At 44.1% G+C, this 144,179-nt stretch overlaps 7 protein-coding genes across 9 annotated transcripts in view; 2 read left to right on the top strand and 5 right to left on the bottom strand.

Annotated features, from left to right (window-relative positions):
- Positions 1-12,478: 12,478 nt before the first annotated feature.
- itga3b (integrin, alpha 3b) lies at positions 12,479-45,901 on the top strand (the record flags this gene model as incomplete). Its single annotated transcript, XM_080020741.1, has 25 exons — positions 12,479-12,660; positions 27,466-27,593; positions 29,710-29,792; positions 29,980-30,220; positions 31,158-31,256; positions 32,030-32,237; positions 33,435-33,628; positions 34,578-34,666; positions 34,776-34,912; positions 35,046-35,135; positions 35,233-35,300; positions 35,442-35,587; positions 36,303-36,449; positions 36,531-36,628; positions 36,779-36,980; positions 37,730-37,807; positions 37,917-37,996; positions 38,356-38,433; positions 39,129-39,231; positions 39,807-39,980; positions 40,484-40,618; positions 41,384-41,497; positions 41,581-41,679; positions 41,781-41,906; positions 43,132-45,901. 25 exons carry the CDS (start codon positions 12,479-12,481, stop codon positions 43,297-43,299), a joined length of 3,267 nt encoding a protein of 1,088 aa, XP_079876867.1. The 3' UTR covers positions 43,300-45,901.
- A 126-nt stretch (positions 45,902-46,027) lies between these two features.
- ace (angiotensin I converting enzyme (peptidyl-dipeptidase A) 1) lies at positions 46,028-59,361 on the bottom strand. Of its 2 annotated transcripts, XM_080021700.1 has the most exons (25): positions 58,997-59,361; positions 56,590-56,760; positions 56,416-56,503; positions 55,137-55,280; positions 54,864-55,055; positions 54,498-54,595; positions 54,055-54,224; positions 53,402-53,625; positions 52,910-53,054; positions 52,368-52,466; positions 51,996-52,118; positions 51,666-51,871; positions 51,439-51,575; positions 51,090-51,248; positions 50,433-50,520; positions 50,082-50,225; positions 49,767-49,958; positions 49,188-49,285; positions 48,848-49,020; positions 48,484-48,707; positions 48,179-48,323; positions 47,839-47,937; positions 47,544-47,666; positions 46,788-47,077; positions 46,028-46,306 (listed from the first exon to the last, which is right to left on the bottom strand). In XM_080021700.1, exons 1-25 carry the CDS (start codon positions 59,216-59,218, stop codon positions 46,119-46,121), a joined length of 3,942 nt encoding a protein of 1,313 aa, XP_079877826.1. In that variant the 5' UTR covers positions 59,219-59,361; the 3' UTR covers positions 46,028-46,118. The 2 variants fall into 2 exon arrangements, with proteins under 2 accessions (XP_079877826.1, XP_079877825.1); XM_080021699.1 differs by lacking the exons at positions 55,137-55,280; positions 56,416-56,503; positions 56,590-56,760; positions 58,997-59,361 and having other exon boundaries at positions 46,824-47,077; positions 54,864-54,986.
- Positions 59,362-66,800: 7,439 nt separating this feature from the next.
- abi3b (ABI family, member 3b) lies at positions 66,801-69,495 on the top strand (the record flags this gene model as incomplete). Its single annotated transcript, XM_080020742.1, has 6 exons — positions 66,801-66,932; positions 67,796-67,963; positions 68,235-68,414; positions 68,639-68,703; positions 68,795-68,881; positions 69,063-69,495. 6 exons carry the CDS (start codon positions 66,801-66,803, stop codon positions 69,493-69,495), a joined length of 1,065 nt encoding a protein of 354 aa, XP_079876868.1.
- A 7,926-nt stretch (positions 69,496-77,421) lies between these two features.
- Positions 77,422-108,727, bottom strand: mpp2b (MAGUK p55 scaffold protein 2b). Of its 2 annotated transcripts, none has more exons than XM_080021961.1 (12): positions 108,593-108,727; positions 92,153-92,253; positions 86,417-86,569; positions 85,909-86,064; positions 85,391-85,618; positions 82,510-82,641; positions 82,290-82,392; positions 80,841-80,909; positions 80,559-80,720; positions 79,567-79,769; positions 79,059-79,187; positions 77,422-77,691 (listed from the first exon to the last, which is right to left on the bottom strand). In XM_080021961.1, the coding sequence occupies exons 1-12, from the start codon at positions 108,678-108,680 to the stop codon at positions 77,515-77,517; spliced, it is 1,701 nt and encodes a 566-aa protein (XP_079878087.1). In that variant the 5' UTR covers positions 108,681-108,727; the 3' UTR covers positions 77,422-77,514. The 2 variants fall into 2 exon arrangements, with proteins under 2 accessions (XP_079878087.1, XP_079878088.1); XM_080021962.1 differs by having other exon boundaries at positions 82,281-82,392; positions 92,135-92,253.
- A 9,709-nt stretch (positions 108,728-118,436) lies between these two features.
- On the bottom strand, positions 118,437-121,770 carry pyyb (peptide YYb; the record flags this gene model as incomplete). Its single annotated transcript, XM_080020992.1, has 3 exons — positions 118,437-118,591; positions 119,938-120,012; positions 121,583-121,770. 3 exons carry the CDS (start codon positions 121,768-121,770, stop codon positions 118,567-118,569), a joined length of 288 nt encoding a protein of 95 aa, XP_079877118.1. The 3' UTR covers positions 118,437-118,566.
- Positions 121,771-128,380: 6,610 nt separating this feature from the next.
- tut1 (terminal uridylyl transferase 1, U6 snRNA-specific) lies at positions 128,381-135,876 on the bottom strand. The gene is made up of 10 exons (XM_080021414.1): positions 135,728-135,876; positions 134,639-134,829; positions 133,861-134,067; positions 132,897-133,011; positions 132,359-132,486; positions 131,642-131,868; positions 131,294-131,403; positions 130,550-130,672; positions 130,250-130,342; positions 128,381-129,961 (listed from the first exon to the last, which is right to left on the bottom strand). The coding sequence occupies exons 1-10, from the start codon at positions 135,801-135,803 to the stop codon at positions 128,811-128,813; spliced, it is 2,421 nt and encodes an 806-aa protein (XP_079877540.1). The 5' UTR covers positions 135,804-135,876; the 3' UTR covers positions 128,381-128,810.
- Positions 135,877-136,866: 990 nt separating this feature from the next.
- mki67 (marker of proliferation Ki-67) overlaps positions 136,867-144,179 on the bottom strand; it is a 14,812-nt gene continuing 7,499 nt past the window's right edge. The window contains exons 9-17 of the mRNA XM_080020743.1: positions 143,499-144,075; positions 143,117-143,235; positions 142,271-142,445; positions 142,019-142,162; positions 140,403-141,874; positions 140,134-140,194; positions 139,692-139,790; positions 139,281-139,382; positions 136,867-139,032 (exon numbers count right to left, since the gene is read on the bottom strand). Of these exons, the coding sequence (XP_079876869.1) occupies positions 137,030-139,032; positions 139,281-139,382; positions 139,692-139,790; positions 140,134-140,194; positions 140,403-141,874; positions 142,019-142,162; positions 142,271-142,445; positions 143,117-143,235; positions 143,499-144,075 (4,752 nt within the window). The 3' untranslated portion in view covers positions 136,867-137,029. The remainder of the gene's footprint in view (positions 139,033-139,280; positions 139,383-139,691; positions 139,791-140,133; positions 140,195-140,402; positions 141,875-142,018; positions 142,163-142,270; positions 142,446-143,116; positions 143,236-143,498; positions 144,076-144,179) is intronic.

Consider the following 144,179-nt stretch of genomic DNA (forward strand, 5'->3'; position numbering starts at 1 on the left):
GTTGCTGCTAGTGTCCATGTTGCTGCTGCCGTTGTTGTTGTTTCTGTGGCTGTTGGTGCTGCCGTGGTTGGAGTCGCTTTTATTGTTGTTTTTGTTGTCTTTGTTGTTGCTTTTGTTGTTGCTGTTGTTTCAGGGGCATTCTTTTGTAATGACTGGCTGACAACTACGTTCTCTCTTTCTTTTTTGTATTTCTTTGTAAAGCGCATTGTGTTGCCCTGGTATGAAATGCGCTCTATAAATAAGTAAATAAAGTGTGACTTGACTTGACTTGACTGTACGACTATTATTTCCCAACGGCAAAACTTTATGGGCGTGCTTGTGCCGGCATATCATCAGCACAACATCTTTTGTGTATTGGACGCTAAAACGGCGCAAACACAGTGCAATTGATGCGCAATTCATGCGCAATTCATGGCGATATTAGCAGCCGCAATCCATTTTTTTGTGAATTTGCCCCTCTGTGTTTCTCTCTTACCTCTGGCCCTCTCACTTGTCCTCACGCCATCTCCTCCACCTGTTGCTGGCAGGTCTTCTCAGGTCTTCAGTCATTTTCCGCCTCCAACTCCAGGAACTCATCCTGTGCCAGCAGCAAACACACCAAACACACACACACACACACACACACACACAAACACACAGACACACACACACAGACACATACACACACACACACACACACACACACACACACACACACACACACACACACACACAGGCCACAGAGTGGGCAGGACCTTTCCTGGCAACCACAGCCCTGTCAACAAGAATGCCCCTTTTCTCCAGGCCCACTTCACCCTGAGTGGATGGGTATGGCCGGCCCGCCGAAAAACAGCTGTTCGGGGACTGAAAAAAAAAAGAAGGCTGTATCCCTTTGTTCCCTCATCCACTCCCCATTTCTCTCATTCATCGAGGCCTCTCCTTTTTTAAGAGGGCTTCCACCAAGCATGTTTTACACCAGGCAGTAGTAAACCGCTCTGGTGAACTGGGTAACACTTAGTGGCCTGTGTCCAAATGCACACAGCATTTACAAGTCTTGCTACACAGAAGTGGGGAGTAACTAGTTACAACTACAACTACTTCAGTCAGTACATGGGGACACCTTTAGCCTTTGTTAAAGTACTTATACACTCTTATTCAAGTTAATTTCCTCATCACAGCCTCTACTTGTACCTCGAGTAGAGGTTATCACTGTGGTAGCAGTACTCTGACTCAAGTAAGGATTTTCAATACTCCTCCTCCTCCTCTGCTTGCTGCTTAAACCGTTATTACACCTGTCTCAATATTCCACAGCACCAATGTGCTGTCCACATGTAGTCTTGGTCACGGTTTGTGCTTGTGTGTGTTCTGGGTTGCGATGCCCTCTCTCAGGACTCTTAACAGGAAGCCACACCCTGCTCAACCTTATTTGTTTTGGCTGGGCTTGAAACACACCCAGGACTTTTATCTGCCGCTACTATCTCTGCTATACTATACTGTAACACCGCCACAGGGGGAGAGGAGTACCCACAGTCATCGGAAACACTGGAAGTCTGCCTTGACAATGCGTTTGTAAGGTTCCGCAAATAGCAGCTTGACCTTTATAAGTGCGTGTAATTTGTAAAGGTACTTTGTGTTGTCAAAGGCTTCACAAAGGTTTAAAAGAAAATGCCCTTTTGCGACAAAGTGCCAAGGCCTTACTACAATCACAGTCTCAATAGTTGCTGATATGTTCAATTCAAAATGGTACTTCTTGTGGGTGTTAGTCAAGGCTCACCCAACCGAGAGATCAGTCACAGGAAAAGCAACGTGTGTTCTTGTGCAAGGCATCCACCTAGTCATTTCACTCCCTTGTTAACACAATCTAGAGAGCTGTCATTTTGAGCAGGTCTGAGCATGGAGGATTATGGGAGTTCCCTTTTTGCCCCACTTTTCGCCGACTCAGCTTACAACAAACTCGAGTGCGATCGTCCATCTTCAAGGAATAAACTCAAGTGACAAACCACCTGGAGTAAGAAGGGTTGGACTGGACCTTTCAGGTCAATAGGTTCGGTTGAGACAAAGTGCGTCCGTCAACGGCCGTCCCACCATCCATCTATTCGCTGCTTAGTTGCCACATCAATATTTGGCTCTTGAAGGTTAGAGTACACAAACCTTGTATCGAGCGGACTTCACTTGTGGAGTCTTGTAGTAGATGTTGTTTCATAGGTAGTGATTGACACTGTGAGGGTCTAACCTCATGTAAAGGAGTGTACCCTCCTTCACCAATTATCTGTCTGTCTAAATTTGTCCCAAAGGTTGTATTTCTTTTTTTTGAGCTGCACAAATTGTTCTGACTGAAAAGACATAGACTGGCCTAAAATGGAAATGAATTGATCAAAATCAATCAGCATCACATTCATACAGGAAGCGATGACCTCTGGTGGGCTGCACTGCATAAAAGTGGAAATCCATTTCATTTCAGTTTACTGACCACAATTAGCTTCACTGCCACTGCCATTTCGCAATTTCCAGTGAAATAAACGTGGCATAAATATCACATATGGGATTTTTTTTAAACAACGGAACCATACCGTTTTCCACTTTATGCGATCATTTTGGATTGAGGACAATCCTGATCAGAGGTATCAGATGCTTTTAAAATAAAGCTACATTTTTATGCATGGGTACTGAAAATGATAAATGGATACTGGACACCGTAATCCAATTGGCTAATCATGATAGCTACACTCCAACTATAAAAAAAACAATATTTTTGAAAGGAATAGATTCATCTTAAAAGCCAAAGATTTTAATGAAAACTCTGAGGTTGGGGAATCTAATGCCCAAAGCCAGCAAGCCAGTTACTATCTTCCAGCAGTGGTTTATCTTGACAGGAGGGTTATCTGAGGTACTCCCTCTACCACCCACTGAGGTTCAGAGCACAGAACGGGGAAGTAGGGGTAAGTGTGAGGGACGTTGCCCCCCAGGCCTCTCTATGTTTGTCTTGCTGCTTAGTCCCTGCCTGTGTCCCCCCCGCTAATGAATGAACATTTAATGATCTGAGAGGACCATTCAATTGAGTGGAAAATGTGCGGTTCTCTAAGGCGCAGCTCCACTGGCCATAGGAAACAAAGCGTGAGCCTCTAAATCCACACACACACACACACACACACACACACACACACACACACACACACACACACACACACACACAGACCATGGTACAAGGAGAGGGGATTTTGCGAACTGTGTCAACAGAGCATGCTCACGCATACATACCCACGGGAATATACACATTTAGGGGATTCATAACCTAGGACGATGGTAGAAGATGCTTTGGCACAAATCCCAGACTATGATGAACTCACAGCTTTTCTCAATTGTCTACACACGTTTTCTGAAAACATACCTCATATTCTCAGAACTCTACACACAAATCCAAAAACACACACGCAAAGCAAAACTCCACAAATCTGCTGCACAATGAAACTTGGAATTCAAAACAATTTTATGTCTTCTCAAAATGTTTTTTTGTGTTGAAATGACACATCACACCATCATATGAATAGACATTTCTAAGAACCAATTGAAGACTTGAAGACTCTTTTGCATGTTCAGTGTTCTACTTACTACGTATGCACAGTAGTCTGTCATAAAATATTTTCGTATAATGTTTTTATACTCAAATATAAAACACACAAATGTGCTGTAGTATAAACAAAGATATGTTATATTTATATTATATATTTAATTTTTTCCCCAAAATGCTATATACATCCCCACAAACACAACATTAGATCTGTACAGTGTTCTTCATACAGAACAAATAATAGAAAAATGTACTTTATACAGTTATCATTGGGTATTGATAGGCAGTACTACAATACTGTAATGAGAGTACATTTCTTACCTATTCTCATTTGGGAAAGTCCGGACAATGGACGCTGCTGTGAACCTGCTCAAGTTTGGTTGTACACTGCCCAGCCTCCCTCATTACTAGACCATGGTTGACCACATGGTCAAGAGAAGTGGCCCGGATTTCATCAGAGATGATGGCTCTCCTTGGTCTTGCTCTTCCTCATCTTCCTTCTCCTTGTCCTCTTCCTCTTATAGGACTCTCACTCCTCTTGCTATGACTCGCTCTCCTATACTGGCATCCATTGCTCCAAAACAGAAGAGCTTGCATGTGGCCCTTTTGTTACAGTAAAGCTCTGATTGCTAATTGAACAATTGTGAAACTGCCCATGTGCGGCGTCTGTGTGGATAGTAGGAAATTTAAGTTCAGCATTTTGAATGGCAGTGTGTTACATGTGAATGCAAGAGACTTTATTCATGAAGATTGTGCCAAATGTAGAGAATTGTGTGTTGCGTTTTGAAAAAAGTGTGGTTTAACTACAATCTGAGTTAAAGGTAGGAAATGTGCTTGCATTTCAGCATGATTAGTTCAGGGAATTAGTCCATGATTTACAGGTTGTGGTCATTGTGCCTCAAGTACCAGTGTTAGTGTTTTAAACAGTTGAGAAAAACTGTAATTAAAAAAAAACCTTCCGAGAACTATTGAACATACAAAACGTACAAAGCCTCAATTTGTATCGCTTGCTCCAGCTTTCAATTACGCCGTCCTGGGATACGATAAGGAGGATTCGCTTCTTGAAAAAGCTAACACACAGATGCACGCACACACACACACACACCTGTTCCATACATACTGTATAAGCAAAACAGCACCATCACGACAGATCCCCCGAAAGCAGCTTATCAAAGGCCTCCAGGAAGTAGGAAGTCCTCTTGTGTTTATGGGGATGGAGGGATGACCAGGCAGCCACGCCAGGTCTGCCAGACGATAAGACTGCACAGACAGGAAGGAAGCTTGTAAATTATTAGCGCTGGCTTTGCCACGGGAGGGAGCTGAACCAGAGCTCCGCATTTCCACCACTTGGATTCCTCTCCCCCGCCGCCTTTTAAGATTGTGTCATTATTTACTCGCCTATCCACGAGATTGCGTTAGGCCCGGCCGTTGCACCTATACATCACCTTTACTGCCGGCTGTGTCCACCTACTATCCCTGGGTGAGGAATAGCGGTGTTTTTTAAAACACGATTAAAAGGTTGGTCTATGGTAAAACATCTCCGTCTTTTTCGTCCACCCCCCCAATGTGATGTATAGCGACAATTACAAATCCAAGTGTTCCCTGTCCCCTGGCCATGTATAATTTCAACCAAGAGAAAAAAGATCATGGATGATTAGGTTAGCCGGAGTCAGCTACAGATAAATATCTGTATATCCGCTATTGTCGGTGAACTTCCTGCGCGGTACTCATAAAGGTAATGGAGAGCTTCCTCCGCTCTGTGATGTCCTGAATGAATGAGGGGTCTGTTTGGGACCGGGGCCCTCCAGAGACTGACAGCTGCCTCTTCTGTAAACATCACAGCCGGGCAGCGGTATGGCGGGATTCTCAAGACTGTGGAGCTGGCGCGTCACGAGAACACGCATCCAGAGAAGGGTTAAAATGAAAGGTTTGTCTGTGGTTGTGATTTTCTCCCCGCAGACGGCTGACACCGATGACTTCTGCTGTTTTGACAGCAGAGCAGCGAGATTGGGAGAGGGCCTCTCACGCTTAACCGGACTGGCCCCCGTCTGGAGGTCAAGCAGATGTCATCCCCCGAAGAGAAGCCCCCAGAAGCCCGGTTTACACGTTGTTGACCCCCCTCGCCCCCGGACTTGACGGATGAGACGCGTTGTATATTTTCTGCGCATTGTTTGTTGGAGGTTTTCATCACTTCTCAGCTTGCGCTCTCCATTATTCAAATTTCAAATAACTTGCACCCCAGGTTATCAGTATTCCAGGCTCGGGGCCAGATTGAGCCGGGCCCCCCCCCCAGTAAAGTGTACCTGGTTTTATCAGATACATTCACGGGATCCATTTCATTTTAACAACTGTATCTGCTGGCTGAGAAAGGAATGCTGTTTTGACTGACTCCCCATTTAATGATTAAACATCACGAGGTGCTCTCCGTCATGTGGGAAGTTTTCTTTTTCTTGGTAGAAAGTTTTCCAATTTCAGGTCATCGGTCATCAGGTCTATAGGTTAATCAGTAACCCTATTAAACATGTAGATGTGACGTTTGCGAAGTACATGTCTTGACTTGTTGTTCCTGGATGCAGCTGACCAGAAATATTGCTGAGAGATACGCTTTCACAGAATATTAGTCTAATAAATGAATGAATGACTCAGCTGGGAATGCTTTTCTTTTTTTTACAAAATGCCCCCAAAAGCCCTCTGCATTCCAGCATTTTAGAACAGAATTAGAATGTGAATGGTGGTGTTTGTGAATTAAATTTATCTCGGCAGAAATGCCAAGAAATGAAAGTGCCGCTGTGGAAGAAAGTAACTCAGAATGTAATAAGTGCTTTTACTGTGTGAGACCAAAAAAATAAAAAGAAAGAGAAACAGCTGCCGTGTTTCCAAAACAGAGTGAGTGTGTCCTGGTGCTGCCCGTCTCTCTCTCAATCTCTCTCTCTCTCTCTCTCTGCCTCTCTCTCTCTCTCTCTCTCTCTCTCTCTCTCGCTCTCTCTCTGTCTCTCTCTCTCTGTCGGCTTCCCTGGTAGCTAAGTTGAAAAACAGGTGCCCCGAGACAGTCGCAGAGCACACAGGGCCACGCCTTACACCTCCAGGCCATACATTCCACCACTCAGCACGCAAAGAGAGAGACCTGGGGAGCAACCGAACGTTGCATGGGTCCCGAAACCCCTGCTGCATTTCCTTCCTGCTACACACACACACACACCCACACACACACACACACACACACACACACACACACACCCGCACACACTCACACAGTGAACAGTCAAAGAAAATACACATGTGGATACTTGAAATACATTCTCAAGCCCACACTCATAAACAAGGAGTGAGGACTTAACAAATGATCGCAGTGAGAGGGAGGGGGAAAGCTAGGGACGCCATAAAACATGTTTTCCACATACGGTACAGGGAACCGAAGAGACTGGTGTTGTGTTACAACCGGTGCAGTCGTGGGATGTGCAGCGCACACTTGTGATACATCCAACATCTGTACACGACATGCTAAGGAGGCCGCGCTAAGGAGGCCGCACTAACTAGACATTTGGGATACCGTGGTGGCTCTGAATGGACATTGACATATGATTTCGACACAAGGATGAATGATCGGATGATGGATGGTTGGAATAACAAAGTGATATTTTTGGGCAGTCGCTCAGCGCTCCCTCCATTCCAAAAGCGATTGGTAGATAATCTAATCAAGGTATTTTTGCATGCCTTTTGCTGTGGGAGAGGGGGGGAATATGGATGCAATGTTAATATGCTTGCTCGACCCAGGAGATAGTCTTTCATTCGCATGGTCAACGGTTACATCTGTCAACGATGAACTGCAGAGTTTGTTACATAGAATCTGCTTCTCAAGAAACATTTTCTCATGTCTTTTACTATAACATGTACTGTATTTCACTCTAAAAGTAAAGCTGAGGTCCATGCCCTCAGAGTGAGAAAAGCTTCACCTGGTTTTAAAAGATCTAGCCAGGCATAGAGGGCTAGTCTGTACAAACAGACAGACCTTTTCCATTATATGCGTTACATCTTGGATATACTCTCAGTAAACTTGATTGCCCTCGATGGCACAGAGAAACAAGTGCTGGGGTATTATTCCTGCGAAAGGTCATCTTGGCCCAGGGAGAGACTTGGCTGTGGATTCAACAGTCCACACTGTCTTCTCCCTCAGACACTGTCGGTGCACAGCGCATACTGGGCACTTAGCAACCTTCGGCGCCATGGCAACGACCCGCTCTGTTGTCAACGTGCAGTGAGCGGCACATGGGCCTGAGAGAGCGTGCTGTGTTTCATATTCAGCCAATGTCCTCCTCAACACGTTGTGCTCAGCTGTGCCTTTTGTGTTCAGCGAGGTTTAAAAAGCGCAAGGTGTTGTGACTCCATCTCATCATTCTGTTATGGACCTGTTGTGATGCTGCGGGGTGCACATTCTACTCTGTCCACGTCAAACAGTGGAGTGGCAGAACATAGAAAATGACCTCTGTTTTGATTTCAAATGGGAATTATTATTATCTATACTAGATAGTCGAGAGATATGTTCTTTCAGGGCGAGTTTGGGATGGGTATTTATCTGCTGTTAATATACTGTAAAAACTTTTGTCAGCAACACACTCCTACACAAGACTTCCTTTATATGAAGATAATTAAAGATATTTAGTTAAATACATAAATACATCTTAATCATTTTGAACATTATATATACATTTCAGAATGGCCGGCTAAGTCATCCATGATGAATCAGATTTAAAGTTGTGTTCTTTTTTTTCCCTAACATGCATATTGCAGGATACTCGATGCAATCATCGGCCGGATCGATAATCAGTTCTCTCCTGGTCTATAACGTGTCTTGTCTTGTGTCTTGTTCTTGGTTAGCCATTCATTTCTTCACATCATGCATAACCCACCACCAAACAATGTGATAAAAGATTAGTTATGGATTTAGAAGATTTGACTATAGACTTTGTCAATATCAACACAACAAATCTGGATACATTTCATCCCCAATTTCATAACTACTGTAAAACTCAAGATCCTGTCCTTCTCATTGGGACTTGGTTTGAATGCAAGGTGTGGACGTTTCCGCTGATATCTTAGCCCTTTCAGATGTGTATCATCACTATTTTCATATCGCAATGGCCACAAACAAGTCACAAATTGTGAACTGCCATTTTCCGAAAAACACCCCCAACTCCACTCGCTCTCTGGATTACTTCCTACCCCAGCTGCCCTCAGTGTGGCCTGGGGAGGAAGCTCTGGAGCAAAAACAGTGCAGATACCAAATCTAAGCACGAGAGTCAACATATGCAGACCTACTCAATTAAACGGATACTATGAAGGGGAGCAAAAAGGAAATAATTAGACAGAGGAAGGTTGCGTGGGCGGGTCGGTGGACGGTTGAAGGCTCGTGTATCCGGGACACTTGGGAATGGGGTTCGGGGGGGGTAAGGGGAGGAGGAAAACAGGAAGTTGAGAGATATACTGCAAATTGGATTCCATGTGTTGTGTAGGCGAAGGCTGGTGGGGGTGCTGGGGCAGGGGTTCCTGTGGTTGGGGGCAGTTGCTTTAGGGCCTTTGTCCCTCTTGGTACTGTGGGGCTGGTGTTGGCTTACAGTGGGGTCGGTGAAGAGCCAGAAGTCATTGTTACAGCGCGGCTACTGTAACAGGAGGACAGGGATTTAAAGTCTATTACAGACATGTCTTGGCCTTCCATGCGTGTAGGAGTGTAGGAAAATCAGTGCAATTCTCTCAAAACTCTGCTGCTTAAAAAGTAATCTTTTCTTGAAATGCTACATGTGAGTTTAGAAAAGTGCTCATCAAATGCTAGCTACCGCCCAAATGCCTGCTTGGACCTGCTACTACCTTACTTAGTGTGGGGTGGTGGGGGGTGAGGAACTCTTGGATCCGTGGGCTAATGACCTTCATGTTCACATGAAGATCAGACCTAATTCATAAAGCAAAGAAATGAAATATAATATTGATCCATCTATCACTTTGTTTCTTACAGAGGGGTGGTGTTTAAAATACACCATCCATACACATGGAAGAAGTCAGGCAATTTATCAGTATCAGCTGTCAATTGGGTTAGCAGCTCCACAGTTAGAAGTTCAAGCAAATCCCGGAGGGCGTGAGGATCAGGTACCCTCCGCTATGTTGGAATAGATGGGTGGAATTCAATCACATGGAACAGAATAACAGACAAAGCTCAAATAGCTCATCCATAAAGACTCTTCTTCTGCTCCACATCCCTCCGCCCTAATGAGTCTCGTAGGACGGCGGCCGAGTGTGGAGTCAGGAAGGGTCTGGGCGTGCCACCGTTTTCACCATCTCTCTGATCCGTTCGACATCGCTGCGGTGCGAGATGCACGTCCCGATAAGGCCACGCCGGAATGTTGACACTCTACACACCGGCGTGTTGTGCGCTCACCTCCAGGGCGCACGTCAGAGATGATTTGACAATGCAAGGACAAATTTCAAAGCGATGCAATTTCTGTCTTCTTGGCAAATCGTAAACGGTGAACGGAGAGAAATAGTCGAAAATAGATGAGTTGGCTTTGTGTAAGGACCGTGGGGCTGATTTTGACCTAAAATGTAAACGGCAAACTGCTCAGCCACAAGGACGCCTTTGCAGCGCAATGTTTTATTTGTTCCCGGCTAGGTAAGTAATGCTAAGTTACGAAAGTTCCAAAACAATTTATTTTCAAGAATCATGTGGTACTGACACATCATGTAACTGTATACCATGGAGTGTCAATGTAGCAGAGCTTTAAGAGAATCGCCAAATCCTTACAGAGCAAAACCACAGTCAATAATTCAGCCCATTTAAAAGTTGAAAGGTCATGAACTTAAGGCCGTAATGTGATTAAATGATACACTTGTTTCACCAAATTCCACCGACAATCCCTTTTGGTTAGACAAGGACCCTTTGATGGTCTTTTCCGTGGGTTCTCTCACTTTTCCCATGGCCATGGCCCTCTCAGAAGAACAGAATTGGTACATGTGATATCGATAGGCGCAAAATAAGCGCCTCGCGTCAGTGCTCGGCGTGAGCTTAGAAACGCAATGAACTGCTAATTGCAAAGGGTGTTGTTTGGTTAGCATTACGGGAGGAAGTGTGGGATTAACGCACGTAAGAGAAAAGCCACGAGAAACCCCCTGACGGAAGGCAGAGCCGGAGATCACAGCCCGGCTCTATTAGGAAAGTTGAATGAGAAAAACCAGGATCCAGGCCAAAACAAGGGAGACATGTTGAGAGATCACACAGTAGGATAGCTACGTGTGGAGGAAGGGTGACAGAGATAGGAATGGTCGCTCAACACCAAGGGAAAGGGAGAGAAGAGGATCAGGATAAAGGGGGCTGGGGTGCAAGAAAGGGAAGGCGATACCTTTAAATCCCCCCTTGAGGAATTCCTTGGACTCTAATGGGATTAAAGGGGTTTAATGAACTGTCAATTGAAGCCAAGATATTTAAGATAGGTAGTGGAGTAAGCAAAAACCGAGTAACATTGGACACAATTTTTAATGTGTGTGACAAAGTTGCTTCTTTTTTTTAACTTATGTATACAGTTCCAATACATCTCAAGAAAAACCAACCAAAATGATTAGGATCACACCAATTGACAACAAAACGTTTAAAGCATGATTATTTTCCACGGTCTGTGTCGAAGGGTTAGGGTGGCTTTCCCAAGAAGGCTTGTGTGGGCGGGCCCAGAGCCAATCACTTGACCTGGAGGAGTTGGCCTGCGGGCCCGGTCCTCACAAGGTTACCACAAACACTAATTAAGACCCTCCGCCCGCACAATAACCTCCACAAGGCATCACTCCGACGTAACCTTGTTCACTGGAGGGATGCAGACCCAGTGAGTTAGGAGGTTAAGTAGTTAGCTCGACCGCACCAGTGGTCATAATTTGCAGACTTAATCTTTAATACAGTATTTTATTTGCTGTTGTGATGATGTGATATCTTCATGGGAATTTAACATTGTTTCATGTCATAATCGAATGCTGTCTGTTGGGGCTGGGCGGTATCAGCAAAGTCAAATATTGCAATATTTTTTGACGATTACCTTGATATTGATAATTTGACGATATTCTGGGGCTGACAATTTGTGCTTTCGCAAGATATTTTGGCTCACAAAATATTTGAGAAACAACCAGTTATGTGCATATTATGACCAGGCAGGTAGAGGCTTTGGTTGGAACAGCTCGAACAGCATGCAAAGTTCAGAAAAGTGTATTCTTTTACTGCATCGCAGCAGCCCTGAAGTTAACATTTAAACAATTGACGATATTACGATCCCAATCAAAACTGCAGATGATACCTAGTCTCACATCATGATATCGATATTATAATTATATATCGCCGAGTCCTATTGTCTCTGCCAGTGTACAACGCAGTGTGGAAAAACTTTTACATTTTGGAATAGGACTTTGAACCAGAGAGAGAGAGAGAGAGAGAGAGAGAGGGAGAGGGAGAGAGAGCGGGGGGGGGGGGGTGTTTCTTTTCCATTAAAGAATTGAACAGGACAATAACTTTTATCATATAGTGATAATAATGCATCCGCCACACACGCTATAGGTAAAGTGATCAATGCAGCGTGTGACTGCAGTAGGACACTTGTTCAGAGTGGGTGTGGAGGGGAGAGGGGAGGAGGGAGAGAGAGAGAGGGAGAGAGGGAGAGAGGGAGAGAGAGAGAGGGAGAGAGGGAGAGAGAGAGGGGCAGGCGAGCGGACACCTTGTCATGAAGTAGAGCTGGTGGAAACGCGGCAGGGGGACAAGTCCGTGTGTGTGATAAATGGGGAGTCCATTGTGATCCGTACCTGTGGGACCTGCGAGCGGGTGAGACCCCCTTCCCGGTCGGCGGCTTCGCGCGGGGGAATTTTAAAGGCACGCCGGCTGCACCGCCGGGAGGAATCAGATCCGTCCCCACCATGGCCCCGAGTGGAAGCCTGTTCCTCGGCGCCCTGGCCGCCTGCTGCTGCCTGGCTCCCGTCTGCCGCGGATTTAACATCGACGAGCGCTTCCCCGTCGTCAAGGAGGGGAAAACCACCGGCAGCTTCTTCGGATTCTCCGTTGCGCTGCACAAACAGACGGCCGGGTCCCACAAATACCTGTAAGTTCACAGTGATGCATCCCAACTTGCCTCCTCCACCCCGACGTTTCAACCTCCACCTGTTGCTAGCAGCACGTACTGACTGTACACAAACAGTTGTATTTCTACATTAGAAATCCTAGCCTCGTAACTAATGTTCACGTTTGAACTGCTATTACAACGTAACGCGACGCCTATTATAACACACACCATATTATATTCGTATGAATTAACGTCTTAATAATATTGTAATATAGATTATTTGTAAGGTGTATGTATGTTAATAATATGAATGGTTCGCCACGCCACGAGCGTTATCTTTTTAGGTGTGCGGAAGTGGTTCTGTGCGCCTGTACCTGCCTGACCTACATGTACTGTATGTATGAATGGCTCCTTTTAATATTCCAAATGCTTCTTTGTTCTTCAGGCTTTTAAAGTCGGTTGTTTAAGCAAAAAAAAACCCACAAAAAAAACCCAAAACAAAACTGTAATCCTGGATGTGTGGGTCGTTTCACCGTGTTTCTTTTTTTTTCTTCTGACCTTACGTCAAATGTATTTATATTTATTCGGCCCACTAAATACGAAGCCGGGGTCTCCCACAGTCAATACTGGTGTCAGGGACAATTTATTAAGGCTCATAAGTTCATGCAATTAAAGCTTAGTTATACATTTATAGTTAACTGCTATATTTACGTATAAAAAAAGGATCTATAATCATGGCAGTTTCAAACCGTCAGAGTGATTTAAAGAACGTCCCTCCTTGGTTTATCCTGGTTGAGTCCAATATTATTTTCCTTTCTGTTTTGTGATTGGTTGATTAGATCACATGTCAGGCAAAGACAATTATGAGTCAAAGAGTTGTGTTGTGGTTGATTTTAATTGTGATCGAATTAATTGAAACACTGCCTAAAGGTCATCCATCTCCATCCGGCACCTCATTTATAAGAGTAATCCATCGATTATATATTGAACCCCTCCATTAGATTGGCTTCATATCGCGGCTGTACCCGCCCGATCCCCATACCAGACAAATGGAGGACTACTGGTGTGCACGGCTGGAAAAGACAGGCAGTAAGTTGTAGGTACATGCCTCATCGTGGCTTCTACCCTGCTTTAGCTGTAGGTGAAACAGGTGGGCCAGGTGAGCTGTATAACAGCTCTTAAAGGTCTAACAAAGTATCGCACGCCCAAGAAATTGTATCCTCTGGCACAATGACCGAAAGAAGAAACACGGGCCATTCCCCCCCCCCCGAACAAAAGGACTGTGCATTGTGACCCAGTTAGTCCTGACAGCGCTTATTTCACTGCTATACCTCCACAGCGGAATGCACAGAAAGCAGTGACGTATTGTACTTTCTTTCCAAGTGTCCCGGGGCTATTGCGTTTGACTGAGAGAGAAGTGGCTTTGAGTTTCGCAATAAAGTTGTTCATTGGCCCATAACACTCGCAGGTTGTTATTACTGAGATATAGGAGCTCACTTGGAGCGTAACGGTCATGTTTGATTTGAATTGCAGGGATGTTTGTCATGATGAAAAATAAATTGTATTTTTCCTCCAACGTTTCCTTGGGTAAAGACCCTTAAAGTCCCTTGTAAAGCAATAATAAATAAAGTGTTATGAGTTTGTCACACTAGAGAAAAATGTGTTATTAACCGCCCAGCCAAATTTGCATGATTAACAAAATAGACAAATATATAAAATTATCCGCAAATATTTCGAATCCTAAAAAAAAAAAAGGCAGTTTCCTCTGAGACACTGGGGGCGTGTCCGCTCAAGAAGCTGAAACCACGGCTAATCGTGGGAGAAGTGTAGCCTCTCTCAAGTGTCAAATACCGCTAATCTAATACATACGTATCCAAATCCAAAATCAAAAAAACAATAATGGGCTGTTTTTTGTTGTTTTGATTTTGTTCTGAAATTAAAAAATGAACACGAGAAAATGGGATATTTATTGCGGGCAGCGTGGGGTCTCCTGGAGCTCCGTGCTGGGGCAGGACTCTGTTCTGGCTCCTTGTGCGCCGGGGGAAAGCCCCACTAACTGCCCCACACCCTGTCCGGGAGCGCATGGAGCTGGGGGTGCCACTACGTGGAAACGTCAATAAGCAGACCGATCTCTTATGCACATTCTGGCATCCAGGGAAGATGCATTTGCGGGACAAAGGCACCATAGCTAGATAGCAAACAAGTGTAGGCTGTAGTAACTCGTGTTTGAGCGGGACAACCACTGACGGTAATGCACCCCACTCTTATATAGTGTTAGGGGAGAGGCCATGCCAAGTATAACCCCCTACGTCATTGAGTCATGATTCAGGCCCACAAAAAAAAAAATGATAACAAACAGTTGTATGTATACCTATTATACAAACATCTATAATGGGTTTAGAAACCAATCTTGGAATTGGCTTTACAGGGACTTCAACAATTCCCTTGTTTGGGGCTGAATTTCCGTTTGGCCAATCAAAGGGCCTCCTTGAACTTCCGCATCTGTGATCATACAACATCCTCATCTAGCTCGGCGCCGGTGTGTTTCAGTTAGAGCTGGAATTAGAATCTTGAAAGAATGGGGTGGCACGCCTCACTGGTATGACGCCCTCATCAGAAAGAGGTCTCCTTGTCTCAGAACATGCCGCCCGCATCAGGCTTATCTGCAGAGTGTTGGATTGATGCCTCCTCTTGAGCCTTCCACGGCCGTGAATGAAACTCAGCGGTGTCACACAGCTGACACATCGATCGATGTGCCATCTTGGCCTCTTCCCCGCAGGGATGGTGTCACCGTCCACGGGCTGCAATCCAAGACGGGGACCACATGGCCCTGGTAAAAGCACTGGGGGCCTTGGGACCTGGAGACCGGGGAAGGGCCCCTTGCTCCCCCCTTGGGCTCCCCAGCTTGTGTCGGTCAATAAAGGGGAAAAGGCCAATTCTAACCGCTCTTTAATCATATGACCTTTATAATTGATAATGCCAGTGCAATTTGACTGTGCAAGTGACAGCCTCACATTTTGCAGTCTTTCAGGAGAGAAGGTTTATAAGCATTATCCTTCCCTTCTATATTAGAGACATGTCACCGTGAGAAACAACTGTCTTCTCTTCTCCTTTTAAACCCATGAAGCGTGTCGTATTGGACTGTGTTTATTTTCAGTTCTGTTGGCCAACACAGGGTCTGTCTCGTCTCAGCACTGCAAGAGCTGACCACACAGCTGCGCATTACACGCATTTCCCCGTTATTCGTGTGATTCAGGCAGTGTGTGAATATTTGGGCGAGAAAGAAGACAAGAAGTGGGTTCATAAACCAGTCATGACATGTGCAGTGTTTAAAGTGGGCATTCTTTGCGCATGCTTGAGTCAGACAGGGGGCATAAAAGAAGAGAACGAGAGGCACGGCAATAAAACGGGATTGGGATTTTATTTTTTTTTTGTAACTTCTGAAGACACAGCTTATTATCCAATTTGACTAAGCCCAGAATAAATATGATCTTGACTGAGCAATGTGAGAAACATATTAAACTAAACATTGTTTTCGTAATGGGGGCTCCTACTGATTAGGGAACGATCTTGGGGGTGGTTGTCAGGAGGGGAAAACTGCGCCTTGCTCATCCAGTATCTACCTGAGGCCAATTTGTACTGTTTATTCATCTCTTCTCTCCTCCCCTTCCTGGTTTGCTGTCCATCGCCCATTTAAAGCCAGAGAGGGAGTTATTTTCCTCAGAAGGCTTCTTTTTGTTCTCTATTGGAACAGGGAGGAGGGACCAGACCCATCAGCTGGCCACCTATTGGCTCTTCCAGGCCTCTGACCCTGTGGTATGTCTGGAATGTTTCACCCTCCCTCTGCACACTTGCGACCTGCCAGGTTGCAGGTTGGGACAGGACAGGACTGAAACTGTGGAGTTCGGGACAAAAGCGCCGAACGTACATACGACCATTCAAACGTTTAACCCAAGCTTAGAACGCTCTCGCTACTCGCCACTCGGGTTAGCGCCGCGTGTCCAATCCGAAGACAGCCAAGCTCACCCTGTCGCTTTTGAACGGTCATAGAAAGTTAGTGGCCCTCTGAGAGCCCGAGAAGGCTAAGCCATTCCCAACCAAGAGGTCGTTTAGTCAGAGTTTGAGGTGCCGTGGCTTTGCCAGCTCATCTGTGTCTGACTGCTGTGGCCCTGGGCTACGAAAGTCAGCCATTTAATTTGACGGGACCTTGCAAGGTGCAGATTAGAGCGGTTGACAGAACAATTTTATAGGGACACACACACACACACACACACACACACACACACAAACTGCCAGATATTCTGTCGAGAACCGCACAGAACTGTATTTTGTTGCTAACCTTAAGCCTCTTAGTTTCACATAACGCACACATCTCATTTCCCAGCAGCCTAACTTCCTTGGGAGGTTCATATTATGCCACTGACCAGGTTTCGTTATGGCTTTGCTGCTGGTAATAAACATTAACGTGTTGAACACAAACGTGGAATATTACACTTTAACATCAATATTGATCATAGACTGAGATGAAGCATTGGACACATTGGATTGCATAGATTGTTGGATTTGTGTGAAAATGTAGCAGCCCAACTGTGTCAATGGGGAGGATGGGTATGTTAAACCTGGCTCAGGCCCCACATTCCTTGTCATTGAAACGGCAATGGGCTTTGCTAGGCCCATCGGAGCAAGCATGTCACGCAACAATGGCGAGACTTTGCGATAAGGATCCCGCGTTGTCCATGTACGTATGATGAGTAAGAGAGGCAGGCCCGTGCAGAGACGTTAAGAGAGCTGCTCAAAAAAAAAAGAAAAGAAGAAAAGACACATAGAAGCAGCGAGGCAATCTGCCATCGCAAGGCGAAGTACACACCTCATGAGTGAAATGCTAAAATGGGTCGCCAAATACATTTTGGAAGCCATTGATATACCCGAGCGGCCCGCCCAAGTAAAGTCTATGTGTGGGAAGCACTGGATAAACATCAGGCCACTACCATTGGTTAATGTCATCTTGTTTGCTGATAGACCAATGGCAGTCAACAAGGCAAATATCGTCCGATACTGATGTATGGCCGATAAATCAGTGCATCCCTAGTTTCTTTGTGTTGGTGCACTTTTCCACCCCTTACAATAGATGTAACATTTTGGGTGTTCATTCTGAAGTACTGAACAAGGGTTGTTTCATTTGCATCGTGCCTTAGTGGTCGAGGCTTGGATGTTCTGAAAAAGAAGTTTTGCAGGCTGCAGTCTAAAGAAGAAGCCTTCCGTGCAGCTGTGAAAAATAACCAAAGTTTCATCTGTGAGCCTTGGCCTTGGTGCTTCTAAGGTCTTTGTACAAATTTGTCACTCGCAATACACATTACAGTGTTACCTCGACTTACGACTGTAATTCGTTCTATAATAACGGTCGTATGTTAAAATAGTCGTATGTCGAAGCAATTTTTCCCATATACACCACACTCATTTTTTTCTATGATTTCCTTCTTAGTTTCAATGGGAATCATTGCCCTTTTCTTTTTCCCATCATCCTTCTTCTTAGGACTCATCATGAAGGGTGAAAACACAGTACAAACACAGTAAATATGAAAAAACTGGATAAGCCACGAACTACGTGCACACACGATGTAGGTCGCCCGCTGACTGACTGCTGACTGACTACTGACTGACTCCTGACTGCTGACTGACTGCTGACTGACTGCTAACTGACTGCTGACTGACTACTGACTGACTGCTGACTGACAGCTGACTGACTGCTGACTGACTGGCTGACTGACTGCTGACTGGCTGCCGACGCGCCAACTGCAAATTTCCACGCTCGTATCTTGGAGCAGTCGGTCTCAAGTTGATCCAAATTTTTGCGACTATCGCTACTCATATCTTGGATTAGTGGTAAGTAGATGCAGTAGTGAGTTGAGGTACCACTGTATTGCCAAGATGCTTAGCACAGTGTCAGAAGTCATGTGCAACATGGCCCTCTGAGGTGAGGACCGGCAAACCCTTGAGTTCCCCCTATGTTGTTAAATAGAAGACAAGATAACTGATTGGGGTGTGAGATAACTTTAGGGGCGGTCTACAACTACCGCATTTTGTGTATTGTGTTTGTGTGTGCTTTTCCAATGTGTGACATTATAGCCTCACGTTTGCTTGTTTAAAAGGTTTTGTTTGTGAGTGTGATATATTATGTGCTCTGTCATTTAATTTATATTTATAAGTGTTAATGCATCTTATGTGGCGTGTGTGATGTACGCACATTGAGCTGGTGGACCAGCCCAGAGACGTTTGCTTTATTATCACAGGATGACGGCTCCCATTTCATTTGTCACACAGCGCCAAAATGAGTTTGCTTTCTAGTCGCTATTTCACTGTTGGCAGATGGTTGCCCTCAAACCGGATGTTTGTCCAGCTGATATATAGACATATATATTGATAGATGTGTGTGTGTGTGTGTGTGTGTGTGTGTGTGTGTGTGTGTGTGTGTGTGTGTGTGTGTGAATACGTGTCTTTACTTCCATAAAAGGTTTTAACGGACAACACCGCTGAATACTCACCAGCGATCAATAGGGCACTAAATGTGTCCTAAATGAAAATAAAAATAAAAATAAAAATCTTCAAATCACCATAATCCGAAATAATCTTGTTTTTATAGGTTTTTCTGGGTGACTCTGTATAAATAAATAAATAAATAAATAAATAAATAAATAAATAGATAGATAAATAAATAAATAAATAAAGGTGCTTTATTAATCCCCAAAGGGAAATTCCAGCTGTATGTGTGTGTATGTGTGTGTGTGTGTGTGTGTGTGTGTGTGTGTGTGTGTGTGTGTGCGTGTGTGCGTGTGTGCGTGTGTGTGTGTGTGTGTGTGTGTGTGCATGATTTTAGGTGTCTTTGGACAAAATAACATTGTTGGGAAGCAATAACCTTTGGTGAAATTGCAACAGAAAGATTCATAACATTTAATTTCCTCCATCGCCAAGTTCCTTGCGGCCTTCCACAGCTCACTGCGCCATGATCTCCACGGGCTTTTCCGACACACTGAATGCTGAATTCCCAAAACGTACACGCTTACACACTGATCTGAATCGACACAGACTGCGATGTATTTGCACAAAGTTTTCACCTTCTGTCCCACTCATTTCTAAACAAATTTCTCTGCTGGTAGCAATGAGGATCTCAGGGCGAAAAGGGAATTAGCTTCTCATCCTCAAATGGAAAGTTTTAATTGCCTGTTTGCCTGTTCGGACTGGTGCGCCAATGGTTTACCACAACGCACTTTGACTCATTTCGAATCATCCATGTGCAATAGGGATTTTTGACAAATGGTCCCAACCTTTAATATTGTGATAACCCTTACTCATGGAAACACACTCCCGTGATCGCTTGTAAAAAAAACAACAACTGTGTGTTTTTGATAATTAAATCTAATGAAAATTTAAAAAAAAAGTTTAAATTAATCAATTTCATTTAAAAAAATTAAAAGTTGTCAATGTCTGTCTCCTGGCAACCACCCAATTAAATGAAAAGAAGGAAAAAAGAAGAATGTTTCATTACTTAAGAATATTTATTATTCTTTTAGTATCAGTTATCCATACAAATATCACCAAATTACAACCAGTTAAAAAAAAAGAACCTGCATTACCTTTATTAACAATGCCTTGTTTTTGCATGATTTCTGCTGAGTACAAATAAGTACCAATTTTTAAACTACATTTGAAAACAAATTTATTTAAACCTTTCAATCTTTAACCTTACACATAATTATCAGAACTTTTATTATAATTTATGGAAAAATAAAACACTTATATAAAATGTATATCATTATTTCATTTTTTACTTTGTGGATTTTATTAACTTTTATTCGCATTATCCTGCCTCTTCATATGGTTTTGAGTGTTTTAATTCTGTGCACTATTCTCTACCTTTTGTTCAATTTGCATGTAATTGTTTTCCTTGTATCCCCTTTTTAATGTGAAAAAATTGTATGAAAGCTGCTATATAAATAAGATTTATTATAATTATTGGTTATTATTACTATAAAGCAGGACAGGCAGCTTTCTGGTAGGAAATGTGTGTTACTGTCTACATTTTAAAGCAAAGGAAAGGAATTGCTCAAAAAGAAAGCGAGCGTTAGATTAGTGTTATTGATGAATCACTGCACAGCACAGCCTCTTGGGGCTGTTCTCGGACGACAGATACAAAACGGGCTTTGATTAACAAGGTCCATAGGTCTGCAACAGGTGCAGTGAGTCACATTGGGGGAACGTCCGAGAGAGAGAGAGAGAGACAGACAGACCACCAGCTCTCCATGCGCAGCAGGTCGCTCCGCTGGCAGCAGTCACACTGTTTGTCCAAAGGGGACTCATCAGTTGGCCATGCACGCATGCCCGCACGCACACACACACACACACCACACACACACTCACACAAAGTTAATGTGTTAACAGCTAGGTGTGTGCACAGTGAATGGGCTGATAGCAATGTGTGCTGGCTGCCCACCCACCGCTTTGTGAACGTTACAGTGAGGTGTTTGAGCATTGAAGTCGACAAAGAATGGGACGGAAAGGGCATGTCACACACACACACACACACACACACACACACACACACACACATACTGTGTATGTTGAAGTTTAGGCGTTACGTTAAGCACTGTATAATCTCTGTGCTGGCAGAAGTGCGTCATCTTTAGTTTATTATATGAGAAAGGAATGTAGCTCTTGAGTTGCAAGAACAAAATTGCAAGGTTTCGCTCAGTAAAAAGAGTTGTTCAATTTAGTTAGTGTAACGCACGGTGAGCGAGGGAGGAATCAGTGAGTTCTGAGTTGTCTGTGGAATTCTCACAAGAATCATTTAATTATATGGTGATTATTTTCAGTGAGTGTGACTCCTGAGTCATTTGTTCAGTTGGAACGAATCATTTGCGAGTCCTGCATTACTCCTAGTAGGCCATAATAATAAGCACAGTTTAACATGTTTCTGATGCTTTTAGGGTTATTTCAGTTTAAAAACTGTGCCGTGGAAGAAAAGATGTTCGGAAACGCTGCCCTAACACACACACACACACACACACACACACACACACACACACACACACACACACACTCACACACACACACACACACACACACACACACACACACACACACACACACACAAACACATTTATGTATATAAAATCTTCCTACCGCTCTACCTCTAACCCTAAGCATGCATCCCTGACTCGTTCAGTAAAGTCATTACGCCATTACGATGGCATAAACAGGTTCCTGCCCTCCTTCTCCCCCTCTTGCCCTAATGGCTGATAATCCGTCCTGCAAATTGAGTCCCTTCATTCACTACTGTCCCCCGTGCTATCGGCCACGCAGATCTAATCGGTTCAAGTGCCGTTGTCTTCCTGGAATCAATATGGCTCGCTCAGGATGTAATTGGTTTATAATACACTGCGGATTGCTTTGCCGATCCAATGCTTTGGATCTGAGTTAGAGAGAAAAAACCATGACAATCCTGGAGGGATAGCTAATATTGCCATCATCCCGATATCTGCTTATATATTCAAAATCCCACGTTAAAGCGTCCAGCTGGGGTTCATTTCTCTCCCAATTCTCATTCTCTCTTGTCTGCCTAAGTGCTGTCGCATACTTTACAGATCTAGACATTTTGGGCAAGATGTATTCTAGAAGAGATGTATGGACGTGATCTATCCCTGATAGACATTTGTTTCCTCGCTCCACTGTTTAGACTGGGCCCAGATAGATATGAATGAGGCCATGTTCCTCTGCAGACGCGACAGATGTAGTCTGTCGCGTCTGTCAAGTCTCACGAATGCCTATCAGATAGCTGAGATCAGATAGCTTAAACGCAGGGCTCAAAAGTAAGGTAAAAAAAAAGTGAATTCAGTACAAGAGAATAGGAAATCTAGTCAGTTGGTGTTTCTATAAATATGCTGCACTGCCGTTGATATGATTGCCAGCCTGTTTTCCAACGAGCTGTGTGAGAACCGCATGTGTTGTCCTGGGTGTCTGGATAGATGGAGAGACAGACGGCTGTTTATCAAAACAAGACCTTGTCGTCTCACTTTCTCTCTCTCCCTCTCCGTCTCTGGCTCTATGTGTCATGCTGGGGTTGTTTCTCACTCTTGTTCCCCTTCCATTTGTTCCCAAACCTCTTGTCTCGCCCCTCTCTCCCTCTCTTTTCTCTCTCTCTCTCTCTCTCTCTCTCTCTCTCTCTCTCTCTCTCTCTCTCTCTCTCTCTGTCAAGCATACAACCGGGCTCACCTTGGCTAGGCAGCCGCAGCAAATGTTCGGCAGGCTAGCGACTCAGAGAGACAACTTTCAACATGCCCTTGCTGCTGGAATGCAGCTGCTGATTGCCACCCCCCCTGCTCTGAACCTCCCACGGTCCGATTTATGAGGAGGCGATGAGCTGGGAGGAAGATGGGAGGCGCAACGCGCATTGTTGCATTCGGACGGACAAGGACAGGAGCATTTGATGCCGCTCGGCGTTCCAAAAACAAACGGCAAGCCTGTTATCCAAAACCCTGCTGAAGTGCCTTATTTGCCGTTCCCAGAGGTGCCGAGTACTTGGTGACTTTACCGAAGTATTTCCCTAAAGAAATCTCCCCACAGGGATCTATAAAGTATTCTATTCAAACAATGATAGAGCTCGGCACAAGTTCCCGTGAGAACGTTGTATTTATGGGTCATGGCTGGTTGATGGCTGGTACACAAAGTGGTTCAACCAACTTCATGGGTCTTAAAAACAGTTGCACATGACATATTTGACAATATTGTGTATACGCACCGTGCCTCACACCAGACATAGTGACCTAGTGAATGAATCAGTTCGACAGTCAACCTAGATGATGACCACCTGGGGGTGTGGAACCCCCTAGAAAAACCTCAGCAGGATGAGAGTCATTCAAAGTTGGGCTCTGCGTCAGAGATCGAGGACGGTTAAGAAAGAATCGGGGCGGACTGAGTTACTCGTTCGTTGGGTGAGACCCGCCCAAGCTCTCCCCTTAGCGCCCGCGATAAGCGCTGGACTCTGAGCCACAACAATTGGTCAAGGCCGTGCTCAACCATAAAGGGGCTTTGTGCACAGCTTTGTTTACAGGTTCAGGTTGTGAGCAAAGTCCACGCGGCTGGTTTCTCAAGTGCTTTATAACTGTCTGGCTCCTTCTAGCCACCTCTCTCTCTGTCTCTCTCTGTATCGCCGACTCTGAATCGCTCTATTTCTTTCTTTCCCCATTCTCTCTCTTTCTCTCCTTGGTGCAGTCACATAGGCATATACACAGGCACACGTGCATGATAGAACAGGCCCTAAGAAACTACAAATAAAAATGCATGCAAACCCATACATGTGGACACACACACCTAAGCTACACCTTAGCCAGTCCTTTATCCCGTTTACACTAAACAAATCGGTCAGTCCCGCTGTACTCCAAACCTCTCAGATTCCATCTACATTGCTGAATGATTACCTGAACCCGATGCCTTTTCCTCCCTACTCACTGGAAATGAATGACCCTAACCCTAGTGAGAAACTTGGAGGCCACAATGGCTCTTTCTGGTTGTCATCCCTTTGGGAAGTTAATTGATTAATGCAGTTAATGTCTATCTGACAGAAGGGAGGAATGATTGACCCTCGCTTACTCAGATGCCGCATATCTGGCTAAAGCCAGTCTGCTTTTCATGTGTCTTGAGATGAACAAGAACAAGAACAAGGAGTATCCACCTTCTGAGACCGAGCCGTACGATTCAATATGCCTCACTCGATTAATAAGCAATGTTTGAGTTCCCATACATCAACATCTGCTACCCCTGTTTGTTGTCAGCGCTCAAGCGTAGGGGCTTGAAAATAAGGGCGCGAGAAATCAGAAATCACATCATCTCCCCAACTCGTAAGTTTAGAAATTGGTAATTAGTTAATGAGATCCAACATCAGTAGCCAGAGCCAACTCACATGGCTGAATATTAGCGGAAAGACGGCAGTGAGTCTGTTTATCTTCAGGTTCCAGCGCCATAGCGGAGGAAAAATTGAGCTGTTTTTGTGTGGTTTAACCTCTTAGTTACCGTGCAAGTCCGTCCCGAATCTGTCGGTTTTATTAAAACAAGCGAAGGACTTTGACCGTACTGATAGTTTACAGATAGTTTGTATTTGAAATTAAAGCTTTATTTTTTAAGGGGTTTTAACTACTATACACATGCTGCTCAACAATGCAGTTGTCCAACCTTAACTTCCAACTTCCACCTTGACTAAATGACGTTAACCTGTGACGATGGAAACCTTTCCCAGTGTTGATCCGGTGATAATTATCACTGAATCACTCACCGTATCACTCTCCTCCACCATTCCCCATTAATCACCCTTCGAGGTGAAGCAACTTTCTATTGACTCACAAGAAACGTACTTACAGAACTTAACTTCCACTGAAAGGCGGATTGACCGCACGACGAAGAGATTTTAGTTTTTCTCCTCAAGGCGGCTTATCTGTTTTTCCACTCTGCCTTACTTAGGAAGTCAGGAAGGGCATGCCAGGCTTGCGCGTGTCCTGCCCCTACCTGGTCGCAGCAAACATGGCCTCCAGCTACCAAACGCCGCCCGAGTCACCACTTTCCGCTCTGTCTTTGATAAGTTGTGAGGGACAACAAACAATCCATCGGCGTTTCCATTGTCCGTTAATTGCCGGTTTTCGACCGGGAAAATCTGTTGGAATCCGACTGTTGTTAATCTCTCCGGTCAGAATGTCCAAGAAAATAATTTCCTCTATGCACAATTTCAATTAGTGCTGGGCGATAAAATGATAACGATAATTATTGCCATATTTTTTTCCTTGATGTCGAAATCAAAAAGACCCGATCATTTCGATAAAAGAAATCTGCAGATCCGATTCATTTCCGCGGTCGGTTTGGCGACCCAAAGCAGACAGTAAATTCATTGTGTTATAAAATATGTCTACGAGACGTCAACACCACAAACTGTATTATTTATTTAGACCTACTTGACATATTTCTTTTGTTTTTGATGATTTTATCAATTTTATTTAAGAGAAATGTGAATTAAAGCATCTGCACTTGTTACTTATTGTTCACAAACGGAAATTATTTGATTTCAAGTAGTAATATTCGTAATGTTTATTTATTTTTAAAACGCCGTTAACTGACAGGACTTGTTTTATTTTGAATATTCAATAAAAAATATTATAAATCTACATGCCTTGATGATGTCATTCTCTATATAGCCTGCCTATCAATTGCTTTTAAGCTTCATAATCACAGATCGTTTAAATCTTCCAGGACACGGCATCAATTTGTTTGAAGGGATACTCTGCAATCCATATGTGTGGTTCCTTGACAGAGCTTCCCGGGAATTGAAATTTAAAAACTATTTTGTCCCTCTACTACACCTTCTAGATTGGGCAATGACAAAATGAAGATATCCTTCCGGACAGGGTCCTTGACCACCCCATCGGCGGTCATTTTGCGATAATGACTGGATGCCTGCACATTATCCCACTGCTACTTACCAAATAAAATAATATAATATGCCATATATGCCATATAACTATGCCTGGCATGCCGGCGCACTTAGTGACTGCAAAGCTTCTTCGCTTCTGCAACAACAAAGACAACAACAACAAAACAACAACATAGCAATGTTCTACAACTTATATGATATATTATACCTATACCTTATATATATTATACCTACATATGACTAAACCATTTACTGGTATTGATGTGAAATTGGACATGTATGCCTTCATCTCTGGCCAAGAAAGTCTTCCATTACAGTTTCCAAGTAGCGCCACCACAATCCAGTGTTAGCATGAGCATGTAGGCGGCGTGAAGCAAGGGACGTGAATACTGGCAGGAGGAAGTGGTTGTCTAGCCATTGTTAGCGTAACAGACAGCAGCCAATCGGAAATAACTGACAGCTGATTACCGCTATTGACCAATCAGAATCAAGTGTTACACAGAGCTGTACAACAATACGGCCATTGGGATCGACAGTCGCAGTTATCCAGCTGACAGGTTAACGTAGAGCTCACGAGCCGCAGACGAGGTTGTCCGCACCTCCCGCCCACCAAGCGCCTCCGATGAATTTTGTGCTGACAGGGGCCGTTTGGCCCTCCAGAAGGGGGAACGGGCGGCCTAATCCCCCTACTTCAAAGTGCTCCGGCGAGGCTAAAAGGTGCTGACGGCGAGGAGCGTTTGGGTGAGAAGACCAAACGACAGGGTTCATCGCAAAGCCGGGCCGGCGGTTTGTTTGCGCCCGCGTGTGTGTATGCGTGCGTGCATGCGTGCGTGCGTGTGTGTGTTCCACAGAATTGACACGGCCCATTCACTGTCCTCCCTGCTGAACTGAGTTCACAGGAGACGTGATTGCTCTTCTTCATCCTGAGGCGGCCACATGTGTTTATTGTAGAGGTTGGAGGTTATTGTAGAGGTTGGACGTACAGTAGAATGGGTGGTAGATATGCTGTTTCCAACTCAGCGACGCTATACAAATCCGTGTTATGCAAATCATTTATGTATTTTTAATGCTAATACTTTGGTCAACGGTGTGTTTAGACTACAGATCACCTGTGGCCTTATCTCACTTCCTCCCCAATGTGGCTTTACCTACTGTAGCCTCTCTGTTGTATAGTCTAAAGCTACTGTACCAGGAAAAAACAATGATATAATCTGATAATCCTCTCTCTGTCTCTCTTCCTTTTTTTTTCTGTTTCGTTCCCCCCATATCCCTCTCTCTCTTTGTGTGTGCGTGTCTGTGTGTGTGTGTGTGTGTGTGTGTGGGTGTGTGTGGGCGTGTGTGCGCGTGCGTGCGTGCGTGTGTGCATGTCTCTCAAGGCTCCTGGCTGGGGCACCCAAGGAGAAATCGCTGTCTCTGAGGGACGTCAATGAGACGGGCGCTGTCTACTCCTGTCCTGTTTCCACGGAGACCGCCGACTGTTACCGGATGGATCTGGTCACCTCAAGTGAGTGCAAAACCCTTGCCGGGACCCGATTGAATGACACAAACCCCAGAAAAACAGCCCGTAATTACAGTAGCCTGGAAATGAATGAACATAGGCCTACAGTGCCTTGCTCAAAGGTACCGTAGTCAACATCAACAGCGGAGGCAACATCAATCAATCATGCCGCACTTAAATTAATAATCAATAAACACATTTATCTTAGTATATTTTCCAAAATGCCTGTCAAAAAATTAATTTAAATTGTACACCATTGGATGTCATGCTATGTAACTCTTAAACTAACATGTATTCCTGTATAATATTTGTTGGGAAAAGCTGTGTGTAAGTTGCCGACGTGTCGTGAGAAGTGGAGATTCAGAGATAGACAGACGCATAAACCGCACTTCAACTGTTGTCTTCTGCCTAGAGACCACCACACTTCCTCCCTTCTGAGAAAAGAGTTACAAGCCCGGCTCCTCTGCCTGTCACCGGGCGGAGCTGCGATGTCCTCCCCTCGACGTGCTAGACGCTGTTCACACACGCATTGTGAAAACAACAGATACAAAAGCCCAACGGATGATAATTGGGAGTTATTAGTGAATAAATCCCGCTGCTGCTTTTGATGTGAAGGCCGTGCTTGTTGTCAGGGCGTAATTCTGCGTTTACATTAATTCACCCTTGTCGGACTCAAACTGGGCGGGGAGCAGCCTCCCTGCGATGCTTTTGACACATTAAATCATGTGATCCCACAGCTCTGTGGAATACTCAATTGTGATTTGGCAATGACGGCAATCGTGGCATTCTGAATTATTCTGTATTAGTATACAGAATATTATTTGTATTATTAGTTATGCTATGCTATAGATATCCAATTTCATATTAATGACGAATTAGTTGGCTACTTTTTTGCAGTGTTAGCGGCGTTGTTGCGGACTGTTTCTACGCTTGCTGTGGCAAAGCCCCTGCTCAGGATACATATATTAGTTATCAAAATAATTTCAAATCAATATTTGGTCTTGATGTACACTGTGATGTCGGACTGTAGTAGGCAGAATAATGTGCAGCCAGTCATTTTTGCCAAAACCTCCTTCGGAGTGATACAAGACTGCCGGCCGTATTTGCGAGTAATACCGCGTTCAGACTATGTGATTCTAGCCTGATTTTCCACTGGCCGGTGGGCTTTTGGAGGTCAACGAGCAGAGCCCCAAATCGGAGCCAAATCATAGCGCACTACGGTGAGCGACGAGCATGTGGTGTGCTCGCCATGCGCTCGCAGACGCCGGCGGGATAGAAAGCGCGTTGCGGTCATGACGGGGTCGAGTCGGGAGTGACGCAACGAGCTACAGCCAATGAGAGCAGACACGGGGTGAGGCGGAGCGCGGGAGTGCACCAGAACTGCAGCCAGAAACACACAACATACCTAGTTTACTTTTCTTCTCGAGGTCTTTAACATATTTTAATTGTGCTTCTATTTTATTTTATTTTTTTAGAGTGATCAAGAATATAATAAAAAACAAATAATCCTATTCCTATATCCTATTCATTTCCGGTGTTGCGCGTGTTTTCGTGACAAAAGTGAGTTTGGAGATCCGACAGAGTCGTCGGGGATTCCTCCTGGCGAAAGATCTTGTCATGTGTGACCCCCTCACACAGGACAAGACTGCAAGATTCCCGATCACGAGACAGAAAGTTGTGTAGTGTGAACAGTACAGCGGTCTGACGACTTTGAAAGTGGTGTAGTGTGTCCATGGCATAAGCAGCAGAACATTGATTAAACGCAGAAGAGACCAAAACAGACTGTTATTTTACAGTAAAAAGTTGAAAAATTCCTAAGGCAAACAAGCTGTTATGTTGATGGATGCAGTTGAGCATTTAATGTTCGTTGGTGCTACATATTTTACAATGTTTGACTTGAGCGTTGGACTGGAATTCAGTGCAGAAATGCAGAATCTTTCATCCTTTTAAAACATTCTCTGTCCATCACTTTCAAAGGAGGTCTGAATTTCATCCAGAATCATTTCCAAATGCACGGTTCACGTTAAACTATTTGGAAATCCTGAATCAGAAATCCACACACTCCTTAGCCCTCATTATTTCCCACTTGTTTCCTCCGACCTAACACTTTTTGACTTCACAGCAAATCCGTCCGAGATGGTGGAGGGCATGTGGCTGGGAGTCACCGTGGCCAGTCAGCGGGACCAGAGTGACGGACGCGTGTTGGTGCGATGATTCTCGACCCCTTTTCAATGTTATTGCAGCATCCATATCAAATACAAATATTTGTTCTGAAGCACATGACTCTATCCCGCTTTTAGGTTGAAGCCAAAATCACAAATGGAGCAAAAACAAGTGCAATCGCATGTTTGGGGGGTTCAGACTTGACAACTCTCCACTTACGACCCTCTAGGCGTGCGGCCATCGCTACGTGAAAATGTTGCCAGGGGATCAGCCGAAGATGGTAGGCAAGTGCTTTGTGAGGGGCAACGACCTGACCTTCGACCCCAACGACGAGTGGCAGACCCACACCTACGAGGTGTGCAACCCCAACTTCAACATGGACCTGGAGGGCTTGTGCCAAATGGGCATCTCCGGCGGCATGACGGACACGGACGTCTACATCGGCTCCCCTGGGAGCTACGTGTGGCAAGGTGGGAATTGTAGAGCTTATAGAGAGATAGGGCGATACTTTCCCCCCAGGAAAATCGCAGCGGAGCAGTAGGCTTTAATAATATAGTAATAAGAATAAAACATTTTCATTTGAAATAAACCAAAAACAATTTAAAAAAGGGAAAGATTTGCACTATACTGTACAATAAATATAAACATTTACTGAAAATCTCAAAATGTTGCCCCCCCCCCCAAAAAAAGTACAATTTTATATATGAAAAAGGAACTGTATGAAGTTATATATATAAAATATTTGCTTGTCATTGTCTTTATTAGATGTCGTTGGTGTTGAAAAGGTGTCAGAAACACTAGTCATAGGTAATTCAGCCTTGTGTAAATCACACAGAACCTTTACTGTTGTTAAATTTACCGTAATTACTCAACTAAAACCCATTCAGATCTGCGCATTGATATAAAAACTCTTCCTCTTACCTGGGCATGCAGTTTTAACTTTCAAATTCTGCTTCTCAAATTTCAATAAAATCTTAAGGTCCACCTATCAGTCAATATTGAGTCGATTTTTCTGGAGAAATCTTTAACATTTTAATGGATGTGGAGAAAATGTAAACGTATCAGACAATCAAAGAAAGAAAGCAATTTACAGAAACTTGTTTTGGATGTCAGTGAGACCGGTTTGGTCCCTTTGGTTTTGCACCTTCAGATCAAATGACTTGCGAGGGTGGAAATCCGGGCACCTTAGAGTTAAACCTAAAGGAAAAAAAAAAAGATTTGTGTGTTTTGTGGCGGATGTTGGAAATAATGGGCAGGTTCTGGCAGACATGGATTAAGTCCTTTCCAAGTCTACAATGCCGGCGTTCGTCTAGCTGTAGGATTATTCTGTGTCTGGGGGGCAGAAAGCCTGTTCGTTGTGTGCGCGAGAGAAGGATAATGACATCGGTGGGTTTGTGTTTCACGCAGGCAACGTTCACGTCACGTGGAGGGACCCGGATCCAGGGAACACCTGGGACACCACTGCCAAGAGCTTTGGCGAGATGAAGAAGACGTACAGTTATATGGGTGCGTACATCACAGAAACGTAATAAAATGCATTAGGGTTGGGCGATATGTCAACATTGTCATACCGGCAACCGTACGGGGAGCAGATCAGGGAGCCCCGATGCGCCTCTCCATGCGCCTCTCCACGCGCAAACACAGCCCAGGACAGAGCACGGTGTCTCGTCGGCCGCAGCTCGGAGGTTCGGTTGAAACAGTCATTTAATCAGTCGTTTTAAAAGGATCGCAAAGTAAAAAAATAAAACGATCAAATCATGTTATTCATGTATGAAACTCCACCCCGGACTGCATCTCTGCTCCCCGGACGAGGAGGAAGCGGCGGCTGCGGGTCCCCCGGGATGGGCCCCCACACCTCTCGGTAACAGTGTTGGAGTGCACTCCGCACCACCGCGTTGTTCCTTCAGCGTCTGAATTGAACTGAACTGAACCAAAGGAAGAACGAGAGAAAGCCAGTTTCAGAATGACCTGGAAACGGGTTTTACAGCGATTTATTTCTTCTTTTTGTGGATTTCTCCAGAGAAACCGGATGCTGTCGAAGCGGCGATGCGCAGTTCCTATTCGCGCACGCTTTGAATTGAGCTTGACAGCTCATTAAATTTGTAAAATAAAAACCGGCACAAAAAAACAACCACCGATAGACTTGCCGATATATTCGTCCAGTTGCCCAAGCCCGAAATGCATGTGTCGATACCAATTATGCGCTTCAGTATTCAAACCGTAACACAATCTATTTCAACGGGTTTTTGATTTGTTCTTCTGAACGACTTTTTAAACAGGCTACTCCGTCCTGGAGGAGAGGAAGCTGCTGAGCCGCGACGACTACACCGTGGTGACGGGGTCTCCAAGGGACGAGGCCAAGGGCTCTGTGACGTTGGGGACGAAAAGCGACGTGGCCACCTTCGCCATCGCGCTCGTCGTCCCCGGGGAGCAAGTGGGCTCGTACTTTGGGAACAGCCTGGCCGCCACGGACCTCAACAACGACGAGTAGGTGTCACGGATTCCTCACTGGCCCTTCACGGCCAGATGGGGAGACCACTGGCGGTCTGGTGGGGGATCAAAAGGAAATATGAAAAGAAAAAGGCAAAACCGGAGCTCGGTCACGGACATTTTCGCACGGCCATATTCATTTCATCCTGTAAACCATCAGGATCAAGGTCGAAATGGTTGTTTTTAACTTTATTTTGCCTTCTCCCGGACCTTTGAAGATTTATATATTGAAGAATCAAAGCCATAAAGCACACAACGAGATAAAATGACAACCTGATCCCCTGAATTCGGTCTTTACGGTGGGCAAGATACAAAAGTTAAGACGGTGGAAATTGAAAAGAGAGAAGATGTTTTGTGCCTTTCTTAGATACCAATGCCCTCCGTGAACCGGCCCGTGCTTGAACGCGTTTTGGGGCTGTGATCTCTCCGGCTGAGCACACACCATAAGACTGTGATTAATGCATGAGCGGAGATGAGAGCAGAGACGCTGATGTTTTTTTTTTGTCGGCGGTACAGACAAGGTGCGTGATGTGTGAAGACTTGACAGCAGAGGCCTCTCAAACGCATCACTGCCGGGTGCAGCACGCCTTGGAAGAAGTGTCTGTATCCTGTGCTGAAGTATAATTAATCTAAGAAAACCAAAAGAAAAGTAAATGTCCTCCATTCAGCAATGGATTTACCCTCAATCAAATGACAAAAAGCACGGGAATTTAGCTTGACTTGGATTTTAGTTTGGAGATGTATGATAAAGTGAAAATATTGAAGTATTCTCTCTTAAATCAGCATCAATACTTTGGTGTGAAGACAATTCCATCCTCAACGCATTAACTTCTCTTGCTTAAGCTTAACAATTTGAAATCATTAATATATGTCCACTAGCTGATATTATGGGTGGTAGAATAAGGACTTAGCTTCGCAATTCAGGAAACTCTTTCCTCCAGCGGTTACATATCACTGGTATTTCCGACACAGAAATACCATGACTGAAAAGCAGAAGAACCTTAAAACGTAATGACATAAAAGTACAATGCCTCTTAACATTTCTTAACATCAATTCTACAAATTTCATTTTCAATTTTATTTTGGACTTCATATTTTCTGGGAAGTTTGTGTTAAGTATGTATCTATTATTAGATCTCGGGAGAGGAGAGAGGTTTGATTTACAGAATGTCCTTTTTTTTTTCCATGTTCTAGTTGGAACGACTTGATCGTGGGCGCCCCGTTCTACTTTGACCGCATGAAGGACCACGGAGGGGCCGTGTACGTCTACATGAATGAAAATGGGGGGTTCCAGAAGACTCCCAGCGTGGTGCTGAAGGGCCCGATAGCATCTGGGTTCGGCTTTGCTGTGGCCGCTATTGGAGACGTCAACCAAGACGGATTCCAAGGTGTTAACCATTTATCATTTAACCAATAGGAATTTTACAGTGTATTTTAACAACGGGAAGACAGTATTCACTAGCGGAAGTAACAATGTCAGAATTGAAATTCAGGGTGCAGCTGAGAGCAATTATGTTATTTTTTGTCAAATTCTATACATCCTACCTACCTCTAATATGGTATCACAACGTTACTTTTGACAGCTTGGGTATATAGCAGAACTCTTGGAAAGTGTTGAAATTGTGGGGGCGGTAGCTCAGGACGTAGAGCTGGTCGTCTAGTAATCTAAAGGTTGCTGGTTGGATCCCAGGCTCCTCCTGCTGTAGTGGCCTTGAGCAAGACCCTTAACCCCTAATTGCTCCTGGTGGCTGCGTCCGTCGGTGTTTGAATAATTGTAAGTCGCTTTGGGTAAAAGCGTCGGCTAAATGTAATGTAATGGAAATGCAGCCTATTTTCTCTGTGTAGACAAAGCCTTGACTCAGCTGTAGTCTCCAGTTTGTGTCCAACGTGGTGTTCTTCGTTTGTTGTGATCAGATTATTATAGACTAGTGTTCCCTCGTCATGGTAACCTAAGAGTTTAAAGTGAGCGTTACACTAAGTAAGATTAGTGTTAAATCTTGATTGGATTTGATTGCTTGGAATAGCTACGTCACTGTCCACCAAGTGATGATCTACTGCCATCTAATGGACAGAAACATGCATTACATGTCAAAAACCAAGTTACAACTTTATTGTCATATACTTGGGAGTAAGATTTTTACTGCATCACACAATAAAAAGACAATAATACGTGGTTGACAACAGTTGGTCCAACGAGTTGTTGGTGATTTGTAAATCTTACTAATGCTTCTTCTTCTTTCGGCTGCTCCTGTTAGGGCTTGCCACAGCGGATCAAAGGTAAATCATACTAATGCAACCTTCATATAATCCTGTGTCATAATTGATTTCCTGCTGTAGATTTTGCCGTCGGAGCCCCGTTCCACGAAACAGGGAAGGTCTACATATGGATGGGAAGTAAGGAAGGGATTTCAGAGGAACCCAGTCAGGTAACACAGAGTTCTAACAGCCTAGTCATCCATGTGAAAGTGTGAAAACGTCTCCAGCCTAAATTCCAATATCCAATTCAAACTAAATGCCCTTTGTCCCCACCTACAGGTGATTGAGGGTAAATCTGTGGACAAGGGAAATTTCAAGACCTTTGGCTACTCGATCAATGGAGGGATGGACATGGATGACAACAGATACCCTGACATCCTGGTCGGCTCTCTGGATGACCGCATCGCCCTGCTCAGGTAAAGGCACAAAAATGAATTAAAAAAGCATCTACAAGGATCTGCGTGGATTATATGATTTGAGATTTGCTTCCTGTTCTGTTTTTATCTTCTTGCTATTTTCTTCTTCTTCTTGCTTCTTCTGCTATTTCAGAGCCAGACCCGTCGTCCACCTATCTAAGAACTTCACCGTGCAGCCAAAGATTGTCGACCCAAATCTCTGTCCCCCGGGGAGCAAGCCATGGTGAGGAGAAACTCATCGGCAACTCTTGCCGATGAGTTTTTACATTTTTACATCCTACGTCGAGGGTTATGTGACGGCGTTTCGTTGTATTTCACAGCATTACGGCGACCGTGTGTTTCTCGTACACGCTAAGCAACGGAAACAAAGACTTCAAGAAGAATATCGGTAAGCATCCCAGACCTCCGCTTTCAAATGTTGATGTTGATGAGAATATCTGTCAACATTGAAAACACACATTACTGTGTCCAGAATGGCACACTAGCATAATATTAAAATTTCTGTGTGTGATTTCCCTGCTTCCTTTAGCGGTGAAGTACAAAGTTGAGGCCGACATCGAGAGGAGGCGGAGCCCCCGCATTTACTTCCTGAGTAACAGAGACGACACGTTCACAGGTTCACTCCACTTGCCTTCCTCCGAGCCCAAGTGCCAGGTGCTGGAACTCACCGTGGCGGTAAGTGTGTATGTGTGGGTTAAGTTTGCCGGTATACTTTTGTCGCACACTTGTCACAGTTTTTCGCCAATTCGCTTTGACCACTGTTTCCCGACCTTTTTTCTGCCACGGCACTTTTTTTACAATAAAAATAATCCCTTGGCTCACCACTATCCTGTTAACCATTCAAAATGTCTCAAGACGTCACAAATCCATAGAGCTGCAGTTGTTATTGTGGCCTACTAATAGCTAATGATGCAAGATTTGCAAACAATTTGTTTGTAGCGAATAAATCTGTTGTTTTAAGCATTTGGCCTAATTCACATTGAATATGACTGATTTACACTTTGCATGCCACCAAAATAAGTTATTCTAATTTAATGAAATTACTCTTGGGAGAATTCCATTCACAGCTGAGAGCCGAACAACTCTTCTGGCTCTCGTTCATCACTCTCCAAAAGACCTTGCACGTTCACCGTGCATTATACCAGCTGAATCAAACAAACAAAGAGTCAAAAACAGTTTTAACTGAGTGACTCGTGAAGAAACAAATCTCATAAAAGAGTGAAACCTTTCATCACGACTAATAATTCTCACGTTCAGTGTGAAACTTGACATTGTTCTGATGAGCACAGAGCTGCTATTCTGGTGAATTAGATGAATTAGTGCAGCCTTGCGATTTAGACATTGCGCGGCTGAAAAACATTGGCTTAGATTCACTGTCTTTATTCTCCAGGCTCCCGTGATTGACAAACTAGAGGCAGTGGTCTTCTCCCTCAATGTATCGCTAGCAGAGCAGAAACCTAAAACCAGACGTGCCCTCCAGAACCTGGACTCCTTCCCCGTCCTCAGCCAGAAGCAGAAACTCACGCAGAGAGCAGAGGTACGATGTTATTACCTTAATCATGCCATGCCATTGACATGTTGTGTTGTGACTGTTGTGACTTGCTGTGTCTCCCTACAGGTCAACTTCCAGAAGGAGTGCGGCTCTGATAACAAGTGCTCTAGTAACCTGCAGCTCACCGCTACGTTTCTTGACGAGTACAACAGACCTTACCCCAGGTGCGGGAATTACATGCGTGTGTGTTCGTGTGTCCGTGCATATGTGTGTGCACGAATACAACTGGAAATGTGATGTTACTGACCCTTGACAATCTCAATTAAACCACCAAAAAATGTAATAAATGTTTAATGATCTGTAATTGTATCCAGGGAGGGCCAGCACCAGGTACTGCAGTACAACAACAATGTGAAGAAAGTGATTCTGTCTGTGGAGGTGACCAACCTGCCCGCGCTCGGGAAGCTCGCAGAGGACGCCCACCAGGCCGTGCTCAACATCACCGTCCCCGACGCGCTGAGATATTCTGCCGCCAGGTCCACGCTGCATCCACTAGGGAGCCGCACACGAATAAAAGTATAAGTCATGTATAAACTGTAATAATAATAATAATAATAATAATAATAATAATAATAACCTGTGAACAAGCAACATTTATTTAATAGAAATTTGTAAATATTGTATTATTTTTCTAGAATTATTAGTCTTAGACTACTTGGTTAGTAGTCTACTCCTTAATTAGTATTAGATTAACCCAAGCCATTCTTAAATAATTCTCCATTATACGTGGTGTACAATTTGTGGCTATTGGAGTCTCTTGCTTCTGTTGGGATTGGATGCACAAATATCCATGAGTACAATATAAAGACAGAATAAATAGTAGAATAATCACAAGCATTTAAATAATAAAACCAAATGAAAAGAGTGAGTAAAGTAAGAGCAAAGAGTAATTAAAAGCTTATCTGAAAAGAGCTGTTTTTCTTTTTTTTTACATATTCTGTATGTCAATTTGTATTTGAATTTAAATAATTTATGAAAAGGTTTACAATTGGATGGTTTAAAAGTTATAGTTTAAAAAGCATTGCAATTTCTGTGTCATTTTGAAAAGTATCATTCCAGAAGGATCAAATTGGATAAAATATATTCCATTCATGACAGATGATTGCATTTTCTGTTCGGGTTCAGTCATTAGTTTAGAGAATTTGTTGAAAGTGCTTAAAAGCAAAAAGCCTACTGCTTAAAAGCAGTAAGATCATTGTTTATCTGCTATTTCCATCGGTTTTTTCATACGTTTTTAAATTTCTAATATTCTCTGTTGTCCTTAGAACCACAGCGTGCAGTGCGAGCTGGAAGGCACGTCTGTGATGTGCGATTTAGGGAATCCGCTCAAGGGCAACGAACGGGTGAGTTTGAAAAATCACCTTTGATGTTTTGCGACGTAAGTGAGGGATTTTTCCATCGTGGATTTTTTCGCTCACGTACTAAGGCACGGCTTTGCGCTGTGACCACCAGGTGTCGGTGCAGGTTAAGTTTGAGACCTCAGGAATCAGCCTGTACACCGGCCAGATCGAGTCGCAGCTGCAGCTTTCGACGTAAGTCTATTTGACTTCATTTAAAAATTCTCTGCTCCTGTTCCTGTCTTCGCTGCACATGGAACTTGCTATACTGAGGCATTTGAGTCCCAATTGAAACTGCGTCTATTCTACCCATCTATCCATTGTATCTATTTGGTTTTTTTTACAATCAAAAAGTCTATACATACAAATTAGTTTAATATTGTTATTGGATTGGTTTTCTCTATACCTTTATTGTCCTTGTTCTGAATTAAATTCCCAATTAATGTTTCTGCGATTTGAATCTTAATTTGCTTATGATTAGTGTCTTTATGTTTCTCAACAGAATAAAGTTTTCCTATAAACTGATAGAATATCAAAGCTTTATTTTCATGCAGGCTGAGTGAGCAGAACGACCTGAAACCAGTGCCAGTAGTGCTACTGGTAGAGAACACTATTCTCACCTCCTTCTCAATGTAAGTACAATTCGGCCTGCTACTTTGAACGCTGTACATCTTTAAAACTCATATAGACAGACAAAAGCACACACCATGCCTGTAACATTTAATCATTAATGGAAAATAAATTAAATTATATTGTTCGCAGGGAAAAGTAAGATGAAAGCGAGATTTCAACAAGATAATCCAATTGAAAAAAGTATACTAAGTGTGTTATCTATAAGAATACTTTTTTTGCATTGTCAATTAATATACTAAAGTTGTGTTGAATTGGAGCCACTTATATTATACTTGCGTTCAAAATTGTACTGAAGATACCTTTTATAAGTGTACTTACACCACACTTATATCACACTCAGCATATTGACCAATGAGAATACTAAATCTGTACTCTAAATTAGTACATAAAGTTAATAAGTAGGGTAGGTAGAAATAAACTTTGAACACACTTTATATACGAAAAATATACTTTGAGTATGGAAAAATATTGTTTTTTGGAAATGACATTGAACAGTATACAGTGTCAAAGCCACTGTTTTAAAAGATGTATTTAGTATGGTTCTTATTGCTTTAAATTACAAAAGGCACTCCGAATAACACCTAAGCATCTTAACACAGGATGGTCAGGTAAAATACTCAGATCTATTCATTTTTGATCATTCGCTTCTTCTACATCCAACATCAACCTACATGGAACCCGTGTGCCCGCGCAGAGAGAAGCCGCTGGTGCAGACTTTTTTCAGCGGGGAGGTGATGGGGGAGTCGGCCATGGTCCGTGCCAGTGACGTCGGCAGTCTGGTGGAGTTCACCTTCAGCGTGAGTCACTTCGTCCGACCCCAGACGACCGTAAACTGGACCTCTAGGACTTAAATGCATTTCTGCATGTGTGTGTGTGCGTGTGTGTGTGTGTTTACTGTATCTGCGTGGGCCGGTTGAGTCGTGGTTACCGCAACCACACCCTGTCACTGAACATCTACAGTATATTTAAACGCAGGCTTATTGTTGGAGGTTTGAATATTACATTTCCCTCTATCTATATCCTGTGTAGGCGTGATGGCAGTCAAGTGTAATAAACAGTCCATATGGTGCAAGGTTTAGTTCTATGTGAAATATATGTGTGTTCCCCATACTTGCCTAAGTGATTGGATCCCCCCTCTTCCAGGCACTTTATCCGTACGTGACTGAGGGTCTGGCTGTAATCTCTTATCACCTTTACACTCCCACTACGATTGCTTCCCGTACTTTGCTGTGACAACTCATAAGAATGTTATCTTTGTTATTTAAAGGAAGGAAGTGCATGTAAATGTAAATATTCAACTCGCTTCCAGTGTTTTTCTCACTGCTCTGCGGAATATGAGCGTTGACCTGCGATGCCTCCCCTCGGCCACTAGGTGGTGGTGTTCGGCGAGCCCCTGGGCAGCATGGGGACGCTGGCCGTGGAGTTTGAGTGGCCATTCGAGGTGACCAACGGCAAGTGGCTGCTGTACCTGACAGAGATCGTCTTGAAGGGGACGTCAGAGACCCACTGCGTTCCCCTGAATGTCGTCAACTCCCTCAACCTCATGGTAAAGCCTGTTTACAGTCTGCTAAGTAAGTAAACACCCAGGAGGCTCTGTTTAAATGAACCAGTTTCCTGTTTATACGAAGCGGAATGTCCTTGATTTCCCTGCTAAAGCCCAATAGAGGAAATATAGGCCGGTCGGCTCTATGATTCGACTTTGGTCACACTCCACAGAAGTGAACAGTGTGTGTGAGTTTCAGAGGAGGAGTGTGAATCTGTTCCCTCTGCCAAACCCTCTGTTCTTTAGAACAAAATACTCGGGAAAAACAACCCTCGTGGCCAGACGTGAACCTTACTCACACAGCCAAAAATAGAAAACCCGCGATGCTTGTAGCGTTACTTATAGACAGCGAGAATGACCGGCTGCTATTTTCGGGTGGCTCTGGTAAACCGTAATGCCTTTATCAAAGCCCGTTATTACCCTGAATCCCAGTGATGTCATGTCTCTCCATACGCTTCTCCTCCTGCGCACCCACCCCCCCCCCCTCTTCCTTTCTTGCCCTTCAGCTGTCGGAGGGTGGGAGCAAGCGCCCGAAGCGGCAGATCGTTGTGCAGGACGGCCACGACGTCCACCAGCCACACACGGTGGAGTCGCAGGCGGCTATCACCCTGCTGTCCCCCCGTAAAGAAACTTTCCTGCTGGTGAGGGCTGCGTCCGCCATTTTTATTAATGCCTAAAGCAATGGGTTGGGCCAAATGACTGTGTTAACAACCAAAAAATAAAGCAAAACAAGACAAAAACGTTACAGCAGTAGAATTAGTAAAGAATGTGAAAATTGATACCTATACGTAACTTTTTATTTTATATCGATAAAAGGTGAGGCTTGTTTTTCATTCAATTTTTATGACTCTTCGTTCATTTACTGTAATGTGAGTGAGGCAGGAGTTCCTGTGAACAGTTTACAAAAGTCGGAAAATGCCTCAACACGTTTTTTTATCCCACAGTAATGAAGTCATTCTCCTTTTAATTTTGCGAAATGTGACACACAAAGGAGCTTGTTTGGGCACGTTGCTTTTTTCTTTCAAGTTCAAGTCTTGATTGATTGCCTGTGTGTCTGGCTTCATTATGGAGCCGCGAACAAAACCAAATCCCTCCTTTCCCGGAGAGACTCCCGACTCCATCATTCAAAAGATTGGTTCGCTATTAAGTAATCGTTTTGCTAGTCTTTGTGTCACTGTTATAGTGAGTGGACAAAGCATATTGATACTCATAACTCATGCTCATAACTAATAATCTCAAATACTTGCTGTACAGGTTATATTCTTGAGGCTTGCCTATTATGTCACCACCATCCTATATTCGGGCATAATGGGTAGAACAGCTGAGCTTATCACATCATATCAAACGTGGCAATGAGGTCCATTCTGGTACTGTCATGTGATGCTTATTGTCCTACCTCGGTAAAGGAATGCTCCAAGGGGACGGCGCAGTGCGTGACCTTCACCTGTCCCCTCATCAACATGACCAACTCGGCCGACATTGTCGTCCGGTCCCGCGTCTGGAACAGCACCATGTTAGAGGTCAGGAATCACAAACCGACGGCGTCATCGTTTTAAAGAATAAAAGTTTTAGAGAATCTTCATGAATCTGGGTCCGTCCGTAGGACTATCCTTACGCCCTGCGGGTCAAGGTCAAGGGCGAGGCCACGCTGAAACTGATCACTGACAAGCCGACTATCAAGATGGACAGCGAAACCAGAGAGGTGCGTGGCGTTGGGCCAAATGGGAATACAGCGTGTGTATTATGGTGGCGGTGACCTCATCAGACTTGTCCCCCCATCCCACCCCCTCGTCACTCCTGTAGTTCACAGTGGACATTGACCCAGAGCTGGGAGAGGAGGCGCCCTACGAGATCCCGCTGTGGATCATCATCCTGGCAGCCGTGGCCGGGATCCTGCTGCTGGGAGTTATCAGCCTCATACTGTGGAAGGTGAGCGGCCTTAGACCACCAGTGTGTTTCTAAAAATGGTTGCTCACATGTCGTGCTGACGCCGCCGTGTTGGCGCTCCGGCGGTTTTTACATCTACATCCTTTGAGAGCCAGGTGTCTAACACCCCCCCCCCCCCCCCCCCCCAGTGCGGCTTCTTCCGGAGGGCCAGCCGGAGGGAGATGTACGAGGCCAAGGCCCAGAAGGCTGAGATGAAGATCCAGCCCTCTGAGACAGAGAAACTGACCGAAGACTACTGAGACCGCCCCTTCCTCGGGATCCCCCCTCCCACCCCCCGCCCCACCCCCGGGAGAAGCTTCCGGGAGGGAGGGAGGGAAGGAGGGAAGGGGGGCCCGCCGGCATGCACCAATAGGGTCTCTGGGTAATATAAAGGCCCTTGAAAGGGATTTTAATGCTAACTGAGCTGTTCCAGCGCATGGAACCAGCTCAACTCGACTCGACTCTACTCGCCTTTTGGCACTGATTGGTCACAGAGAATCGTCGCTGCGTCTTTGCTTCATCATTGCGCCACGCGGGCAAGACTGAGAACATCTCCCCCACACGGGGCTTTATTTATTAATTTTATTTTAATTGTATTTTTTTTTTTCCGTTATCTTTTTTTTAAATAAGCCAGTTATCGTGCTCGGGGTATGTTTTTTAAAAAAGGGCGCCACGAAAACCGGGAAAGCTTATCCAGCCACACACAAAGAATCAAGAACATCATCGCATCGACAGCCTCCTTTGTTCCTGTGTGTGTCGCGTTGAAGATGACATCACGGCAGTTTCATGCGGCGTCGCGAGCGGGCACTACCTGCAGTGGAACACCACCTGGTACCAAACTGACTAGAGTCGAGTAGAGTCGAACCACTTACTTACGTGCCTTAAGTGTGCGGCGTTTGTTTGGGACGTCTCCTTACTAATACTTGGAGTTTACTAATGGTTTTCTAGTCAACTTCAGATCTGTCTCGGCTAACCCGCTGCTGGTTTCTTCCTGTTGCTCCACTCTGTGCACGTCAACGTAATCTTCTCCCACTTTCTTGATTTTGCCTTCTTTCCTAAGTCGGCCCTTCTTTCCCCTCTAACTGGACTTTTCCTCCGCCTAGCTTCTGAATGGCTAATCTTCTCCCGCCGAAAAAAATCCTCAATCCTGAGGTCTGAGTGCGGTGATTACACATTTCACCTTTCATCTCTCTCTCTCTCTCTCTCTCTCTCGCTCTCTCCCCACCAGCTTGGATTCTTCAAGCGGGCGATCTACTACCGGATAATGCCAAAGCACCAGGGGGTGAAGATCCACAGGGCTGATCGGTACCGCTTCAGCCTGGGCTTGCAACCCAAGGAGCCTCAGAAAAAGTACTGGATCACAAACTGGACCGAGATGCAGCATCACTACTACTGAACTACTCCTCCTCCCCCTTAAAAAAATTATAAAACAAGAACAAAAAACTTTCAAAACCCCTTGGGGACTCTGAAACAAACGAGCTGTGTAGACTCTTGCAGGGCATGCAGACCAGTTGTGAATAACGCCAGAACTGTTCATAGTCTCCGGAATGGTGTCGTCGATTTTGTCAAAATGTTGTGGCTGGTTTTTTTTTCGTTTTTTTTTTAGTGCAATACGCCAAGTTTTCTTTATAATTTCTTATTTCAGAGATTGTAATTTGTCGAGTATTTTTTTCGAATTTCGAATGCAGTGTTTGTACATCGGAATGCGGGGACGCGTTCTGGATGATTATTTTTTTGAGTTGTGAGTGGATTTGTGAATTTGATTCTGTTGCTGAATTTGTGTCGGGAAGGGGGGAGGGGCATTTGCAATGTATATTCTAATTCTTTTCATAATTTTTTTCCAACCCGAATCTCTTGTGCGTGCGAAGCTAAGGGCTGCTATTTTCTCAAATCTGGGGAATTGCCCGGTAGATTTTCTTTCATTTTTTACATATTTTTTTATACTTGCAGCAGTAGTTTGGGAGATCTTCGTTTTAGTATTTCGTTGAACTATATGTTGACCAGGCCCCTGAACAGAGGAGTGGAAAACAAACAGTGGCTTATTTAAATGTTTTGTCTCTCAGTCTCAGGGGCGAATTCACAAAGAATGGATTGTGGCCACTAATAGCACCATGAATTTTGCATCAATTACGCCCGCTATCTGCACTGTCTAAACGTCCAATTCAGAAAAATATTGCGCTGTACTTTTATTTTAAAATGTACTTAGTATTCTTAGGTATATTTGCAGTGACTATAAAACATTTAAATAATATGACTAAATCTATAATAAAAGGTACTCTTCCCACACAATTCATTTATTGCATAAATTACATTGTGTATATATTACAAATTTTACTTAACAAATTATAGTTCTCACTGAATCTTAATATAACAATGTAGAAATTATGACAGTTAATTTAATATAGTAAAATATATTAAACTACCACAAAGTAAATTCTTTCAGTGCGGGTCGAACGCCACCGGGCTGCTGCGGTGCTGTCCATGATCCTATAAGGTTCGATGCCACCTGTGGTTCAATGCCAATTATTTACCACTTTATCCCTATTCTCTAGGAGCTATAGTTGTTTTTTTCGATATCTTTTGAGTTGAATAGGAATGATGAAACCATTTTCGTCAACGTTTGTAAAGCCTTTTTTGTACAATAAATTATTAAAAGTTTGAACAAGTTGCTTTTAGAGTGCGTTTTGAAAACCACCACGGACTGCTGCCAGTCAAGGCATTGCTACCTTCAGTACCTTTTTTTTTGGTCTCTGCGCAGTTACCACCAGCTCTGCGCAGATGGTGATAATTTTACTCTATTAGCGCCTGTGTTTCTGAATTGGACATTTTTTTGCAACGAGGCTCATTTGCATAGAAAGGGGCACATTTTGCACCAAATGTATGAATAATACTTAATTTCAAATATTTACAGATAGCGAGACTCTATTTGCGTGGCAGCGCAATTAGAATTGCATTTCACGTTAGCGGGTGCATTGTGAATTAGATGCTCGCTTTTTGTGTTATTTACGCAGGTTTAGTGGCCACAAAAGCCACACAATCGTCTTGGGAATTCGGCCCTCAGGCTGGAAGTCGTTAAGACAATGGCGGACAATTACAATAACAACTGTATAACGGACGTAACATGCCTGGTTGAGCTCTTCTTTTTTTTTTTTCTCACAAAAAAGTCAAACCCCCCCTTAGCACTCAATTTTCCCGGAAAAATAAATCAAACAAAAACATTGGAGCAGCAGATGCTTTTAACACACGGAACAAGCCGAGGGCACTTGAAGCCTCGACTTTATGTCAGTGAATATTATTTATTTGTCTGTGTTTTATGACCTACAGAATCAAATATGGAGTCGCAACACTGTACAAAATTGCTGTGTGTAGGTTTCACAGTGATATCAATATGTAGTGTGAACATAATATAGCGGCGTCGCCCCTTTAATGTATGATTGGTTATTTCATAGACTGTTTGAATGAATGCCTTGTTCGTCTAAATCACCTACTTGCGGATCAGTTTTCATTTTTTGTTTTTTGCCTGCTTATTTTTGTGCATTCCTTTGGAGACTTTCATGTCGGTGAACATGCAGCTTTGAAAACAATCTGGACGGACTGGAGAGAAAGATTAGGAAGAAAGAGCGAGACTCACTCTCCAACGCCCCGAGAGCCCGCAGAGACTGGCTAAGGGGCCTTCACAGAGACTCTGTCGGCTTAATCATAAGAGAGGGACCCCTCCCTGACAGTATGTGGTGGCATTGTTGTTTTTGCTTTTTTGCCTTTTTTTTTTTTTACACTGCGCTGTTTCAGTTGAATTAAACTATTTGTAAAAAAAGAAGACACCATACTGCTTATCACTCATTTAAAACAACACAAAAACCCAGCCAAAAGTCGTCATATTTCTTCATTCTAGAAATGCAAAATTTATTTGACAAAATCAAATAAAACAAATAAAAAAAATGTTTTACACAATCCTCAACATTCAAGTATTACAAATAAATTACAAAATTGAAATTGTTTATTTTTTGTTGTTGTCGTTTTGCATAGCCAAAAAAATGTTTTTGACTTGACTTTATTCTTTTTTTTTTTACAATAAATATACAAGACCTGGAAAAGGAATGCAGACATCAACAGTATCAAACAATATTTGATCGGAACGTACTGTACAGTACACAAAGAAAAACATGGACACAGTGCAAGCTACAGTAAAATCGGGCGGCTGGAATCCAGTGTACTTCAGTCTTTCTGCTTGAGCTCCATGGTGGACAAAGACTTCTCTGGCTTCCTGGACTTCCAGTACTTGTAGCCCAGTAGGATGATGGCCACTAGAAGGAGCAGGCCAATGACCAGTAAGATCCACTGGCCAGCAGTGGCTGCTGCAGGATCGAGATTCATTCCCAAAAACTCCACCGTGGGAGCATCAGCTGTAGGCAGGAAATAAAGAGCTTTGTAAACGTCTTCACACAGGAGCTTCTAAGTCATATGCACCAGTAACAATCATTGTTCAAAAAACTTTGCGTTAAACCGCGTTCCATGGTCGCTTATATCTCTCTCTTGACTTTTGACCTTCTCATCATTATCTAGTTTGCTCAGTTATTCATCCACACATCACACGTTCTCCCCCTCTCCTCTCTCTCCCATCTCTTTCTCTCTGTCTCACTTGTTTCTCATTTGGGCTTTGCGTGATAAGCCTTGCCCTTTCAATCCCGAGGGAGGCAAGTGTTTCTTTACGAGTTATTTTAATTTTGTTCAATTGATGTTGCCTCTGTCCAGTTCAAAAACTGAAAAAAATCCCAAATCTCTCTCTCTCTCTCTCTCTCTCTGAACACGCTCCCGGACTATCAACTTTGCTATAAAAGTCATTGTCATGTCAAGGGGTGAGTGTGTAGTGGCAGTGGATCGTACTTGGAGGTACAGTAGTTGATGGTACTTGGATCGTACTTGGAGGTACAGTAGTTGATGGTACTTGGATTGTACTTGGAGGTACAGTAGTTGATGGTACTTGGATTGGACTAGGCATCCAGTCGTAGTCTGGCCAGCCGAGGACCTCATTGTTCTTCTTGTTTTCCTCCTCCAGCCAGTGGATCAGAGGTTTGAAATACTCCATGAGGGGCTGTGCGGACATCTTGGGCTGGCCGGTGATCAGGGCCATGGCCTCTGGCCAGGGCTTACTGAAGCCCAGCTTCATCACGTCACTGCCAGAGGGTCAGAGGTCAGGGAAGAAGGGTTTGGCTGACTGTGATTATCCTGGGTGCAGGTACCACATTGTTAATTTTGACTCTCTTAATCAAACTAAGGCTGTAGGTTTGTAAAGCGACATACACTTTTGAGTCAAAAAAGGACTTGACTCAGAGGTTTGAACGCTGGAGTGTTCTTTGTTTGTTGAATGCAGGAGAGGATCCTATTCAGAGTTTTTCTTTTTTTTTTACAGGAACAATTTAACAGTTATAATATATAATGATAATAAGAAAGAAGAAACCATCGCATTAGTACAGTTCATGGTGTGTTTTGGATAACCCATAGACTATGTTGAACTATGTTCTAAAGATAAAATCTCACACAGCTATGTATGTATTTCTATTGTTGATGTTTCCATGGTTGCCCTACATGCTCGTATGTACATGATTTGGCTGTATCTATTTGACTGTAGAGGTGAACTACCTCAGCAGCTTCCCGGCCTCTTTAGACTTGTAGATGTCGCAGGTGTGCAGGGGCCCGTTGTGCTTGGCAGCCTGACACAGAGCCTGGTGGAACTGGAACTGGATGATGAAGCTGACAAAGTACCTGAAGGAGGATCAAACCAAACATCCCCTCAGTCATCTGGTCGCCATAGGCAATGAAATTAAATTTAATGGGTTTCACATGAGACGCATGGAAAGCATCCACGTGATTGTGTCAATATTATCAACTGTATAGAGTTGGACACTGTGAGATATAAATGAAATGGGCTGCCGACCTGACATAGGGCACATTGGCAGGGATGTGGAACTTGGCACCCGGGTCAAAGTCCCCCTCGGTGCGAGCGACGGGTGGACACAGACCTTGGTACTTCATCCTGCCAAGTGAAGTGGGAGGGAGGGAAGTTAAAGGTTTTATCATTGATGTGACCAGGCAACCAACCAACCAATAAACCAACCAATCAACCAACCGATCCACCAACTAATCAATCAACCAATCAACCAATCAACCAAGCAACCAACCAAACAACCAACCAATCCACAAACCCATCAATGAATCATTTACTGAACTGATTAACTACAATTACATGTGTTCACAAATAAGGAGTTTTTCCTAACCTGAGGTTCCACCACTCCTTATTGTACTCGGAGGCTGGGATGCGTCCGTCAAATACCTTCCACCTCCATTGGTCCATCAGGTAGCCAAAGGGGAGAAAGGCAATCTTGTCCAGGGCAATGCTCATCAGGAAGTTGATGTCACTCTCTTGAGAGGTGGTCAGATGTAAACGAAAGGAGAAAATATTTTGCACCAATGAGTTTGAGATGATTTTTGTGAAGAAGTGAAGCCATGCTGTTGCTTCGATAGGAGAGACCCAAGTTAACCCAATGTGCTCATCGTACCCACACCGTCTAGACCGACTCACCTTTGTTGTTCTCCACCTTGTCCAGAAGGCCGATGACCTTCAGGTGTTTGGGCGTGGCCACAGACAGCGCCAGCACATCGCCGATGGCCTCGTGGAAGCCGGGGTTGGCTCCGTCGCGGAAGGACACGGGCTGGTCTTTGTATTGCAAGAAGTACTGGATGTGACCCATCTCGTGGTGTACAGTGACCAGGTCATCCATGGTCACCACCGTGCACTGCTTAATCCTGGAAAGAAAGAAAAAACAAAGTCACGAACAGGATGGTTGTGATTAACATTTTTTTGTTTCTTAATTGATAAACTAGGTAATTCCACTGTGTCACTGTAGAAATGTCTGCATTAAATCCACTGAAACATGAGGCTCAACCTGAAATCTTTACGGTTGTAGAAGTCCCATGCAGAGGCATGGCACACCACTTTGCGCCCATCCGTTGGCTTTTCCAGCATGGACTTGTTCCAGAACTCCGGTGGCATGGGCAGCAGACCCAGAGAGGTAAAGAAGTTATCGGATTCCCTAAACATCCGCTTGGCGTCCCAGCCCTTCAGAGGTAGTAGCACAAAAGCAGTGCAGGTTAAGGTAAGGCGCTGTGCTGAAACGATTCTCTCACAAGGTTATTTATTGACTTTCTGGTTTTCATCACTTTACTTTAAACAAAAGGACAGAGAGAGAGGTGTAGAGAGAAATGGTGGAGGGTAACGCAATTCACCTTTGCCACCATAGCTGGTGTGGCATCAACTTGTGTTGCGTTGGGGTAAGGAATGGCCAGATCCATGATGCCAGACCAAGTCTGTGCCCACATGTTCCCTAAAAGGACACAAGACGATTAGGTCCAGCCTTCATATTTCATTTCTCACATCATAAAAAGTGATGGCATGTGGTGTCTTCTGCTGTGCCAGGGCTACACCCAGCAGGATTTATGACTGAGTCGGTACAATAACCCTACCCATGTGGAAGTGTCACACATAATATCACGGTTGATGATTCTGAAAGCAAATGTAATCCTGACTAAACCCAAAAGCTTGTGCAGCCAACAACGAAGTGCCGGCGGGGTATGCTCACACAATAAAAGAGGAGTTTTGGCAGCGGTCAGAATCCATGTTGGATTTCTTAGTGACATACTGATTGAAGTTTGGCTTTGACCAGTGACCTCAGCTTCAACTCCTTGCACTCTTGCGCGCTGCAGCTCAAGCGGCACGATAATCAAAATGATTGAAATTCTAATAGAAATTTTAAGCGCAGTTAAAGCTATTAATGCCAAACATCCCTTTCAACCTCTGGCACATACCAAGCAAATGAGCAGGAATCGGACCCTTGAGGTTGATACGCTCTTCGCCATACTTTTTGTAGAGGGATCTGCGTACATAAGCATGCACATGTTGATACAGGGATTCCAACTCTTTCCACAGCGCCTCCAGGTCCTGCTCAAAAGTAGGAGTCTCATACAGTGAGCGCCAGAAAGCCCCGTTGTCTGGGTGACCTGGTAACAGATAACATCATAGACTCAAAGACCGTTCTTAAAATGTGTTTTGGGTTGGAAGAGTGTGAAGGAAATCGTCGTCGTCTTGGACCATTTGCCGCGGTTTTACATTGAAGGTCGTACCGTTCATCTGGGCTGCTGTGTTGGCCAGCTCAACATATCTCTGGTAGTCCTTGCGCAGTACTTTGCCTGCAGCGTCTCTCCAGCCCTTCCAGGCGAACAGCAGCTCATTGTAATCTCTGGACTCAGCCATGATTTTCTGGAGATCTAAAAGACAACATGTTTTCACCTAAACATGCTTTAGGAAGTCAAGATGTTAGATATAACGCATACTTCATAAACATATAGGGAAAAGGCAGCCATGCTCTTTTAAAACACGACATGTCCATTTTCAAAGGGTAAACATTGTTGTGTTACAAGTTATTTTTTAAAGATATATACATCCGTAGAAACTCATTGAAATAAGACTTCTACCTGGATCCAGTGGAAGGCAGGTCCCATTTTCTCTGCAGACCTCTGCAACACTGTACTTAGTCTCCATGTTGGACAGGAGAGTGTTGTACTGCAGAGGCGAAGACACAAAGAGAGCTGATTAGAAACATCTCCAACCGTAGTAACCAAAATGTTGGGGGAATTCTTCTTTTCGCCCCTACCATTACACCGCCAAGAACCAAATAAGAATGTCCTTCATACATTTAAATACAAGTATTTTCCCTTTTTTTTGTATCATATTACCCGTGTGTGGAGCAACCCAATTTAAGCTGAAATCCATTCAATCATCTGTGTTGGGTGGATTACAGTGCAAGTCCTAGGATTCCATTTAAAACCGCAGATGCTTTTTCATCCGAGCGGGCTTTTGTTTGTTGTGAATGTTCATCCATATCGACATTTAACTGACCACAACTAGGTGGTCAACAACACAACTAACACTATGTTGCATTCTTGCTAAGAAAGGCTGACCCCGCCTCCATCAATGGAAACAGCATAAATACACTGAGTGGTTGTTTCATAAAACATGCCAGCTGAAAAAAAATGCCGAACATGGTAATTTTTTGGAGCAAAATAATTTTACGAATTATTCTGTTTGACGCGGCAAATGTGTATTTTCCAGGTCTGCGTGTGTCACCCCACCTCTTCCAGCTGATCCTTGGGCAGTCCGGCCCTCTCGATGTCGCTGAGCTTTTTAATAATGCGCTTGACCGAGTTGTCCTGGAAGTCAGTCGTGTCGTACTGGCGAGCCTGCAGTCCGTACTCCAGTGTGTGGTTTGACAGCGCCAGGTTCTTTTGAAGCTGGACACAGAATATTCTGTAGATCACTTCATTTAATTTATTTCCACAGATGTTTAACTGTCTCACTGATTAACTCATCAACTCAGCAACCATTCATTCATTCAAGTCTTTATTTCTGAAATAATGTATTCATTGGCTGAACAGAACAATCATGTGAGGGGTCAGGCCGTTCGTCTCGCTGGCCTCATACCATGGCCTGCTTGTTTGCCTCCGTGATGTCAGTGTTATATTTCCAGGATGCCTCCGTGTATGCATTCCACACCACCTCAGCGGTGTTGTTGTACTTGTCAAGGAATTCCATGGCCTGTTGCTCGTCCGTGTTCTTATCTATGAAGTGGGGGATACATTTAGAAAATGTAATGTAAATGTAATTGGTGTATGATCAGTGTGTAGCTGTCTGCCAAATTTGTTTCTCACCAATATCCTCTGGGTATCCCACTGGAATCGGTGGTACCCAGTTGAACTCTGGCCAACCTATGGTCTCATTGACATTCTGCTTTTCCAGCCAGTCAATAATCGGTTGAAAGTATCTCATGAGTGCACCGGCGTCCATTCTGTTGTTTCCCACAGCTTCTTGGAGGACCTGCGACCAATGTTTAGACGACCCAGACTCGAGAACCTTCCTAAAAGGAAACAGTATTACACAGTATCACTTGGCCGTAACAAATCCGTTTTTTAGGATTGGGACATCCTTAAATTACCTTTTTTTAGACTGACAAATTATGGAGTCATTATCAGGGTACGTACTCTAAAACTTTCCCGGCTTTCGTGGAGTTGTAGATGTCGCACGTGTGCAGGGGACCGACGTGATTGGCTTCCTGGCACAGCTTCTCGTGGAACTGGAACTGCAGTATGAAGCTCACAAAATACCTGCAGGGGATCGTACAGGTGGCTAAGCCCCATTTCTTTATGCCTAAGCCTTAAGGCTACTTGCTGGATCGCAGGCAGTATGACCTTGGGTGCCTGGGGCCATTTTTATTTATGCCTGGGGCCAGTATTTTTTATTGATGGCATATTATTTCATACCCTAAGCATCACAACGTGCATTACGAATAGAGAATATTGACAGCCAAGGTTAGCTGCCATATTTCAGTTTGCATTGTTTGAGAGGGACAATACCTGATGTAGGGTGTATTTGCAGGGACGTGATATTTTGCACCAGGGTCAAAGTGATCTTCTGTCCGTGGGGTAGGCGGGCAGATGCCTTGGTATTTTGTCCTTTAAAATGGGTATTAAAGGAAAAAGCTGTGTCAGATTTGCATTCTAGAAGTTATGCGTAGCTTGCAGAGCTAGCTCTGTCCGACAAACTCAACGGTGCCACACGCTTCCACACCCATAGTGGGTCGGCCTATTTAAGCAGCCAATCCCCCCTGCTCTGCCTGCTTTGCTGCCTGTTTGGCTGTGTTCCCTCCACCTCCCGTACATCCACCTGTTGAGCTCTACTCTTCTATGCAATTTGGGGATTCCAGCTCATCACTCTTCTATTTGATAGATCACTAAGTATGACTGTTTTCTGTACACCTCGCCACAAGTGATGGGCAGTAGAAAGGAAGGTCGTCCACAAACACGTACATTTATACATACATATACTTTGCACGTGGGTCGCTCTGTGTTTTCGTAGAACACTCGGTTTGAGTCTTGAGTCTTTGACGTTATGCTACCTGAGGTGCCACCACTCAGCATTGTAGCGCTCTGGCAGAGTGTGTCCGCTGAAGACTCCCCATCTCCACTGGTCAATGAGGTAGCCGAAGGGGAGGAAGGCTATCTTCTCCAGTGCCATCTTCAACAGGTAGTTGATGTCAGTCTCTGCAGTGAAGAAAGTTGTGTAAGTTCATCATCTTCCACACTATTTGGGAATAACTCTTTTCGTGAGGCTTTCATGAGAAACTCTATGGTAAATATTTCTTGTGTCACGAGAATGCTCATGACTTTAAACCAGCGGTTAGGTTGAGTTTTTTTCACTGTCTGAAAGTTAGTAAAAGTGCTTGTGAAATTCTGTTGTGAATATCATCACAATCAATAATTTCACTGTTGGATTGGAGCAGACATAGCGGACAAGGAATGGCGCTGGAAAGTCCGAGACAAGATGTTGTCCAGCCCAGTATGCATCATATACATACATGTATTTTAGCGTATATTATTAATATAGATACCATTGTCGGTGGTGATTTCGTCCAGCAGGCCGATGCTGTGCAGGTGTTTGGGTGTGGAGACGGAGAGGGACAGCACGTCCCCCACGGCCTCGTGGAAGCCTGGGTTGGCGCCGCGTCGGAAGCCCACAGGCAGGTCCTTGTACTGCAGGTAGTACTCGACGTGTCCCATCTCGTGGTGCACGGTGAAGAGCTGCTCCATTGTCACAGTTGTGCACTGCTTGATCCTAAAGGGCGGCGGCGGATATTATTAAGTGATGCATCAACAGCAAAGACAACTTAAACAGATGGAGAGAGACAAAACAACACCCTCTGAAGGCCATGCACTTCCTTTTGTTCATGGGTAATTCATGAGGTGCAATGATGATTCTTGAGTATTTGGATTAAGTCGATGTTTCGTTCGTTTCTTGACATTTATGTCCTCAAGAGTGCGCCTGCAAGCGATTGGTGTTTTATGTGCTTCATTTTCTTTTTATATTAGAAGCAAGATACAACCATTTGGGGTTTTTTTTATTTGGAATGTATTCTGTTGGTTGCTATACAGTATGTACATTAAGAAGGCAGACTCACTGCAATATTAATCTTGTCAAATTAGTCAGTTTGGTCAATGAGATCCTTAAATGCATCTTAGGTGGATTTGATGGCCTCCATTCTACCTGAAGTCTTTGCGGTTGTAGAAGTCCCAGGCGGAGGCGTGGCAAACCACCTCTCGGCCAGTGGGCTTCTCCAGCATGGACTTGTGCCAGAATTCTTCGGGCATCCTTATCAACCCCAGGGAAGTAAAAAACTCCTCAGCTACACGGAACATGTGTGTGGCATTGTATCCCTGTTGAGAATAAAATCAAAATACAATTAATCTGAAAAAGAAAGCCTCATCTGACCTGAAATTATATATTTAAATAGTAATGTCATTTGATTGTGTGTTTTTCTTTTTTCATACTCAGAAAACTCTTTCCAAGACTAACAGAGCAAATCTCATGATACGCATAACATTTCCTTGAGTGGATATGTACATATTTTCCGATACATCCTTCTGGGACAAAAGCAAACATTCCCACAGTTCTGGCGTTCCACGTTTCTTTTCTTTTTTTCCACTCACTTTATTGACCATCTTGTCTGTCACGTCCACGTTTGGTTTTTCAGGGAAGGGGATCATCATGCCATACACATTGTTCCAGGTTTGGGACCACATGTTTCCTGTGGGAGAGAAGGGAGTGAGAGAGAGAGAGAGAGAGAGAGAGAGAGAGAGAGCAGGGGAGCAAGAGAGAGAGAGAGAGCACTTAAACATTGACCATAGCTGGCTTTGAGGTTGTTCGATTCCCAGTCACTCTGGCAACCTTTTTAAGTGGCACATACTGTACATGTTTACGGTAATGAACTGGGACAAGCAACACAGGCCATTTTAGCCTGACAGATTATTTAAATTTTCATAGATAGATAGATGGAAGAGGAGGATCTTCTGTACCTAGCAGGTGAGCAGGGATTGGTCCTTTGAGGTTGATGTACTTGGGGCCGTACTGGTTGTACAGCTTTCGGCGGACGTAGGCATGCAAGCTCTTGTACAGCGGATCAATGGTCTGGTAAAGTTTCTCCAAGTCATCCTGAAAGGTCGGGGTCTCGTACCAGGAGCGCCAGTCTTCGCCAGTGTCTGCAAAACCTAGAGCGGATACAAGGGTTATACAACCAGCCCTCCCCCCCTCCAGTCTGAAAAGGAGCCGGGATTGTGCATTGTTCTTACCGTCAGCTCGCGAGGCGGTGTTACTGAGTTTCACAAATTTGCGGTAGTGGTCCCTGAGTGGAACACCTGATGCATTGTGCCAGCCCTCCCAGGCATACAGCAGCCTCTTGTAGCTCCTGGAGTTGGCCATGATATTAGTCAGTTCTGAAAAAAAACAAAACCCCCCCCCCCCGTGAAAATAAATAAATAAATAAATTGAAAACGCAGTCACAACACACAGCCACGGAGACGAGAATGGGACACAATGAGTAGAGGAGCGATATCAGAGAGGTGTCCTGAAACAACCTGGAAGCATTGGTGATTAGATAACTTCTCGCTCTGTCTGAAGGCTCCATGACAGATGTGTTTTTTATGACTCGCCAGCGGTGCCTCCTGGACGGCATATATCTTCTAACGGGGGGGGGGGGGGGTAGGAAATTAAGGCATGAAATAGGCTAAAGGCAAAGGGCCACAGAGTGTACGGAGACCGGTGGAAACACAGATAGCCCGTTTAGGGAGGGCGCCGCTTTTGCTATCAAAACAAAGCCAACGTTTTTGTTGTTGTGTCCAGGGGTCCGCCACCGAGCGACCACATCCCTCCCTGTAAATGTTTCCCCTTCGAGCTGATGGAAAGGAAGAGAGTCGTCGAGGGGGACCGCAAAACACACACACACGCGCACACGCACATGCACACGCACACACGCGCACACACACACACACACACACACAGACACACACCATTCCCCATTCACATTTAGCGATTGTTTTCCATATCCGTGTGCCCCCCAGCTCTCAAATAGGTTGTTGTTTTACTGCTGTGCATACAGGCGAGCGCTCTCCGTGCAATTATTTCTTTGCCGAGGTGCGCTGACAGGAGCCAAGCGTAGGGCCATTGTTTACCCCCACTTTGATGATGGAGAGCGTGAGAGAGAGAGAGAGAAAGAGAGAGAGAGAGAGAGAGAGAGATGGAGAGAGAGAGCAAAGTTAACAAGCTTTGTGTGGCGCGTCGTTAAAAGCTCCCCAGCCCGCCGTTTGGAGTTATTCAACACCCATTAGATGCGGCTTAAAGACTTCCCTTGCAGCCGGCCCAGGATTAATGACCGCCTCCTGTTTCCAGGTTTCCTAGAGATCGATATCGGCAACCACTTTACTTGTTTTTCATATCTGGTCTTTCTTATCTTTTTTGGCATCATAGTTGGCTTCATATTCCTTGCTGTAGCCTTCCATTTTTATGAAACTTCTGATTAAAACCCTTTTATTATGCACCAAAATATCATCTCTTTGATTTTAATCAACTTACCGGGCTCCAGGCTCCAGCATTCGTCTTTCTTCGGACACACCTTAGCAGTTGAATAAATCTTGTCCATGGTGCTGAGAATTGTGTTGTACTAGAGATGAACATAAACACATTCCGTTATTATCCAATCTTGCGAATTGCACAGTTAGAGCCGTGACGTGACGTGGGAAAACAGACCTCTGCTCTATCTTGCTGCGGCAAGTTGGCGGCGCCCAGTACGCTGATCTTTTCTATCAGCTTTTTGACTTGTGTGTCAGTGAGATTATTCAGGATCGCCTTGGGGAACACCTGCTTGGCCTTGTTCCCCCAGGCTTCGGTGAAGGCCTGTTCATCGAGGGATGCGTTCACCTACGGGGAGTCAGAAGGGGCGAATAAGGAGGAGGAGGAAGGGAACGGTCAACATGAACAGGGGTTCTTTATAAAAAGCATTCGTCACTGTGTGGATCACCAAGGACCATCAGCGTGTGCTGGTTTGTACCATTTCTATGTATTAATTTACGAGATAAAGATTATGTAGAGAGTTCAAGGATAACACAGTGAAATGTTAACTGCGGTAGCTGTGTAAAACATACCTATTTCTGCTAACCTGTCTTTATGGTGTCTTCAAAGGTCACGGTCAACCACGACCGTCTTAATTCTAAGTGTGGAATGTCTGACCAAAAAAAAACGTCCTTGCTTTAAAGGTGGTTTGCTGGTGCCAGTGTTAGGAGTGTGGAACACATCCACACGTGCGCTGCTATTATTGTAACCCGAGAGAATAGAGTCCCTGTCCAGTGCTCCCTAAACGCTGTGCACACACCCTGATAAAGCTGACACAACAGCGGCTTCCATCCCGTGCCTGTTTTCCTTGCAGCACGGCCCGGCTTATCTGCCCCCACCATCCAGCAGTTTGAACGCCGGTGACGGTGACGCTGACAGGTTGAGATATGAAAGCTGACCTCTCGACTCTTTCTCTCCTGTCTTTCCCCCCTGTGTTTTTGTCCGATTGGATTCTCTGACAGAGAGTACAGTATAGCTGAAATGGCAACCCCCGCCCCTTCTTCTTCTACTGTGGTAAGCCGCAGCTGTATTTTGGGAGGAGAGTGGGTAGAGAAAAGTTCACCTGGATGGGTCGGAAAGAAATAAGGTTTGCTCCCATGCCATTAAATTTGTAAACCGACTGTATCCATATCCATTTACGGAAAAAAACTTCTACTACACTATACCTGTGGTAGACTTCGAAACTACACTTACTGTTCTTATTACTTTGCAGCTCTCACAATGGTGTTATACAATGTACAAGGTGAATTAAATGTCTCTGAAGGCTTAAAGAGCCTCAGACACGGCCTTGAATCTCAGATAAGGTGATGTCAGTTGTGGATGACCGCTCTCTCAGGCGGTTTGCATTTAGTCCAATTATAATCCCGTGGATCATCATCTGCACTGAGTTAGAAATAATGTTGCCAAAAGATTGTCGGCAATGGAATGCCAACGCGACCCTACATGTAGAGAGAATGGCAGCCGTTTTTATTTAGTGCCAGCTCCTGTCTTTTGTCTTTTGCCTCGAGTGCCACTTTTTCACCGTACGCTGCCGGATCTGAAAGGGCCTCCGCTGCTCTCACTCCCTTTTATCCGCGCCTTTGAAGTGTCCACAACAATAGCCCGTCAACCCATGGGTCAGCTTTCGGCCCGCCCGGCTTCCACCTCGCAACACACGCACACTGTGTCGAACATGTCGGATTGTGCGGTTTGATCCTGTGGACAGGGCTGCACCTGCTGTGGTCAGTGTGCTGGGATCCCAGCTCCCTAAGCCCAGTTGGTGCAGTGGAAGCCTGTTGTGACAGCTGTCCAAGCACACACAGGGAAAGAAAATAAAACCTTCAGCTTCGCTGGTTGTATCTATATGCATGTGTTGAGCGACTGCGACTGTGTGTGTGTGTGTGTGTGTGTGTGTGTGTGTGTGTGTGTGTGTGTGTGTGTGTGTGTGTGTGTGTTCAAGGCGTACTATCAAACCGTCCTGTTCCCTCAGATGAATGCTCATCTGTAACAGAAGCGTGTTCCAAATCTCCAATACAGTAGGCATGAAAATAAAGACTGGAGTGTAATGTCACTTACAGTGGCACGGTATATTCTGTAACTTGTAGGAATGGTAATTTCCTGTCTCTCAACTTTAAAATATAAAAAACTGTTGAAGTGAGAGCTATTAGCTCTCACATAGCAACAAATGCAACAAATGAATGACCGCAAGGTTGGACAAATCCTTGAGGATGTTTTGGAGACTTGGAGATGCTTGCACCGCAGGCACTCGTGTGTGTTTGTTTCTATTTGCAGAAACACACAAGCTGAGTTGGCTGCGTCAGTAGGAAATTGAGCCTTTATTTCCGGATGGGGATGAATAAGCCTAGTCATGCAGGGCTGGGTTTCACAGAACGACCCCCCCCCCCCCAAAGACCATCCACTTTGGGGACTAGGAGGCCAGTTGCTTTTAAGGACTAACAACATTGTGCCCAGAGGAAGCCAATTTTACAGAACCTTCCCCATATGGACTTGTGCGTGTGTGTGCGTGCGTGCGTGCGTGTGTGTGTGTGTAAACGACTCGTCCTACCTGAAGTGCAGAGTTGTAGTCCGTCAAGTTGGTGTTGTAGTTCCAGCTGGCGGTGACACTGAGGAATAGGACCTCCTCGGCCGTGCTGTTGTAGTCGCTGGCGAACCTGGCCGCGTCTGCTTCGTTGCCGCTATAGTCCCCTGGCAGCCAGTGTGCTGGCAGAGCCTCTGAGAGTCCCAGAATTGGCAGCAGCAGAGCGGCTGCCCAAAGAAAATGGCTCATTGTCCTTGCCCCCCTCTCCCGTCAGAAAGAAAGTTGAGCAGTCGCAGACGACTCAGAAAAACTCCCTGCAGCCAGTGAATTGAGAGAGCCAGAGCCAGACAGAAAGGGAGGAAGAGAGAGGGAGAGAGAGAGAGAAGAGTGCACCTTCTCCCCGGGCCTGTTGACTTATGCACACCTTGGGTTGTGTCGTCCTGTTCAGATCGCCTGTTCGCTTCACACACACCAGACAAGCCCTGCTCCTTTTAAAGTAGCAGGCTAACCCTGCCCACACTCCTCTGCAGACTTCCCCCTTTCTCACTTCCACTACCACCCTGCTCTCTCTCTCTCTCTCTCTCTCTCTCTCTCTCTCTCTCTCTCTCTCTCTCTCTCTCTATCTCTCCCCCCCCCTCTCTCTCCCTCCCTCACTTGCACACACTTACCTGCCTCCCGAGCTCTGGTTAGTCAGCAATACCTCTCCTGTGCTCCCAGTTTTCTTTTGGTCAGGTTTGACTTCAGTACGGTGGCAGATGTGAGGAGGGATGCGATGCAACACAGCACCGTTGCCTGCAGAGCGGCAGTTCATCACTATTTAGCAACTGGATGCTCTGGGAGCCGGGTAGCTCTCCCATTTCCCTGCCTCGGCTGAGTGAGAACAGCGAGTGGAGGCTCGGAGTGAAGCAACGGATGAGAGACATGAAGATAGAGAGGAAAGAGAGAGAGAGAGAAATAGAAACAGAGGTATTTCTGGTGTCCAATGCAGCAGAAAGAAAGGAGGGGGCTGTCATCACAAATGCTGGATGTCAATTTTAAACACTTCTACACAAGTCCTTTTTTTATCTCCTCTCTCTCTTTCTCTCTCTTGCCCTCTCTCTCTTCTCGCTCTCTCTCTCTCCCTCCCCGAGCATAGCCTGATTATGAATAAAAAATGAAATGACAAAACAAGATAAGTCATTTGCCTCATGTGCTCCATGCTGCAGTACATTACACGGAGCAAATGTACCGTGATGATATAATCCGACCATTAATGGAAAATGTGTAAACAAACAAAACAAACAAATATTGTTGACGCTTGATGACAGTTACAGTAGTCACCAAGTGTGAAGGAAGGGGAAGAGGAATTCTCGACACCATCTCCGTCTGTATTGTCTACGGTTGTGATCCAAACAGCGCTGAGTGTGCAACAGACCCTCTGTCATTGGCTGTTGCACGGCAACTGCCGCGGCTTTGCATCAGTCTCCTTCCTATGGGTGGTGGTACGTGTGTGTGTGTGTGTGTGTGTGTGTGTGTGTGTGTGTGTGTGTGTGTGTGTGTGTGTGTGTGTGTGTGTGTGTGTGTGTGTGTGTGTGTGTGTGTGTGTGTTTATCAGTGAGTTTATGTACAGTGTGTGTGTCAGGGAGAGAAAGAGATGCGTTTACAAATTGAAAACCAATTTCACTGGTGGCACCCGCGGCACTTGATGGTGCTGTGCTGTTTATCCAACTGCTGCTTATTAAGACCAACGATCGAACGAGACTATCGCACTTGAACGTCTGTATAAATGACCGAGTCATCCTTGGTCTGTAACAAATACACAACAAAGCAATGGGAATATTATAAAACACACCTTAATTTATCCACGGTGCCAGTTCAACTACAAACTCGGGATCATGATGCATAGCATGGCTATTTGAAGAACATAGCTCACCACGGAACTCCCGAGTTACACAGAAAGGGTTATTCTCTTTAAAATGTTCCCAGAGAGATGTTTTGAGCTTCCTGTTTCAGAAACCATCCCAATTCCGCATGTGCAGAAAAGGTGAACAATGTTCTCTCCATCTCACCTCACCCTCCATCTCCATTCCTTTGCCATGATTATTATCAACCTTTTTGGCTTCATATGATGCAATGCTTTCAGTCAGCATTAATTTTTAATGATCAATTATTTGGTTTGCTGTTTTATCACCCTGCTTACCTTATCGCTTAAATATTGCCTTGCCGATGAAGTCGAATATCTTACTTGTGCTGTGTCAAGTCATTCTGACGGCAAGTTGTCATAGAAGTGTGGGTGATAGCCAACTTAATAGTCCATGCCTGACAGTTCTACCGCAAAAGAAATTAGGGTCTATAAACATCTAATGCTGATTTGATCCCTATCACAGGGTTGGGACTTTGAATTGAGATCTTGCACTGTGAAAGAAATTACTTTGCTGATAGTCAGAGTGATAAACATGGCATTTGAATCATGCTGACAACTCTGTTTAGGGATCATTGACCTCTAGTGAGTTTAGCCTCACTAATGGTGGCTGTTACTCCCAGCGCCGTATCACCTGAGCATCGTTTTACATGCAGGTTTAACAGCAGACCACAGTGTTTGCTCTTAGTGAGATAAGACAGCAAACAAAATAAGTGATCTCTGAAAACAACTAAATTATTGTCATTGTCCCATACTAAAGCACTCTCTTCATTATGTTATTGCTTTTATGATCTTGTCAAAGGCTGAAGGCCAGGGTAGGATGGGTCAGGGTGACGGGTCATTTGTTGTGAGGGACAGCGACGGCCATTTGGCAGTGGACTGACCTTAATTGAGGAAATCTGCCATTGATCCTCGACCTCAGAACAGAAGCAGATACGATCTGGAACATGTTCGGTGCGGTGTCCATTGAATCACACGGCACATATCAGACATGTCAATCAGTGGATGAAAGTCCATTACTCATTGAGAACAAGCAGCTCTGCGCTATCTCCCGTTGGCAGGAACACCTTGTCAAGATTCCGCTGGGGTTAAATTTGTAAACTTTTTACAAGGGGCTATTTCACAAGACACGTTCTCGAACAATGGAAATCTTGAAACCTCACGTTTTAGGCACCGAGCTGACGCCCATAATGGCTTGGATCGAGGCTAAGCTTCCAAAGGTTCCTGGTTATGACCTGTTTTACCTCTGTGGGTTTTAAGGAACGAGGTTCAGCGGTTCAGCGTTCCAAAGTCAGTCCCGAGGCTATACAGTGACCCGCAAAACTGTCAGCAGCTCACTAATTGTCTGTGTGTGTGCGTGTGTGTGTGTGTGTGTGTGTGTGTGTGTGTGTGTGTGTGCGTGCGTGTGTGTGTGTGTGTGCGCTATCTCAATTGTACTGTCTTTTATCAATGCAGAGTCAAGGTCTCCGGTTGTTGTCCACTCAAGCATCCAAGTGATGAATCAATCTGCTCTCTCTCTCTCTCTCTTGCAGAATACATTCAGGGAACAGATGACAATGTCGTACAAATTAGAAACCACACTGATAATAACAACGTCAGTATACCGAGAGATTAAATGACGGAGAAACATTTAGTTTACATTAAGATTTCGGTAAAAAGCTACATGTACAGACTGTATTACAAGTGAAGCAATAACACAGTGTTTTTGTTTGGATCTTCAGGCCCATTTGGCTTTTTATTTGTATTTTATTTATGTATTAATTTTGTTTTTATTTGTTTCAATTTGCTTTATTTTTGTATTTATTTATTATTTTGTGCACTCTGCTTTGCGGGGGGGGCGTTAATACGAAGGCGTTCTTCTCTGGTCATTTATAAATCAAAGATCTTGATATGCATTTGCACAGCTCTGCTACGAAAACACATATATTAAGACTTAAAGGATTTCCCTGATATAAACGTCAGGATGATTGAATGTATTCTAATTTTTGCCCCGTGGCACATTCATTCAGTACAGTATATTCTCATTCACTCATTCAAAGGGTTAAAGTTTGAGAATTCCCACGAATAATGGAATCAGTTCTTCATAACTAAGCAGCTCATAGCCTGGAGATACCGTTGTGGGTCACCCTGGAAAAATATATAAAGACATCCCAATTGTGAACACTGAAACTTCTATTACTACTACTTCTGCTTTCATTCATGGCTTTGTACATTTTCGATAAAAAACTGCTGGCCTGACGGTCTGCATTGTGTTGTTATGTCATGGGTATTTCAATATAATTCATATAGAATATTGTGGTTCCTCAGCTCGGGGAAACGTTTTAAACGCCAGTTAAATAAAACCACACTAATGACGAGTCAATAAAATACTTACAGGGGGAATATTTGTGTTTTTAGATCAATTGCACTTTGAGGTATATGTCTGTTATGAATAAATAATGTTTGCTTTTCTTTTTTGCTTTTTTTTCGACTACACCGTGTGTTGGTTTATAGTGAAAAGAATCGCGCTCATGCCGTCTTCACGGGAAACATCTGTTCTTCATAACCAAACAACAAGTAAGAAATCACAAGACCCCCTAAAAACCAAAAGCCCCCCTTCAGGCCACGGCCTCATAAGAGAAAATGACCTTTTTTCTGAAAAAGCACAGAAAATAGCTAACACGCTTTCGGAATTACTCAAACTGTTCAGAAAACGGAAGGCAGAGCGACGAACTTGAAAGGAAATCAGCTGGAAAAGGAGAGAAGAACAATGTTCCAAAAAGCAAACAGAAAATTCAAGTAAATAATTTTTTCGAATTCGAATTTGTCTTATCAGCAGACAAACAGACAGTGGTTCGCTGTCTTGGCCCGCACATCAGACGGTGTGTTGAGCTGCTGACTCAAAGGTTTATATCGCCATCACACGCACCTAAAATTGCTTTCAAGCACATTTATTTATTGCTTTATTAACTTGTTATCATCGAAGGACACAGGGTCAGGTTGGTTCCAAAGGACACTTATCTGACTGACTCTTCATCATTTTGCTAGGGACCCCCTGGAACCTTTGAAAGACCCCTGGGGGGACCACAGACCCCACGTTGGAAACCATCGAGATTAACTATACTTTTGGATGGGTGGATGGATGGATGGATGGACGGACGGCTGTACGGACAGATGGATGTATGGATGTATGGATGGATGGATGAATGGTTGGATGGATGGATGGATGGATGTAACACCTTAGGGGATAGGTCTGTTGTGAATACCTGTGTATTCAGCTGCAGTGTTGTTCATGTTTTTTAATAATTTTGTTGCATGTGGATACGTTTATCCTCAATGGGTGTATGTGGTTTGTAATTCCTCAGAATCTGTCTTGGGAAAGTCTGCTCTTCACAATAGAATAACTTGGAAATAAGTCGATGACACAGACCTATAACAATGTGGACCTTGTGGTATCGGATTTCCAACAGAAATTGTTAGGCCAGCCCCACCCTAAGACTCCAGATGTTGAGTGGAAAAGGAGAAAATGGAAAATTGCCAATAAAGCAATAAAAGACATGGCGTTTTAGAAGCATTCATCTCCTGCAGGATTATCAGCAGATAAAGATTGTACCGGTTCATTTTTGTGGTCCATAAACTCATTGTGGTCGACGTCCCACAGGCAAAGCAGCTGGCCGTCCAACAAGGCTGCCGTTGAAACAGTGGTGAATAAATGATTACGTGGGTTCAAATAAATTACAAACTGCATTTATTCATTACTTTATTAGCTCATTTTATGTTCATCATTATACTATCAAAGAACACAAGTCATATTGTACCTCTCTCTCTCTCTCTCTCTCTCTCTCCCTCTCTCTCTCTCTCTCTCTCTCCCTCTCTCTCTCTCTCTCTCTCTCTCTCTCTCTCGCTCTCTCTCTCTCTCTCTCTCTCTCTCTCTGACTTTGGGATGACGATTTCATTACAAAGATTTTATGTTTTTAAATTCTAGTGTCTGCCTCCTAAAGGAAGCATTTCCATTGTCATAATTCATATTGTTGTTATCATTACTTATTTATGTATTTTACATAAAGATAGATAAAGGTAAAGATAAAGGTACTTTATTAATCCCCAATGGGAAATTCCAGTGTTGCAGCAGCAATGACATACATGACAAAACACACATAATTTACAAAAAGACACTTTATTTTGGACAACATGTGTTTTAAAAACATTAAATACATTAAAGAAGTAAATAAATAGAAATTTGAAATAATAATAATATAAATAAATAGAATAAAATAGAATCTAATTTAGTGAAAGGTAAAGCTTAAAGTGGAAGTTAATTGTAAAGTAAAAAATGTGAGTTGTGAGACACATACATGGCTATGTCTTCAAAACATATTTTAAATATTTGACTGAATTAATGTTAACTTTTTTTTTATTTGTCTATACTGACACCTACTGTGTTTGGATAGAATGCAATGTGTTTGAGCCAAAGTTCAATGTTGATTTTTCTAATTTGAAACTTTTGAAACTGACCAACAGTCCCACTTTATGACATCATGTATGTTTCTGTTTAACCGCCAACAATGAAAAGCCATGGAGGTGAAAATATGAAATGAAGTGTAGCCTTCTGCAGTGGTTTTCAACATGAGATCCGGGGACTCCGTGGGGTCATCCAAGAGGCTCCAGAGGGGTTCCTAGCGAAATGATTAGCAATGAAACTTCACAATAATCATTATTTTGAGGAGACATTAGCACCATTATGGAATGAACAATAATGACTGTTTTCATCCTAGTTTCACCGTTTTCTCCCTCCCTCTTAGCAAAAACTTTGTATAGGAGACCGATATAGTCTACCTTGAGGAATTCAGACGTTGGAGTCACGTTGATGCTCACCTACCAAATAAGTTAATCTGCAAGTTCAACTTCATTTGTACCGAGAGGTGTAATTAATAGTGGTACACTCAACAGCAACAATAAGGGCAAAGTGAGATAACAAAAAGGGTGGTGGGCGGGACGACGCAATGACTCACAAAAACACAGGCCTTGGACTGGCAACAATAGTGAAAGCCAGACCCACATCTGCTTGTCTTGACCATGCATGCCACCAGGCCCATGCAGAGACGTTAAGAGGCGTAAGTGCTCAAAAAAGAAAGAAAAGGCACATGAACCCCCAACTTTGGTTTTAGGCATCTTATAATAATAATAATAATAATAATAATAATAATAATAATTATTATTATTATTATTATTATTATTATTATTCACAATTATTCACAAAATAAGTAATATTATTATTATCATCATCATCATCATAATAATAGTAAACAAACAAACAAACAAACAAATATAATTTCCTATATACCTCCCATGCTTACTGTTTTGTCTACAGCCTACAAGATGTATTGGGTTCATTTGGGTTTGAGTTAATTTCCATATGTTATTGTCATTGCCATGACTTTTTGACATTGACATTGTAATCATTTTGAAATTGCATCGTAATCATTTAGACCTACTCAGCTGTTGCTATCCATGCCCGTATTATTGTACACAGATTTATTCATCTTGTGCAAAATATCGAATCTATATTTATATTTATACCCTGAGGCTATACAGTAGCAGCAACGACACGGCCCCTTGGTCCCTTCCATAGACTTTTAATGTCATTCATCCCGTGCAAAGAACACATTTTGAATATACTGTACATTTCTCTATTTTTATTTTTTCTATTTTGCCTTTTTTTTTTTTAAACTGTTGTCTTTTTTTTTTTTTGGTAATTGGGACGTTCGCTCCGCAGAGTGGGCGTCCTCCACGCCTGAGAATTCCTTACCTGCGGCTTATTCCGCATTCCCCACAAACCCTCCCCCGGCTCCCTTGCCATACCCCAGACTTGACTCGATCCTCCACGACCCGTGCCGTTCAAAATCACAACCAACTCTCCGCCGGCTCGACTGGGAGGCGCGGGCAGATCTGATGGACCACGACAGGTTTTCGGGGGTGATTACGCAGGTATTTGAGGACGCGCCCGCCGCGAGGAAGCGACTGGTGGACAGCCACAGCAACCTGCTCAAAGTTGCAGAATACTGCGAGAGCAACTACTCCCAGGTGGGTCCCCGGGAAACTGCTCCATCCGGCTGTGTAATGGCGAGTAACACCTCCAATTAGAGTGTATAAAGTATTTAGTGTAGAGTATAAAGTTTGGGAGGGGTCCCATAGGGCTTCATAGGGCAGGGGTTCCCAAACTGGGGTCCCCTGCCCCCCAGAGGCCCTTAAAGGAATTCCAAGGGGTCCGAAGAATAAAGAAATTATATATAATTTAATAAATGTGTATAGATCTGCTTTACACTTTTAATATATATTGTTTGGTATTATATATATATATATATATATATATATATATATATATATATATATATATATATAACTGTATAGATATGATGTTTTTCCCCACAAAATGTATATCCTCAACCACACTAATGAATACATATTTTATGTTTGTCGTTAAATGTGCACTTTTTTGCAGGTTTAAGTTACGTTAAGTTAAGTTTATATACACAGCAGTTTATCATAAGCAGATAAAGTGTGTACAGTTTCATACTTTTTTGATCCCTGGGGGCGGTGGCGGCCTAGTGGGGGCAGTGGCGGTAGTCGCCAGGTCACTGCCCCCTATGGTCTGTCAGAGCGAAAAAAGTTTTCCTAAAATATTTTTGTTAATGTTAATGTTAATTAAAAACATGTTTTCCTATTTTGTCCCATCTTGTTTCATGCCGTGGGCGCATTTGCTCGTGCGCCTTTACTGGTGTTTAATGCAGAGTCTTTCTGGTGATGTATTTGGGGAACCCCTGTCATAGGCGTTAATCATAGGTACAGGTTCACCTCATTTACACTTGAAAAAGTGACGGAAATAGCATGGGCCGGACAGAAAATACAGTCATATATCTCCTCGGCGTCAAAATCATGTTTGGAAGGCGGAGGATCAATCGGAGGCTCTTGAGGAGGCCAAGGCACTGGCCACCCAGGCGTTGGCCAGTGTGAGCTACCAGATAAACAGCCTGGCGACCACCGTCCTGATGCTCCTGGATAACCAGCTCATGCAGATCCAAGACATGGAGTCCTCCATCAACCTCCTTTCTCTGGTGAGCGATAGCATTAAAAAAATGGGAGAATTTGACCTCAAAGACTATTTAACAAGATTGTTCTCGCCGTAGTCTATTTCTTTTTTTTTTAACTTTAGTTGGTTGTCTTGGTTTAATTTCTAAGAACATACTCAACCTTCAACCTAACATATCAATGTACTGCTCCTCTCCTCACGTTTTAACTTATTTTTTCACCTAAAGACGCTTAGAAAACATTTTCGTGGGGGTTTACCCGGTGCCATAGAAGGTAAACTGTTGTGCTCTGACCCAGGCGGTGGCCATCCACCAGGAGAAGGTGGCCAGGAGGGAGATTGGCTTATTCACCACCCCGAAAAAAAAGTCTCGTACCAAGCCCATGACTCTGCCTAAATCTGGGAAGGAGCCGGAGGGGCGTTACTCAAGAACGCCCATTTCCTACTACGCCTTGGACGCCATTGGACACTCCTTCCAGGTGAGATTTCATGTGACGTTCATGTTCATGTGACTGATCGGGGACGACTTTCTCTACCGCAGCTTGTTTCCCCTGACCGGTCCCTTAGGACAATATGTTATTCCGACCCTGTTGTAGTTCTGTCTGGATGTAAGATGTAATAAATGGCTCAGCGAGACTTTGCGATAGATTAGGCCATTGTCTATTCGCCTCAATTCAAAAGATGAATATCTTTCCTCCTCAAGGTGCAGCCACCCAGGAAAAGAACAGGGACCACGGACAGCATACAGAGCACTGGAAGTGCCTCCATGTATGTAGAGCCACTGATTTTCTGATTTCCTCTCTTGGTCATAGTATTTATTATTTATACTTTTTGAACTAAGTAAAAATAAACCTTTCAGAAGTCGAGGTCCAGAGCCTGTGGAGTGTCCTGTGGCTCCGCTCACGCTGCCTGGGGAACCAACCAGCAGTCTCAGTGACCGTTACGGGTAAGACTGTCCTGAATTATCAGGGCTGTGTGTACTTCAGAACAGGCCACGTGTATTTGTTAGGCATAAATGGAGACGTGCGTATAGTCTTGGTATTCTGTTGTTCAAAATTTCTTGAAGATGTGGTTGCTTTGCCAATCAAGACCAAACCTGCAGCAATGCCCTGCTCCCATCTCACCAGATCCAGCCTGGGCATCGCTGTGCCTGCCCCGTCAGTCCCCGGCGTGCCCTCAGGTTCTAATCCCAACTGCGGCAGCCCACCTCCACCTCCTAATCCGCCTCCTGTCACCACTTCCACGGGTTCATCACTCCCACCTCCACCTCCTCCGCCCGCCTGCATGGACGCCGGCCTCCCCCCGCCGCCCCACATCACCACCCCCACAGGTTCATCACTCCCACCCCCTCCTCCGCCTCCCCCACCACCTCCGTCAGGATCCGGGGCCCCTCCTCCCCCACCTCCTCCGCCACCACCTCCGTCAGGATCCGGGGCCCCTCCTCCCCCACCTCCTCCGCCACCACCTCCGTCAGGATCCGGGGCCCCTCCTCCCCCGCCTTCATCGGGAGCTGTGCCCCCGCCTCCGCCACCTCCTCCTCCACCCCCTATCCTACGTTAAGGATGTTTTTCAGGTGAAATCGACTGAGAAGGAAGTCGTTTGTTTCCTTATTTTTCATATAAAGAAACATACCTCTGTATCCATACTAACGCCAGAATATAAAATAAATGTATTTACTGATATCATATTATGTATGTGTTTTGTTGCTTTGGTGCTCACGGCCCCTGACTCTGTTGTTGGCTTGAGTAGCGCCAACATTATAATACGACTTCAACACAAAAAAATGTTTAATTATTGATTTTGTTTTTTAAATATACAGTACATACGTGTACATTTTCCAGGAACGCCTCTGTAGATACCGTGTAATCTATTAAAATTTTTAAATCATCAATCCGAATGTTAGGACTCTTCTCTGTAGATCACAAAGTGAAGGGGAGTATTCATACGAGGGCTTTTAATCTTTACACATCCCTGTGCGGTATGGTGCGGCTCTGGATTTCAGCAGATAACAGATAAAAGGGTAATTTCTGTATGAAGCAATGCTTTGTACAGAAATATGAAGCAACGTCGCTCCCTTCTTGCAGCGAGCAACAGCCAGGACATATTGAGATAAAAAGTGATATCTCCCGTGTCGGGTGCATCAAAATGGTATGAGCTGGAGCTGACATCAGTAATCTTCCTGTTTTCAAGGGGAAAAGTATGATCCATCCTTGTAGAGAGCCGCTTCCATTTTAATCCTCACATTTCCAAGAGAAGGTGGCCATTGCATCATGATCTCAGACTCAGCATACATCAACAAAATAAATCCTCCCAGTTCTTTCTGTATGTTAAAATGATAACCTCCACTTTAGGTTTTTATTTTTTTGTTTGTTTGTTTTTACCAAATCCAACTTTCCTTTTTGCAAGGACGGCAATGACGCTTGATTGATCGTGATTATTTTAAAACAAGGAATTCTTCTTGTCGTTTTTTTTGGACTTTGCTGCTCTGGGGACCTTGGACATCAACGATCAATATATGTGTCAAGAGATGAAAGACAGGGCGCCGGATAAGCGTTGGAGCTGAAATTAAAGTAAGCATACAGCAGTTTGCAGTCAGCGCGCCCTTCTTCTCCGAGTACCATTGTGTGGAAGGGTAATCCACTTATTCTGAACCCCAGGGTGAAATGTATGTATATATATATATATATATATATAGGAAATGAGAAAGAGCAGAGAGCCAGCATTCCGATGAACTGTGGTGCGAGGAGCTTATCTCAACAAGTTTCAGCAACACCTCCACTGCATTCCTGAGCTGCAAGCTCAAACATGGAACACACCCCCACCCCAAAAAACTCTCCTCCTATTATTATTTTCTTTCCTTTTTCCACCCTTTAAATACAACGTATCATAAACCAACATAAACCTTCCATAATAATGAAAATGACAACAAACGTCAACTATCACTCAGCAGTGAGATTTGACTGAGGTGAGTTATGTGCATTTAAACGGGTCAGCGAAACCATAAAATATTCCCACGTTACATATTGCGGCTTGCGAAGAGATAAGCCACGCTCCAATACCCTCAGACGGAAGGTAAACTCACCGTTCGTCATTTCCTCTGCGAAATCCCACGGCTCGTACTATGATTGCTGGTAAGCTGTAGTTCCATAGGACAATTCCTATCATGTCATTTCTTTAGGATAAGTCATTATTAATGTACATCTTGTAAAATCCTGTTATAATGCTTTTTTTTCCAAGTGGTGTCAGTATTAATTTTCTTAAATAATACACAATTATAACGATGCCTTTGATGTCGGCATTTCTACTTCCCAGTATAATTTAAAATGTTATTGGGTAATTATTCATGTTTGCTGCGGATTGTTGATCACAAAATTTAATATGTCCTGCCTCCGCAGTTACAATTTTAAATTTCTATGCCTACTATGAAATTTGCTGCCTGGCATTTCACAGCCACAGTTTTGGAAGACTTTTCAGTGGGGAAGAAAATACGATTTTGTGAAATTTCTGTCACTTTGTCCATCTTTTTTTAACTCCGGAAATAGGTCAAATTGGTGCAATAGATGGACAGATAGATCTGCGCGTTCAAAGTCCGCTGGCATTCTCTCCGAGAATCTCATAGAGACATAAAGCAATTCTCAAAAGTAATTGCAGGTGTCTCATTCAGTGCTGTGGTACTAAACTATACTTCTCTGCTACTTTTATACTATCACCCTTTGTCTACCTTTTTTTTAATTAGGTGTAAAATATTAAACCTGACACAAATAACCAGCCATGATGACATATCTTACATTTGAGTGAGTATCAACCTCTTCTATCAACATCTTGCTGCTAAACTGACATTGTTAAGTGTGAACATTCAACATTTTCCATCTTGATGAACCTGTCTTTTTTCACTGTTCAGGGTTCCCGTCGTGTTTCTAAGCATCATCCTATGCATGGTGTGTTGCTCGATAAAAAGACAACATCAAGGCGAAAACAGGCCGGCGGCGCTCGCCAACTCCCCTTCTGTGTACATCATCCCCATATGCGAAGGAGGGCGGCCGGAAGCGGAAAGGAACGCGGGAGAAAGAGGCCTGAACATTTATTGGTCGCATCTTCTCGACCGGGACCTTCCCGCATACACCTCCAGAGACCACAACCCACCTCCACCGTATAGGGTACGGCATCGTGTCCATTTAACCCACACGCACGCACACACACACACGCACGCACGCACGCACGCACACACACCGAGTCGATATTCAGAGAATGAGAATTTGAGGACTTCAGCGGACAAAATATCAAGCAACACCCCAGCACCTAGCACTGAACCCAGTCAAGGACCTGCTGAGGAGTAAGGAGTAAGTTCCATCCTCTGCCCTCAGAGCAGCTGCACTCCGTCTTGTGATGCAGCTGCACAAGCCCTGAACTGTGTGTCGTGGGACGTTGCACCATTCCACAAGAAGGATCTAGAAATATGTATGTTCCACTCTTTGCTCCAGAACTTCCCAGAAGGTTTAGGGATGTTCAGATCAAGTGATTGTGGAGGCCACAGTACAGTAGGTGGTTGACTCCATCCTGGTGTTCATGAATCCACTGTGGAACATGTTCAGTAGTGCGTACAAGGCCATTATCATCATGGAAAATGGGAAAATTGTGAGGAAATCAGTTTTGTAATATGGCCTCATAGTCCTTGGCCATTATAAAACCATGCAGAGCGTGACAGTTATTGGACCCAATGACTTTCAGGAGATGGCTGCCCATACTATTACTGATCCGCAACCATTAAACAGTTGTCAACAGACACTTCGACTTTGTTGGTGTCCTCAACATCCCAGCAAAACGATAAAAGCAGTTCCCAAAAGCCAGTCATGTCGTAAAAAAAAAAAAAAATCCATCTTTGTGAAGCGCACAACATGTAGTGCTCATTGAGACTGGCTCAGAGGGCACGATTCAGTTCTTCTTGGTCACCGCGCTCTCGTGGCATTCATCCACTAACCCGTCTAGCGACCCGTCGAGAGCTAACCTGCCTGTTGTTTTTTTTCTTTTTGTCTTTTAGTACGAGCCGTCCGTCTCGGAGCCTCCACCGGCGTACACAGACTGTTCGGGCCGCTCAGAACCTTGCTGACTGTGTGGACCTTGAACGCGCATCAACTCCAACGATGTTATTCCATACGTGCAGTATGGGCATTAACCCAGTTTGTGTTATGATACATAAAAGGACTCTGCACTGTAGCTGGAGGTTATTAACTCCTCGTCATCACTTACAACAACCCCTGAAGGTACCCCGTTTAAAGATGTCCATTAATCAGCAATATTGAATGTCTTCAGAAAATAACGTTGTACACACTTGACTCTTGCACTTTTTGTTGTATTGAAAGTACAATGTTCATGTTCTTTTCTATGCTGTTATGATTGGGAGTGTATTTATTTTCCAGGTTTCTTTTTTTTTTAAAAAGGTTGAATTTTGATTTAAAAAAAATTAAAAATGAAACAATATGAATTGTCCAGTTTTGTTACACAGGAAACGCCTGGTAGAAAGACAAATTCAACCACGCTTTTGGACTTGCTTGCCAATAACTATAACCGTTTCCAAAACATTGAGTTAGTGTAATGGCCAAATCCTTGGAATACACAGGTTCTCTTGATGCCAGAATGCACTTTCATGCACTGTGGCTTTAAACAGACAGTGAGGGCTATAAAAGGTCATCATCCTGTAAAAGCACAAATCATCTTGCATACGTTTTATAGTTTGCGGCACGTGATACCATGACAGATATTCTCAGGACAGGACGATATTTGTCTGTGCTGGGAGCTCGGTTAAGGTAATATTATATCCATCTTTCTCATTAGAATGATAAGTAACCTATCATTGTTTCATCTGTGGCACTACGGAAGCCTGCGTTAAAATCTGATATTGTAAAATCTGAGGGTGAAGTTTTTTCCAGAGACATGAAAACAAAGATCTTTGAGTTAAACATCAAACCCGACCCCAGTCCAAAAACTGTTTAAGTTTTTTTCAACCATACGTGATAAAATGTTACTCTTCATAGCAGTTAACCGCAAAGACTTTTGGAATGGAGCAGTTTCCTGATTGTTAAATAGTAACTGTGTTGACAGGTACAGTGGGCAGGTTATCGTATTTCCTTTACATCTGTGATTGGATAAGCAGAGCTGGGATGTTGATCTCTGTGGTTTCCCAAAGTACGGTCTGGGGGCCGTACACGGTACATTTAAAGCTTTCGGAGGGCCCCTTTGCAACAGATATTTAAGCCATTATTCTCACAATTATTCTCTTGAAATTTCACCAACCTACCTGTGCTGGCAACAATAGCTGGTACATATTTGGATATCTCGCTATTTTCATCGCTTTTCCTTAGTATTGCGTTTTTATTGTATTTTTTTTCATTTTCCACTTCAATATAAAAATAAAGCCAGCTAATAAGAAAGAGATTAAATATATGATTAAATATTTACAATGAACTCAATTGGTTGAATTGTCATTCACAGTTCAATTCGATATTGGGGGATCAGGCCCTTGTGAGGTTTCAGGAACACTGGCCAAAGTAGGATGAACTGGCAATGTAATGTGATCATGTAGTCATGGTTTTTATTTGTAAAAATGTACAAATTGCACTTTAATTCATTAATTTTAAGATGAGAAAACCCTTAAAAATAGGGTTTAAAAATGTAAGTAATTTATTTTCTTCTTTTTTTTTTTAATGCATGTGTGTTTTTTGTGTATTGTGTTATGTGTGTTTTCATGTGTCTTTGCACTGACCTGGACTTTATTCATATCCTTTACTTTATTCTTTACCAAAAGAAAATAATTATCCCTACCCCCTTGCAGTGATGTCAGCGATCTCACAGCCTTCCAACTATGTCCCAAGTTTTCAATATTTTCACGTACATGTAAGTAGCCTGCAAGGAACAGTTCAGAATCCTCAGCGTGGAGTTGAGATTGGAGGGAGTTTGATAGCCTCCATCATCTCTTCCCAGATTCCCCGTCCTGGTGGTTTCGCTCGCCGCCATCCTGCTCTGCATCTACCTGCACGCCAAGAAGAAGTGGGCGACGTACAACGTTACCACGGCAACGCAGTGTGACAGCATGTCCTCCGCCAGTGTCAGGAGACGGGAGATGGAGGTCGAGGGAGATGGAGGCAGGAGCCCTCCTCCACGCCACAGCGCAGCGGACGACCCGCCGCCATACTCACTGGTCGGTATCTGACCCTCAAATCCAATATGGCCGTCAAAATTCAATAAGGCTTCCCGAATGTCTAATTTCAAGATTCAAGATTCAAGATGTTTAGGTTTTATGCAAAATTGACAATACAGTGAACTTTTTTTGTTATTAAGTCCCTTCCCCATCCTTAAACAGATGATTTATTTTTGTCTCTCTACATTCAATGATTCAATTATGTCTTGACATACATTCAATGTAGCCGCCAATGTCCATTATGGCTGTACAAATGCCCACAAATTTGGTTATGTGTGCAAAGTTTATTACTCTAATCCATCCCCATGTCCATTACAAAACTTTTTGTCTCATAACTTACAATAATAAATACAATATGGTGGCCAGAGTCCAACATGAAGTAAATAAAAATATTACTCAATTGAAATTCATGCATGCCTCAGTTGAGCTTTATTGGATTCCTCGTTAAATTTGACAAGAAGAAAAAAGTTTTGTAATGGACATGGTTCAAGTAGTAAACCATTCACTAAAATCATCGACATCTCCATTTATGGGTATGTATAGAGCCATATTGGACTTTGGAGACCATATTGGATCTAGAATTTAATTGCAATCAAATCTAAAAAAGGTTCTGTATAAATATAGAGTCGATAACTAATAACAAAAAAATGTTGGTTTTTTTTGCATGTATGGGTGTCACCGTGTTCTTCTCTCATGCAGTTTGACCCGAAGATGGCGAGGCCTTGGCTGCCGGCCTACGCCATGTACCCCATGACACTGGCTCCCCATCTGTGGGCTCCGACCGAGTTGCAGGGCCCCCAGATCCCGGTCCAACGGCCCCATCCTCGTCAGTCACAACTTTGTGATTTCCCTTGACTAGTGAGGTTGTCACAAAAAATAAATGTGGCCAGGTTGTCAAAAAATATGGCTTTTCAGTTTGAGTCACTAACCAAGGCTTTAGGTTCTTCACAAATAAGAAATAAAAACTTACATTAGCATTTGGATAAAAGGATCTAAATTGGATTTAAGTCAGTGTTTTTGAGTGGCGACAGAGATGCAAGCCTCCAAACATTTTCGATTTCAACACATTTTTTAATGAACATCAAAATTTCAGTGCCCTAGTAGCGGTCGGACTGGAAGAATCAAGTCCGAGCACCGAGTGTCTCTCTATGTTATAGCTTTTTTGTTACATTACAATATTTACACGTTTGAGGAAAAAATAAAAAATAAACATCCATCACCCATCCAAGTCAGTGTTTTTTTGTGGTTTTTTTTTTTTAGAATGTGTTTAGAATGTGTATGACATATGTGTAGTATCCTTGGCTTTTCAACAGAGTTAAGGCAAAAGTAAGCGTGGATAAGAAGCCACCATTATGTATGTAAATAATAATAAATGTGTACATTGTTTACATTGTAGGCTATAGCTTCAATAATAATAGTTTTTTGGTCAATCCAAGCTACGAGTCTACAAGGTCAGAATAATATTCATTAAAAAGTCACCATTTTCAGTGTAACCTGGAAATTATACGATTTGAGGGCAGAACAAAATGTAGGCTCTTGTTTAACTCAAAAGTGGAAATACTCTTTTTTTTTTTTAAGATGAGACAAAACACACACTGCAACAGGACGACTCTAACAAAGGAGATTTCTTAATGGTTCTTGGCGAGGTTTTTCGTATAAGTGTGCGTGTCTGTGTGTGTGTGTGTGTGTGTGTGTGTCTGTATTGTTTGTTTCAAGATGATCTATTGCTATTAATTTCCCTAACACAGGATACATAAAAGAACATCTTTGATTATACAATCGTACAGTGTAAATAAACCCTAAAATATACAGAATTTCAATATAAATATGACATTTGGTACTTTATTTGAAAACAATTTGTCCTTTTACTACCAATCCGATGTAAACATTACACTACATAAAGTTTTTTTTTTTTTTTAAGAGTTGGAAAGGCAAAAAAAAACAACAAAAAAAAGATTTCCTGCCAGCACATCTACTGTATTTCAACACTCTTGGATCTTTCTGGAAAGCACTGTGCCAGAAGAAAAGATAACCTATAGCCTTAACTCACCGTTAGTGATATCACAGTATACACACACCCATATCAATCACACTATTGCAAAATATCCGATTACCAACTCTAAAAGCCTTCTGCACAAACGGATTTATCTTAAATTGTGTGATACAAACCAAACACAACTTAACGTCATGGCCAACGGGATGAAACTCAAAATTTGTACAAGAATCACTACATAAGGCTGGTCCTTCACACTGAGAGGTGATAATTGGCCTTTTCTTTTCTTGGCCTCCACTCCAAACTGATAAGGATGGCTAGCTCTCTCCGAATCCCACCTCTTAAGCTTTGACCTTGTAACCGCACTGGCCCCAGTCAGGGCAGAACCTTTTCAGAAGACCCAGCAGACCGGCACCCACTGCTGCTCGGTGGAGAGCTTCTCCAGCGCCAGCCGCATGCTCCGGAAGGCGGCCTCCAGCCCGTCGTTGACAATGCAGAGGTCAAAGTAATGCCCGTAGGCTCTCTTGATCCGCTCGCTCTCATCCACCGTCCTCTTCAGCTCAGAGTCCTGAACCAAAGAAAATAAAAAATAGAGAAGAACGACACCGAGTCCATTACCTGCAGGCGAAGACGACCGGCGGGGCAATTACTCGAAGTCATGAAAAATTTGGTTCTTTTATTCGGCTCTTTGCGACTGACTCTGTTAAAAGAGTCGTTAAATATTTCCGCCTCTTCGCTTCGTTTGATTCTGTCGCTGCTATAGCCAGTCGGAAGTTGATTTGTGAATGGAATTTTCACGAGAATCATTTTCATTCTTTCAAAATTATTTATTTAGGTGTAATGCAAAGTGTAAAACAGTCACATTTAATAGGAATTACGTCAAATGCCTTCACTGTTTTCTCACATTAATTGAATCCCCAAGTAATTTTCTGTTCGTGAGTAGATGGTTCTCTCAGTGAAAGCCTGTGCCTGCAGTTATAGTCATGAATGAGCAACAGTTTTGTGTTTTGAGTGACTCCAGACTCCTGAGTCCTGGAGAAAGCATTATTTGCTGAGAGCTTGTTGTTCGCAAGAATAAGCTACTCCAGCACATCACCGCAGCTTCCATATGTATGCTTAAATATATTCAAAAGACGTTGCTTATTTAACTATTTAAAAACGAAACCTCTTAAACTGGACCTATTATGGAAAACTCACCTTTTCAGTGCTTGTGCAAATACATTTGAAATTACACTATTAAATAAGACAATCCAGTCGGTTTTTTGTGGGGTCCCTATTTCAGAAAACATGTGATTCAACAAGCCATTCAGATTTGCCTCCCCCTCCTACGTCAAGTCGCCACTTCAAGTGGCGACTCACTAGAATTAGAACTGCCCCCCATCTGAGTAACTCCACCCCCCGGCTTGAGCACTACTGGACATTACTAGCATTGTTGAAGTTTGGAGCTAAGCATGGAAAGTGCTCTGTTGGCTGCAGAGACCAGCACAAACCTTTTAAAAGAAAGAGGAATTAATACCAACTGTGTGTGACAAAACTGCAGACGAGGAAAATGTAAGTATTTAAAAAATAATTGTGCCTTGTATTTTGTGCAATCCGCTGTGCCTTTCTCCAAACAAAACCAATAAAAACAGTGTGTTTTTATTGTAGATTGTATTATTTTATTGATTTTATTTTATTTTTTATTTTTCATTAAATGAAACAAAAAAGCCCTGTGTGGTGTCCCCCACAAGCTTGAAGCACGGCCAAGCAGATTTTGGTGGACTGATAAGATTAAATCAGGGAAAGTTTACGTACTTCATATAACAGAACCCTACTGTATTACTCATGCTCAAACTCCATTGGCTAACAGAACTTCCAACCTTTAAGTATAGAAAAATATTTTTTTTTCACTTTTGTTCCCCTGGATGATATAATAAAAGTTCTTAATTGACTCACCGTTAGCTGCTTGGTGACCACGCCCGACTCAATGGCCGTCCGGTTCATTGCTTTGAGGACCTCGAAATCCGGGGCTTCTATGAATACCACGTAGGGCAGGAACTCCGAGGTCCTCAGGACCTTGAGGGCCTACGAGGGAGAATAATGAAGCTCTAAATCACCTCCTGGAAAAGGCACTGTCAACCCGAGCACGCATTCCAAAAAACAGCCTCAGAAACCGTTTAAAGTGAAACGCTATAGCATGGATATGTAACGTATTTAGTGGGATGATGTGTAGGCTAATAGGATTTGCTCAAGTCTCAGTGGCGAGTTAAGTCTCTCATTAAGGGATTCCCTTAGATGACCACTTAAGATGTGATTGGACTGAAAATGCCGCCGGAGCGGCGAGTCACGCATAATAAGATTGGATCTGTAATTCAGGTCAGCAAGCCAGAGAGAGCCATATGGGATATGCTCTTTTCTTATTATTTTTCCAAACATTATATGTCTTTTTTTAAACAGCGCGTGCCTGCGGGTTGACGTCGAGGATGCAGATCTTCCCAGTGTCGACCACCTCGTGGATGGAGTTGATCTTGGTGCCGTACAGGTTGCCGTCGTACTCGCCGTGCTCCAGGAAACGGGCGTTTTTGATGTCACCCTCCATCTCGCTGCGGGCCATGAAGGAGTACATCTGTCCATCCCGCTCGTCCACCTTGGGCTTCCTGGAAGTGACTGAGTGAGAGAGAGAGAGAGAGAGAGAGAGAGAGAGAGAGAGAGAGAGAGAGAGAGAGAGATGGGATTTTATTCAGTTTTGGGACTGGATACAAACACCAGCTCTGTGGTACATTGGATCACATTAGCAACATCAACTAAACAAAATTAAAATAACTCCTTACAAAAATCTTGCCTCCCTCAGGGATTGAAAGGGCAAGACTTAACCCTGCAAAGCCCAAATGAGAAATAAGTGAGCCAGAGCTCAGTGGAAAGTTGTCCAAAATGGACCAAAAGATGACCAAATTCCCAGATCTATTAACCCATTATCCATCCAAAGGGATGGTGAGGATAAACAAAAACACGCACTGAAAATGTTTATGTAGTCTTTAAAAGAGAGCTAAAAGTGGTGGTTGTGCTATTACACCTGTGGTCTTTACAGGGTTAAAGGGTTAAACTTATAACAATTTGGTGTTTTTTGTCATTTTTTTTCATATTTTATATTAAAGAATGACTGCTTATTAACATATCCTGTGTCAAAACAAACAATTAAACAACAACAATTAAATTAAGAAAAATCGTTTTTGGGACAAAAAAAAGATGAATAGATGATAGAATACTATAAACGCTATGCTTTCTGTCTAGAGGAGTGGGCTGCGGAAAACCAAATAGTGTGGCATGTTGGGCACCACATTGTTTACCTCCATTGTTTCAGTCATTGAACTCTCCCAAAAATAGATCATTTTTGCTGAGGCACTTCAGAGGGGTTTCAGGGAGGTATCAAACGGAGAGCTTTAAACATTGACTCACAGGGGATGGTCGTGGTGTAGCGATGAGGGTCCCAAACCAGCAGCTTGTTCTTGAGACTGCGGCGGCCCACTCCCTGCGCACCGATCAGAACGAGCGTCTTCCTCTTGAAGGGTGGGACCTTGGCCACCTCCTCGTAGATCCTCAGCTCGTGGCGGTCAAATTCTAGCGACACAGCAGATTGAAACCCGAGGATTAGAACCAAAAAATGTATCTACGAATGAATTAAATATGACGGCCACAGTGACCGTATGAGAAAGAACGTCTCTGACATATTTAAAGTACCTGCATTTTTTGTGGTCAAATACATCATCTTCTTTTTCTTCTTGCCGCCCATCCCGGCACACAGTGGACCTGAAAGAGTACAGCGGAGCACAGAACACAATAAACCTGCTTTTAAAGTGTATTTCACTCCTGCTCGCCAGCCACTTCAGCCAAGTCCTTGTTAAAATGGTATACTATTCTGCCACCCTTGCACATAAATCACTGGTGGTGAAAGCACAGTAAGACCTATCTACCACTAGATAGCGGTGTTGACCAATAAAAGACCATTTTGATGTATCCCTACTGTTACCAGCGATCACCTGGGATTGAGGGCCAGATCTGTGTTGCTGACATAGATGGATGGGGTAGTAGAGCAATGCACATGAACTGGTGGGGTTCATTAAGGATTAGATATAATTACAATTATCATGCAATCCATCTCACCCCCTCCCCCACGCAGCACAATCCCAGGAGAAATTCAAGATTAGAGGTGCCCACCCCCTGCTAGCTGAGTGGTTACATCGTCTGCCTGTTAGAGCAGATCTGCCTTCTTTTCCACTTCCTCAGTAAACGATCGACCGCTGAAATGGAGGTGGACTCTCGACGCTACCTTTAAAGAAATGTTGCGTGGTTCACAAAGAATAAAAAGGTGGAATAGCTGATGGCAATAAAAAGGCTTAACAAGATAAAGCTCAACTCCAAACATTGATCTGTTGAGAGACCAGATTTTTCCTTGTTGACCTTCCAATTCGTCTTACACCTCATCTCACCTCGACGACTCGCCTCCCTCTCAAAATAAACGATTCTGGGCACAGCCTGGGCCACTCGAGCGTGAGCCAGTGGACAGATGTGTCCTGTAAGAGCCACAAGGACACCGGCGCAGGACTTTTAAGGGCCCGTCAACCGTTCACTCCAGCCCCGACGAGGTAACAGGCTCTGACTCATCAACTCATCTTCCGCTACTGGGGACACTACTTTGTGAAGTCTAGATCAGGGTCAAATTCTGTTTCCGATCTCACTAATCACCGATGCACATGAGACCTTATTCTATCAAAGGGAGCTTAAAGCACATAGATGGCAGCAGATCAGCACCTTTTCCGGAGTCGCTACTTATCTCACCATTTATCAAGCACACATGCTCAAAAACCCTTTACATTTCAGAAGGGCTGCTTCCCCAAAATAGCCCTTTCCTGTTTACAATACCACCCTGCTACCTGTAGTGGCCATGCTGATTTTATAATCATGTTGGCATTTAAGGAAGCTCGTTCGGACTCGCAATCAGCTGGGCTCGAAGGCAGTCAGATCTTAGTAAACAGCAGATTGGAGCAAGGCCTTGCCTGAGTCATGCCGACGCTCATTACCGGCACTCTGAAGGAACAGACGCTGTCTCTTATTGTGAAAAATGTAATGTGTAAATAAAGAAAGGGAAGCCGGCTCCATGCTTGGCCGCCCACCGCCAACTGCTATAACCTGTGGTAGCGAGCTCCAGATCCTTCTTGACGAAGGCTTTCCTCTTCTCCTCCAGCAGCTGACTGGGGATGAGACCCGCACTGCCCCCATCCAGGTGACAAGCCTGCACAAGCATATTCACATACACATACAAATACATATATAAGAGTGCTGTTTTCCTTGGTTATTTACAACTGCTACTGAAGTACTGTACTGTATAGGTACTGAAGTACTTCTACACCTGCCACCAGTTGAGGTCTTCCTGGTTGAAGATCTGTAGAATGTCTCCCCGGCCGAAACTCAGGCCGGCCTCCTTGCAAGGGATCAGGTTGTCGTGGGAGGGGTTGTAGTCAAAGTGGCATTTCACGAAGGCCTGAGAGGGGGAAAGATAGGAAGAGCATCCTGAATGTCTCACCAGAAGAAGAAGTCAATGGATGAAGAGCTTCCTTTAGAGGATCGACTGAGGACCAAGCGTTTAAAGTACGAATCATTTGTTTGTGCAGACACACTGCCTTGTACTCATGTGTGAATGGAGGTTTGATGACTCTAAATGGAGCTCATTCTGAGTCTTGAGTATTCAAGAGTCACTGTCCCAGACACCTCAAGGCCGTGGGGTGGGGGTAGGGGTGGTGCTGCAGCTCATAACACCAGACTGAGCCATCCTGGGACCAAAAGAGAGACAGACAGGGAGAAGAGAGGCGGTGGGAAGGGAGAGAGAGAGAGAGAAAGAGAGAGAGAGAGAGAGAGAGAGAGAAAATAGAGAGAAATAGAAAGGGACAGAATGTGTAGCCATGGCAACCGGCTACCAATCGCCCCCCCCCCCCCCCCCTTTCGATGACAGTTCTTTCATGCTGAACCACCATGAAAAACCTCAGCCCTGCCATAAGCCTTTTGTGCCTGTGTGTATGTGTTTATGTGTATTTGTATGAGCTGTAAGTCACCATTTTTGTTTATTTGTTGTCTGTGGTTATGTAGGACCCCCCCCCCCACACACACACACACATGCACGCGCACAAACACACACACACACACACACACACACACACACACACACACCGCAGATTCAACGGTCAGTGTCGGAAGGGAACAGTGAGCCACTTCTTCACCAGAAAACAGGAGAGGTGCAGATGGAAAGATGCCGAAAAAACCCCCCAAAAAACCCACCTCCGGGAGTAAATAAACGCAGTAAAAAATAAACTAGAAAAAAATCTAACCATTTTTTACAGCCTCTGACGTGAGTCTGTCATGAACGCACGAGTCCTTCGGTATCCTGGACTGACAGACTTATCAGGGCTGTCATTAGGAGTTCATGCGGCACTTTGAGAAACAGAGCATCGAACCTAGGCCGGGGGAAGATAAGGGAATGTGGGTCTTGGAAAGTCTTGGACTGATACGAAAAGGCCGTCAATGCAAATCCTTAAAGTGGTGGCGGGGTGATTAGAGAGTTTTAGAGCTATTTTCTTAATTTATTCAAATCGAGTCTAGTCTAGTGTGGATAGAAATATCCACAAGAGCAGATCATAACACACACCGTGAACTGTGTATGTAATGCCAGGACCGGTTTGATCGATCGATGGATTCCAACTTTATTCGGACGAAAGAGTTTCTGAGTAGAAAAACAGCGTTGGTCACAGACATGCGGTTAGTGCCAATACCCGCGGTCGCAGCTTAAGGATCCAGAAAGAAAATCCATCAGGCGCCGAGTGGTAATCTGTACGCTCCAAAGTCTACCCAAACTGAGGGTGACACCCCTGCCTTGAAGGGTGTCAGGAATTTAAAATACGCCCACGAAAAGCAAAAAAGATCAAGCGAATGACGTGGAAAAGCCTTTGAGAGTTGGTATGTAAAACGAGCTGGATGTAAAATATATACAGAGAGAGAGAGAGAGAGAGAGAGGGTGAGGGCGAGAGTGAGAGAGAGGGAGCGAGGGAAAGAGAGAGAGGTGGATGTTTGAAACATTTTCAACAAAGCCAAAGTAAACAATATGTTTTGTGTTGCAATCCTACGTAATCCGGGTCATGTCTAATCGTGTCTCAGCTAATTAAATTATTTTTTTGTCAAAAAGTTGCCATCGTCCGCGTCCCTGCAGGTATGAATGCCGTGTGCGCGCTCCAGCGTAATGAGCGCCTGTGGTTCGTGTCCCCTCGCAGTGGAGAGTGGAGAGTCTTCCATTTTCCCATGTCCTTTTCCTTTGTCAATTACAAACGTACGCGGCCTTGTTTCATTTCAACTGTGGTTTTCTGCGGCATCTACTTTAGTCTGATTGTTGTTGGACCCTTTGTTTGATGCAGTGGCGTGGTCAGGGGCGGGCATTGGGAATGAAGAGCCCCAAACCTAAAATGGCCTCGCAGGACCGGCTCTTGCCCACAGCAACCCCCTCATTTTTCATTTTTAATAGTCCCCAGAGGATTGAAAACTGACAAGCGAGCTGGGGCTAGATGGGCGGAGCAGTTTCATCTTAAATGGTCCCAAAACATTCCACTTCACTGAGAAAAGAGAGGAAAAAAATCTGTCTCAAGCCCCTAAAATTCTAAATGGTCGGTCTCTAACTGAGAGGTTGAGTTTTTCGTTTTTAGAAAGAATACTACTTCTACTTCTGTCTTTTACTACTTATATTTTAATGACTACTACTACTTATTCAAATTTGACTATTACTGCCAGTTCTACTACTACTATAACAACAAACTCTACCACCGCTACAGCTTATTGGTGCCACTATTACTACTTCTACTACTCCCATGACTTACTCCGACCACACCAAATTCTACCATTACAAGTGCTACTATTTCCTTAACTTCTATGATTACTACTACCAATTCTATGATTCCTGCTGCTGCTACTACTACTACTACTACTACTACTACTACTACTACTATTACTACTACTACTACTACTATTACTACTACTAATACTAATACTACTACTATTACTACTACTCCCATTACTACTACTACTACTATTACTACCATTACTACTACTAATACTACTACTACTACTACAATTTCTACTACTACTAATAACAAAAATAAAAACAGTAGCAGCAGCTTTCGGACAGCCCACTAAATTACTTTAGCGACCTAACCCCCGGGGGGCATCTCGGTGGACGTGCCGTGACCTCTGACCTGCCGGGGTGTGTGCGGCTCCTGGTAGCTTGGGAGGATCTTGAGCACCACACTGCCGCTGGCCTCCTTCAGCATCTCCTGCAGCACCTTGGGATCGTTGCCCACCTCTTTGCCGTTCACCTCCTTGATGATGTCGCCCACATGGAGCAGACCCTGCTGGTCGATCATCCCGCCATGGAGGATCCGCGCGATCACCAGTTCCCCGCTCTCCACCCGAAACGTCACCCCCTTCACCCCCAGTCAAATGAACACAAGAAAAAACAGGCATTTTGGGAATTTGGTGTGTGCAGCTGTACTAATTCTACAACTAATATCACAATTTGTAGTCTGCTACCCAGTTAGTAAGCAGTCTTCTGGAGAAGCTCGCCTGGCCAATGGCCCCGAGGTAATTTGGGTTTAAGACCCCAGATTTACACCTGCTTTAAGTCTTGGTTTTCCCATGACAGAGTCCATTCCAGGCTCCAGCTCAACCCCAACCGGCGAGCTCCACCGGGAACCGGGTGTAGGTGTGGCCTTACCAGGTGTTCTCCGGCCACTTTCCGGATGCCCACCATCCTGACCGCATCAGGGGGCACGGGCTGGTTGTTTAAGGCTGCGTCCATGAAGACACAGGGGCTGGGGGGCGGAGTTTCATAGCTTTTGGACGCCACCGAGTCATGGGTCTCCAGAAGAGACTGTAGGCACAAGAGACGGCAGGGATATTTAGGAGGAGGGGGAGGAGCTTAACGGCAATGACCAACTGGCTCTTCGTTAACCCGGATTAAACGGCTACTTACAAAATATATCTTATATATATATATATCTTCAAGTCTTCCATTGTATTCGCTATTTAGCATCACAACATGTTGCTGGTACCTAGTGTTTGCATTAGTGTGCGGCCTGAAACCAGGAACGTGAATCCAGGATGCATCATCAGTTGCCGGTGGCAACGTTCATCATTAACACACAGCGGCCATGATTCAGAAATAACAGATGGGCGCTGTTGACCAGTCAACGTCGTTTATCCTCCAGAGGCGCTCTCCTCACCTGGAAGTGGGGCTCCTTCAGGATGCACGCCAGCTCATCGGCCACCTTGCTCCTGTGCGTGAGCGGCGTGAGGTCTTTCAGGATGTCCTGGACCAGCTCCACGTTGTTCTCCCTCACCGCCTCCAGCTTGGGCTCCTCGAAGTGCTCGTGGGCCTGGTGTACCCCCCGCAGTGGGACAGGAAGTGGAAAAGACATGTGACTGGGGGGCTTTCTAAGAGCGCAGCCTTCCTACGTTTCTTGTTGGTGCAATGTTTTGAACCCCCAATCCCCCCTTCTGCATTCTGGCTCATTCATTGAATATTTTTAAACTAAAAGGACTTCAAATAATGCCTTGAAAGTCAAGTACTTCCAAAGTATTCCAAAAATTAAGTTTCCTTAATAGAAAATACATTTGCGAGTTGACGATTCCGCGAAGGCAACACATTATGAAATTGACGTGGATTTTACAAGATGTGTTGGTACAGGCCCACCTGAACAGTACAGGCTCGCCGCAAATCAACAGCATGTCTAAAAGCGGGAGACATCATCCTCCTGGGGGGTACAGTGAGAATAATACATAAAAAAAACCAACACGCAGAGCTGCTGTGTTTGTGAGGATTCCGGGAGATCCCAGAGAGGCCGGCTCCCCTGGGCGAGCCGGCAATGCTGGCGGCCACGGATGTTTGTTTCAAGAGGAGTGGGACACAGGATGTGGTGTGCGTGCACACACGCACCCAAATTAAGTTAATTTCACCTACACATAAAAACAGGGGGGAACACACACTTACATGGAAAGTACACATGTAATTCATTATACACACTCATATACACCCACATACACATACTGTATACAGTATAGACACTCATGCACATAGAGTAATTTACACACGGAATTACAGTGGGCTTACGGTTCGGTATATATCACAGTTTTGGGGCCACAGTAACGGTATGGTTTAGGTATCGTTATTTTAAAGAAGAAAAGGTTTTTATAGTTGTCTGCCATAAATAACTAGTGTAACGCTCTGTGCATAGTATGACTGAGGGGGGAGGGAGGAGAGGGGTTGAAGTTCATTGGTGGGTTATCATTTGCATATGTTCATCTGATTGGAGGGGTTATATATTTATTTAATATTTTAAAAATGTTTCAAAATAAAAACTAAATAAAACTGACATGACAGTGGGTGCGCTCCTTTTCAGCCAGGGAACCTCCCAGCGAGGGAGGAGCATAAGGCTTCTCTTACATAGAGGACATTTGCCGGTGGCAGGAGACGGCAACTTAAACAAACAACTTGATGAAAACTTGACAAGAAAAAAGGGAACGGCTCATCGCTTAGCGAAACTCGGTTCCCTTCCCTCCTACAAAAGAACCGTTCAAGAGAAGTTCGTAATAGAGAGCCACACGGCCATCCCAGGGGGTTATTATGGAAAAGGCTGCTAAAAAAAAAATGAAGAAAAAAAATAGACCTCTCGTGCAAAACTAGAGAAACGCTGCACGGCTCCACGCAGACACTGCGTGGCAGACGATGGATTCAATAGGAAGCAGCACTGAGGGCAGCTCTCCGGGCCCATACATTGTGCCAACCCGTCCAGTGGTCTTCTACCATGATACCATAATACCGAGGTTCATGTGTGCATATTGAACAGTAGGAGGCATACCCAACAGTTCCAAAACATACCGTGTATCCTTGCATCCCTAGTAATTACTTATGCGCCAATGCATGATGATGCATGTAAATAAACACACACACACACACACACACACACACACACACACACACACACACACACACACACACACACACACACACACACACACACACACAAACACACACACACACACACACACACACAAGTCCGGTAGTCCTCGCCCATTGCGAACCTTGGCAAATGCCCTGGCAATCTGATGGAGCAAGCTGTCGTTGTCTGGCCCTCGGACAGCACAATGGTGCGAACACACACACACATACACACACACACACACACACACACACACACACACACACACACACACACACACACACACACACACACACACACACATACACATACACATACACATACACACACACATACACACACACATACACACACACTACTCAGATCAGAGAGTCAGGAACACACATAGCCACTTGAGACATTATCTTTCACCTATCATCTACCACTTTTTTTTTTTTTAGAAAACCATTTGTTGGCTCAATTCAGAGCGATGGGAAGACACTGGCGGCTCGGCCGATCGATGCCGACTTTAAGGAGCTCTGAGCTGGAGCTCTTCCAGCTCAGAGCTCCTTCCAGATGGGCCGATGGGCAGGGAGCGTGGTCCTCTTTGAAACTTTGAGGACAAAGGCTTACACACACACCACACCCTGGGCAATAACTGTGTTATTTGTATTACCATTGTAATAATTGTAATATTGAACACTGTAACAACACTAATAAGTTAGTAACCCACCCATGTTATAAATATTATTATTTTTATTATTATTATTATTATTATTATTATTATTATTATTATTATTATTTTATTCATGTACAGAAATGTCAAGCCATATTCAAATGTATATTCATATTTATACCCATTCAATACTTGCATCCTTAATGCCCTGTCACAGCCCTTCGTATACATTTTGTACACATTATTATTTATTCGTTTTTAAAGTTTATCCTTTTTTCTATGCTGTATAATCTATGCTCTCACTTTTCTTTCCCTCCATTTTTTTTTTTTGCTCTACAATGTATCAACTATACAAACCAGCCAACTATACCAACCATTTGTCATAGTACCATAGTGGTACTATGGCAAATTCCTTATACATGAAAATGGTACTTGGCCCAATAAACAGATTCAGATTCTGATTCTGAAGTGTGCTTCGTCCAGCCTCTTCCATGTGCTGGACCGTGCCGTGTCCGTTGACAGACTGGAGCGGCGGAAATTAACTTGAAAAAAGTGTGCGTATACACCCGTTTCTATATCCCTTTTCTTCCCTGCGTTATAAATCCAAATATCAGAAGAGTAAGCGGGCAGGGACACGATGTCGGAGCGGGGGTCTGCCTGGAATAAAAGAGCCGCCTGGGTGAAAGCTGATTTAGGTGAAAATCAGACTTCTCAACATCCCGTTTGCTCTTTGAATCAGGGCGCCAATAACAGCTCAAAGTCTAGGCTAGAAAACAGCGAGACCCCCACGCTTTGACGTCTATGCGCGCACGCTCAAATCAAGTTTCCGACACATGCACTTACAGTATTCAGATATTGTAAATGCTTCAATAGCCCTGATTGCTGCATTCAACAGATACAGGGCCAAGCGGTAACACTGCGCCAGGAAAATAATTGATAGTGGTTTAGCGCCGCGGGCCACGGCTCCTCGTGTCAATACCCTGTCATCATCATCCAGACTTATTGCACAACTGAGAGATATGCTGATTGCACCACTTTCCAATAGATGGGGCGCACTTATGGGGGCGAGCATTTAAGAAGAGGACAGAGGCCAACCCGGTATCACACTTTTTCGTACTTGTAGTCGGGAAAATGAAACAAACAACGAAATTCAAACCAATTCATTTGAAAGGGGAGATTTTATCGTGCTTTATAAAATGAAATTCAAACCAATTTATTTGAATGGGTAGATTTTCTTTGACTTTAGAAGGGGGTGGCACGGGGAGGGGGTGGGTTGCAGATATGTACGCTAAACTAACCGGATGAAAGAACGCCACTGACACCAGGTATGAATTGAAATATTAAATGCATGGGTTTACATTTTGTTCTGACTAGCACGAAGTAAAAGCAGGATACTGATTTTGTTTTTTCTCTAAATGGTCTATTAAATTCAAGGTTGGGTGAGGATACGGAGATAGGGTCCTACCCTCAGTATGAATTTCATTCATAGACACAATTTAACTGCTTATAAATGTCAGCGTTTGCGTGCCTGGCTGAAAATGTGAAGGTGCCCATGGATAGATGTACAGATGGCTGGATGGATGCTTGGTGAAAAAACTCTGCATACACGTAATCCTAAGAAAACACCAAAACTCTGCCCTCTATCTTTTTCCAATGCCCTCCACCACTTTGGCAAACTCCCTCTCTCTCTCTCTCTCTCTCTCTCCCTCTCTCTCTCTCTCTCTCTCTAGGACAGATTTCAGGCCCAATATTCTGAGGAGTGTAAAGTGCAGGGCTGAAAATCATCTTGCCATCTTCCAGCAAGGGCATTCTCATCCTTAAAGCCTGCATCAGCAGAGTACTCTGTAATGAGGTTTTCTCATCAATACAACACAGGTTTACTGGCAAACCCCTTAGGCAAACACGCACATACACACACACACACACACACACACACACACACACACACACACACACACACACACACACACACACACACACACACACACACGAAAACACACACACACACAAAAACACACATGAAAACACACATACACACACACACACACACACACGCATGCATGCAAACAAACAGCATTCGCTTCCTCTCACTCGCTTTAACATGCAGCCACAAACACTCACCCACACATAAATCTTCACCCAGGAAAAATCTATAGGCATGAAGCGGAGAGGAACAGCAAACAGGGTCGGTGGAGTGCGGTGGGAAAGCCCTTGGACCCCTCACCACCGACTCAACACTGCAGATTGCCACAATAAAGGCGCTTAGTTTCCAGACAGGTCATGGATGATAAGTCTGAACCTGTGAAACTGGCAGCCATTGCGAGAGTTGTTGTGTTTTTTCGGGGGAAGGCAGAATATCACGTTAGGCACCGAGTCACAACTTTGTTCAAGTCAGGGGATTTGAAAATAAGCCCCGTGTGAGGGCGGGTGATGGTGGTGGTGGTGGTGGTGTGGGGGCCTTGATGGCAGCACCAGAAAAAGTCAGAGATACGGCGCTGTGCGAGGTGGTGGAGGAGCCCGTCTCTCGGCACTAAGCTCCGTCCCTCTTCCCCTCACACTTCAAAAGGGTTTTAAGCCATAAAATGGAGACGAGGCTTCTCCTTCCTGGCCACTTCCTCAGCAGGAAGAAGAACTGTTAAACATCTGTTTAGGGAACTCTTCGATTTACTTAAAGATTATTTTTTAGTCTTTATTAATTTTGCATTTTTCACTCTCGGTGAGGTGTACAGCAAACATAGGCATACTTAATGAGCTAGAAGTATGCTCGGACCCCCTCCCCACTGAATAGAAGAGTCAAGCCCAACAGGCGGATGCAGCTGAGCAAGAAGCAAAGCAGGTGGGGCAGTAGGGATTCGCTGATTAAATAGGCCGGCCCAAAAGTGGCGTGGGAGCGCGTGGCGCTGTCGAGTTATCTGACAGAACTAGCACCGCAAGCGACGCATCATTTATCTGACCTGGTACAGAACAAACCTAACTTTTGGGAGAATTCGCTTTTTGAGCTTTCTTTAGCTTTCTGAGTAAAGAGGAACCCTGGGAGCCAATATGGTGAATTTTCTTGGATGAAGGTTTGTACTCCCTGGAGGGAGTGATTTTCCAGTGAGTCCGCTCCATGCAAAGTTTGGGTGGCCGTACGATGGAGGCCCGTATAACTCAGGACGGATTTGGGGAATTTATGTGATTCATTCACGCCAATGTACACGGAAGATCTCAGTGAAATTGAAGACTATGAGCGGCTCGATGGCACACGAACCTCACAAACGCACTTCACACAGCCTGTACAGATATGTACTATATCCGAGGCCATGAGTAAATACACACACACACACACACACACACACACACATAAAGTGTGAGATTCCGCTTACCACCGGACTCTCCATGATGCCTTTGAGGAAGATGAGGTCCAGGTCGTTCGCCGTAGTGGAGCTTGTGCTGTCACTCAGCGTATCCAGGACCTGGTGCATGACTACACACACACACACACACACACACACACACACACACACACACACACACACACACACACACACACACACACACACATGCACCAAGTGAACACGCACAAACAGAAACATATATACGCACATGGGAATAAAAGGGAGAAGAGGTTAGATCAGCGTGGCTATTCTACTGTTCTCACAGGAAACAGAACCTGAGATGAGTTAAAAGAAAGAAGAGAGAGAGAGAGAGAGAGAGAGAGAGAGAGAGAGAGAGAGAGAGAAAGAGATTATTTGTAATGATCATTGAAGTCGTCAATGATCCTAATCTTGTGTGAATCTGCCTGGTCTGTGATTTGAAAAGTAAAAAGTCCCCCTTGATTTACCAGACATTTTTTTGGCTGACACAAGGGTGGTGCCTTGGTAAATTGCTTTTTCCCAAGGAATTTCTCTCAGGGCTGCAATGGAAATGACAGTGTTATTTCAGCATTTAAGCGATTGCAATATCGACTTTCACCAGATACTGTATAACCGGTATGTAAGAGAAACATCTCTTACAGGATTGCGATACAGATAACATGCATGGGAGTGAAACGTCGCTCTATCTCTCTCTCTCTCCCTCGAAAGAGGCCCGATTTTTCAGATCTTTTTTTTAGTCACATATGAGGACACGTCTGTGAATTGAATCCCTCACCCTGTGTGAATGTGCCACAGCTGCAGGAAGGTCATTTCCAGGTCACATGAGCTCCCCAGGTAAAACTAATCCTTGCAAATAGTGCTACAGACAGAGGCTTGACAACAGCTGAGAGTGACAGAACATAGGCAATGAAAGGTGACCAACAAACAAAAGAGGACAGTGAGAGAGAGGGAGGGGGATCAGGGGGTGTCGCCTTATTTCACAAGTAATTTTGCCTCTGTCATTCACTCCCTTCCCCAGACTGACAGGGGAGACTATCTTCCATCCCTACAAATGCACACTCTGTACACCCCCCTGCCCCCCCCCCCCCCCCCCCCCCACACACACACACATAACCATACCCACATGCATAGACACACTTGGACTACACGACCTTAATGTCATTGAGAGAAATTAATTACTCTGTTATTAATGCAGTCTGTTGCGAGTCAGACGATAATGACAATGTATGCAGACGTAACCTTTCCCGCATCCTGGAATTTTTGCTAAATGTCACAATAGTTTAGCAGGATGATAAGGATACAGGAGCGCTAAGTGGAAGCACAAGCAGATTTGTATGCCAGGGGATTTATTGAAATTCCCTGTCCCATAAGGCAAATTTAACTACATTTCGATATTTCCAAAGCCAATGGCTGAGACCACACACTCACATAACTTACACGTATCTTACAGAAAAGGTACAAAACTGGCAGTGGGTGGAAAACCATTCGGGAAAACCTCGCAAAACATGGGAATGTCTGTGAGGGAACGGTGTTTGCATCGTAGGGTGAACCTGGTCTTGTAAAATGGAATCATAGTCCTTATTATTTATTTATTTATTTTATTATTTATTAGCACAAAGAAAGTGATAAAACAAAAGTATGTAAAATAAAAACATAGCAGGAATTTTACAGGAGAGGTAAGAAACCCCAAAGGGCTTATAGTAAAACCTCCCCTCTACGATTTACAATTTATCCTAATACTATGGATATTAGTTTCCTTAACATAATGAGATACAAAATGAAGAAGAAAAAACAAAATAATAGTCGTAATGAATAATAATAAATGAAACAAAGGTAAACACACAAAGACATAACACGGGAAAAAGGTGTTTTGTCATATAAGACTTTATATTGACAGTGACGGACAGGTTTTGCTAGCGAGGGCACTGGTATTCCAAAGTGTTGGTCCTCTGTATTTTATGGAATATTGTCCAAGAGTTGTGTGACAATAGGGAAGATCAATGTCCTTCACTTGTCTGGTTGGACATGAATGGACATCAGAGTTCATTAAAAATAAGTTGTCATACACATTTGGTAAGCTGTGATTTTGAAATGTACATTTATACATAAAGATACATGTTTGATAGATACTGATGTTAGAAATGGATAACAGATTTAATTTCATCAACATGGAAGACGATGGTGGCGATTTGACTTAGTTGCCAATCTTTGAAACTATTCAATTAAAATACTTTTTTGCAGAGAAGAGGGATATGGTCGAGCCCAAACAATGTTACAGTATGATAAGATATGTATGCATATACAAGTGAGTGTATTGGTATTGGGTGTTAGAAGACAGGATTGATTTAACAGCGAACAAACTTTTCTAATGATGCCAAAATACTTTCTTTTTTTTTTTTACACACATGTTCAATGTGGTCTTTTAAGGACAGTTTATCATCCAGTCATTCACCTAAAGATTTTGCAGAAGTGACTTGGTTCATGTCAATATCATTAACAAACAATTGAGCATTTCCCTTTAAATAAATGTTGTTTGTATTTCTGAAAATGATCAAATTACATTTTTTGAGATTTAGGGAAGGTTTGTTCATCTGGAACAACTTTGCATTATATGATAGAATACCACTGACTTCTCTGATCAAGGAACCAACGTTTGCTTGCAATATGACAATATTGGTATCATCAGCAAAAAGAATGGGCAATGCAGAATCAGACATCCAAGTTAAGTAATTTAGAAATAGAGAAATGGAAGTGGCCCAAAAAATAGATCCTTGAGGCACACCGCAATATAGCTTGATTCTGTTAGAAATACAACCGTTTATAGATACATATTGATCTTTATCATTAATGTAGTCACTTCGCCACAAATAACAACACTCAAAAAGCCATAACAGTGAAGTTTGTACATGAGAATTATATGATCAATTGTATCAAAAGCCTTTGATAAATCCAAGAATATGCCAATTGCGAACATGTTATTGTCCAGAGCTGTAGAGATTTTGTCTATAAGTTGTAAGAGAGCTATGTATGTTGAGTGATTTTGTCAAAATCCATTTTTGTGTTTATACAGGACATTGTTATCATTCAGGTGTTTAAACACTCTTGCACGGACTCGATTTTCCAAAACCTTCCTTGAGTAATGGTATAACGTTTGCGACTTTCAGGTCTTTTGGGATGACCCCGCTTTTTAAAGAGACTGAGAGAGTGTGAGTTAGGGGCTCACAAATTGAAGATGTCACTTCTTTTAAAAGCTTGGCCTTGAGTTCATCATGACCTGCTGCAGAGTTATTGAGGTTGACGATCAGAACCACACAAGACGGGAAAATAACCAGTAATCGTATCTATTGGACATTCATCTGTATGAACATTCTTTTTGCAAGAGTGCTACCCACACTGGCAAAGAAGTCATTGAATCCAGATGCTATATCGGAAGGGTAAGTAAATGAAATGTCACCATCAGTAAATCGAGATGGAATTTTCACAGGGGACTATTTCTTATTAAGAAATTGACTGATGGTGGATTGAAACATTCTATATTCCCTTCACTAAACTTAAAATCTAGCTTGCTTTATCTTTGGACATTCTTTGTACACCACTAGTTGCTGAAGTCAGTCTAAATATATATGTGGTCTGAAACATCTGTATACAGTATCCCTGAGTTGGATACATAATCAAAATAATTTGTTAAATAATTATCAGTTAGGGTGCCAGTTTTATTTGTCACTCTAGTTGGTTTGTATTCGAGAGGGTAAAAGTAGGATGAATAATCCATTTTAAAAATCAGCTGTAGGAGAATGATGTTCACTTTTGAAAAGATTGATGTTGTAGTACGTAGTAGTCGGCAAGTAGAAAACACAGTTTTCCTTCATCATTAATAACATCCAAAGCAGCAGCAAGTACATTATTGAGAAAAATTGATATTAATGTCGGTTGGGCGGTAAATACCTCCAATCATAATATTCTCCCTACCAAAATGAGAACAAAAATGGTATTTCCAAGAATACAGATTCAACATCAATTTCATCATAATTTAAAGTGAGAGCCTTCCTTAAAATAAACTGAAAATCATAATGCACAAAAATACACTCCACCTCCCAACTTATCCTTTCTACATGAATGAACAGAATAGTATTGAGTCATGTGGTAAACATCTGCTGTCCACTCACTGAGCCATGTTTCCGATAAGGCAATAACAGAAAATTCATGATTTAGAGCCGCCATAAAGTGGTTAAGTTGATCATTGTTTTTCGGTACGCTGTGAATGCTCGACTTCTCTGATAAATTGCCAATGAGAGTGCTAAACTCATTTTCTTTATAATAATTACAGGAACGGGACTCACTGTGTGCAAAATTAAAAAAGTTTGCTTCTGGGTCATATTAGTCAATATTGTGTATTTACAATCGTTTCGCTTGTATGGGGTGAAAACCCCATGCAACATCTGCATCACTTCTATCAATTGTTTTGTTTCATTCTGAGTCATTCATGTGTTGGACATTGTAATAGTCGGTGCGTGCACGGTAGCCTAGTAGCCTCGTGTGGCCGTCATAGCTGGTATGAGTTCTTTATAGTCCTTGCTGATGTGCACGTTCGTTAGTTGTAGATCTTTTGCTTTCCCCATGACCCTGACTTTGTTCGGGCTGGTTCTCTCCCCGGTTGGCCGTCCGGTAAGATGCACCCGCTCCAGCTCAATCCCCGGGGGTTTAGAGCTTATCTGAAAGGAGTTTCTTTACAGTAGCTTAGCCTCCGACTCAGCCCAGCTCTCGTCGCGTTTGTTGACTCTTGAATCCCGTCAATCCCAATGTTGTCTCGTCAGGACTGACATTCAAGGTAGTCTATCTTCAGCGGGAATGAATGGATTTTTTTTTTTTTTGCGAATAATTGAAACTTCTGAATCAATTTCAGAAGGCTTTGAGGAAGAATGCTTATGCTTGTTGTTTGACTCGGTCGTTATCGTCAAAAAGTTCTCACAGCTGTGCTCCTGCTGCTCCAATGACTCTCTGTAAAACAGTTTCTGCTGTTCCATCAAATCATGCACCTGAGATAGAGACATCCGTTATCCTCGTTTCTGCTTCTAACTTTCGGCGGCACGACACCGCTTCCTCGTTCTGACAGCGTATCGATCTGAAAGCGTCATAGTGTCCGTAATATCGCACCCCACCCCTCCCTCCCCCGCTCCGCAGCTCCTATATTACTTTGGACGTTACAAGACCATACAGATCAGTTATTGGACCCAATGACTCCTATGACATCGCTGTCCATACTGTTATGAAATCCCCACCCTGTTTAACGGTTGGCAACGGGGTTCCTGGGTTCCAGGTTTTGTGCTCCTTAGACCAGGATATGCATTTTTGTACGTCGGCCTCAGGTACAGGGTTTTGAGAATTGCAGCCCCTTGCAACCCAGATTCCAGCTTCATGAAGCTCACAACGTGTAGTGTCCATTGAGACTGTGTCACAGCGGTTGTGATTCCATTCTAAATATTGGGGCTGAACCTTTTTTGTGTTTTTATGAGCCAGCATCGCATTAAGTGTCCATCTGTCCGTGGAAATGAACTTTCTCTTGTCACCACTGAACCGGCGTATGCTGTCAGTTTCTGAGGCTCTTGACATATTAGCTGATTCTGCAGTTTTTGTGAGCGATGCACCTGCAATTCGGCCTCTTTGGAACCCTGTCAGTAGGCTGAGGTTGCTTTGACAACACACATATCAAAATGTTAATTGTTAGTGCACTCGTCGTGCATATTATTAATGTTGCCAGCGTGTCCACAAGAGGAATCAATCACAGAAGAATCTATTGACATGGCCGCTGGCATGTATTTGCAGAGAGAGCGATCTTCCGCCATAATTAAGTTCCACGGACATCGCTGCCTTTGATTTCATTTACATAAAGGAGGCTGATTGGTGGGTCACCAGAACTCCTCCAAGCCCTGTTTCCGGCTGAGGTCTCGGCTTCTAATAAGGGCGTTATAGAGCAGTAAAAAGTGATTGGTCCAATTAGGGACTGAGCTAATCAGTTTTCACCATCATTAGGGGCCTGTGGCTGAACCAGAGTTCAGAGAGAGAGAGAGAGAGAGACCTGGGCTCTGTCTTTATTTGGCGTGGAAAAAGGATAAAATGATCAGAATCACGCAGTGTGGTCACTGTACTGTACTTCTCAAGGTACAGTAAGGAGGCGGTGGATATAAAGCAGATAATACTGGTTGGGATGGAGCATTTCATGTAAACAGGCTTGTTTGTCTAAGGAGCTGGCTTAGTGCAAAGGAACAGGAGAATCGGCAGGGGAGCTTCAGTTCATTTCAAGGATATAAGGATCTGACGGGCCTTCATATAATATCAAGGCTGCGCTGCGCAAGACTGAGTGAAACCCTCTGAGAGAACTTCACAAGGAATCACAGTTGTAAGCACAGGAGTAGCACAACCCTGAGATATACAAGAGAGCACACATACACAAATGCAGCTTGAATTCAAACACACACACACACGCACGCACACACACACACACACACACACACACACACACACACACACAAAAACAAGCCACAAAGGAAGGTAGAAACTAGTCCCGTCATCTTTAGTTCACCCCAAAACGCTCCCTTGTAAAAAATGCTCTGTGAGAATCCTGCTGAACTACATAAATCGCCACCTGCACCCGGCCACGGAGTCACGTCAAGCAGATGAGCACCCTCATCTTGACTTTGTCCGGGAAAACAGAAGAGGAGTGATTACAGAAGAGGAAGCGCAGGGGAGGGACGGCGGAAGAGCGGGGCCTCTGGTGATTACATCATCCCTCAAACCATTCCACTCTCTAAACAAACAACGTGGTTCGTTGTGGTTCGTCGTGGTTCAACGTGGTTGTTTTTTCAGGGAGGGGTGGTGGTGGTGGCGGTGGGAAGGTGCGATCGGAAGACGAGTGATAATGCGCCGTTCTTCCAGCGCAGTCTGCAGGGTACGTCTGGAGTTGTTCTATTATTCATGGAGATTATTAAAAATCCAACTTGCCCTCCTTCCTGGGTCTCGCTGCCTCCTACTTCTCGACAACACAGATCCGGATCAAGGGTTGCCCACCCTGCCCTGCCTGGCCTGCGCCTCAACAAGGACTACGGGAAATCTAATAATAAAGGGTCAAAAGATCAATGACACATAGACCATAGTCTCTGAGGTAAAAATCATTGGAATGTGTGATCGCCACGGTTTCAACGCAATGACCTGTTTCCATGAGAACGCTGAGTCACGATATCTATTTTTCAAAGTGTTTTTGTCAAATCTGCTCTCCGACTTGAATATTTAATACAACTCAAATAAGGCTGCATAGCAACGACCCAACTTTAGTTTGTAATCACAGGGAATATCTTCCTTTCACCATCATCTCATTTTGCCTACAGAGCAGCACATACTTTATTTCTTACTTCATTATATCCTCACTGCCTCAACCTCTAACCTAAGGCCTCGACTCATTGTCAGCTGACCATCAGAACATTGTTGGAACAGTGTTTAGACCAAGGGGCACCACACAGAGTGGCTTTTCCGGGTTTTTTAGAGTGGATATTTTTTCTGTTTTCCCTTGTCACTCCAGTGATCGGCCCGTGCATCACTCACATCCCATAAGTATCCGAATAATTAGAATTCCAAAAAAAAAAAGGCCCAGAGAGAACGTCATAGTGGACACGGACATGGTGGGCGGAGTAGGGGAGACAGGCACTCGTAGTGTTGGGACCAGTGAGAAGTGATGAAAAGCTTGGCTCTTTTTAGAGATTCCGATTTTGTATCCTTTTTTTTTTGTCCATTCCTCAGACCAAATGTACGTATGTCATCTTAATTCATAACATAATATATGTAACATACATATTTTTTATTGGTATTATGAAATGTTGTAATTGATATTGTATACAAATATTCACAATTATTGTGATAAAATATATTCCTCCATATCTAGTCCTAAAACAGACATGGTTCAAGACACTCACAGGTTCAAGTCCTAATAATTCCATCCAAGTCCTTTTCGTTGAATCAAATGGTTGGAGGAGACATCCAAACTTAATTAGACTCAGGAACTCAAAGAGATGAGACGCTGCCCGAGGACCTGACTTTCCATAATGCTGCAGCTCCGTGATTCACATGATTTGGAAGCTTTGTGACAAAACGTGTTCCACATAAAAGTACCATGATGGCATCATTATTTTCGTCTTCCAAACAGCTCTCAACTTATTTCTACACCTATGAAGAAGGGGCAGCACCCCAAAGGTGTGTCGTCACAAGTTCAAGTCCTGTTTTTACCATCCAAGTCCTGTTCCTTGAATCAAATGACTGGAGGATGGTATGGATGGGGCAGGATGGTAGCTCAGAAGGTAGAGCTGGTCGAGCTAAAGGTTGCTGGTTAGATCCCAGGCTCCTCCCTCTAGCATGCTGTAGTGTCCTTGAGCAAGACACTTAACCCCTACTTGCTCATGATGGCTGCATCTGTCGGTGTTTGAATAATTGTAAGTCGCTTTGGATAAAAGCGTGTGCTAAATGCAATGTAATGTAATGTTTGCTAAATGCAATGTAATGGAGGAGACCGCCAAGCATCATAAGACTCAGCGCTCCAAAGAGGTAAGTCGTGAGATCAGAACTTGAAGGTTCGATGCCAGATGTGGTTTTGAAATACCTCACTGTTGTAGACCAGGGCTGAGCATGAAGGCCACCCTCAGGCGTTTGAGTCGTGCACCGCTTTCTCTCGCTTTCCTTCTCCCCTGGCGTCTTTGTTCCCAGAAGGGCGCCCAGAGCCACCACTGCAGGATTTGTTATCGTTGCCATCCGGCGACTGGTGCAGAGAGGGAGTTGAATCGGCCACCCGCCCGGCATCCACAGACATGTTTTGGGTGCGGGAGTGCAACACCATCAGGCCACCGGGTCCGCCCTCACAGCCCTCGTCTCCGGGCGCTTTTAAACGCGCCCTCCGGGTGCCGGCTCTCAAGCGTTAAATTGGATGGAATAACCTGCAGTGGAACCTGTGACGGCATCGCTGAAAGACAGTGTCTGAACCCATCACACCACCGAGGCCTGCTGGGTCTCAGCTTCTCTGAGATGATACATTTTTCGTCCCCACAACTAAAACGCTCAGTGCACACCATTGCACTCAAGTTGTTTTGTGTCAGGGTATTGGTACTTTGACCTCATTAAAAGGTTAGGTACTTCTCGCAAGACAGACAGACTTTTATTTCGTGAATGAGTGAAGGAATTTGCCCATTAACTGTCTATATCATATGGTATATATAAAAATCAGGTATAAAAAACGGAAATTGAATATGAACGGAGTACAATGACATAAATACAAATAAATAACAAACAAGAAGGAAAAGAAGGCATAAAAACACTTCAGAGTTTCTTAATTATCCTTAATAGGTAGTGACATTTTACAAATGATGGAGTTGACAAGATAGAATATGTGTGCAGTTTTGAACAAAAAGTCCTTCATTAGAGTTGGAATTATATACTTATGAGGTAACAGAATAATCATGTCCCATGTTTTCTTTTAAAATAAATCCATTTGTATTGACAAAGCATCCAGTCAACAGCTACCAAAAATCTTGTGTCGGGAACCCGCTTGACACCGCGGTACAATCATTGGGACACGCCCAACTGTTGAGTATGACTGTGGGCATAATTGAAAAAATAAACTTTTCATGTAAAGTCTCTTTTAGAGGCTCATGAACCAGGTTGAATCATTTCTTTCATCTTGCTGCACCTTCTTCCAGCGTATCACCCGCGGCAACATGAGACAGCAAGATCTCTTTATTTGAGCGGTGAGAACCAGAGCGTATAAAAACCCTGCAGCAGATGTGCACGTCGCAGGAACAAAGCGGGGGATAAGGCATGTAGTGTCGGTAACACAACCCCGCCAGGAAAAAAGGCAGAACGGCACAAAAGGATGGTTTCATGCTCGAGCAGGTCCAGTTTTCCTGCAAAACAAATCTGGTGAGAAGCAAGGGGCCTAACCCTAACGGCTTAGGAGGTAAACACCTTGGAGAGAGATCCCAGCGGGCCAGTGAGGAGAATTATACCACACCCTGAATCTCTTGAGGAGACCGGCTTGGTGTTCTGAGAGACTCTGACAGAGCACAGTTCAATTCATTGACTTATTCTCAGCAGCACAAGAGAAAGGAGAAGCAGCAGTCAGCACTATGTTATTTAGCTAAAATTACAATGTTCATGCTCTGCGACGGCCTAACCCTCACCTCAGTCAGTTTTCAAGCGTCACCAGTCCGACAACAGCTTAACCTCCTAATAGCGGGGCACTCGAAACTGCAAATGAAAACTGAAATTTAAGGCGCCGTGGCCTCTGGTTGTCTGACGCGGAGTTTGTCTCCGAGGCGAGAGAGGCACAAAAGTCCGATGTCACAGGTGCAGGGAGGAAAAAAAACAAGCCGCGCCGCTTCTGTTTGTGGTGGGGGGGAGAACACAGCGGGGAACGTGACCCTCTTAGCTCTGATCACTTTGCGGAGGCGCCGCTGTTGCTATGGAGCTCTGGGGGACAAGGAGGCGAGGAATGGAGAGGGAGAATGGAGGGGAGATAGGGGAGGGTATAGCAGAAATAAGGTGACGTAAAAAGACATAAAGGAGGAAGAGGAGTTGACTTGTTGTCGGGAAGCCGGGAAACATCATAAGGGAGGGAAGTCACGTCAGCTTAAAAAGCCCTAAATTCTATTTGTGTTCTCGGAATTCCCCAATTCTCCGACACGGGAAAAGCTAAGCACAGGAGATGTATACTATTATGGAACACCATTTGAGCCACAATTACATTCATTTCAGGGGGCAGGCATATTAATTGATCATGTATTTATTTATTTAACATTGACTCAAATGGCGTTCTATATACTATCAATATCATACACAGGCTATAATACAGATGCTCCTCACATAACGACTGAGTTCCGTTCCTACAACCAGGTCGTTAAGAGAACTGGTCGATAAGCGAGGACCGGTGTTATTTCATGGTAAGGGGGCGTGGCCATTGTAAACACTAGTGTAGTGAATACTGACAGACTGCGGGAACGAGATTGAGAATGGTGATAAGATGCATACAGTGTATATAGTGTATATAGTGTATATAGTATATATAGTGTATATAGTCTATATAGTCTTTATAGTGTATATAGTATAATAAATATAGTGTATATGGTATATACAGTGTATAAAGGGTGATGCTTGATGCTGAGACGCCGCGCACGCAGCACACACGTCGCAGTATTGTACACAGCATACAATACAAACTTGTCAGAGAGCTGATCGTAAGTCTGAATGGTCGTTAAACAGGTAAGTTGTAGTACCTGTATAAATAAAGACAAGCTAATGTTTACAATAAACCGGCCTACATATTTATTCAACTCATTTATTAATGTTACAAGGTGAACTGAAATACGGAGATAACAAACTTATTTTTGTCGCTATATATATATGTAAAGCAATGTCAGTCAATGACATGTAATTAAGTTATATTAAATTTGTAAATTATAGTTGGAGTATAGTTAGTAAAAACAGAGACTTATGGCTGAGGTAAAAATGGTGAGTTCAGGGATATGCAATATATATATATATGCAATATATGTTATTTTGCTGAATAAGGACACACTTCATCTTTTCAGATAAGTAACTCCACAGCAATTAGAAGTGTTGGGCCTGCGTGGGCTTGCCGGCGAGGTACTCACAGAATTTCTGTTTATTTCGCCGCATTTCCACACTTAACTGGTCCAAGAACCGATTCCTTTCATAATTGGCTGAGAATCCCTCTGGAGGGAAAGAAAAACTTCTGTTTGACTAAAAGGAAATGGCTTGAAACACCCAAATGGCCTCTAGATAAAAGGACTCTCATGGAAGCCAATTCGAAAGGTAAAATCCAAAAAAGCCCTTGAGATTGCAGGAGAGAATTTGATTAAATTCTTTGCTCTGCGGCAAAATAAAATGACGATAAAATACATCAATATGGTACGATAATGCATTCTAACACCTCGGCACTATAAATGTAATCACTAATCATATGTCGGTCACGTTTAGGGTTTCCTCACCCACTCTGAACACTGTGGGAGCCAGCAGCAAAATCAATAAAGCGCTTTTAACATGCTTCCAGTTTATTTCTTGGCGTGCGTGTGATATTTTCTGTAATCCCTGGAACATATCTCACGGTTAGTCTGCCAGACGAGATATAACGTAGCGAGGGCATTCTAAATCAGTGTTCCACAGCCTTACACACCACTCTCCTGTTAACCACTGAAAACCTCACAACACGTCATAAACCAGTGGGACCGTGCTTACTACCATGGCCTGCTAATAGGCAACGATGCATGACGCACGAATCGCAAACGATTCATCCGTAGCGAACAAATCTTTTAAATGACTCGTGAGTCGGGAGTCACTCAGGCAAGCGAGTGGGCGAGCGAGTGAATGTCTCACTCACAAATTGAAAATAATAACTGAGGATACATTCGAAGACCAAGGCTAAAAAAGGTTGTTTCCTCCAAGATAAATCATTTTGAAAGAATTTAATTATGCTTGGGAGAATTCCATTCCGGCTCGCTCATAGTGCGTCACACGTACGAAATCAAACTAACGAAGGGTATGAAAATTGAACGACTCTCTACACTTCACTGAGTAACTCGCCAATTACCGAATCTCAGAAAAGGATCAAACCTTTCATCACCGCTAATCGGATTCACATTTCAGAGTGAAACTTGCTCTGCTGAAAACAAAGCTGGTATTCTGTCTGGAACTCAATAACTACATCAATGAATTAGTGCAGCCAATTTTGATCTTGCAACACAAGAGCTAGTTTCCATTGTTTATTTATTTCAGTGGAATTTGAAACATTTTCAGTGGCTGAAAAACACTGTTCACAGTGTTCAGTATAGTGTAATGTAGAGTGAAATGTTTCCTCATCGAAAGCAAATTTACTCTTGGATTCCAGATGTTGCCGCTAAAGCCCAGAATGTTGAGGCTTCGACTCCTCCAGATGTAATTTTTTTTCCCCCAGCTTTAATGCCACTCTGTCACCATGGCAATGGGTGTTTCAAGCTGCTGTGATTCAGTGTGTGTGTGTGTGTGTGTGTGTGTGTGTGTGTGTGTGTGTGTGTGTGTGTGACTGTGTGTGTGTGTGTGTGTGGGTGTGTGTGTGTGTGTGTGTGTGTGTGTGTGTGTGTGTGTATGTGTGTGTGTAGGGGTGTTCCTGGATAGCGTTATTATTCGGCTGAAGGTCAACACCGAAGACAAAACGTGTGATATTTGGTGACATTTCAGCAGTAGACCAGCGACTCCTTTTTTTTTCACAGACACCTCTGGCGCCGGAAGACATTTTATAGCTATTTGGAGTAACAAATCCACGAGCAACAGACAATGGGACTTGATCAGGGCGTTATGTGAGGGGTAACATCCAATGAAAGAAACGGCGTCACAGTTGTCAAATCACAGGCTACTGCTGCAGTGTAAATGTGTATAATCGGTTGATTTACACCCCTTTACCCTCCGCTCTCCAATTTGCAAACTCTCTAAGTGGACAAGGCCGTTTAGCTCCATGGAGTCTCTTAAATATGCATTACGTACACCTGGAAGGGAATTATCCCACTTATACCACGGCCACTTGCCAGCATATTTCTGCATGTTTCGGTATTCAATCCGTCCATGGAATACGCTGATCTAGTTCTACCACAGCCCAATACAACCGGTTTAGGCTGGAATAAGTCTCCCAATCTTCAGTCACAAAGAAGACGCCAAAGGGGCGGTTCCGCCTCCCGGGATCCAAAGTGCTATCCCTGACGCCGTAATTTCACAATTAGACACTCCACTCAATGAAGCCTTAATCCATGTTTAAACATGACTTCATTAGGACCGTCGGCAAACTCGATGTTCCGCTAACTTTGTCAGCGACTACGGCAGGGGAGCGGCAAGACAAGTGTGTGTATGTGTGTGTGTGTGTGTGTGTGTGTGTGTGCGTGTGTGTTAGAGTGTTAGGCAGTGCGAGTAAGCTGAAGGTTGCGTGTCTGACACTCTCAATGTGCCTTCTGCTATCGGAGTGCTGTTGCATATGAATGATCCCCTACCTACACCCTATGAATGCTCAATATAATACACACACGCACACACACACACACACACACACACGCACACACACACACACACACACACACACACACACACACACACATACACAGACATGCACCAACGACTGGAAGTGAGTGCACAGGCAGAACATGTGATTCATCTTGGATGTCATCGCCGTCTTGTCAACTTCTATTACGCCACGGAGGATGTCTTTGCTACGTGCCATTTCACGTGGCGTGTAATAGCTACGGCTCAGCATTGATGTTCCCCGGCGTTTGGCGGCGAGCAAATTAACATGCTGTAGCGGAACATTAACTTCAATGGATGGTGGCCTGTTTTTTTTTTTTTTCACTGTACAAGAAAACTTCCAGGCTCGGCTTGTGCTCGGCTTTTGATCGCGCTTGCTGTTTTTAAATTTGATTTCTTGGTCTGCAATTCCCAGACGTGGAAAATATCCAATCTTTCCGCGGTTCCGTATAATTACCTTTTAACAAAGCAGTTGCTTTGTGGTGGTTCTACTGGACACCCTCCAGCGTATTGCAGCGATCTTATGTTATTCTTATACTCTTATTATTGCTCAGAGAAACATTGATCTTCATTAATCTCCATTAATCTCACTAATAAAAAAAAAAAAGCCACAGAACCTGATAGAACCTGAGTGAGAGATGAATGGATTTGGACGTGTTCCTACCACATAACTCTGTGGCATACATGCTCCTGCAAGATTAATGGCCTTAAATGAATAATGGATGGGATGTATGGCAGCTATGGCTTGGCCCCTGCGTGCACAACCACCGTCAGCGCATTATTACTCATACACATATGCGACCGCATCGGCAGCTATCTCCACCAGCTGCTATGGAGACCGCGCTTGTTGTCGATGCCTGGTTATGACCTGGGTACCAAAGTCTGTAATATGGCCTTTTTTAGCACAGCCAGCTTGCATCCTCCATCTGTAAGAGTTGCTCCTCTGTACGGGTCTCACTGGACAGTGTTTTCTGAGGGGATTTGAAAAAAAAAAAAAAAAAGAAAAAAAAGCAATCAGATAAAAGACAAAACTACTTTCAGGCACTCTGCTCCATACTCCCATCGGGGGTTCGGTGCAGGTAATGGAGCATAAATCCACTATCTGCCCTCAGTGCAAAAAAACTCACTCCACAAGATGCCACAGCAGTCTGACTTTGTTGGCAAATTCGCAGTTTGCTGCTGCTTTCATCGCTGTGCCGCAATGATGTTACCCGTGTTACACCCAAATGTGTGACCTGCTGAATTGGGTGATACTGAAGATGAATAGTTTCAGGAGAGTCACTGCTTTTAGTAGAGGGCAACAACCAAATAGAAACTTTTTTTTTTGAGATAACCAACATATTTATATCACACTGTAGCATTGTGTTGAGGTCATTTCACATACAGGGTAAAGCAGCAGATGACCCTTTTGTTTTTAAATACGGTAAATTGCCTCAATTGCTTATTGATTTTCTTGCGGCCAGCTCCTGTCTCCTCATTTTTGTGTACACTAATCTTTTTCAGATGCACAGTAAATCCACGTAAAAAACAGTGTCACACAATTCGGGGGGGTCACCCTTTTGCGTGTAACATCTGTAAAAACACTGCGGCACTGACAGCAAATGCATTTTTCAAAAATGACTCCTCAAATTTGCAAAGTCAGAATGCTGTGGTGTCATGTTGGCCTTGCCTGAAACATGAAGCGAGGAATGAAACCTAGCATAAAACAGGGATTTTGAACAACATTTAACATCTCATATAATTTATTCCAAAGTAGCTCAACAGTGGCGCTATGTGCATCCCACACTGCCGCATGCACTCTGCTGCTCAGTTTGTCATCTCAGTCCGACTCCAATTAAATTCTTGCATGTGTCATACACACACACACACAGACACGCATGCACACAGACACGCATGCGCACACACACACACACACACACACACACACACACACACACACACACACACACACACACACACACACACACACACACACACACACACACACACACACACACACACACACACACACACAGAGCGATCTGGGTTCCAGTGTGTCTCAGCTCATCATCATCATCACCAAGCTAATCGCTCTCATGAGTCTCAGGAGATGTTAAACAGCCCATTTCTAAATACCCACAAAGTCCACAGCAGCATGTTCAGTCTCCACACTCATCTACTCTGTGTGACACGACTCCTTTACCTCAATCATTATCTTGGAGATTCATCCCCAGGGCAACCCCTCAAACCCTCATATCAGATCCTAAACGCTTCCTGGAGACCCAGTGTGGCTCGCTGCCATTTCATCAATGCAGTTTAACCCGATCCTTTGTTTGAGAGACAGAACCAGGCGACCTGGAAGAGCACTCCTCTTACCCTCTCCGCCCAGCTTGAGGTCCAGGCCCTCCAAGGAGTTGGCCGAGTCCTCCTCCAGTGAGAGCCTTCCGAACAGGCTGCCCGCCATGGTGAACGACGCGCCACCTCAGCGTGCACACGCGCAACCACACACACACATACACACACACACACACACACACACACACACACACACACACACACACACACACACACACACACACACACACACACACACACACACACACACACACACGGAAGCACAGACGCACAGCCCACAGCAACACGCCCAGTTGTCTGTGGCAGAGCCTCAGGGATCAGCCTCCCTCTTCCTCTCTTCTCTGCTTCTCTTTCTCTCTGCTTCTCCTTCTGTCATCCACTCCCTCCCTCTCTCCCTCTCAGTCTCTCCCCCTCTCTCACTCCCCCCCTCCCTCCTTCCCTCCCTCCCTTCCCCCCCCTCTGCCTCTCTCCACCTGCTCTTGACGTCAGTATGTGGAAGCTTTCCCTGACTGAACGTTTCTCCCTCTCCCTTAGGATGAATGGAGAACAGCACTGTTTGCATGTGTGTGTGGGGTGGGGTGTTACTGAATGAGGGAGAACGGGTGCGAGGGAGCTTTCTTGGAGAAGAGAGGAGCCGGGAAGAGCCAATGGTTTTGTATAGAGGAATCTGAGCGCTGTTTTGTCCTCATTGGCTGAATGGCCGAGTAATACATTTGATGGTGGGACGTTCAAGGAAATTAATGTGTGTGTGTGTGTCTGTGTGTGTGTGTGTGTGTGTGTGTGTGTGTGTGTGTGTGTGTGTGTGTGTGTGTGTGGCAGGTGGAGGGGAGGACTCATTCAATAGTAGAGACCATCCAGAGTGACATCACGGGATGTTACACAGGTACAAATATTGCCGATTTGGAAGATGGCTCGCTGGCGGCTTCTTCTCATTGTTTCCAACGATCCGACATCCGGGCAAAGAAGAAATGGCCCCTCGCAGAAGGAAATTGCCACCTTTTCCTATAAGAGGGAGACTCCTGGAAGGTTCGGAGAGCGTGATTCAATTCTAGCCTGACGGACAGCCCGGGCGGAGGAGAAGAAAAAAACATACAATAAAAATAAAGTACTGTAGGTGTAGGTTTCAGAGACTCTCTGAGACAATTTCCTCGCTGAACCACATTCCTTCCCCCTCGAAAAGTCAACGTCACGTCCGATAACGCTACAACCCTCACAGGCTTTAGCCGGCTGCTCACCCTGCAGACGATTCTGGCTGAGAGGCTTAATTTTCCAGCCATTCCTTCACTTCATTTGACTTACAGTACTTCATTTAGCTGACACTTTTGTCCAAAGCGACTTACAACTTTATCCATATGCCAATAGAGGCGGTCAAGTACCGATAGGGGGTCAAGTGTCTTGCTCAAGGACTCTTCCGCACGCTACCATGGAGGAGCCCGGATTCAACCGGCAATCTTCAGATTACTAGAAAATCCACTCTACCTCCTGAGCCACTGCCAACCCCCCCCAAACGCACACACACACACACACACACACACACACACACACACACACACACACACACACACACACACACACACACACACACACACTTACACACACACATTCATTTCTTTGAATGTCCCACCATCAAATGTATTACTCGGCCATTCAGCCAATGAGGACAAAACAGAGCTCAGATTCCTCTACGCCAGTGTGTTTGTGCGTTTTCGCGGCCCCGCACCTCCTGATCTGCGTGTGCGTCCTGGAAAGGCTGCTGAAGGATATAATCGCGAATCCTTCCAGGCATGACGGAGGCTTCGGCGGCTCCATTAGCTCAGCTCATAAAGTCAAATTAAGAGCTCGTATGATGGAAAACTCCAGCACCATATACTGTCTCGCTCTCTCAATTCTCTCTCTCTATTATCTCTCTCGATTATCTTTCTCTCCCCGTCTCTTTGACTATCTCTGCTTTGTCTTTGGAGGGCTTGATCGGCTGCACACATACTCAAATAGTCGCCGTGTTATTCCTATACAATCGTATTTTTCGAGGGCTGTTATACCAGATTCTGGTCTTCAAATCAGAACCATGAAAAAAATAATTTGACCCATGGTACAATTTAGTTACCAAACCCCGAAGTACAATATAATATCAGACTTGCTCAAATAGTTCATGCCTCATATTATGAGACTGCCGTTAGAGTTAGGCACGTTCAGATTGCAGAGTTCATGAAACATCATATTACCAAGTCCTGCCCAATCCTCACTCACATTGAAACACAAACACACACGTCAAAGCGAGAGTTAAGCCACTCACCAGAGTCGGAGCTGGCTGATGCCACCGGCATTTTGGAAACGGTCCGCCCCTCCAATATCCCAGCACAAATCTTGTCAGGTCAACTGTGATGAGATAAAAAAAAAAGGGGGGGGCACAAAAGGCAGAGTAAACACTGATGGAACATTGATCCGGAGGTGCAAATGCAAACCAGGTGGACAGCGGATTGAGAGAAGAGGAGTTGGGATGAATGGAGAATAGAGACAAGTCTCAACGGAATTATTCCGACAGTTCCACTCGAGTCCAATATGAACGATTCTTTTGACACCTATGTGGAGTTCTGGGACTCACGCGCACACACACACACACACACGCGCACGCCCGCGCGCACGCATGCACGCACACACCCACGCACACACTGTCTTCAACGTGCAACTACAATATTCATTGAGTGAAGCGAGGTCTCGGTCAAAAGACCGTCATCGGGTAAATATTATTTGAGAAAAAAATGGAATGGCCATCCAAAGTAGCCAATCCGATCGAAGTCGTCAAAAACAATGTTTGGACAAATGGCAAACAAGATAGTATCAGACCCTCTTTGCAGTTGTTTTTCTGCCATGAAAAGGCTTCCTGTGGTCACAGAGAGTTGGGAATCGAATTCCTCGAGTTATTTTTTTTCCACATCCGGATTATTCCCGGCAGAGCAAACCAGTCCTTCGCCGTCTGGCAGCATCTCACTTTGTTCGTAACTATTAATAGCCATTTTGGGAGTGTGGTGCGACTCTCCGCTCTATAAGAAACACTGTCAGCTATTTTAAGAGCGAGAGGGCCGACTGGTGATTGAGGATCTTCTTTGTTCCTAGTTAGTGTGTGGTCTGTGGACGCCAGGCACTGAGGAACACAAAGAAGTCCATGGATGACTACCAAAAAGCCTGAAAGCCAGTCTATGTACGCCTTGGTCTGTTATAAAGTGTGTCCATTTCGTCCTGTCTCATACCAAGCGATCCAAGGCAGATTATTCCCCAAACTGCAACAGTCCGAGATGTCCTGATCTTTAGGGGATCAGGTTTGCTAATCTTGCATTCCTGCCTCGGGAGCTTATCCCCCGGTTCTCCTCCATCTACGGCAGGAAATGAGGGAGCTTGTTAAAAAGGACGCTGGGAAAGTAAGAACTAGCAGGGCCTAAAACTCAGGGAGAGAGAGAGAGAGAGAGAGAGAGAGAGAGAGAGAGAGAGAGAGAGAGTATTCATTCCTAACATTACACAATAATACCTTCATTGTATTGAAATAAAACTGAAAAATGCTCCAGGAACTTGTATTCAAAAGTCATGCTCATAAAGCTCATTGAGTTGGAACTCATTGAAGTGGGGAGAGAGAAAGAGAGAGGGAGAGCGAGCGGGAGGGAGTGTGTGAGAGAGAGCGAGTGTGTGTTAGAGAGTGTGTAAAACAGAGTGGCTCTGATAAGAGCACGTTGACTTGACATTAATCACCCTGTTACGTGTGAAAATAAAGGTCTGTGATTAGTTCATTAGTAGCTCCCAAAACCTGTGGCTGTGCTTCAGCGCATTTCCAGCACAAAATAATATCAGACTTGCTCAAATAGTTCATGCCTCATATTATGAGACTGCCTTTAGAGTTAGGCACATTCAGTGAATTGGGAGACCGGTCCTCACAAGTATGGTAAAACAAACAAACACACACACACACAAGCAACCACGCACGCACGCACGCACACACACACACACACACACACACACACACACACACACACACACACACACACACACAACAAAACCTACACAAAGCATAACCTCATAAACCATAAATAAAACATCTGACAGATGCATGGAGGGCCGAACGGGCACGCTTACACAACATTCAATGCATAAAACATCAGGCGATGTGAATAAACATTTTTCGTGTGGACGCGAGTCCGGTAAGTTTGTCTCTGTGATGGGGTCCAAGGAGCCGTCGTCCGCCGCCGCCGCCGCCGCCGCCGCCGCTTTGAAGGCGCTGAAGGCGGCTCCGGAGCACAGCTGCTCCATCACCGGTCTGCAGGCCTGCAATCATCACCACCCTGTCAGACAAGACAAGCAGCCAGCTGGGGTGTGTGTGTGTGTGTGTGTGTGTGTGTGTGTGTGTGTGTGTGTGTGTGTGTGTGTGTGTGCATGCGTGCGTGCATGTATGTGTGTGTGTGTGTGTGTGTGTGTGTGTGCTTGCGTGCGTAAGTGTATGAGTGTGTGTGTGTGTGTGTCTTTGTTTTACTATACTTGTGAGGAATGGTCCCCAAATGTATTACTTTTGGTTTAGAAGTGCACCAGAAACATGGATCCTCACTTACCAGGTGTATTTACTCTGAACTCACTTTGACACCAGTACAAGAATGCGTGTGTGTGGGTGTGTGTGTGTGTGTGAACGTCCCTGAAACCAGCCTTAGACTCCCAAGAAAACCATAGAAATAGAGGAAATACTGTGAAATACGATCATCGCCTCAATATGTCTGCTACCTTAAACAGTGAGCTTGTGCATGGCTCAGGTGTTTTCATACTGTACTAGCAGCCTACCACACACACACACGCACACACACACACAGACACACACGCACACACACACACACCCACACACACACACACACACACACAAGAGTCCGACATCCAAACAGCTCCTAATACAAACGTGCGTGTTGGCGTCAGCTCCTAAAAATAGCTCCGCTCTCCCACCGGTTCTTCTCCCTCTCATTACTTTACAAGAAAAAAAGAAAAACGTCCGTATCCAAGACAACCACAAGCGGCTCTTTTCTTTTTCTTTTTTTCTCCCTTCCTACCCTCAGCGCGTCGCTATGGCAACAAGGAGAAACGTGTAGAATAACCAGCCAGAAAGACAATCGGGATGAATTCGAGGAGTGCTCAGGGAACAGCGGCTCTGTCGCTCGGAGTAATGGGTAAATTATGAAGCTGGAGTGTAAGATGTCGGCCGAACAACAGGGGGTTGATGATTATTACAGCGCACTCGTTTGGTTCTTCAGACTAAGCAGGAGGGTTGGGGTTAAGACCGATCGAAGATCTACCGCGAAGAGCCCTCAAATACTGTCTGATTAATCCCCCTGGCGGCCGTTGGATCAACCTGGATCAATACGTACCATCTCACCCAAGGCGCCCGAGCCCATCGCTCGAGTGCGCTCGGTGTCCGATCTCAACACTTTTGAAGGTTCGAGCTCCTCCGCCAAAGGCGATTAATCTGCGGATCAGTGTTTTGTGTTTTTTTTCGTTTGAAACTTAACTGGCCGAGCGAGAATTATGGAGACGTCAAGATTGCTTTCCCTCTCTGGCCGTCGCAAAACTATTCATGACCTGAAACGTAAAAAAAATAAAAAATAAAAAAAAAGGTATCAAAAAGTCATTTTGTCTCCGTCTTACTGCATTTTCAAACAACCGTCAAAACAGGTGGAATGGGGATGGTGTGTGTGTGTGCGTGTGTGTGTGTGTGTGTGTGTGTGTATGTGTGTGTGTGGGGTGAGGGTGGGGGGTAGGTATTTTAAATTACCGAGGATTAAAGTTAAAGAACAACTTGAGCCTTGGTTTGTTTACTCCCATGCACCACAGAGTTTGAGAAAGTCGCCTCGCGCTCTCATGCATATTGATGCAAACAAGACGGGGAGGTGAGGCCTGATTGGGGAAATCTGCCATTCTCCCGATAGGGAAAAAGAAAGCGCTATTCTGAAACTCTTCAGCTTGGACGTCCAAACGGCGAAGGTGTGACGGTGAATGCAAAGTGGTTCATTTGACTGTTTTGCTCTACACGCATATTCGATCTCTCAGAGATTCATTCTTCTCGGTCTGCTTTAAATGTCCCGCAGGTGACATCATCGGAATGGACGAGATGAAAACGGCACGACGCAATTCCATGGGAGCTGTTAGCAATCTGTTGGTTGTTAGCGGTCGGCGTGGCGACGGCTCGCGTCTGGGCCAGCCCGTGTGTTGGAAAAGGCAGGCGATGGCAGGTGGGCGAGTGAGATAGCAGAGCACGTTTTGTTGAATGAGACTTCAGCAAAGGGTGATGTATAGCCGCGTCCACTCGCCATGGAAACCAATGTTCCCTGGATGTTTTTTCTACTCTCTGCAAGGTCTGACGTCAGCTCGTCACGGATTTCTTTATATGGTCATCTCTACCCCATCCGCTGTGCGTTTCTTCAAACAAACCCAGTAAAAAAACAGCGTGGTTTTTTTTCTAGATTAATTGATTTTATTTTATTTTATTTTATTTTCCGACATTTACATGAAACAAAAAAAACAAAAAAACGCGTTCGAGAGTACGGTACGGTGTGCGCCAGTCTCCTAGAACAGACCAGTGCAAACCGTTTAAAAGAGAGAGGAATTAATACTAACTGTCCGTGGCAAAACTGCAGACGGGAAAAAGGTATGTACTGTTTTGAATGAGACAAAAAAAAAGCCCCAAGCCCCGCCACACTGCTCCGGACACCGTGGCGAAAGTCGGAACAAACTTTTCAATGGGGCCTTGTAGATCTTATATGAATGTAGGTTCAGCAACTGGGAGCTAAAATGGCTTGTGTCATCAGAGGACTGTGAATCATGCAAAGATACTCTAGTGCCAGTCCCAGAACAATAATATAGAGTAGAAATGTGCATAATAGGTCCCCTTTAATGTAGTAGCAGGAGCTACACCAGAACCCATCCTTATTTAAGTAAGTTAAGTATATTTTTTTCTTAAACAACATGGTCAAACAGAAGAAAGACATGCAGACAAGTAGAGAGACAGACAGACAGACAGACAGACAGACAGACAGATAGAACACCTGTCCTTCAATAGCCTGTGGGCTGTCTTGGCGCATGCGCAGTGGTCATGAACAGGTGCATGGCTGCGCTCCGTGTCCATAGAATCACAGTTATCAACCCAACGTCGTGGTCTAAGTGCAGAATCGCAACGGGCAGATTAAGTGCGGGGAAGAGGTGATATTCATTCGTTAGGATATACTAGCAGACATTCATATTTTCTATTATTTAGCAAAACAGCAACCCGAGGGTGTTGAGGGTTATAGAGAATATACAGTTTATCGTAAAATGCAGCTCTCAAGCCTTTATGGACCCATTTCACACACAGCCCTCAAACAATTCAAACAGAAATGAGCGTATACGTGGGGAACAATTGTCCCGGGGGGTGTGAGCATTGTGAGACAGGGCGGTTTCGTGTAATTTCTGATACAGTGATATTTACTAAATGAATGCAAATAAAATAAAACCAGTGTTTTTATCTACGCGATCGACGTGCCCTCTAACGAGCGTCCAAAAGAAGCCCGGATCTGAGGCGGTACATGAACGCGGCACGGATGCCTTCAAGTGACCACACGTCCAGAGCGGAGATCAGTGGAAAGGTTGCGGGAACTAACCTGTTTGCTCGTCCTTGTACGGCAGCAATGTGCGTGTAGGTCCAGAACCGATCCTTCCTGCACCGGCAGACCTCAGCTTGTGGAACCGATGAGGGATGAGTTCATCTGGGCAGACACCTGGTCCGCACTACCGCCAACAGGAGCCCATGGAAACAACGCGCACTAATAGGCCCCGATCGATGCCGATAAACAACCCCGTCAATGAAAGGACAGGCCGCAGAGTCATTTCCGTGGTATGCTTCTTAAATTTGCAACGCATTCCACATCGTAATTCTGCCAGATCTACCTGAATTTGTAAAAGAAACTTGAAACTATATATTTCCTGGTGTTAGGGCGCCGTCGAGTGGCCACGTCGGTAGGTACACTCATGAGGGACATGTTATTAATTCGATTTTCCTCGTTAATATCCAAGAATTCTGAATTGATTCTGACAGTGCACTCTCTCCCTAACATTAGAACAATATATAGCTAAACACAATACTTATTACAGTTATGGAATATAATAAAATAGCATATCACTTCGAGCACTACCTTATAATGGACTATTTTAAGAAATGCTGTCATGTGAATTTAAAAGTATTTTGTAAAACCTTTCCTATGGGTTTCCATGTATTTATGAATCGGCTATAATAAATATCTGCGAAATCTGTGTATGGTAATAAAAAAACAAAACAAAACAAAAAACCGTGTATGGGCTCCGAATGGAAAAGTGGGTTTAGCAAAGAAGAGGAAACTCAGTGCAGCATGTATGTCTATTAAAGGCTTTATTTAGAAGTGACCTTGTAATACATTATTTACAAATTATACCGACAGAACAAAAGTGAAGACAGGAGGCAAGAGAGAAAGACGAGAGAAGAACAAGGGAGAGATTTGCATCCGCGTCAGTGGAGGCAAGCGGCGCCGGTTGAAGGGCCACATTTTGGAGCCTTGGCGTCGGGGGTGGAGCTGATGGAGGAAGAGGGGTCCGAGGAGGTCAAGGCGGTGGCGGCGGGGCGGGCGTGTCACCAGCGCTCACTGTAGTCTGAACTGCAAGACGACAAGAAGCTTCAACTTTGTTAGCGTACTGAAACCGTTCTCAAACGGACATGTCGCCAAATGAAATGATGTGGAAGGAGAAGACATTTTAGGTCGGTCCAATGTTAAATGACAAATAGCACATGCCCCTGCACAATGCATAATAATAATAATAATAATAATAATAATAATAATAATAATAATAATAATAATAATAATAATAATAATAAATCTGCAGGCAGCGATTACACAGGCTCCAGTTTAGTTGCGTTGGGTGCGTTTTACAGTTTCCTCGGGTTGCCTGAAACGCAGCACGACTTTCCGAGTTTACTTGAACGCAGCTTGGCCCCCTCCCGACCTGTCGTCTCCGGGTTTGCTCGTTTCGCGGAGCAACGCTCCTGTCGTAAAGACAACCGTCCATGTTTGCCTGTAAACCAGAACTCCTCAGTGTTCGAACTCACCGTGTTGTCTGTGGAATTGGCGCTGCACTCGCAGTGACGGGGAGCCGTTGGCCACGTCATATATTTGTTGACCGTTTTCCCTCGGATTACATTGTCGACAAGTGACGTTTCCATCAAATACGAACGACGTTGTTCTATTTCTCTCGGTTCCTATTTTTCCGACGCCGCGCAGCATATGGAAGGCACCACCGGGGCGCAAACGTCAGCGTTTTCCAGGGACGCCGCAGACGACATTTTAAGGATTCTTTTCTATTCATTTTATTTTTTTCATTACTCCGGCAACGTAATGTGGACCGATTTCAAATAGCAGTCGAACAGATCTACTGACACCTGCGGGTAAAAAGCTTTGGGAATATAAACGCAAATCGATAGTTTGGTAACTTCTAAAGCAGGGGTCGGGAACCCATGGCTCTTTCGATGACGGTATATGGCTCGCAGGCAATTTTCATTTAACAAGTACAACTAACAAGTACTTAATAACTCTTCCGTGTCGTTTCAAAGTAAAACAGGTGAGAGAAATGAAAATAAAATTCAAAATACAAACGTGGCGGACAAAAGGGGCGTAGTCAAGCACCGGCTGCGGACCACAGAAAGACTCCGGGGCGCCTTTCGCTCGGCGCCCTGCCCCTCCCGGGCCTCTGCTCAGGCGCCACTTGTGGGAGTCTCTGGCCACAGGTGAGGGTTGAGGGAGGGAGACGGGAGTCTTTCTGGCCGTGGTGCGCCCACATGGCGAGAGTTTTATTGTTCATTTCAATATGCGGCACGCAGGCCACAATTATATATATCACTGAGGATTATTATAATAATGGTGGATAACAATGATCCTCTTGGGCGCAGGAGGAATGGCGTTCCACTGCTGGGCTGCTTACGAGCCCGTGAGCTGATCCCCTCTGTAAGACAGACAAACATTAAGAAAACTCCCTGCCCTGAGTCGGACCGATCAGCTCAACACAAGTGGAGAGAAATGGGAAAAAAACTTCAATATGTATGTGACAAATAATCTCTTGAACTTGAACCTGAAGACCAGCTGATTCTTAAAACTTGGAACTTGCCGTATTGACCATGTTTGGCTTCTACATACGCATGTGAGCAGTCTTTCTCACGTCTGAGAAACATTAAGAGCAACCTACGCTCACGTTGAACTGATGGAAGCCTCAAACGCAGCAGGAAGCTTGACCTCGCTACGTATGAAGCAGACTACAAGGCCACCAGCAAAACCATGCAGCACCAGAAGTCGCATTAATGGTAAAAAGTATTTCATTTATTATTGGTCAGCGACAGTATAACAACAATATTATTAAGAAGAACAAAGAGAAATTTATTATATATAGCGCTTTTTTAATAATCAGAGATGTGTTATACGTTAAGAATGTATGCCTTACTTAAAAAATGCACACAATAAGTTGCCTTCAATTGTATTAAATATTATATGGCTCACAAGGAAATACATTTAGAAATATTTGGCTTTTATTTTCTCTCCCAGCCAAAAAGGTTCCCGACCCCTGTTCTAGAGACAACAGAGACCAATTCCACGCTGCCCAATGGACACGGTCCGACTGGATGTTCTCAATCGGAATCCGTACACTTAAAGTAAATAAAACGATGACGTCATAAAGCCTCTTATTGTAAATCTCAGGGTTAGGGTTGGGGTTGGTGTTGGGGTTGGGGTTAGGGTTACAAGTGTGTGACCGTCAGCTAACCAGACCAACTGAATATTTTGGGTCAAGTTGTTCGGTTTTTCACTAACATCTGCTCCGTATGTGAATCAATTCAGAGAGATATAAACCACAAGGTCTTTGTGACAGCGCAGTTCAAACAAGACGTAAAGCCGTGTTTGTGTGTTGTGCTGGTGTCCCAGATAGTTTTAGGTTTCAAAATTCGAGAATTCTGAAATTGAGAATTTTTCCAAATATTTCCTCGTACAATAACAATAAAGGGGCTGCCGTACACTACAATAGGGTTACAACCATGCGGACTGGACCCCAAATAAAAATATCAATATCAATATAGTAATATAATAATACATACAAGTAATATATAATAATAATAACAGTTGTCTTGTGTAAGGCACTAAGGCCCTACCTACACTAGGGGGCACACAAGCAGTAGCGCTCCGCCTCCCAGGTCCTCCACCGACAAGTGGACTCAAGGAGAATCTCAACTTGAGAAATCAATCTCTGATATATCAGAACCAATGAAACACATAAAAGCAGAATGTAATATCTGCTCCTCTCACCGAGGTTCAGCGTCTCTCTCAGCACCAAACAGCAGCCAGGCCACCGCCTGCTCCGGGGTGGACCTCTTCCCGTACCTGAGGTGGGGAATAAATAAACAGCAATTTAAAAGACTTACGTTTTACTTTCATAATATTCTAATCTTCCTTTTGTACCCAAGGCAAGCACAGGGAATATAATCATAAAATGTATTTTTTAAACATGGACGTTTAGAAATAAACAGCACTTTATTGTGGCAACAGCATTTAAAACAGTTGTATTTTTAATATATAATTTTTATTCAACCACGATGTCCCCTTGAAATAAAAAAAAAAGATTAAATTAAATCAACTTAAATTAATAAAAAAAAAATACAAATATATTTATAACATAGTTATACATTCTTTAAAAACAGTTATCTTTGCGTATTCATAGACATAGGTAACATTTTTTCGAATGTGAGAGACATTCTTTCACCTTTCCCCGCAAAAAATGATTTATTATAAATATTTTCTCTCCACAATTATTCCAGCATCCAATCACAAACCAGCCAGCCAATTATACCACAGAAAAGATGATTTTATTTTTCATTATTCCAGTCTTTATTGTCTAATGTGCAGCTGAGCGCAATCCATTAACGCTTCAATAATATATTCCTATATTTCTTCCAAACTCGCCTTGGTAAAATAATAAAAATAAAAAATCCATCACAGGGGAGGCTGCACGCCCACGCACACTTTTCCTTCTCCAGTGGAACAACAGGATGCTCGCCACGTGTCATCATACTTATCCCTAGTCAGTATTATCCAACTTTCTACTTCTAAAAAAAAAAAAACTAAAACATTACAATTAAAAAAAGAAGAGAATGAGGAAGAGCTCAGCGATAATAACCCAGAAATAGAGAGCAGATCTGTCCCGAATACGTCTGGTGTTCCGGAGAAGCCTCTATTAGGGCCGCAGGGTTTGGGGTCTCTGGAGAACCATTACGGGCTTTCTATCACTTCTAAATTGTATCCTTTGGTTTGAGAAAAGCCAGACTCCTCTCTCCGCAGAGCCATTATTTCCAAGTACTCTCGGACCGTTTTAGAATTAGTACTTGTAGTGAAAAAGTAAAGTAAAAGTAATATAGAAAAGATAAATATAGGCGATTTATTTTCTCTTTTTTTTCAAAGATTTGGTATGAGCAGTTTGATAGATCCACTTACTGTTTATATATATATATATATATATATATATACTGTATAGCCCTGCGGCCCTATATGTGTGTGTATATATATATATATATATATATATATATATATATATATATATATATATATATATATATATATATATATACACAAATACATAAAATCCCTGATTTTGTTTTTATAAAAACCTCAGTAATGCCACTGTTAAAAATGTAACAGAGTAAAAATAAATAAAATTAATAAAAAAAAAAAAAGAATATGCCTTGAAATGCAGTGAAATAGTGGAGTAAGGGTATACATATAAGTAAGTACTTAAAAATGTGTTGAGTAACTTTTACTTGAGTCGTGCATTTTTTACTTACATTACTGTAAAATAGTCAATCAACAGACATTGAATACAAGAAGGTTGTCTCGAAGTTGAAAGTTGGAAGTCAGAATTCCTTAAAGTGAGACAGTTGTAATGAGTTATTTGTTTCACCTCTGTCTGGTGATGAGGTTGACATAGTGTCTCAGAGCAGTGTGGTATTTGGCCCATTCCTCCGCCGGAGCGTTCCCCGCGGGACTCTCCGGCTTGGGCGGGTAGGCGTCCGCCAAGGCGCCCCAACACACCAGCACGCACACCAGGAGCGCGGCACGCACCCCCCAGGCGCTCAGCAGGTTGGCCATCCAGTTAAAAAAAACACACAAAAACAATATAAAAACCAATCTCTAATCACTCCCTGGAACAATTTCTAGAACAATTGGTTAAACGTTGGGGTATTTCTTTATGGGCAAGTTATTTTATTGGACTCGTTTGTAAAATGCAATAAAAGTCCACTCCTTGTTATAACTATGATCCAGTAACTTTTTCCATCTTACCACAGATACTCATAAAACGTCTGAAATGGTCTATTCAAAATCAAAGAAGTTATAGATTTAGTAGAATAACTTACTTTTCTGTGGTTGGCTCCTCACGGCAGTAGGATCCTGTGCTGTCCTTCCCCCTCGTCTCCAAAGGTTATATAGAGTGGGAAGGATACCTGATACGCAGAGAAATAGCAAACCACACCCACCTTTCTTTTTTCCTTCAACTCAACCCCTGCTCTGTGTTATATTGACTGCTGATAACCTTTAATTGTCCTAATTGTGTATCTGCCCGTGTGCGTAAAAAAGTGCACACGGGGTTCGTTCTTTCCTGCAGCTTCAGCCTGTTAAGTTTAAAATCAAATATTTTGCCATTAATGTTGTAGCTCCCCGACACGAAGCAGGCCATGTTCCATTCATCATTTTTATAGGTTGATGATATGCTTAAAGCGGCAATAACCAGTTGTAAACGCCAGAAGGACTTATCAGCACCACGGACAGCGCCAGTGCGCTTCACGCACCGTGGAACCGCCTAGAGAAATAAAAAAATTAAAAAACGGCTCTATAAGGTTTAAAGAGTTGGGTAGGGTTAGGTTTATGACCTTGCAAGGTCTGAGTGCACAGGTGTCTGGGTAAGCTTCAAGTCCATACTTGAAAAAGCCCCCCTTAAAAGGGAGTGGGTCGTGAATTTCAGTGCACTACATAACCTGAGGCAGAAAGTTTAAAGTGGGAATCCATCAGATCACCCCTGTCGGTTGCATTTCACCACAAGTCCCATAATTCCATTCAAAACTGCGACTTGTTACATCCGGGGGTTTTCCACCGATAGTTAACCAACCACAACTAGCTACGCTGGTTCACCAAATTCACCGCGTCTGCCTCTCACTTCTGACTCATGGCCAATCTTTTTATTGTTGCCGGGAAAGGCGGACCCCGCCACCAACGAAGGGAACAATATATAGAGAAGCACATACATGACGCAAATACATTGAATTACTTTTTCGTAAAAAGTGCCATCGAAAAAAGTACAATGTACAGGAAAACAAAAGTAATCTTACGGATTACCACTTTAAGATATCGCATTTGGGGAAGTGGGACTCGGAGGGTTACATCCATCTCAATAATTCTCGCCTCTTTAAAATTTACCTTAACTCGAGTGCACGGCCGACTTAATGTGCCTGGATGAAAATGTGTCATTTTGAGCTTCACTTTATTTCTTTGCCGAGCAGAGCACTCTGCCACAATTTGTGAACCCCGAAAGTTGGGGTCAGTAAATTAGGTGCCAAGAGACATAACATACCTCACAGGAAAAAAACACTACAATTACAAAGCAACATGACAAAACATGCTTATTCACTAACATCGTTCATTGCTCATTGTACATTGTTCACTGTGGTTCGCGTTATGATTCCATTTTTATTCAGCTTAGTTATTATCTTTTATTTTCGACATGATCTTTCCTCTCAGTGGCCTCAATCATAATGGAAGGTTACAACTATGGTTTAACATCTCCTAAACTTGAAGCTCCATAACGACTGGAGGCAAATCAATAAGCAGCGTTAATCTTACTGGAAAGTGGAAACGACATAATGCATTAAAAATGGGGTCGTGTTGCTTAATGAAATGCGTCCGTCCAGGGAATGCTCCAGAGCGGCTTCCTTAGTGAAGCCCTTTGGCTTTGCACTCATCATACCTGCATAAATTATGTAGACAGTGTTGTGGACATTATTAGGGAGGAAGAGGTCACCAGAAAGACCCAACACCGATCAATAAAACCATTATGTTCATACGCCAGCCCAGCAGAAATAGCCCCCGTGTGCCTCACAGACCGATCCCAGGAATTCTCGTACACACACATTAAACGATCTGCTCAAAGGGTAAACCAATGGCACGGTTTCATCACCGATACCGATCTTGATTGAAATCGCGCATATTGGCATTGGTGCACCCTTAGCCTCAAGTGTTGTTCCAATAACAACTATGATGAGAAGTCGCGCTTCCTACGCGTACAGATCATGACATCATTCTGCCATTGAGGTCACAGGTGCCGAGTCCAGCGTACTCAACCGTCACATTTTACTGTCAGCGCGATGGCTTACGTTTATCTCAGATCTTCACGCTCTGCCCGTTCAAAAGATACCGCTCCATACCACAGGAAACGGTGGGGTGGGCGCTCGTGAGCATGCCTGTACTCACGTGAACACATAGTTCATTTTCCGTTCAGATCGGGTTCTTCAGACATTTCTTTGGTTCTTTACGGAACCAAGACGCGGTCCTTTGGTCCCTTTCTACCTTTTTGACTATCCTAGAAGTTACTCTTTGGATGCTCCCTAAAGAATCCATCGGACTCAACAAATCAACAAACAGAATTTGTCTGGGAGCTGGGAGCAACTGGATGGAGGAAACCTTCCCAGCAGTCTCCCACAGCGCTGGAGTTGGATTGGGAAAAACAGTCTTCATATTGTACAACTTAAAAAACAACAACTTCTAAGTACCGTCTTAGCGGTCCCGTGGGGCAAATCCACCAGTTCCCCCCATCTTTATGGGCTCATAAAGGAATATTTCATACGTCGTGCTTCGGCAGTCATATTCAAAAAAAATAGGACTTGATTTGAGTGTAAGTCGCCAGCGTCAGCCTCTAGAGCGATGCCGCTCTGGCTGACAATAAACGGGTGATTAAAGTGTATATGGCCACGCCATAAACACCGTAAGTGCATTGCGATATTACACATTGATTGCTCTGATGATTTCCAGCCGATCATTATCCCATATTTCAAGCAGATATGGAGAGGCAACTAGTGTGTGCCAGTTCACCCCAGTGGCATCTTAGCTGCAGCCCGTGTCCATTCAACATGGAGGAGATGAGCATCACCTCAGACGAACGTTGAACGGGTGACCAAAAGCCATGGACTTCATTAAACGTATCTCCCATTTAAGGGAGGTAATATTCACCATCTTTCGTGTAATCAGGTAACAGGTCATTCTTATCTCGTCATCAACGCCTTTGCATCTACTCTCGGGTCAATAAAAATCAATTGCAAGTCACAACAAAACACACAAGACAAAGTCATTAGGGCCGCTGCTGCCTTTTTGTAGGTAAACACAGCAGAGGCACCAGGGCTGGATGTGCGAAGAAGGGCAAACAGTTGGAAGTCTTCACAGGCCAATGAGCTCCAGTGAATGCAACCAAGAGGCGGCCGGGCTCCAAAAACGCAGTGGAGTGTTAGGTTTGCCAACAAGACCCAAATAATAGCTGTGGCAGGAGGTCACCGGGAGGTTAGCAAACTTTTCCGGTCATTTCATCACAAACTTAAGATCCCGCCAGAGTCTTTGTCATGGAAACATAAATGTACAATTTTGCGCATTCATATTTGATCACTTTTACCTCTGGGCCGTTACGCACTTGGTCTTTAAGGTTGCAGAACAGTCACTCAGGTTTCAGTAATACCTCTCTTAGACTGAAAGTCTTGCCCCTGGGGGAGGGGGGCTTATTCTTGCTTTGGATATAACGTCTTCCATTTTCATTTCCCTGACGCACACCGTCTCTTACAAATACGGCGCGGCAGATTAGAGCTGCCGCCCTGATGCCAGGGCTGTCTCCCAGGAGGACGTCTTGACTCCTTCCTGTAAGCACAGAGAGGCGGAATGAGGGGGGGGGGGTTGATGATGCGTTTTTATTTAACCTTATCTGTTGAGTGGGGGAGCGTCTAATATGAACAGAGTGCTTCCCAGACAGCCACGTCTTGTTTGCACGGCTCACTTTAACGCGGCGGAGAACATGGGGGAGTCGATAAGCGGCCCCTGTTGCTGCAATCATTCCGAACTGTATAAACAGCTCTGAAGAAGGCCGTAGGGCGTCCGTCACCAGTGATGTAACATGACCACTGTTCAAACCAGGAGATATTTCCCTTGTGTCGCCATTTCACAGTAAATGCTGGGTGCCAGTTTGGCTAGTAATAGCACTAGGCGGCTGGATTTGTTCTGGAGGTAATAAATAGTGGTTTATGTTATTAACTTATCCTATATCTTATAAAATGACATATTGAGAAATATTCCATATATTAAAAAAAATACATTTCTATGTATGAAAGTACACCCATTTTCTATAAGAATATACAATACAATAACTATAAGAATTAAATATATGATATAACAAAATATTATATAGTAACCTGATATTGGCTCTTTTTTTGGTATTCTAATATACTGTAAAATATATTTGAAATAATATATTTCTGCAAAATACATCTTCTCTAATATATAGAAAATACATACGTTTCTTAATAAAAATGAAGATAGTACTTTCAAACATATGCATGTCATCCCTTACATCATTACATGCTGAAAATACTGCGAGAACAGTTTAAAGAAATTAGTAAATAAATTACGTTAAAAAAACGACAAAGATTATAGATAAGATCCCCATATGTGGAAAATACATTGCATAGAAAATGTATAGGAAGTGCATATAACTGCATTCTAATAGGCTGACATGGAAAACCACCGTGTCAGCGACGGCAGTGCAGTGCAATCAAGCACAAATTGGGGTTTCCAGACCTGGTCAACAGCAGCTATTCTGCCAATAGCAGCATGAGGAAAACCAGAGGTCATTATTTACCCCTGAAAATTGCCTACCACCAAAATTAGTCACATTGCAAGTTATATTCAACCAGCCAAATTAATGAGAAGGCCCTTCAGGTGAAAGATAAGTCAGCAATCAATATCTTAATTATCTGCTCTGTTATTATATGTGAAATGCTGAGGGGCCTGTGTGAAGAATTCCACCGGGAAGCAAGGCTCATCAAGCTTGGAAGACTGGGGCATCCCAGGTTGGGCAATTACCACGTTACAAGACTGACTCACCATGGCTTCGAAGAAGTCCTGAATCACGGGCCATTATATTTGATGATGCGGTGAGATGTTTCCCTCAAGCCCCGAGTCATGGGACCTCCAGGGAGAATATCAAAGGAAGGCCCCATTCTCCAATGGAATGTCAATGCACTTAACCTGTAACTGTCGCCCCTAACCTTGAAATGGACGACCTCCTGCACAAATCCGTGCCGGGGGGAGGGTCCATTTTTGGTCCTAGGGATTTCCAAATTGGAAACAAACATCTGAGAAATCCCAAGCGTACGCAATGCGCTGGCAAAGGATCAATTGTAGTCGTAATTAAACACGGGAGCATGAGGACGCGGGGATCGGGGTTAGCTATCCATTCCCTCTGGATCCCCATCTCTCATGGCACTAAGTGGAAATGAGGTGCTGAAAGAAAATAAAACAGAATTTTGCAATTTTCCAAGCAGGTTCTGAGAACATGTTTTATCCGAGGTACAGGCAGCAGCTTTCTTTTTCACGTTGTGAGCCAATAGAGGGAAATCGCCCCAAGCTTCGGTATCCATCACTTTCCCTTCTGCGCTCAGAGGTGCCTGGAGATTGGACCAAAAACCGACAAGGCGCCCAGTTCTATCAGTGCCAGAGTGCCGCTGGAGAGGATGCTGGAAAAAGAGGCGCCTTTAAGGCCAGCTATCTGACTTTAATAAGAGAAAAACAAGTAGTCTGCAGTTTCTGTGGATTGGCTCTCGACTCAGACGCGAGGGTATGGTGAAAAATATCTAGCGAGAGCAGGTTGTGGGATTGTTTCACGTTAGCCTTGTGGTTCCAACAACGGATGATGATTTAGGCTTTTTGCGGTTTGCTTAATTATTGGATGTGCAAGTCCATTGTTGCGTTTTAATCCCAAGTTTCATGTCCATTCGATGGAATTTCTCCTGGGCTTGGGGGTAAGGTGGGGTCACATTGGTCACTATCAGGCAATGATTAAAACCGAGAAGTATCTTCCTGGAGAAATTGAACGGTTTAAGTAATTATTGGAAAGAGCATTATTCATGGTACGGCCATCCTGGCATTTCCGCCTGATAGCCTGTGTGTGGCCCTAGAATGAGATGAATCGTGAATAAGAATGAGATGAATGATGTTAATCGGTATTCCGTGGCCCTGACCATCCCTCAGCTCCAGCCCGTCCTGCTTTAATAAAGCAGTCTGCCGGCCGGAATAATTATGCTCATCCGTCTCGGGTAAGCAATGACTTGCGGATAAAACTTTGCTTTACAGAGAGCCTGCTAGCCCAAACCACAGAGGAGCATGATAACCCATAATCCGTTGTGCTGAACCTAAACTTCATAAGACTCTGAAAGATGAGACCAGTGTAGAAATACGAATCGGCCAAGGGCCTGACAGCGAAGTCACAGGTTTTAGTCCCATACTGTCAGCACCACACTGGATGGTGAGAAGAAAAAATATATATATTTTCTCCAGATTGCTACTGAAACGAATTCCATTGAATTGTTTATTCTACCGCACTAATGCAGATACCAATGGGCCATAACATTTGGAAATTTCTCATTGCTCATATTTTATAAAATGTTGTGTATTTATTCGTTTTTTTTATTCATTGTGTGTGTCCACAACATATCACTTGAAAAGAAGGTTTACAAAGGAAATAAACCTACAAGTCCACAATGGAAACCACAAGATGAAGTAGGATTTTAAACAAAAGTTTCAGACGCTGCCAACGCCAGATCAATTAACAATAAAGGAAAAAATGTTGCCACAATATTCTGACTGTGCTCCATCCATATTGTGACAGCAGAGTCAGTACTTAAAATATTCGCAAAAACAGTACATTAAATGTACCTTGTATTGCCCACTCTCAATGGACGCATGGGTTCGAGAAGAAAGGACACCACTGAAACTAAAAAGTTAGACCGACTCAGAAATCCAAATATAATTCAGAACTCAATCGACGCAAATGAGAAAACAAAACATTTTAAAGTAAAAACATCAGCCAAGAGCTTGTGGGGTCCCTACGCATTCTTTACACCTTTCTCCATTAATGTGTCCACCATCTTTGGCAGGAACACCTCAAGAAAGTGAAAGAAGTCTTGAAAAAACAGTTTGTTGTCACTGATCGGCCGGACCTTGAGGATCACCCTGGTGCTCTGCGTGGCGCCCACCAGCCGCGCCTGGACCTTGAACTCCAGGGGATCCTGGAGCACGGGCTCCTTGTCCACGATGTGCTGTGTGACCTGCATCTCCAGCTCCATGTTGCTGCCCTCTGGCCTGGTGTCTGTGTCTTTCACCAGCTCCCTCCTGACCTTCCTTCTGCCGGCCCACACCGCGTGGCTCTGGCTCCACCTCCAGCAGGGGGCGCCGGGCTTCGGTCCGCTCCCGAGCCGAGGCTTCTTCTCTCGGGGGGACAGCGAGGTGTCGCTGCTCTCTGAGGTCAGAGGCCTCTTGGCTCCGCCTCTCGCTTTACCCTGGGGGATGGCCCCGCCCGAGGAGCTGATGCCGTCATCGTCATCCGTGTGTTCTGCGGACATGTTGAGCTCAGCCGAGGTGTCGGCCGAGTCGTCAGTGTCCCCGTCCTCCACCGCCAACGATTTGGGCGGGGAAGCTGGGCCACACTTGAGAATATTCTGGAAAACCTTCGCCACGGCATCGCAAGCCCCCTGAAACCACAGGAGGCGGAAGCCGTCTCCGGCCAGGCTCAGCTGGCTGCGCAGCGCCTTGGGTAACACCCCCGGCTTGAAGGGGAGGACGATGGACAGCTCCTTCTCCGGAGGTCTCTCCTGGGCGCCGTGGCGCGGCCCCTCGCTATGCGGGGTGAAGAGGCGGACCAGCCCCCACGACTTGCCCTTGCTGGATTTGCGCTGGTACTGGAGGCTGCGGCAATACTTCTCCGCCTCTTGGCACTCCTTCTGGAAGCTGTGCTGACTGCGATCGGTCAAGTTCCCCGCCACATTGTGGGAGAGCTCAAAGGGGTCCAGGATGTTGAGGGGCCCCAGTTTGGGAGCTTGGCTGAAGGGCTTGGAGGCTTCCATGGCTTCCTCCTCATTTTTCTCAGCATGGCAAAGGAGGGAGGTGACTGGGAGGGCACGGCCTTCCCGGACAGATATCACGCTACTGGCAAAGTCAAATGTGGCATAATAGGAAAAGAACGCTGCCAGCAGGGAACCTAGTCAAGAGATAACCAAAAGAAAATGTTATATTTTCAAATATTAGATCAACATTAATATTCACTTACTCAAATATGTTTTAGTAGTTAGCATTTATAGTAGGGAGAGACCCATACGACAATCCAACACCATGAGCCATAACAAACTTGACATAACACAATGACCTAAACTTGACATTCTGCCTTTTTGACGGATACTGTATAAGCTGGATCCAAAGTAGAAAAATTTATTATTTTTCAGTGATTGTGTTCTAATAAAGCCAACATCATAACCCATCAGGAACTTACAGAGGTCCTGGGTGTTCTTAGTGGGAGGGACAGATATGGACAGACTGGGGAACGTGCAGTTCCAACCCTCGATCACACACTCCTCCTCCTCACCTGCAAGGAGCACCCACACAGAACCAGGACGTCAACTCCGTCCACAGAAAGCAGAGCCAAACTTTATGACAGTAATGCATATTGTGTGATGGCAAGAATTTCAATTTGTTTTTTTATAAGCAAAAGCCAGAAATGGGCTGTGATTGGCAGAACCCCAGCCCACTGCTGGTTTATGAGCAACTAGATGATGGTGGTAATGTGGCTTACAGGCCAGCTGCTTGAGGTTCTCCACAGTCGGAAGAACAGGAGGTTCGGCATTTTGCAGGAAAAAGATGACCAGCAATGTCAGGGCGTAGTTGTTGAGCAGCGGACCTGCGCCGCATGGGTTACCTGTCCGGAAAACACAGGTCAGTCAGTCCAGAAATGTCACTTTCATCACTATCACAGTCTGTTTGTGCTGAATTTCACAGCTAAGAGAAAAACCAAATCAAAGACTTCATAGTTTAAATTAGGGTGGGACAATATCTGGCATCAGTGATAAAACTAGACTTAAATCAAAAGTTAGCTGCTTCCCCTTTTTACTCATATTACATACAGTATGCACAAGTACACAGAGACCCCATTGTCATGACAATGGAGTTTGCCAATTTCTAAAGGAAGTTTTGGGTTGTTGGTAGAACACCTAGTTTGATAACACACCAGGGTGTGCACCTGGACAAGCAGAGGGTGGATTACGTTTTCCTTTATTTTGTTGCTTTCTTTATTTTACTCTTATATACTGACGTGGCTAATGAAAAGTATAATTAAAAATATGTAACAATAAAAGAGCACAGATGGGATACCACTGCCCCCTAGTGACAAAGGTTTGCCAATAATCCTTGGACATTCGTCAACTTCTGGATTTCAATGTGGCTTCAAAAGGGTCGTTCAGATCATTTTCATAAATATTACAATTAAAAGAAGGGATTCAAAAAGTTTTGTTCTTGTGAGGCGGTGTCTGCCCTGTCCTACCGGCCAGTTGTTTTTGCCTGGCCCAGTAGCGGATGGTGTAGACCAGGGGCTGCAGCCGGGGCTCCAGTCCAGAGCACAGCTGGAGGAAGTGGGTGTTCCTGACTGCCAGCCTGGGGAGGCAGGGAGGGAAAGGACACAAGCACAAGCAAAAATCACCATTACTTAACAGAGTCTCGAATGACAGTCTGTCATGCCCCGATAATAAGTTGCAACTTGTGGGTGGTAAATTCTTCTTCCATTCTTCTGGAGCACTTTTTCAAAGAGCTGCGCAGGGAGCCTGGGGGCCGCCTGGAGCGCAGAGGCTTTCTGGACAGGATAAGTGGGGCTAATTGCTCGCTATTAGCTGACCTGTTGTTGATGGTGATGTCCACCTGGAGGTCCAGCTCCCGGTGGTGGAACTTCACCAAGGGTAAGCGGGCACTGACCACCACCTGGACCTTCTGCACGCCAGGGACGCACTTCCTCAAGATGGCCGCCGCGAGTTCCAGCACCTCAGCCGGAGAGGCTGTGGTGAGGTCGATGTCCGACAAGATGGAGTCCTCTGAGCGGACATCGTCCGAGCAGCCGTCTGCGGCCTGAATGCCGTCAATAGATGAGACCGAATCAGAGAAATCGTGCAAGTTCAAAGTATTGAGTTTGACCTGAAATTTGGCGCCACATGGTTTTTAGATCTCAAATGGCTTAAAACATAGTCTTTAGGTTTTTGCTGGTAGTTGTTCCATTGTGTAAACAGGTTAACAAGTAACTTTTTCCAGGTATATTGTTTTCAAGTTAAGAGATTTGATGTATAAATAGTGGATTAATACAGTAATTTCATCAAAAGGAAACATGTTGGAAACTTGGGATAGATGTGGCATCTCATAACCCTATTACAAAGCCACTGAGCTCTTCAGAACTTCCCGCTTTACAGTCAATGTTTGACAGCGACAAGTCAGCGATCAGTGTTGCAGAAATAGCTGAATCCACTACTTAGGCTTATTCAATCCTAATCAATATATTAACCCTAAACACTACGTAGTGAACGGTAACAGAGTGACTGCATGCATGTCCAACAGTGGATCAGACCTGCTGTGTAGTGGACTTGGCCCGGGCCTGGAAGGTTTTGGTGTTTTCCAAGTCCAGAAACAGGTCCAGGTCGCAGGAGTGGATGCCAAATGTGTTGACAGAAGAGCCGAAGGGCAGGATCTGGCTGTCTGCAAACACCCAAAGACAGACAGGTTGGTTCTTAAGACCAGTGGTTTCCAAACTATGATGAAACCATGAGGTGGACACAGGTTATCATTCCAACAACATTCCATTCCATTTAAACAAGAGGGATGATCTTGACACTGACTGACTGATCGTTGTGGTGCTCCTTGAACATGGAGGAGTACCAGTACCCTGAGATAACTCCAACCATTACGAATGACAAGGGAAACAATGGAAAGCTGATCGGGTACGACCAACGCCTCCTAGAATTTCATCTGTGACTTTTAGAGGCACATTATCTAGCTCATCTCTAAATTTATCAGATACTTATATCACAAGGCAGCCCCCTATCGCCTCGGGATCCCAGCTGGATACAGTCACATTTTCTTTCCGTATGACTCCGTATGGCCTTTACCCGGGAAGAATTCAGTGAAGACCTCGTGCAGGAGTTGGATGAGCAGACCTCTGGCCTTCTTCTCATTCTCTCCCAGCTGGAACCGCTCCACCACGCACTGCATCTGCGCGTTCACCTGGAGGGACGCACGGCAGGTCGGTCGACTCGACTCATTAGTTCACGGAAACGACACACATACAGCTGCCCTTTATTTAGGGTACTGCAATAGGCTGTTGATGAGTGTGCAGTGATACAGATTCCAACACAGAGTAAAAATGGGCCTCTATCTTATCAGAGAATATCCCCAATACAATATCTGATCGTAGACACTAATAAGCATAGAAGATGTAAAGGTTAAAATAGAGTATATCAATCATTATGTTCCATTAATCTTCCTTTCCCTTGTAATATTTTAGACATTGTGAGAGATTTCAAATGATATCTTATTATAAAAAAATACATATCATAGAAATATTGATACAATTAATTAAACTCATTTAATTATTTATTTTATCTTAAAATAGAAAATCACAATATGATAGTTTAATTTCATAAGGAATATGATACCACTGTAAGATGATAAATGGTGGTATTTATTTATCGTCCAAATGATATTAAAAAAATATATATCAGAAAAATATTTATACAATTAATACAAATACAAATGTAGTTATTTAACTAAAAATTGAATCTTAAAATTGTGAATCACTATATGATCAATATGGTTTAATTTCATAAGGATACGATACCACTGTAAGATGATAAATGATGGAATTGATTTATCGGGCAAATGTAGATCAGTCTTGAATAAATTAGATAATTTCACACTTGGTGTTGACGATCTAGCAACATTTGAGTTTAATAAATCATTTTCAGAGGACTTTAATTAATATCCGCAAAACAATTGCACCATCATATCTTTTTTTTTTTTTAAGCTGCTTGATTAACACGAGACAGGCGATGGTTCTGCGTAGAGGATGCTCACAGAGTCGGTCTCACACAGCATGGGCTTGAGCTTCTCCAGGAGCTCCTGGAGATTCTTGAAGTCGGGTTTCTTCTTCTGGACCTTCTTGAACTCCTTCTTCTCCCGCGGCTTCACCCGTAGCTTCAGGCCCTTCATCTGGTGCTCCACCTGGGACAGGGCCGCCTGGATGCTGTCCTTCTCGCTAAACTGGATGATGGCATACACACCCTGCGGACGCAGAAATGTGTCAGACGTTCAGCCTCGGCTACAGTGGTGTCTCCACCCTCCCTCCAAAACATTCCATTCCCCTGGGTGGGAACAGAGATTGCTGTCCAGTACCTTGAGCAAAAGTGAAAACAAATGGAAAAATTTAAGAACACTACTCAAACCTTGCAGGAGTTTATATTTCAACAGCTGGTGCATAACTTGCAGTTATCTCAGATCCCAGAGTGCAACATTCAGTGCCATCTCTCATATTTACCAGGGTTCATTCTGGCATTACAAACTGAGATTCAATGAATTTCAAGTACGTTCTGAATGGCCGTGTTTTCCCAAGGACCTTTCGAGCACTTCAGCACAAAAAGGGGCTACTTTCAAGGTATTACAGTAGTGGATATTTCTGAGGACGAAGTTCATCCACTTCTACCACCTCATGGACCTGGTAAGAACCCTGACGGTGCCTTGGAAAAGTACTCAGTTTAACCATTTCTCCACCTAAATAATCGCCAAAACCAGGGATTTTGCCCAATGGCTCCTCTCTCACAAATGCCATCCTTGACTCATCCTTGTGGTGGCCGACCTTATCTTTGTCCATGATGACCTCGGCGATATCACCAAACTTCTGGAAGTAATCCACCAGGTCGGTCTGAGCGGTGCCTCTGTTGAAGCCGCTGACAAACAAGCTGTGCTCCTCTTGGGCCTTCCGGGTCGTGCGCACACCGCTCAGCGTCCGGTGCTTCCGCCCCTTTACATGTTCATCCAAACTGGATTCTATAAGAGATGATGTAATGTCAATTAACCAATCAAGCAATGAGCTGACGAGTTATAAATTAAAAAAATATAACAGTCAATGACAAAGGAGGACAAAGCGTATGTTCCACTCCGGCTGTTTGCTGGTATCAGAAAGGTAAACGTTATACTATTAAAAATGTATTAATTACTGACACATAGCAAAGACTGATTTTGAGAGGAATCATACATCTGATTCAATAAAGCATTGCAGGTAACGACTTTGTGGGACATGGAGGTAAGTATCAGGTCGAAACGAGGTAGATGATTGTATGAACCATTATTAATTACAGTCCTTGAGGTCAGATAGCCTGGTAGGTGGTTAGGTATTGGAATAAATCTAACCATGACTGCAAGGATGTTATTGGATTCCTCTCGCCAGGTAAGTACAACAGAAAAGTGATTGGGGTTAATCCACATCAGATGAGTATGAAGGCAAGCGGTTGTTTTGGGGTTTTCTAACGTCAGAAATGTTGCCTCTGATCGAGAATAACTTGGCTCATTTTGACAGAAATAAATATATGAATACGAAATGTTTATGCCGAAATTAAGAGCTAATCAATTTAAATGAAGGCTATTTAATGACTTTTAAAGCCTAATTTAAGACATTTTAAGATTTGCGGACACATCCGGACTACTACCAACACGTTACACTCAGCTATATCATTTCATGGCAAACGAGAATAACTTCTATTCCACCTCGTCATAGCAGAACCATGTTAATTGATTTGTCTATGATTGTTTGCAGAAATGAAAAATGACTTTGGTTCAGCTTAAATGAAATAACGTCTTGGCTGGCGCTTCAAATGAGCAGGTTGCACGTGTTTAAGTACTATTTCAAGCAGACCTCCATGTTGCTAAGTTAGCATGAGCTACTCACGGTTCGCCAGGTTAACGTTGCATAAGTTGCAGTGAAAGCCCCTCGGCGTGGTCCGTATGTCGCGGTCCGTATCCATGGCGGCAGAAAATAGGTCCAACTGTGGAAACGCGTTTTTATTTGGGGCGCAACACTCAAATCTCCCTCCAACGTAAAGCGTGCGCTTCCTTCGTGCCGTCCTCCAAATATGTCCGGGTAGCTCCCGTTGCTTTGGCGTTTATTGGTTCCTATCAATCTAAGATGTGACCTGATTCAAGCGGTCTGTGGCGCTGCTCGTCCTTCTACCATCTAGCTCCAGAGCACTGACATACGGCATTCCAACTGTTCAGCAGCAGACGAAAGAGTTCCCCAGAGTCATAAACACAACCCAGAAAACAAGGACTTCCAATGGCCTCACTGGAAGACACCTTCCGCAGAGCCAGCCTCGTTCTGAAGGACGCAACTCCTCCCTAGATTCAAGATTCAAGATTCTTATTCTTCACATACATATACATACTTTCATACATATATGCAGTGAAATGTAATGCAACGCACCCGGTGATAGCACACAATATGTCCTAGGAAAAAAATAAAAGTAAAAAATTCCTTTCTAATAGACCGACTAACTGACTCCTAAAACGTGTCACCTAAAAACCCTATCACCATCTCCTCGCTCCGCTGCCACCCGAAAGGGTCGCGGAGTCTTCCAGGCTCGGAAACCGCTTCAACCATCGCCATCATTGAACTCCACTCCACGGAACGCTGCCCCCCCCCCCTACCGCCATTAAAAGGGCAGCCCACTACACTGTATTTTTCATAGCTGTGGTTTAAAACGGTGTAATTGAGCAATTTATTATGAAAAGTTCTTAAACATATACATCTATATACCTTTTAAACATAAGGTGAATTGACATCTTGGGTTGCATAGATATCTCAGGAAAAACTGTGGCGAGCACCTTTTTCTGAGATATTTATGCACCCAAGACGTCAATTACAACCCTCACCATTTTGAGGAAAAAAGAAGCGGGAAAGGAAAGAGAAAAAAACAAAACAAACAAGACAGTGTTACAAAATCATAGAAAAATTTAATGTTTTTTTTCCACCTTACATAATATTTGCAAAGTTAGAAATGAATAAAATTCAAACCATTAAAATATCCCTGATCAAAATAAGCAATTAAGACTAGACCTGAAATTACATGTTTAAACAAAATCAGTGCTTACATTTTAAGCTAAAATAACACTATCGAAAATGCCTTACAGGTCATATATATATATAAAAAAAAAATAATAAAAAAAGATGCGTTTGTTTTTGAAAAAAATAATCCTATTTTTTAGTTGCTCTCCCTCGTCGGGTTTTGGGCTGGCCCTCAACCTCAGTTTGGGCACTTTCAACGGGCAGAACCCTTTTGCAGGCCCTTCCGCGGCCAGGAGCCCTGGCTGAGGTTTCTGGTTCCTGAGGGGCGGCTGAGTCGGCCTCTTTGGTCCCCCTCCTGGCTCGCTTCACAGGCTGAGTGGGAGCAGCTTTCTCTGAGAGATCCTCCTCTTCAGCTTTGCTCTCGTTCCTGGAGGCTTTCCGTTTGGCGGCAGGCTTGGAGGTGGCCGTCTCAGCCGTGGGGGCCTCTTCTTCCCTTTCCACAAGTTTGGCCTTCCTGCCCCGGGTGGCTTTCAGCACAGGTGTTGCGGTCAGAAGCTCATGAGTCACTGTTAAGTTGTCTTTCCACTTCACAGACTTCTTTGCTAACTTTGCGACCTCTTCAGCGGCGGCAGGTAGGTCTTCAGTGTTTTCCTGGATGGAATTGGTGGCAGATTTCCCCTTTCTCACCCCTCTTGCTTTTTTGACCTGAACCCTTTCTTGCGCTGTCTCCTCCAACTCTTCGACCGTTGGTTCAACTGGTAGAGGAACCGTTTGTTTACCCGCCGGCTTCCTGCCCCTCTTCACAGGCTCTGCTGGGATCTTGACGGGGATTTCAACGTTTTCAGCTCTACTCTGCTTCCTCTGCCTTCCTCTAGCTGCACAAGACCAAGAAACAGCAATGTTCTCTTCCACAACAGCATCCTTGAGTGGAGGAGCTGCCAATCTAGATGCCCTCTTTGCTGGAGCAGCTGGCGCAACTTGGTCTTTCACGGCAGCGTTGGCTCTCCTCCCCAAAGTCAGTTTAACGGGAGCCTCTGGTGGTTCCGTAGCCAAGATGCTGGTGGACTCTGCGTGGTCATTGGTCTCCTCTTCCGCCGCCTGGCTGTGCTCAACCTCCTCCCCTGGCACTTCTTCAATTACAGCTTGGGCCTTTTTTGCTCTCCCACGTTTTGGTCTCTCTGTGGGTTTGTCTTGGACCTCTGTGAGCTCGGGAGAAGTTTCAACCTCCGGTTCTTGTTTCGTTTGCTTCCTCCCTCTCCTAGGTTTTTCGGCTATGGCAGTTTGTTCAGTCACCTCCAATGCTGCGGCATTCTCGGCTTTTCCTCTACCCCTCTTGGCTCGGACCGGGACCTGGGGCTGCTCGTAATTCACAACCGTGTCCTCTGCCTCTTCTGCCTGTTTTGTTGACTGCTGGTTAGCCTTTCTACCTCTTCTGGGTTTTTCTTCAGTGATGGTGGCAATGTGCTCTTCAGCTTGAGCTTCCATTGGAGGCAATTTGTGATCCATGACATCAGCAGCCTCCTCCTGTATTGTGTCAGCCTGCTCAAGCACCTGCATGCGTTTCCTTCCCCTCTGCCGCTTGACACAAGGCTCCTCAGGTGAAACGGTAATGTCATCTGCTGCCGGTTCTGTGGTGTCTGCTGGAGGAGGCTGGTCGTTCATGGCTTCGAAGGCGATCTCTGGAATTACTTGCACTTGTTCCACAGTGGCCTGTTTGGCACTCCTCCCTTTTCTGGGCTTCTGAGCAGCAGCTTCCTGAGCGGGCGCAGAATCAGCCGTCGCCTCTGGGACCTCAACCTCCTTGCTTTCGAGAGGCTTTGCACCTCTCCTGCTCCTGGTTGCCGTTGGTCTGACGGCTGCAGGGGGAACAGTTTCTGTCTTTCTCCCTCGTTTTCCTCTGACTGGAGCTGTGACGGCAGCCTCCTCAACATGTTCAGCTTCATCAACAGGTTTTATGGTTTTGGCTCTTCTCCCTCGGACGGTTTTCTTTGTTGGTTCTGGAGCACTACCCACTGCCTCCCCACTAGCTGGGCACAACTCTGCCTCTATCTGAGGCTCAGATTGTTCTTCTGGTCGGCTCTGTCCTACAGTTTCCTCAGGAGCTGTTTCCATCACATCCACAGATCCATGTTGGGCTTCACTGCAGGCCTGCTCACTCTCCTCTAGTTGGTCACCACAAATAACATCAGGTTCTGTGTATAAAAAAAAAAAAAAAAAAAAAAAAAAAGTAAAACTTAAATGATTGAACTGAAAGTTAGTTCAACATTTTGCCGCTTAAACACTAGTCCTAACATTGTTCGGTTGACTAAAGTGAGACGTTTCCTGATTAATGTTTCTATCATAATGTTATCTTCATTATTCAATCACAAAACTGTAAGAAACCTTTACCTCAATTTTGTACAAAATCAACAAGAAAATAATCCATTTCAGGACAACCCACCAGTGGTCATGTTATCACAGGAGACATCCTCAATGTTTTCTGAGGGTCCATCTTCAACTTGAGCACAAGGCACATCTTCCAACTTCTCCTCACTGGCAGCATCTGATATGGGAGGAAAAAATAGTCAAAACCATGTACAAATATAAATCTGTCTCTCATAGATATCTTTATATATCCACTAAATACATACACACGTAAAACATTTCTTAATGTTTCTATCATAATGTTGTCTTCATTATTCAATCACAAAATGATGTGTCCTGGGTCTTGTTTGAAGTAACTAGCTGATAAGAGACATTTCATTATGGCTTAATTATTCTCATTAGGCATAAATTCACAACAGCCAAGAGACACCTTTATTGCAATCTGAACATTATAATCAACACAATTAACCATTTCCAGACAACCCACCAGTGGCTCCGTTAGCCTGGGAGACCTCCATGTTTTCTGAGGGTCCATCTTCAACTTGAGCACAAGTCACATCTTCCAACTTCTCCTCGATGGCAGCATCTGATTCAGAAATGAAATACATGCATTCATCTCCGTAATCATGCATACATAATATAAATTATAAATCACAACATTTAAAGCTCTCCATCTTGTTTAAACTCACAGGTTCTAAATTGGGAATAATCATTTGAAATGCTGCTGAATTATGCAAAACAAGACAATTATTGGTTATGTGTTCAAAACAACACAGACGACGCACATACAGTATATTATTTGTTAATTTTGTTTTTTTCTCTGCCAATGCCAGTTTAAGGGCTACTCATCTGACAAAAACTTTTGTTTTGTAGTGTACCCCTTCTAGGATCTTGAGCACCACTGATTTAGAGTGTAGTAAACTACTAACCTTTTGTCAGATCCGATCCAGTTTCTACGAGCCTTTCAGTGTTCAGCATACAGTGTTGATCCTGTAAATTTGGGATTTATGATTAGCATAAAGGCATTGCACTACACAAGCCATTGCAAAAACGACCTTAAAAAAAAAAAAAAAAAAAAAAAAAAATCATCAGTATTGATTGAACTACAAAACTAAACACATGGATGTCATGCAATTTTGAATTTGTTGGAATAGTTCCCTATACCATCCGACTTTAAATGCACTTGTGGTTGTATTACCTGGGTGATCTCCCTTTGCACGATATAACAAATCTCCGGCTCGTTCATTATCTCAGCCAGACCTTCGTACTCTTCCATTGGGGCGTCACCCCTTGGCGTGGGATTTTTCATCAGCCTCTTAAGTCCGGAGTTCTCCTCAACAGATTCACATGCTTGCTTGGGGGTCTTCGGCCTCTTAACGCCCACCAGGTCGTCGGCGGGTTCCACCAGGTCGTCGGCGGGTTCCACCAGGTCGTCGGCGGGTTCCACCAGGTCGTCGGCGGGTTCCACCAGGTCGTCGACGGGTTCCACCAGGTCGTCGGCGGGTTCCACCAGGTCGTCGGCGGGTTCCACCAGGTCGTCGGCGGGTTCCACCAGGTCGTCGACGGGTTCCACCAGGTCGTCGACGGGTTCCACCAGGTCGTCGGCGGGTTCCACCAGGTCGTCGGCGGGTTCCACCAGGTCGTCGACGGGTTCCACCAGGTCGTCGGCGGGTTCCACCAGGTCGTCGGCGGGTTCCACCAGGTCGTCGGCGGGTTCCACCAGGTCGTCGGCGGGTTCCACCAGGTCGTCGGCGGGTTCCACCAGGTCGTCGACGGGTTCCACCAGGTCGTCGACGGGTTCCACCAGGTCGTCGACGGGTTCCACCTCCTGCCTGGGAGTTCTCATGTCTTCAACTGGAGTGCCCTTTTGCTCGGGAGCCATTTGGAAGGTCTCCACCTCTGGGGTTTCAGTGACAGCAACCTCTGCCAGAACCTGGACAGGTTCCTCAAACCGTTTAGGTGTCTCCAGAAGCTCCTTGACACCGTCAAAGCCCACGTCTTCAGACACTTTAGGTGCTTTTGGAGTTTTCAGCAGTTTCCCATGGAGGTCTTCTATGGGCTCGTTCCTCTGTCTCGGTGTCTTCATCAGCCTCTTCACACCGCTGAGACATTCCTGCTGCTGGGCTTTCTGTCTGGGTGTTTTCAGCAGTTTCCCATGGAGGTCCTCTATGGGCTCGGTCCTCTGTCTCGGTGTCTTCATCAGCCTCTTCACACCGCTGAGACATTCCTGCTGCTGGGCTTTCTGTCTGGGTGTTTTCAGCAGTTTCCCATGGAGGTCCTCTATGGGCTCGGTCCTCTGTCTCGGTGTCTTCATCAGCCTCTTCACACCACTGAGACATTCCTGCTGCTGGGCTTTCTGTCTGGGTGTTTTCAAGAGTTTCCCTCTGAGATCTTCGATCGGCTCAACTTTTTGCTTGGGGGTCTTGAGGAGCCTTTTGACTCCTGTGAGGCAGTCAGACTGGGAAGGCTTTTGCTTGGGAGTTACCACAGCAGTTTTTAGATCCGGACACTGCCGGTCAACGGCATCCTCAGTGGACATTTCCAGAGGAAGGACCTCACCAGTAAAGCTGGCTTCTTCTTCACTGTGAAGGAGGCGCTGGACTGCCTCGCTGTTGTACTCCCCGCGCATTGCTGTAGAGACCACACTCAGTGGAGACACAACCATTTCACCTGGAAAAAGAAAAATGTTGCATTGTAAGACAATAAGAATATAAAAATGTAATGTTTAAATAACCGTTATCAAAGACAAGGTATGGGGTACCACTATAAAAAGTGTTTAAACAATACCCAGCCTACTAATGTGCAACCCCTTACCAGTTTCCTCTGGTGTTTTCATGACCGACATTTCGATCACAGATGTGCAGAGTGCTGCAGTAGGAGTCTGGGTGGCGCTTTGCACAACAGTGGCTGATTTTCTCCATCTTGTAGTCACCGGAGTACTGAATATCTCAGCAAGTCCTGGAAACACAAATCAAAACGTTATGTTGTGTGCTTAAGGTGCAGAAAACAAGAATAAGTAAATGAAATGCGTTTATATTTATAGATGGATTGAAAGTAAGCAGTTACCAGTCAAATCCTCATCCATTTTTAGGTTATTTTTGAGGACTGCAACATTGTGGACCAGCCTCGGGGCAGCGCCAGCAGGCTGCATGATGCGCTTGTGAGCTTTGCCAACGACAATGGTGGCAGGTGAATCAGCGTGGCCAGTGGTGACATGGTCCCTGAGAGATTTGGCCGGAGTCTATAATAGCATGAAAAATATTTATAATTTACATGTAATTTCTGTTAATGCCATAGTGGAATTTGAATCATTTCTAAAAAAATGAAAATATAAAGAGCTCAAATCAGTTCTGTCTAATTTTTACCAGCAGACAGGCCACAATTGAGATACGTATGTCAGGAAATACTGTATGTACAAGTTTATTTTCAATGGTTGAGCCCTTGAAAATCTATATTCTTGTATGATCCAATTTACAGTATAATATTTTCTTCATAGAAAGTAGAAAAGTCAATTACTTTAGAAAATAAACTACCTAAGAAACAATTGTTAAAGTTATGATAAATATAGAAATCCTTTCATGTTTCAATCTTTCTATCTGTTCAGTGAACTTATAGTTTGATAATAAGAAATTATGTGACATGGGGACCTGGCATTCCATCACTATGTGGTAGCCAATTGTCTTAGAATGGGAGTAATACTTTTAAACAAAAATGTGACTGTCCCTTTTTACCAAGAAGGTCTGACTTGCTGAGGAACAGCTCCAAGCATGTAATTATGGGCCAGAAGCTTCTTCCAGCATTCCAGTCATTACATGGAAGCAAATTCCACCCCACCAGAAATGCAAAACACAGAAAAAACCACAACCTGCCTTTTAAGACTATTTTCATGTCTCTGAGATGACTTCACTTTACCTTGGGTTTGGCCACAACAACCTTCTTTGTTTTTTGTCTGGCAGCACAGTTCTTAGCTGGGGCTGTAACCTGAGGTTTGATCTGGCCAAACTTCACAATGTCAGCCCAGGAACCTACAACTGACAAAACATGGACAATGTTAGTCGGGCCAAGACAATTGCAGTGTTGAAATCTGAAACCACGTGATTTTTAACATGTTTTCATCCAAGATGATCAATGATATTGTATAACTCTGGTGTATAATATTACAACTAAAGGTAAAATAGTAAGTTTAAGTCATGGCAGCATTTCTCAACTAGGCTTAATGAAAACAATTGAGTTCTCCAGACTCTTTATTTTAAATTGGGAATTCAGGGAGATGGTATTTTACAGTCTTGAATACCTTTCATAGACGCTCGAGAAACTCCGCTCCTCCTACGCAGCACCTCTGCAGCGTTTTTCAATGCGCTCTTGGGAGTCTTTCGCGAGAAGCTCTTCTTCCTCAGAGGCAGTTTCGAGGTAACCGGAAGTGAATCCTCAGGGATGGCCGGGTTAGGGGCGGCCTGCTGCTGTGCCGTGGGTGACGGTGTGCTGATACACGAGACAGAGAACCGGCCTTTCACAGTGGTTTGGGTCCCTGAGCTGGACGGGATTTCAGCTGGCGTCATGGCAACCGCTGCGGGAGCGGCCAACACCACAGACGACCTCCTCTTGCTGGGAGTTTTCTGGACTGTCAGAGGTGTAACAGGGGATGCCGATTTGCCTGGAGTTTGAGGAGATTTCCTTGCTTTGGGAGACACAGATTTGTCTTTCGACGGAGATGTGACGCCGGCCGGAAGGGACTTTCTTTTAGGTGAACTTTTAACTGCTGTTTTTCCAGGTGATGGCGTTTTGGCTTTAGGGGACTTCTTAGCAGGCGTTGGGGTTTTGGACTTTGCCGGGCTGTGCACAGCAATTGCTGGATCCTCAACTTCAACCTCCTTTGAAAATTAAAGTGCATTTGATCAATACACACACAGACACAGACACACAGCTTTCGGGTGAAATTTCAGGATGAACCTAAAATGCACTATAACCTTTACAG

Source organism: Zeus faber (genome assembly GCF_960531495.2).
Source record: "Zeus faber genome assembly, chromosome: 20".
Taxonomy (NCBI): domain Eukaryota; kingdom Metazoa; phylum Chordata; class Actinopteri; order Zeiformes; family Zeidae; genus Zeus; species Zeus faber.

Bases quoted from the DNA above. Each gene is read 5' to 3' on its own strand.
- mpp2b (XM_080021962.1), bottom strand. From the start codon at position 108,680: ATGGCGGGCAGCCTGTTCGGAAGGCTCTCACTGGAGGAGGACTCGGCC. The intron at 82,642-85,390 runs GTCAGAGGTCAC...TCCCCCTCTCAG, and splicing joins AGCCGCACACACCCCGGCAG to GCCTTCGTGAAATGCCACTT. The intron at 77,692-79,058 runs GTGAGTCAATTA...TCTTTGGTTCAG, and splicing joins TGGTCACCAAGCAGCTAACG to GACTCTGAGCTGAAGAGGAC.
- ace (XM_080021700.1), bottom strand. From the start codon at position 59,218: ATGAGCCATTTTCTTTGGGCAGCCGCTCTGCTGCTGCCAATTCTGGGA. The intron at 52,467-52,909 runs GTAGCATAACGT...CCCATTTTAAAG, and splicing joins GCTGAGTGGTGGCACCTCAG to GACAAAATACCAAGGCATCT. The intron at 48,324-48,483 runs GTGAGTCGGTCT...CCACCTCTCAAG, and splicing joins CAAGGTGGAGAACAACAAAG to AGAGTGACATCAACTTCCTG.
- tut1 (XM_080021414.1), bottom strand. From the start codon at position 135,803: ATGGATACGGACCGCGACATACGGACCACGCCGAGGGGCTTTCACTGC. The intron at 133,012-133,860 runs GTGAGCATCCTC...GCGTCCCTCCAG, and splicing joins TGCTGTGTGAGACCGACTCT to GTGAACGCGCAGATGCAGTG. The intron at 132,487-132,896 runs GTAAAGGCCATA...GGGTGTTTGCAG, and splicing joins CTTCACTGAATTCTTCCCGG to ACAGCCAGATCCTGCCCTTC.